The sequence below is a fragment of the Alosa alosa genome, chromosome 22 (assembly GCF_017589495.1).
Source record: "Alosa alosa isolate M-15738 ecotype Scorff River chromosome 22, AALO_Geno_1.1, whole genome shotgun sequence".
Classification (NCBI taxonomy): Eukaryota; Metazoa; Chordata; class Actinopteri; order Clupeiformes; family Clupeidae; genus Alosa; species Alosa alosa.
The window spans coordinates 13,104,006-13,248,184 of NC_063210.1; the positions used below are offsets into that span (position 1 = coordinate 13,104,006).

Consider the following 144,179-nt stretch of genomic DNA (forward strand, 5'->3'; position numbering starts at 1 on the left):
CCATGCATTGAAAGACTGACATGAGAATGAATGTCGTTGGTGCTTTAATGGCTTCTCGATGTTGCAAAAATAAAACGTCGCACATCAATACAATTTCAATCAATAGCCCCTACAAAAAATAATATACTACTTCAAGGGTCAAAACTGCAGTTTTGTAAGTGTGAAAACTTCTGTTTTGGAGGGATTATTTGCAGTTCATATAGGAAATGCAATATTTTCAACATTCAAATGTTGTAGATCTGAAGATCTGGTCTGAAGATTTACAGCCTTGTTCACCTTTCTTCCCTCTGTGACAAATAATATTTCTTTTGGTCAGAAAAACTTTACAAAGGTATCACAACATGTAATCATTAAGCCTACTTACTTAACCTCTTATCACTGTTAAATCAAAGTGGATGTGGTAGACTGAAAACAAGCAAATTGTTGTAGCAAATTGTTGTAATACACAACAGAATAGAGAACAATGTGATGAAGGCCCATTTTCAGATAGCCTAAATAAATAAATAAATAAATAAATAAATAAATAAATAAATAAATAAATAAATAAATAAATAAATAAATAAATAAATAAATAAATAAATAAATAAATAAATAAATAAATAAATAAATAAATAAATAAATAAATAAATAAATAAATAAATAAATAAATAAATAAATAAATAAATAAATAAATAAATAAATAAATAAATAAATAAATAAATAAATAAATAAATAAATAAATAAATAAATAAATAAATAAATAAATAAATAAATAAATAAATAAATAAATAAATAAATAAATAAATAAATAAATAAATAAATAAATAAATAAATAAATAAATAAATAAATAAATAAATAAATAAATAAATAAATAAATAAATAAATAAATAAATAAATAAATAAATAAATAAATAAATAAATAAATAAATAAATAAATAAATAAATAAATAAATAAATAAATAAATAAATAAATAAATAAATAAATAAATAAATAAATAAATAAATAAATAAATAAATAAATAAATAAATAAATAAATAAATAAATAAATAAATAAATAAATAAATAAATAAATAAATAAATAAATAAATAAATAAATAAATAAATAAATAAATAAATAAATAAATAAATAAATAAATAAATAAATAAATAAATAAATAAATAAATAAATAAATAAATAAATAAATAAATAAATAAATAAATAAATAAATAAATAAATAAATAAATAAATAAATAAATAAATAAATAAATAAATAAATAAATAAATAAATAAATAAATAAATAAATAAATAAATAAATAAATAAATAAATAAATAAATAAATAAATAAATAAATAAATAAATAAATAAATAAATAAATAAATAAATAAATAAATAAATAAATAAATAAATAAATAAATAAATAAATAAATAAATAAATAAATAAATAAATAAATAAATAAATAAATAAATAAATAAATAAATAAATAAATAAATAAATAAATAAATAAATAAATAAATAAATAAATAAATAAAGTGCACAAAAAATGTAACTCAATATCTCCATCTAGTGTGCATTTTGTGTACACTTTAGAAGGGAACATCTGCTTGGGGTAACTCCATGGGAACACACAAGTTCAAGCTGTGAAATAGACCATTTGTTTTCTAATTCTGTTCAGATGAGTTGTTACCTTGGTACTAACAATAGCAAACGGAGGAAATGTTTTGTTGTCACAACTTAATTATTTTTATCCTGTAATTTTGTTTTATTCTGAGTCCTGTTAAGTAGAAAAACTAGATGTTCCTTAAAGCGGTACAAAATATGACCGCCGCTCAGTCCACTACATTCTCTCTACAAAAATAAAGCACACTTGTCAATCTGCCTCCATCTTCCCTACTCTTGCAACTTTTGGGTATGTAAATGAGTGTGTGCATGTGTGAATTTGCTTTTGTGCATATGTGTGCTTCTCTGTGTGTGTGTGTGTTTGAGTGGGGGTGTGGGGGTGTGTTTATGTGTGTGTGTGCGTGTGCCTGCTTGCCAGCATGTGTGTGTGTTTATGTGTGTGTTTGTGTGTGGGTGCGTGTGGGTGTGTTTGTGCATGCGAACATGTTTGTGTTTATGTGTGTGTGTGTGCATATATCTTTATGTGTGTGTTTGCGTGTGTTCATGAGTGTGTGCATGCGTAGTGTACAGTCACTAAATGTACACATATATTAATTTATTGAATGGTCCCCCATGAACGGAATTCCACAAAACTTGGCATGCATTCAGAGGGTGTCGTAATGATCCTACACTTCAAATTCTTCGCAGTTGTGAACCTCATATGCCATGCCATATCAGCTACACACACGCACACCCACGCAGGCACACACACATAAACACACACACATAAACAGACACATAAATAAACACACACACCAAGGGCGTAGGTTTGGTCTGAGCTTTGGTGGGGAGACTACCCCCAAAAAAAAAAATTTAAAAAAAATTAAAATAAATAAATAAATAAAATAATAATATATGATGCGTGCCTGACTTTAACTTTGTATGATGCATTACCTACTGATGCATATGCAGTAAAACATTTAGTCAAAACACCATGTCAAATGTACCTGTAGCCCTGAATCTCCCCTATCTGAGCAACAACCTGGCCGGGATCCTCTGTCACTTTATAAATAAAACATTGATGTCATGACCATGACATAGCATGACTCAAATCTCGAAGAAGACCAGTAGTATTCACTAGGTCTATAACTAGCCTATAACTAGCTAACACTAAAAAAACACCATGTCCTTATTCAAGTTCACCTGCTGCTGTGACCCTGCCACACCAACGCTGTCTGATAAAGGGAGCGGCTGGGTTGCTTTTTCTGTCATCTGTTTTGCATTCATGTTTTATCTCCAGCACGTCAAGCCCATATAAATGCATTTGTTTTCACTGACATCCTCGTGCCATTTTCCTTCATTTTAGCAAACATTGCATTGCTGGTTAAACGTATGCATTTCCTTTCCTTAGTAACCATTGTCATAGTACACAAATCTGCTAGCGCAATATAGCTGAACTAGCTGGTATTTGGTTGATTCCAACGTCCATTTAATAGGCTATACACATATAGCACTGTCAACTAAATGTGTAGCCTACCAAAAAACGAATTTTCTGGCATTCATAACTAGTGCATAATATTATGACTTAGGGCTACACTTTGTTTCTTGAAATAACTTCTGATGTCCTCCACCTTTCTTTTCGTGCCCGACATCCTCGAATCGACAGCCAAGCAAAGATTATAGAGCTAAGATTTTTGCAGCCAAGTGTTGACAGCATTATAGTCTACAGGGAGCTAAGCCAATCAAAAAACAGATCTGTCTCAAAGACGTATTTGGGCATTTCTCAGATTTCGGGCCTATTTGGGTTACTGAAATTTTGAAAAATAAAATTCAAAATTTTACTAATTGGTATGCATCAAGTTATCAGTCATTTTGATAGGAGTAACCTTGTGAGCTTGGTTGAGACCACAATATAATTTTTTGTCATATTTCAGGTAAATGTCATTACCATCATATCATCTAATATGCACATTTTAAAGATGAAATGGTCAATCAATGATCAATCAATGATCAATTATGGTTTCGCATGAAGTCTATTTTATCTTGAACTTATTAGAATTGTTGAATTTTACTTACAACATGAATTATAGTCGTTTAAGTATCTTATTTTTTTTTTTTCACTCGACCCTGGCTTGGAATTTCATTTATTTGAAATAAATGCCATATATCATATCTGTTTTCATCCAGTGGCAATTTAGACTGTCCAACATTGTCAAAAATATCTAATTAATGTAATTTATTGTAATTTATACATAATCTATTGGCAAAAATATGCATGGTGATGGTGATGACATTGCAGTTCTGGTAATGACATTTGTTGCAGTGATGACAAATCACTGATCGTATCTATTGCAATTAAATGTTTATAATTTAGAAACCCAAATTGAACTGACTTTGTGAAGAATTTTTTAAATTTATTTTAAAAAGAGTACTTTAAATGTATCTGCAAAAATGTCATCACCAACACAGTGGTCATTTCAAGCTATAATGTGCTGGTAATGACTGTGTTGGTGATGACATTTATACCGAAAAACTACCCTGAGAAGCAAAAATGATCACTATGCAAGTGTAGCTAGCTTTCTACATGTAATGTACATCATTTAAACTATTAAAGTCATTTTAAAATTTCAGGAATATTCAAAAATACAGAAATACAATGCGTTTGGTAATGACACATAATAAGTGTACATGCCCAAAACAAGGGATAAAGAGTAGATTTTCTTATGTTTCTGGACATCAAGGCATCAATCTTTCTGCTTGACACCCATGTATTCCACTGTGAATATTTTTTGATGAAAAAACAGTAGCAAAGTGCCTTTATGTAGAGTGTGCTGGTAATGATGGCTAAACTATGGGACAGGTAAACATTAAGCAAAATAAAGCAGGAAATGCATATATATGCATAATGTGTGCATGCAGTTCATTAGTTCAGATAACATTTAATTCATATGCATGATTTTGAACACCAAAACACTGATATTGTACCATAAAACACCAATAAAATGTGTCTAAATCATGAGTAGGAGCAACCATTAAAAACGTCTAGGCTTGTTTTTCTTTATACTAATTAGTGATGCTAAACATTATTAGATTTAATGTGTTTTTAATAGAATTACACCCTGTGGACAGAAATAGGCCCCAATTCTGGGAAATACCCATTTATGACCGCCGCTAGCGAAGCTAGCGAAGCAGTCATATAGGGATTGTCAAAGTTTTTTTTTTTTTTTTTTTTTTACATCTACTTCCTGAATTTTTGGTCAACGATACCGGGACAATCGAACCACGGGGCACATGAAATTGGGTGGGTATGTAGCCCCACTAGACTTTTTACGAAAAATTTTTGTTTTTAGATCCCAGGGGCCACAGGGCCCTCCCCGTGCTGGGCCCCCGAACCACAAAAAGCAGTTTTCCTAAATAACTACCTGAACCGTGGCACTGAGGATGAAGAATCTTTTATGGTATGTTGGTCTCAAGGGCCCACATCAATCTGGCCCATAATCACTCATTTGTGATTTGCCCCCCCGGTAAAAAATGAAAATGCAATATTATTCTGCTTTAATCGCCCCTATCTTCAGTTAAGATGTTCAGAACTGCACCAAATTTTATGTGTATGATTGACCTGGCATTCTCTGGGGTATGCCAAGTTTCGTAGAATTTCATCCATGGGGTCTCTAAAAATTAGGTTATGTGTACATTTAGTGACTGTACACTCATTGGCCTGTAGATGGCGGTGCACACATATACACATGCACGCACACACAGGCACCCTATCGGTATTAGAACGGCCGATACATAATTACAAATTCAGTAGGATTAAAAGAAAGCCAATTTTATTTGCAAGGGGTGAATTGGCGAGAAGTAGTCGTTTGTCCACTAGATGGCGCATCGTTGCAGTGAGACGTAATTTTGTTGGAAGTTAAAAGTGGGTTGGAAAAACAATGGACGCTTCCTAGGACTGTAGTTTACCGCAGAGAACGTCTAATAAGGATTCACCCCTTGCAAGTGACGTCACGTTTTGTTCGCACCACAGCAAAATAGCCTAGTGGACAGCAAGAACACGAATCAAATCAATGGGTTGTAATGGGACATATCGCACAGCTAGGAGATTATAGTGAGATTTAACCGTAGTAATGCCCTTCCACGACTGTTGGCTTATTGTTTGGAATACAACAACATCCCATGTTCTTGCATAGATATATTTTGGTTTGTTTTCTTTGTGTTTCGGGAGTATTTCAACCACAATTGAATGCTTATCTCCTCAGTGTATGAAGCACAGCAGCGGTTGCTATAGCAACCCTAGACTCTGAACAGGACGGCAGATAGCACTTAGGCAAAGTCTTTGGCAAGATCTGAATGTAAACAGATAATACCGTTCAAGTTTTTTTTTAATTTCCTATTTCTTTCAATTCTTTAACTTAAGACATGTAAGAAGTAAGTTTATTAAGCTGGGCAACGCACAAACTGACGAAGTTACATTAGCTCTAGCACTATGAGCTACGATAAACTGTTAGCTAGAATAGCTAGCTTCTAAGTGTGGCAGCTAGTTATTATTTCATGTTCTGATATGACATTCTTAACAACAACTTATGTTACAACTGATAAAAGCAAGACAAATAAAGTAACCAAATCGCTTTGCAATATTTTAGTCCAGAAATACTTATGGGTGTTCATTTACCATAATGTTAATTACAGTAGCCTAAGGTAACGTTATCTCCCCTTGCTGTTACCACCAGTTTTAATAACTTTACATTTGCGATCATGACCCATTTCATCTAACAACACCACTGGCATCTTCTTTGACTATCAGACCCCAAACAGCAATACATTGAACTACAAAGATGTTATAGTAATGGTGTTCAGTTCATCATAATCTTTATGACATAATGTAATTTGCCATCCATCTCCCATCTTTTTGCCGTCCAGCATGGAGCCGTCACGTGACTTAAGTCACGTGTCTGCAAGGGGTGAATAGGATGATGTTCACATGAAATGTAATTCCCATTTCTTCTTGAAGCCGAAATAAATCTGAGGATGTTTATCGGTCATGCTTGGTTTTTACTGCAGGTACGTTAATCTTATAATATCAATAAGGACCTAGGTAATGTTACCGTTAGCATTGGTTGAGTGATGGAGGCCAATTTGATTGATTGCATTTGTAGAAAACTATAAATGCGGTTATACCAAGCAAATTGATAGCAGCACTGTAATTGTATCTTTCGACTGTCATTTGTTGCACGTGCTACAAAAATCATTCTGTGCAATGGATTTTTTACCAACGTTACACCGGTCTGATACAGTTTTGCTATACATGCGTGAGACTGAGACGCCTGTTTATTTTGTTTTAAGTGCGTGCAGGGTGTGAGAGGGGAATCGATGTGCTTTGATTCCAGCTTGGTAGTTGTAGTCTGTGAAATTAAAAAGCACGTGTGTGTGAACTATCCAAACAATGACACCTTCATTTCATTATGGCTGCTTTAGCAACACACCTTAAGCTACTGTGTGGGTCCCATTTAGAAGGGGCTACTTCATTCGCGCTTTCCTTGACTCATGGAGCTGCGTGAATTTTATTACAACTTTTCGCCACGATATGGCAGTTTAAGTCCGCTTGATACTGTAAGGCGTAAGCCATTGGTTTCCAAAGGAGATTTTATATGTCACCAGCATAGCCTATTGACAATTTATGTTGTAAATAGGCCTACCTTATAAGCCTACCTGTAGCTTAGGGAAGCTAACAGCTTTCTATTAGGATCTAGTTTGTTAGTGTTTTGTCATAACTCCCTGATGCATTTTTGCATTTAGAATAGCCAGAGCGTAGATATCTCAATTGGAAAATTAAACAATATCGGGTGCCTATGGACTAGGCTGGGTGAACCCAGCCTGATCTGCCCGCTATTTATTTTTTGATTTCTTAAAAGATTGAGCTTGGTCTGGTGAAAGCCAGACTAGCCATGGACCTCAGTTACACAATGCAAGGGAACATGAATCAGCCTATATTTGCACGAACAATAACGGACAACAGCTCTTCAACTTTGGCCCGTTAAAATGTGTATGAACAGTCTTGCGATGCATTTCATCAAGGCCCATTTGGACATGTCAGTTATTTGCACCACTGGTTAGATGTAAAACAGCATTTCGTTTCAGACTACTGTTACTTAATTTGTGCATTAACAATAACGTTTCAGACTACTGTTACTTAATTTGTGCATTGACAATAAAGTATTACATGAACTAAAGATGACTAAAATCTTATGTAGAAGAAGAAACATTCACAAAAAAATCATCCATCCAAAAATGACCTTTGTTTTGATTGCTGTTGAAAACGGCATGGAACTGACAGAGATGTTTTTGTTTATAAATAAATAAATAAATAAATAACATTATGCTGATACCTTTTGCTTTTCCCAAATACAATGTAGCCTACAGGTGTAAGTGACCTTTCATCAATCCAGTTGCAATGGATGAACTGTGATGAACTGCCCTACTTGTGATTGTTTAGAGATTTTAAAGGTTTTATAACAATGCTACATCTTCTTTGGCTATTCTACAATCTATTCACCTTTTCAGCACCAGTAGGCTACTTTCTGTGCAGCCGCACACACACACTCAGGCATGCCAAACAAGCATACACAAAAGAGTGGGGGATGGAGTAAAATATGGAGACAAATTGAAGTGTGATTTATTCTCGCGGAACGGATGTACAGGACTGAGCGGCGGTCATATTTTGTACCGCATGAGGCGCTTTTTTCCCGTTTCCCGTTTTCCCGTTGGTGGGGACATTTCAGTCATTATTTGATATTGGTGTGGACACGTCCTTCGGACCCCACGCAAATCTACGCCCATGACACACACACACACACACACACACACACATAAAGACACAGGCACACACTCACACACAGTACACACACATAAACAAACGCGCACTCGCACACATGTACATATACACACACACACACATACATACACACACACACAGAAGTACACATACACATACATAAACACACACTCATTTACATACACAAAAATTGCAAGGGTAGGGGGTGGAGTATGGAGACAAATTGATGATTTATTTTTGTGGAGAGAATGTGCAGGACTGAGCGGTGATCATATGTTGTACAGTTTTGCGGTACATCTAGTTATGATATTTTTTTCTTCCGTATTTTATTTATTGATTTATTTTCTTCAGTAATTTTGTGTCAGTGGTTCTCGGGACACTGAAAGACCAGGCTGCACAAAACTTGGTGGGCATATACAGTAGCCCCACAGGGATGACACGGAACCATTGATTTTGATCTGTCGCCCACCCACCGCACCGGACCCCCAAAAAGGAGGGTGGGGCAGACACAGTTTTCTGAGTGAATATCTCGAGAACCGTAGGGCCTAGGATGACCAATTTTGTTTTGTATGTTGGTCTAAAGGGGCCATCTCAAACCATCCCATGACCAAATTTGTGGTATAGCACCTAGTTAAAAATGAAAAAGCAAAAATGAGGCGTTGTAATCGCAGGTAGCCTATCTTTGGCTGACATGTTCAAAATTGCACAAAAGTATAGAATCATTATATAAGTATAAGTATATATATACTCTTTTGATCCCCTGAAGGAAATTTGGTCTCTGCAGTTATCCCAATCCGTGAATTAGTGAAACACAAACACACAGTGAACACACAGTGAGGTGAAGCACACACTAACCCGGAGCAGTGAGCTGCCTGCTACAGCGACGCGACCAGTGAGAGGTTAGGTGCCTTGCTCAAAGGCACTTCAGCCGTGGATGTGGGCATGGGAGTGCTCAACCACTTCCCCCGCCCACATTTTTCCTACTGGTCGGGATCGAACTGACAACCCTTTGGTTACAAGCCCGAAGCCCTAACCAGTAGGCCACGGCTGCCCCTATGACACCCTCTGAATGCATGGCAAGTTTTGTGGAATTCCGTTGATTACATTTCTACAAGCATGCGCACACACACGCGCACATACGCACAACAACACACATCCACATGCGCACACACACATGCACGCACACACACACATAAACACACACACACTCTCATGCACACAGACACGCACATAAAGACACTCACACACACACACTCACATGCACGCATGGAAACACACACATGCACGCACACAGGCATGCACACACACACACACACAGGAATGCACACACATACACAGTACACTTGCACACACCCAGGCACACACACACACCCCAATACCTCCTCACACAACACAGTCTCACAAGCGAACACACCCAGGCTCACACACAAACGCACACACACACAAACACCCTATTACCTCCACACACACACTGACAAGCGAACACACACACAGCGGTTGTATTGTAGGCTACCACGTTCTATGGTAGCAACATATTCCACTGATGAGAGATATGGCGCACTAATCCTTTAAATCAAGGTGCTGTACTAGGATACTCGTACCCACTGAGTCTTTAGAGCTTTAGGAGACGGGCCATGACACACTGACACTGAATTGCATAATTTATGGCTCTCATAAAACACCTCGCTCGCAAGTGGATATCAGAAAAATGTTTGCTTTTGTGTGCTTTTGGTTCCATTGAAGATTATAGGCTAGTTAAATGGAACAAAACAAAGTCCTAGACCAGCACGACATAATAGTTATGGGCATAAGCTAGTAGAGCTTCTAGGCATGTAATGGGACGCAAGCATAAGGCACAAACCTAGAAGATTGGCTGGCTCACTGGCTCTATAGCGCTATGTGATGTCATCCACACGCGCCAGTTATCGGTCATTCTTGTATTTACTATACAAGCTCCGCAATGGAAGTAAATCGTGATGAAGCGGAGCGATGCATTGAAATAGCAACCACTGCTCTTAGAAATAATCATTTAGAAAAGGCGCGGAGATTTCTGGAGAAAGCTCAAAGACTGTTCCCATCAGATCATGCAAAAGGTACAGCTGCATTTCATCTTCATGGCTAGCATTTGCTCGCTTTAATCCCATGGAAAATCAGGGCCCATCGGTCGCTTATTCAGTGAGCCGTTTGTGACCTCGTTGCCGTTTTATATTCGTTGGTAGTATCGTTGTGAAACTTGGCAGTATAGCAAATTAACCGGGTCGGATGCACAATTAAGAATAACTACTGGGATATTTTGGAGTAGGGAGCCCGTGTGACGTTAGGTTACATTTTGCCTTCACCGCCTGTTAGGCTAACGTTAATATATGTCCCATCAAAGTAAAAGTTAGCCAGTCATTTTAAAACAATTCCTGGCATATTTCATGTAACGCTAGGGAAACCTTAGGACGTTAAGGAAACATTTCCTCCCATAGAATAGAATGTTGCCATTTGTTGCAGAAGAGTCCAGCAAATGATACAACAAAGCTACATAGCGACACCAACGTTAGGCTACCTATCAACATCACACTGTTTAGCCCTGATGTTAAGCTATGCATGGACAGCAGCTGACCGTGACAACTGACACTGCTCTGTTTTAGCTTTGCTAGAGGAAATTGAGACGACGGGCAATGGCTCCAGTGAAGGAAGTTCAGCAGGAACGGGAAACGGCACAGAGACACGACGGAGAGCGAACGTCGAAAATGACAGTGTGAAGTTCGGAAAGGCCTCAGACTCCTCGAAATCCTACACGTCAGAACAATTAGATGCTGTGAAAAGGTGTTTACAGCTTACGAAATGTTTTGCATTGTATTCTCTAAGCAATGCTTAATGCATGTAGTGATCCCTTTCAGCCAACATTTGATGTTTCTCTCTTTGCAGAGTAAAACAATGTAAAGATTATTATGAAATCCTCGGGGTCAAGAAAGATGCCAATGAAGAGGATCTTAAGAAAGCTTACAGAAAACTTGCTTTAAAGTTCCACCCTGATAAAAACCATGCTCCAGGTGCAACGGAAGCATTTAAAGGTAGGCTTATTGCTGAATGAAACATTTTTTGTTTTCCTATTAGTCTCATGGTAGTTTCCCAGACATGTTTGCATGCTGCAACAGCAGTATAGAATACAATGTATGGACAATGACACTGAACTGACACCTGGATTTAGATCGTAGTGTAGGGCCTCCTTTTGCAGCCAATGCAGCATTATTAGTTATTTGCAATGGGCTTCATTTTTTTAACTAATAATGTGGTGATTACTGTAGGTCATTAGTGTCTGCCAAATACAATAAAGATAAACACAAACAAGTCCTACACAGTGTCCAGAGGGATTTTGAGCCAATCCAGAACAGTGGGTGCACAGTGCACTGCAGGTCTGCGAGATGCTGGTGGAAGAAACTGCTTTGAGTCACTCCTCCTAAAACACCCTGAAGTGGCTTAATGATATTCAGATCTGTTGGCTGTCCAGTGCAGGTGGACATGTTTCACACTGACCCAAACAGCCCAAGACTTGCACTGCTGGCACCATGGAAACTGACATTTGGCATTGACATGATGGCAACCTGAATATTGATTGTATGGAGCTCCGAATAAACAGTTTTGGTGGAAACACTTAGAGTCGAGATGCACATTTACTTCTGAAGTTTGGAAGCCAGGAAGACAGCTTTTATGTTTTTAAATACAATCTGGTTAGTACTGACAGACAGCTTCCTCTTGCGTTGACAGCTACCCCTGTTGGATGTGGTTTGTCCTTTGTGGTGGTATGCTAACACTACCCTGAAAAGGTGCCCCAGGGAGAATCACTTATGTTGTGTGGGTTGCAGTATTATACACTACTCACAAAAAATCAGGGATATTTGGCTTTCGGGTGAAATTTCAGGATGAAACTAAAATCCACTATAACCTTTACAGGTGAACTTACTGTGACCTCCTCTAAACTTTTGAATGTGCATGTCAACAGTTCAATGTTTCCGTACTTTCTGTACTGAAACATTAAATTTCACCCGAAAGCCAGATATCCCTAACTTTTTGTGAGTAGTTTAAGGACAGCTATGCTAAAGTTCTGCTGATACAACATTTACACCACTCTTATAGATGGATTGTAAAGTGAAGTTTGGCCACCAGGCTGCGCATATATAGGCATGAAACCTCAAACACTGTTTCAGTGTCAGTGTTAAGTTTTAGTTTCACCGCCCAACCCCTATATTCAGTGGAAGGTTGATCAAATAATTGACCAGTTACAAGATTTTTCTAATTTCATATTCACATGTTTTGATTCTACTGACCCTGGGTTCTACTTAAACCCTTTGATGCAGGGTTAATGCGCTTGGAAATGTTAGTCATTATCTAACCTATTCTCAGTTTTACTGGTGATTGTTATGTAATGTTTTCCCTCCCCGGCTCAGCTATTGGTAACGCGTATGCGGTGCTGAGTAACAATGAGAAGAGGCGACAGTATGACCGTCTGGGCGAGGAGAGGGCAAATCCATCCAGACATGGCCCGTCAGCGGGAGACTTTGAGGCCGACATCTCGCCAGAGGACCTCTTCAACATGTTTTTTGGAGGTGGCTTCCCATCAAGTGAGTGCATTTTTGGAATGAAGAAGAGAAGATGCTGTTAGGTTCATTTGCAAATTCAGTTTGTAGATTTGAATTGTGGCATAGGTTTGCAGAAAATATTTACATCTAAAGGCATATGTAATAGCTCAAATGTGTGCATATGTTCTATTATCAGTATTTCCATGTGTACACTTTTATTTTATTTTACCAAATCCATGTATCTTGACAGCACTTACAAATCCTATCAGACACTAATTTCTTTAATGATGTACCAGTATTTGACCTAAACTGGTAGTGTGTCTGTGTAGTTCAAGTGTGGTGCCTATGTACAAGCAGATGAAAACACAGTTTGCTTTACTGCCTCTTGGAGAGACCAAGCCATGCACGTGTCCTGGTATGGCTTTAAGTAAATTAGAACTCTCACTTATGCTCAAATTTTATTATTATTCCGTTCTTATTTTCATGCATTGATTTCAAATGGGCCACCAAAACTTTAGTCCACTAGCTCAAACCTTCAGGCTTACTGAATCAAACTTCTCTCCTCCACAGGTAATGTCCATGTGTACAGTAATGGCCGAATGCGTTACCAGCAGAGAGCAGAGAGACGAGAGCCTCGGAGAGAGGTAAGTTGTGTTTATAGATGTTGATGTATTTCCTGACGTCAACATCTATAAACATCTATTTCATTTCCCACAGTAAAATACATTTTCTCCCTTGACTTAGTTAGTTGGTTAAATCTAGCACAGGTAGTATGTAGTATGTACTAGACTATATACTATTAATAAAACTGTATCATGAATATCTGCCCAGGTTGTGCTCCCTGGTAAATTGTGGTATATCTGCAGCAGTCTACATGAATACATGGTTGAAGCTGTAATAAGCAATGTACTTGATAACAAAAATCCTCCAAGAAGCAGACAAGTCTCTGGGACTTCAGAACAGTCAAATTGGCCAGTTGCATTTTATTTAGTAACCAATCAAACTATCCCTGCATGCATGGACACCAGCCTATTGCTTATTTTTGTGCTTTTGTGTTTTTTTGTTACAACTTAATTTCAATTCAGTTTCAGTTGTTTTGAATAGAGCAGACCTTCCTCTGCAATATGGTACTTCTCCAAAATGCCCAATAGAGGGCACTGTTGATCTAATTACAATGGAATGACATGTAGCGCTCAGGTCAGCATTACTCAGTGAAATGAACAACTAAGTGCATAAAATAGTACCTGCATATGTCAGCCATACCATAGATATTCTAGTCCTGTACAGGTACTCTCTCTCTCTACATGTTTAGATGCGTTATTTTTATGATCCACACATATGTGGGATTTTTACCCACATTTTTAAGTGGTATTATCTACATTGCCATTGGTTATGTGACTGTGTGAGGCTCATTTTGACTTTGTCTGTAACACTTGATCTCCACGCCTCCTCCTGGTTGACAGATAACCCCCTGCTGTCCAGGCGTGGGAGGTGTGTGTGGCTTGAGAGGGACACTCATGCTAATCGTGTTCCTCCCCTTAACTGTCTCCCCCCTCCTCTCTGCCCTCTTGCCTTATCACAGGGTGGACTGGCCTTCTTTGTCCAGATCATGCCTGTGCTCATCCTAGTGATTGTGTCTGCCCTCAGCCAGCTGATGGTGGCCAACCCCCCGTACAGTCTCAGCTACAGACCGTGAGTAAAGAGTGTGGCCCCCGAATGTACAGTCAGAGGGGCAAAAGGGACTGCGGTGGCTAAGGAGATAGACAAGCCGTTCTGTGACCGGAGGGTTGCTGGTTGGAGCCTGACCCCTCCTGACACTGAAGCCCAAACTGCACCCCATATGCAGGCTGGTGCTTTGCATGCAACCTCCGCCATCCGTGAATGAGTATGTGTGAACAGGCAAATGTGAGGTATGAAATTGTAGAGCGCTTTGAGTACTCGGAGGAGTAGAATATATAGCGATATATAAATTCACTCATTTAACACTAAAAAAATGTTTAGGAACAAATGGCATTTGAGAGAATTGGCTGTAAGTACAATATGAATAGACATCATTGCAAGATATGCAGTTGTGGGATATTTTGGTGAGATACTTTTATGTGACACTGAAATTTCAACATGGTTCAATTCTGCACAATCTGGCAGAAATACTGCCACAATTTGCACACTACAGCATCACCCAGACCTCTGTTAGTCTGCCATCGCTCGAGTCCAGCAGAAATGTCCTCAAGCACTTTTTTGTCACTCATATTAGATCTAGCTGATCATTTTTGTTCATGATTGTGTATTTAGCTTATTTATCATACATTTATCAACATACAAAACACATTTACAAATGCAGAACAACATTAATAATGCATGATTAATGTGTTTGTACACACAGTAGGTGGTTTATTTTATTCCACTCTACACAAGTTGGCCATCATCCATAGGTCTAATTCATCAGTGGTACAGGATGAACAAACTGGCATGCCGTTCAGCAGCAGGCCTGTTGTGCTGTAAAGTATTAAAGCAATCCCTGGATCTGATCCCTGGCTAATCCCCCACCAAATTGTGTGATTAGCAATAAGATCATGTGAGAGTGGGAACATATTGCACAACATGGTAATCCATGACTGAGCGGTGCCAAAATAACCCCCCTTTCTGTCGATTTTGACGGAAGTTTTAGAAAAGCCATGCTTTCAAGAAATGCCGATAAACAGTATTTCAGGAGGGAGAAAGAAGGCTGGTGCTCCTGACCTCTATGGGGTCCAGAGGGATTATCATTAACTTGGGGAGGAGGGGGGCGGTGATTGATCCTTTAGGTCCTGGGGTGAAAACGGTGTTGGGGACAGGGTCTTCAAGATAGCAGCCTGTCCAGTACCTGCCAGTGGAGTAGTGCTATCTGCAGAACAACTAAATCAATGTCTAATCATATGTGCTCAGAGAGACCAGTTCTTTCTTGTTCCCTCAAAGTCTGCCGTTCTGAGCAATATTCTCTTCCTATGCTGTCACTCTAGTTGGATGGTCTACTCTCGATTTGCAACCCGGTCAATCGATTTTAAGATATTGTCACATGCATGATGGTAGATGGCTACAGTCATATTTCAAAGACACAAGAGTTTAGAAATGTACAGTCAAAGTGCAAAGTGTTTAGGAACAAATTGCCTTTGAGAGAATTGTCTGTAAGTACAATATGAATACACATAATAACAAGATATGCAGTTGTGGGATATTTTGATGAGATGCTTTTACATGACACTGAAATTGTCATCAACATGGTTAAATTCTGCACAATCTGGCAAAAATACTGCCACAATTTGCACGCTATAGCAATAACCTTAAGGACATCATGTCATCACCCAGACCTCTGTTAGTCTGCCATCACTGCCACCCTGTAGCTGAGTCCAGCAGAAATGTCCTCAAATACTTTTTTGTCACTTATATTAGATGGTGATCATTTTTGTTCATGATTATGTATTTAGCTAACACATTTATCTATAACAACATAAAAACACATTTACAAATGCAGAACAAAATGAATAATGCATGAGTGATGTGTTTGTACTCAGTAGGTGGTTTATTTTTATTCCACTCTGCACATAATTGCAAGATATACAGTTGTGGGGTATTTTGGTGCAATGCTTTTAGATGTTACTGGCATATCAGCATTATTTAATTCTGCATAATCTGGCAGAAATACTGCCACCATTTGCACACTACAGCAATAAGCTTAAGGAAATCATGTCATCACCTCATCATCTGACTTAAGAAATGCTTATCCTACGTATCAAGAAGACATTTTGAAATGCAGAAGTGACCGCAGTCTATGTCGCACATTGCTCTGAGCTGCCCTTTGTTCCCCAGTCGGCCCGAAGGGTCAGGTGTTGAGAAAGCCTCCACCAGCCTTTCTGTCACGTACTGCACATCTGAGTAGCCGTCCAGTGGCCCCTAGATGTCTGTTCCAGCTCCAGACACACACACACACACACACACACTCCTTTGCCACGGGTGCTTTTATCTGAGCAGTGAGTGCAGACGCGGTGGTGTTCCTCACGGAGAGAGGTCAAACCCACTGGAGCCTCTTGCTCAGCCATCTGCCCTCACAAGATGGGAACATCCTGAGGTTAGCAGAGAGCTTGTGTGCAGACACGTCTAGTTGGATTCTGTTGTGAAATCATCAGCAAGCGAGTCAGGCTGTAATCACATGTAATTCCCCATTATGTCTCAATTTTGCATACAGTCATACTACAAGGATACAAGGATACAAGGAAGTTTATTGTCACATGCATATAGTTACTGGAAGTAAGAAATGCAGTGAAATTATGTCTGGTGTCAGCCTATTTGTGCATTAATGGGGGTGTAAAAAGTGCAGTAGAAGAGGGGTTTAGTAGATTAAGTGGCAAGGGCTGCATAAAAAAGGTGGGGGGGATTGGGATTGGGTGGGGGCACCAACAAGGAGCACCCAAGAGCAACAGGGGCAAGGAAAACTCCCTTACCAAGGAAGAAACCTTGGGCAGATCCATGGCTCAAGGGGGCTAACCCAACTGCCAGGGTCTTGGTGTGTGTGTTGGGGGGATGACAGGGGAGATGGGATAGTGTGCTGTGTATGTGGGGAGAGGGCAGTGTGCAATATGTGTGTTGGGGAAGCTTCCTCATGAGACAATGTGCTGTGTATTGGGGAGGGCAGTGTGCTGTAAGTATGTTGGGGATGTGTGTTGGAGAAGCTTCCTGATGAAATAATTGCAGAGCAGAGTACTGTATGTATGATGTATGTGAGTGATGACAGTGAAGATGTAAGTGTGTGTGTTGGGGGTGGGGGGTAGGGGGGGGGGGGGGGGCAGAAAGGCTAGGCAATCAAGGACATGGGTAGATGGAGGAGCAAATAATAAATAAAAAGTTCTATGGAGATGTGCAAAAGTTGGAGAAAGTCAGATATGTGTGTGTGTGTGTTTTGACGTGTGATGAAATAAGAAAATAAATAAAAGGTCTGTAGCATAGGGAGAGGGATGTACTAGTTCATTTGTCTGTAACTTGTTGGTGATTGTTATGCTGTACACCAATACGGATAATGCTGATTGTAACTCCAGTTTGCAACACATTGCATTTTGTTGTAATACATTTTCCATATAGGCACTCCAGTAAATTTCCTTTGAATTAATTAGATTAGGATACCAATAATTAATCGATTATTCAACTAGTTGTCAACCACTATGTTAATTACCAACTATTTTGGTAATCGATTAGTATCATTTTTTAAAGTAAAATACCACAAATAATCTGATTACATTAATCTCTGATTGCAATAAACATATTTGGCATGCAGACAAAACAAGGCATATAAGGACCTTATCTAGGCCTTGGGAAACATCAATTAATCAAGAAGAAAATAATCGACAGATTAATCGACTGAGGAATAAGAATTGGCTGTAGCCCTAAATGAGATTCATGCCTTGTGATTTGAACCACTGAGGCTTGAGGGTCATTATAGCAAAAGGCTAACACAAGAAACGTTGTGTGGTTCTCCACTGTCCCCAGGTCAGCAGGACACACCAACAAAAGGTTCACGGAGCACCTAAGGGTGCCCTACTACGTGAACGACAAGTTCTCAAAAGAGTACAGCGGAGGCAACCTGAAGAGTGTGGAGCGGAGCGTGGAGGACGACTACATCTCTAATCTCAGAAATAACTGCTGGAAAGAGAAACAACAGAGTGAGTTTGGCCTCCCACAGGCACATGGACGGTGGTAGCATAGTGGCTAAGGAGTCGGACTAGCATGCAGTAGCCTGAAAAGTTGTGGGTTCAATTCCCGGCTTCCACCGTTGTGCCCTTGAGCAAGGGACTCCGGGGACATTGATCCTTGTAATATAATTGACATATATACGTTGTTTTGGATAGAAGCTTCTGCTAAATTAATAAATGTAATATAATTGTCATGTTATATAAACAGCCATGCTGAAGTGATCCTCTGTATTCTGTGGAGTCATGGATTTTGAAAGTATGTGAAAGGTGCTGAGTAATTTCTGAGTATGTGACAGTATGTGGGTACTTAAAGTTAAAGTTGACTGGTATTTAGTAGATGCTTTAACCCAAAACGACACAGACTGGCAGCAGTGAGTATCTATTTCAGGCTGACCGATTGTTTGGCAGTCACATTACCACTCCACCATACCCACAGGAACTATACTAAACAGGAACACACTGTTCTTTTATAACTGTCCGTATCTGTGAGTTTTTGAATAGTTAGTTCTTGCAAGGTGATGCACTTTCACCTGAATTTGAATAAGCCTTCCTTTTCGCATATCAATTTCAGTACCATACTGAAATATTGAAAGTAGGGTCTTACCCAAATATTCAGTTACCTTCATATATTCTCTTATCAATGACATTTCAATTACTTGTCTTTCGTCTTTGTTCTGTTTCATGCTACTACCAAACATGACCCATGATTGGCCATAGTAGACATATCATTAGGTTCTGTTCTGGTTTGCATTCAAACATGTTAATCTGTTCAGACTAACTGGTTGTGCGATGAAGATGTGCCTTTTCTTTTGGCTCGGCAACAACTGTGCCAAGCTCAGCCTCAATTTAGTTTTCAAACCAACTTTATTTAGCCACACCAGATTGTAAGCTTTAGTCCACTGATTATAGTGACCGCCTTTTTAGTAACTCTTCTCTCCCAAGGTCACGCAGCTGCTTCTTAGCAAACATTTTAAAACAGTTTCAAAACTGGCCATTTCTGAGGAAACCTTAAAGAGACAGGTGGATGGCCTGGGTGTAGTGTGTGGGCCACACTCGAATGAAAAAGGACAAAAGGCTAGGAAAATCTGTAATGAAGACATCAGAATGGTAGGGAAAACAGAGTGGCGACACTCCCATTAGAGACCATGGAAAAAGGTGGCAGCGCTTTCCAGTTTCCGGATTATGGGAGTTTTGGAACTGAAGACATACATCCCACCCTCCTGTAATAAAGCCATTCAGCACAGGGTTTTTTTTACATTTGATCAAAGATGTCCCAACACTCTTTTTCTGTGGCTCTGGGCGACATGATTTGATCAAACGTGTCTGGTTGTTTTGTCATTAGTTCTGAAGAATATGTTTCACCTCTTGCAATATGACGCATTTAGTAGTGACAGCAATGTCTCATTGAATCTTTTACACTTATTTTGTCTTTCAGAGGAAGGTCTGCTGTATCGCGCTCGGTACTTCGGTGACAGTGAGCTGTACCAAAGGGCTCAAAGGATGGGTACCCCCAGCTGCACAAGGCTATCTGAGGTCCAGGCATCCTTACATGGATAAAGCCTTCTGTAACAAAAACAGGTAATTTCACCGTAGCAGTCCACTCTGAGAGTTTTAAATGTAGATGTGAGCGACCGTGTGTATATTCGGAAGAATGAGTGTGTCCAAATTTGTTCATGTTCTTAACGTTACGTTTTTATTTTCTGTGGCCTTTCTCTCTCCCTCCAGGTATTCTCCAAAATCAACATTTAAAAAAAAAAAAAAAGAGGCTTATTCACGGAAAATGAAACTGAGCAAACAACTCTCCACTGTTTGACAACCTCACCACACAACCAACCAAGATCTCCACAAAACTGAACCAGGCTGCGCTCTCCTTTATGTCCGTGATGAGGCATGTGGACTCGGACAGAGCCGTTCTGTCTGGACTCCTTGTAGTTTAGCTAGGGCTCCATGCTTTCACATGGGCCGTACTGACCAGGGCGGGGCCCCAACCACAGGGGCCCCTTGACAGTGCACTGATGTCTGCTGCTTTGGGAGGACATCTTGAGAATGTAATGTTAAGATTTGGGGGTAGTTCGGGCCAATCAGAATGTGACATGGAGGCAACTGTATCATAGCAATGACATAACCAATGAATTTGGGGTAGGCATTTTTGTTTTGCATATGTACTATATTTATTTATTCATGTATTTATTTAAGTTATAAAATCCCTGAGATTGAATTTAAGGAGAACATGCAGTCACTTAATTTGTTTGTATCTGGACACATTTTTATCTATGCAGGGTGTCTTTTTATTCCTAAAGAACCAGGAACATCTAAGGTGAACCGATAGCTTCTGCACAAAAAAATAAACATATGAATGACCCAGAGGATATTTATATATGTATTTTCAGAGGTCTTTTATTTATTGTTTTTTTTTTTTTTCACACTGTTTGTGTTGGGACTTCAATCAAGCACCTAGCGTTAGCCACCAAAATTGTCACTTATATTCACTGAAACAGTGGTGGCTGTGGCTTAATGAAATGGTTGAATGAATCATCACAGGTCTTGTCACAAAACGTGTGCCATCTCAATGCACTGTTCTTTTTTTTCTTTCTCTCTCACTCCCTCTCTCTCCACCCCTTACGACATTAGTATAATAAATAAGATACGTGCCACACAGCTTGTGCTGGTGTCCAAGGCTGTGGTTTTGCCGAGTTATTCAGAAAGTCAAGGCATTGCCGTCATCACTGGAGATTGCAAAATCCTGTACACACCGGGTGTCTCTGAGCCATGAGGAGTTGCACGTTTGCACGTTCGCCACTCCAGCTACTGGTTCACAGCCTAAGTAAGTATATACTTTTTTTGATCCCGTGAGGGGTTCAAAAACCCCTGCATTTAACCCAATCGGTGAATTAGTGAAACACACACACATTGAACACAAGTGTGTGCTTTACCTCACTGTATCCCGGCGCAGTGAGTTGCCTGCTACAACGGCGGCGCTCGGGGAGCAGTGAGGGGTTAGGTGCCTTGCTCAAGGGCACTTCAGCCACGGCCCACTGGTCGGGGCTCAAACTGGCAACCCTCTGGTTACAAGTCCAGAGTCCCTACAAGCCTCCCACTCCTTCAGCTCTTTCTAACTAAGCACCTAGTTGCACTGCCCCCTTGGATACCATGTCAGTGTGTAAACTGGGAGCTTGACAGGCTCTTTAGTTGGACATCAGTGTCAGATGAAGCACTTGTGTTAGAGCTGCTATTGCTCATGAAAGTGATGACTGCAGGCCAACCACTTAGCAAGGGACACTCACTGATCAGTCTTCAACCTTTGTGAGGGTTGATAATGAATAGGTCCTCTGGAGATGAAGAAATATGAATATCCCATCCAAAGTAAACAGAACCTTGTCATTTCTCATAATGAGAATGAAAAATTGAGTTTGAGTAGACATGTGCATAAGGTGCATTTGACAAAGCCACTGAAGAGTTGAGGGAGAAAAACTTCACAGCTTTGCAAGAAAAGTTTGATTTTCTGTATGAAATTCAACAACTTCACACAATGTCATAAAAATAATTTATTGTCTGTAGTTTCTTTGATGAAAGTACAAAAACAGTGCAATGACGATATTTGAATATCAAATAAATTACGCATGTGAATATGCAAGTCAGCCAGAAACTCATGAGTCAAGAAAGAACCGCTGGACATGTGAAAATTGAACAAATACATACACCATGCAACAGGCATATGCATATACAAATTAAAAAAGTAATTTAAAACAAAAAGGATAACTTTGTAGTAAACTTAAAAAATGCTACATGACCGTACAACTTGCTGCCTAGGTCTGGTTTCCACAGAAACTGAGGTAAACGTTTTCAGAGTAACAAACATTACACAGAAAGGAGCACCAAGACTTCTCATCCCCATACAATGGATTGGAAACCGTGCAATAAACTGGATTTAACCAACCCAGTCATATCTCTTCTGTCTAGATAAGTGTTAAACATTTGGAAATATCTGTACCTTATGCTGTGGTTTTTCTTATAGCCATACCACTATAGGAGTATAAATGCATACAGTGAAGAAAACATGATATTTTTTCTTAATTGATAAAATCTTGAGATGACATACAAGGACATCCACAAGATGTCAAGACATTCTTTCATCACAAAGAAATGACTCAAGCCGTCTAATTTGGCAGCGCTCAAAGTCAATATATTAAACAATTTTTAAATTCTAGTTTTTAAAAAGCACCAGTAGGCTAGGGCCTGTTTAGCACTCTTCTATCAACTCCTCTGGACTGTAGAATTTTCTCTTGATGACCCGGAAACCAGTGCTCAGTCTCAGTGCGTTCCTGACAATGGGTGCAACTGGGGACTTGTTACTAAATAGTCCTTGGATCTTAGGCCACAGACCTCCAGAGTCCAACCTTAACACCAGTGTCAGCTGGAACGTTGGGACAACGTAGGGGTCCACGGGTATCTGGCCCATATTCAAGCAAGAGTCTCCCTGCTCCACACACAGTTCCACGAGCGCCCCCCGCAGGCCACATGGCTCAGTTGCAGCCAGGTGAATGAGCTCCTGGCCGATATGTTCAAGAAGTTTCTCGGGTATGAGCAGTTTGCTGCAGCGAAGAGTCCCGTCTTTGGCTTCAATCAAACGTCGAGCTATTAAGGCCACAGCTTCTTTTCTAAGGGTCTCCTCCAGGGGATCGTGGAACCAGTCGTAGTCGGAAGACAATTCTGGTATGCAAAAGGATCCTATAATTTAAAAAGTGGACATTATAGATATTGTTTGATTTGTGATCACAATATATTCTAAACATAGCTAGTAGTGCAACTATAAAGTAACTTTAGGATACCACGGTTAGGCTTGTAACTTCAAAGACAAATGCAAGTTGAAATATTAATTTACCCGAGTCTGATAAATCTCTACTGTTGCTGTCCGAGTCGGAGTCCGAGATGTGGCCAGGGCTGGTCGTTCCACTGAACTCCGTGAGTTTTTGTACGAGTTTCCCCCAAGACAAACGCTTCGATGCACCATCGGCTGTTGGGGATGGGGGAAAGCTCCCATCGTCCGAAGAAAAGCTTCCACAAAATTTCTCAGGCATGATAATTGCAGATGATATTACGTTATCCGTGACAATCTGTGGATACAACGAACAGACGGTTAGCTCAGGTTCTCGAGCAGGCAGTTGCAAACAAATGAATGAAAAACACCTCTCCACTGTGCACTGCTCGGGCTTCCCTTTTAATAACTATACAATATTCTCGTTTTTTAAAAGGCTAACTGTTAACCATCAGACAATGACAAGGTGTCAACGTTTAAACACTTCAGTCCAACAGTCCTGTTGTTTGCTATTAGTCGAAACGTTACAGGATGAAGTCATCGCTCTTTGTTCGAGCTCAACCCAAAGTAGCCGAACAGTAAAGATTAAGACGAGCATGACACAATTCACTTACCGAATCTACGACGATTTACGATCGTGTTCTTTGTCCAGGGTTTATATTGACTTCACTGGTACATCCAAGAAATGAACTGCTAAAGAAACAAAGGGGTAGATGTGCTCATTACGCTGTGTCCGTACGGTCTCAGAGCCAAGCACTACTGCAAAGCTCAGCTGCGATAACAAAGCTTGTTAAATAGCTTCACAGCAGTCACGGTTAGACACGCCCCATCCATCCTTCTCAGCCAATCATAATTTACTACACGTTCGCAACGTTCCACTTTGCCTGGTAACTAGTACTCGGCTTGGATCAATGAGGCAGCAGAGTTGCCCATTGTCTCTTGGACAGGAAAAACACCAAGAACACCTATTGTCTCACGTAGACAAGTTAGGGCAAAACCCTGTGCTGAAGAAGTCATTGAATGGCATTGCATCATTTAATATGGATATATGCCATTGTTTATACAAATTGTGCCAAGGAAATTGAACGATTGTTGCATGAAATATTCATTCATGACAAAATACTTTCCCCAATAGCCCACCTCAATTTAGAGTAGCTGCAGTTTGCATCTTTGCAGGCTGTTGTATATGAAGCATACCACCACAAAGGAAGCATCTGAACTCCACTATGGATTACATGAAAAATCTGGTTAATAAAACAGGCCTAACTGAGTGTACATCAGCACTCTTGCCTTTTTCATCAAATTGTTTTTCACTTTTTTTCTCTGGAGGATTCTGAGCAGAGGAAAGGGAATGGGCTGTGTTGTGTTTTTACAATGGATTAGCTACATCTGTCATTAATACTATGGTGTAATGATAGTAATAATAATATGGAATGATGTAATACTGCATAATGCAGAAATATATAATAGCTATGTATCAGCATAGTTGTTATGCCTTCCCTCGTTGTTTTCAGTAAGTTACTTGTGATAGCACAGAAAAAATGTCAACAGAATATGGTATTTTAGCAATTGCCATGTTTCAAAGAAATTTTTTATATTTCTTTTATGAAATAGCCTACTCTAAAGAGCAGATTTTCGTTGTTATCCACATACATCTTCCCTATGCAATTGTGTAAAAGTTTATTTGTTGACTCTGAAAGTCTGCACTATGAAGTTCATTTGTTGACTCTGAGAGCCTGAATTATGTAGCCATTTTTCTGGAGCTCAGAATGTTAAACTTTGGTTAGCATGCTCCTCAAGTCAGCTAGTGCTGACAAAAAAGGGAGGAAACTCAAAAGTGCTGGCGGGCAGCCAAATATCACAGATGTATACTGTAGGAACACGTGAGGGCAGAACAGACTGTTCTATTGGGGAGGGGTAAAAGGAACTGGGCAAAAAACAAATGCACGTGTATGCCGGCCCACTTCATAAGAGTTCTGTACAGATTTACATGAAATGGGGGGTCAGTTGTCAGCTAGTTATCAACAGTGAACAAGGACTGATTTACAGTTGTTAAGGAAGTATCTCTAAATTCATATTTTTATACAACAAATTGCATCATAGTGACATTAAATATGCTTTGTTGAAATTCATACACCGAAACAAAAAGCCAAAAGTGAACCATTACTTTGAGGGCTTTAGGACCCTGAAGTGTATCCTAGACAGTTGGTAACGCCCATCTGTGGAATACAAAGCAGACAATTACTTGAAACCTAGAACAGCACATTCTGTACACCCACCGACGAGCCTCCCCTGCAATTGTTTCCCTCTTTCGATGAAAACACTGTATGACTGTTTGTCACCCCTCGGCAGTATATTTCCACAATTTGCCTGCAGCGCCTGCCACAAACTTGTAAACAGGTGTCAGAATTTGCAGTTTTGCAAGAATGCAAAAGAAAGGGGTAGGCTAATCCAGTGTCCATGAATTCTTGACCTACTGGTTTTACATGATGTCATGTGGGGGACACAGAGAGGATGTTGAAATTTTGGGGAAAAACAAATTCCAGTTATGACACACACAATTATACACACAGGCACACCACAACACTTTGAATTAAAAAGGGAAATGTTATAGGTTATTCAATTTGTCAGTCATCAGAACATTAAGTGCATCACAATAATCATGTCATGAATATATTCACACACATAAACAGAGACAGGCGTGGTTTTATTGTTGTTTATTTATTGTTTTACTGTTGTTACTTCTTTGTCTCCCTCCTCACAGCCTCTGCTGCCTTTAAAGCAGCTGTCAGAAGATATACACTAAGGGGGATGGGGGAGGCAGGCAGGCATGTGGTATGGAGGACGGTATTAAAATTAATGGGCGAGTGACAGTACAGGCGTGTGGAAAAACAATACCCCACTGCTGTGCAGGGATGCGGGCATAAGGTGCTCCATGCCCTTCGCCTCCCAAGACCCCCCGAGTGGTGACAGGAGGACACACAATAGAGAGAAGACAAAAGGAGGTTGATGCTGTATTGTTTTCAAAGACCTATTTTTTTGTGGGGGGTGAATCTCTTCACTGAATCCATTGGATCTGAAATACTTTCAAATGTGACTTTTTTTTTTACTTTGAAAACTATATTTTCCAAGAAAACTGGGGGAGTTGAGTGGAAAAACATTGTGAGCGAGAGAGTACAAGTTAAATACAGCTTGCTCTTGCTCATCCAAAGCCGATGAGTTGTAGCTGTAGATGCTCTTATTTCAGAACATTCTGTTTACACAAAAGCAGATTAAACAGGCAAATTATTCTGTGGTATTTTACAGTAGGGTAAGTGATACTAAACGATTTCTAACACCTAACACTTTTTGAATATCTCCTCACGATCTGCTAGCCCTGCATTCTCCGAGAACACTTGAGGGGTATTCCAAGTATGTGGTTTAGTGACAAACCTGGGTAAGTTAACTCAGAGTAAGTGCTAAACCTCCTACAACAAGAGCCCTATGGCATTGTTTTGTTAGGAGAAATAGGCCATATAGCTCTTCTTTTAGGAGGTTAACACCTTACTCTGAGTTAACTTACCCAGGTTTGTCACTAAACCACGTAATTGGAATACCCCCCTGGTCTTCTTACACAGCCCTGGCTCTGTGAACAGGAAACAAAGTGGGGGTAGCCTGTCCCCCAGACAAAAATAAAACACTGTGTAGAGTTTCTCTGGGAGCACCGAGCTGTGAGTTACCTCTCTGGTGTGTTTTATTTGGTCTTGCACATATAGTGTAAGTTGCTTTGGACAAAAGCGTCTGCTAAGAAACATTAACATAACAAGTCCGATGTCCAGCATCTCTGACCCTACCTTTAGTAAATATTACTGATAGCATTCAAGCAACAGGAAGTGTTCACTGTGACTTTATGTCCAATGAAAACAACCTATAAACTTTGAGCAGGTGTTTGCGACACAAGTGTCAGGTCTGAGTTAAGTAAACAACCTTGCAGGTGTATTGGCAGTCATGAAAATACTTGGGAACAACCAGGCATTATTTTCAGCCTCACTACCAGCAATGGCCAAGTATGGCTACGAAATAAGATCTTGGAGTAGGGAGGACCTAGGGAGGTCAGATGTTCTTTGACTTGAAAGGCTATGGCTACTTTTTATGTGAGGGTCATTATCTGCAGTACTGTTGAGATTTTGGAAGGAGCTGAGGTCACGAGCACGGAGCCCACGATTGTGAAGTCACAATTCCAGATAAGGAACACGGAATGCACTGTTCTAGATGCAATGCCAACCAAACAGCCTGATCTGTGGCTATGCATGCGTCTTTCCAGTAAGCCAACCAGCTAATTTAAACCTAGATCAAGTGATATTGACCTCAGAGGACAGTTGAGAACTATTTATATGAATGATAGAGCTACAGACAAATCTAAAATGAAGAGTCAAAATCAATTTATTCAACAAGACCATTACAGAAAAATGTGGTCATTCATGAGTGTCTAGATTTGATCTTGTCATGTAATAGACTGGTTGACACTGAACAAATACTTCAAGAAGTGTATTATAAAAGTTTTTTTGAAATCATAATAGTTTTGGCAATATGAACATTCGACCCTATAAAAAAAATCAGACCCAATTCATATTCTAAACACACTCACGCAAAAAAAAGGGGGGGGGGGGGATCATTTACAAAGCTGAACCTCTAAGTCACTCCTTTTGGTGAGTGGATAAATCAGTCCATTTATTCATGAGGTCGTAAATCCTAAAAGCTGTTCAATAGGTTTGTACCGCCATTCATCTGCCTCCAGCTCTTCAACCAAACTTGCCAACTTTTCCATTCGTGATACCTGTTGGTCTGAAGTACAATTGATAGCAGTATTAGAAGCCAGATAGCCATTGAGTCTTAATACCTATTGTATCAACATTTTCATATTTTGATGGTCTCATATTTGTATGCTTTTTATGTTATTTTATGAATGTATTGACATTCTTGGTGTCTGATGTCATTATGTGGTTGTGGTATGTGTGAAAAGGCTAATGCTGTACCACAAATTCGTCCTCAAGGACATTAGAGGATCCTTGAAATGTTTTTGTATTGTATTTCAGGTGTTTGCATGCATTTACTGAATGAATGTGCATTTACCAGTCATGGTCAACACCTGTAATGTGCATTTTACTATAGTGAAGCAAATAAACAGAAATGAAAACGCAATACTTGTATAAAGGTCAACTCACCTTGCTTCACCTGTTTCAGTGTTGTAGCAACTTGATAGCTGAATACAGATTCACATAAAAATCTATCAGAGCCGTCTGGAACACAAATGAGACATGAATCAAGTCATTAACAAGATCCTAATGTTAACATCATCTAAAATTGGTCACTGAGGAGTCAGGGGTAATGAAGGGAAAATGGGAATATATGGACATATAAACTACAGCAACTGCAAAACTACAACAGTGAGTTTTCACTGAGTTTGCAATGGGGTCTTGTATGTGCATGGGATGAATTTGCCAGAGTACAATTATTGCATTTGGGGGGATAATGACAGTCACAGAACAAAGCCAGGACAAGTAGCCAGAATCAACCACTATCACGCACAGTGGTGAATGCAGGCAGGAGGCTTACAAAATGTGAATCAGTAAACTGGTGAAAACACACGTCCTCCAGCAGAGATATGACCTACTAACAAAGGCGATTGGACCCAGGCCTAATGCAGACGCACGACAAATGGTTGGCACAGCTATTACGGCCAATGACCAGAACAAGTTGCTTTCAAACGCCAAAGATTTACATAAGACCTGTGTGAATGGTGGTGCCAAATTTAGTTCATGCGCATGGAGGCGTACTAATCAAGTAGCCTCAGTTGTTTATTTGACGTGTACGTCACGACAAACACAAACAATGTGTCCTAGTAGGGCTACGCTACCTTCCATCATCTCGCCAGCTCCTTTGGGGTACGTGTACAGGACTTTTCGGGGAGGTATGAGCTCCGAGGCACTGAACCCAGATCCGGTGACAGAGCTTCCACTAACCCCTCCGGCTGAGGAGGAGGAAGAGGACGCAGCCATCCTGGTCCAGAAACCGAGTCTAACTAGAAAACAGAAAAAACAGAGCATTCTGTATCTTGAGTGGATGTTAGTGCACACATGTCGTTATATGTCTGATGAATGTTAACCCTTTTACGAGTTAGGCCTATAGCATACCAAACTGACAGATCTAACACTGAATGGCATGAATTAGCATTAGCTAGTCAGCCAAGAGCATTCTCGCAATGAATAACGTTAACGTTAGAGCATTCAGAATAAAAAGGTACTGCTAACTCAATCAAACACGAATGTATGTGCATTAATCTGACCTAAACATTACCTACAGACGTCAAAGGTTTTGCTAAGCACAAGCTGACAATAGCAGTATCGATAATTAGCTTATTCGGCTAACAATAATGCTACCCTTTTTTATATAGCACTATCTAGCAAGCAAGCACAAGTTCAGCTTGTGAAATTTCCACTAAGACGATCCACATTCATCAAACACAAATGCAACAGAAGCATTACAAATACTAGTATTGTATTAAACAGTTCAAACTTCGGCAGATTTGTTTTACCTGAGGTTGAGCGTGTTGTTGGGTTGTTTATTTCATTTCAAAAATAACATAGAAATGGGGACTTCACTGTCGCCACCTAAAGTTGCGGAGGAAGACTACACTAGAATTCAGTGTTTAGCCAGCGAGCTAGGTGCATTAAAGCAGCCTTGGGATCATTTGTAACGTTATAGTTTTCTACAATGAAACAATTTCCATAAGGTCCTACATAGCTCTAAGGCCATTTATTCCTTCATGCCAGTGGGTTTACGGTAAGCGGTTTGCCATGCAAGTGCTTTAGTGTCCATAGGCTGACAGGCAGCTAGCTAGCGTGGCAACTTGTTTTCGGAGACGTGACGAGTTATTTTCCTTTTTACTAAAGTTTGGCAACTTATGGCACAGTATGGGCTCTGAGTTAGAATGAAATAAATGATGTTAACCTTAACGACTTTTAGACGGCAGTAATTTTAGGAACAGGCAAGCAATATGAACTAGTTAGCAACCAACAAGTTAGCAAATGACATCACGTTTGACATTTTAGCCAGACTTCAATTAATACCATCTCTCACTTTAGGATTTCATGTAACGTTAAATATGGAGGTTTTACGTCCAGTCCTTGTAAATATTAATGGAAGGATATACAGAAAAAATGCTGTGAAGGAGGAATCCTATGATGACGAAGAGGATGATTATTCATATTATGGAACAGGTAACGTTAAGAAGTGTTCATTGTGAAAAGCGCATTTTCACTGCAGCCTAGACTATTAATTTAATCCCCCCTGTGTATTCAGTGCAGTATCACCTCCTTGTTCACAGCAAGTGATCAATGCGCGGTGGACGAGCCCTGTGACCTCCATGCAATAGAACAAACAGAGAAAGGCTTCCGCTGTGCCATCGACATCCCAAGTGTGCTTCACAAGTTTGTACAGCTCATTTGTCATGAACTCTGTTGGTCTTTCTAATCACAGTAATGACATGGTTACTTTGTTGTGCTCTCTTGTTCATCAGATACATCTGAATGGCTTTGCATATCAAGGAAATGGGTTGTGGAAAGGTTCCATTTCTTTGTGATGTCTTGCAGATATATCATTGGGAAGAAAGGAGAGACAAGGAAACGATTGGAGTCAGAGACAAAGACATCCATTAACATCCCCAAGCAAGGGGTGGAGGGACCAATAGGTGAGGAGGCTCTTCTGCTTACTCATTCATCAGACTCATAGAGTCAGTGGTCAGACTCCAGTGTCTCCTTTCAAGTACTCAACTACATTAGGCTATACCTAATAAAATACCTATACCTATATAAAAAAAAAAGGTCAATATGACACAGTATCAGGATTGGCTCCTGCACGCTTCCATAACAATATGGATTCAATTGCATGGTAAAAAATTGGTTTTACAGCTTATTTACAAAAAAAAAAAAATCTAAGGAACGATAACAGCCCAATTTCACCCCTAAATCCATAGCTTGTATAAATTCCTGAGGTAAACCAGGTACAAAAAATATTTAAACACCTTTTTTGGGGCAGCCGTGGCCTACTGGCTAGAGCTTCGGGCTTGTAACCGAAGGGTTGCCAGTTCGATCTCCGACCAGTTGGGAAAATGTGGGCGGGGCAAGTGGTTGAGCACTGCTCTCCCACGCCCACATCCACGGCTGAAGTGCCCTTGAGCAAGGCACCCAACCCCTCACTGCTCCCCGAGCGCCGCTGTAGCAGGCAGCTCACTGCTCCGGGTTAGTGTGTGCTTCACCTCACTGTGTGTTCACTGTGTGCTGTTTGTGTTTCACTAATTCACGGATTGGGATAAATGCAGGGATCAAATTTCCCTCACGGGATCAAAAGAGTAGATATACTTATACTTTTCACGATTGCGTTTCATTCTGTGTTGTGCAACATAAATTAATTGGTAGTAAATTGTGAAACTTTGTAATGAACTAATTGAATGATAATGGTGCAAGTGGTGCAGCTTTGACTTGAGGAGTGTTGTTTGTGTTTTTTCCAGAGAACAGTTCAGGAACACACTGCCCTTGAGTAAATTCACTCTCTGTCAAGGCCAATTGGAACTAAAAATATCCCATGCTGGGGTGCTAATTTTATTTGTTTTCTTAAGACCCACATTGCGACATCTGCCTGCTGTTTACTCAGTGGGAGCTTAGCCAAATACTGAAATATCTTCAGCACTTCAGCTATTTACAGCTGCCAGCTGCACCCCTTGTTTTGAAATTCTCCATTCAGTATGGTCATCCTGTAATGGTACATGGATATCTTCAGTGTTTAGTTTAGCCTTATTTGCAAGTAGAATGGTTTAAGCCAAGGGATTCAGGAAGGAAGGCCTTTGTTTTGAGATGTATTGCACACTTTTTCTCAGTCACGAATGTGAACACCAGTTGTGACCTTCCATTTATTTGGATCAGAACCTTAATTAGTCTAGTTAGCATTGGAATATTTACGGTTTACTCTTTTATAGTCAATACATGGTTTGCCTCTGGCAGAACTAGTACTCAGAGAACACTCTGAGGAAGTGCTGGATATTTGACCTGATGAACTGTTAACCTTGGGCCATACGTAGTGCCATACTGTATTATCTGTAGGCTCTCACAGCTTTAGCACACATGGCGAAGTCCCTTGCACTGAGACACGTGTGGTAAAGTTCACGTTTCATGTTGTGTCGCGTCACGTGTCGTGTTTGTGTTCTTTCGCACAGTGATCACAGGGGCACAGAAGGCGTCTGTGGCATCGGCGGTCACGCGTCTTGAGCTCCTCATCGAGAGCTTTCGGAGGAAGCAGCCTTTCACCCACTTCCTCTCGTTCGCTTTGAACCACCCGAGCATTCAGGAGAGCTTCCTGAGGTTTAAAGATGAGGTCTTGGAGCAGTGCTCACAGGTATGGAAATGGGGGTTTATTTTTGGGCATTTTCCTCATGAAGTTGGTGGAAGTTATGATTCAATTGTCTACAGTCCACTTTGAAGTACTGGGAGCAGCTTCATTCATACTGCTTTGCTTTGGTTGTGGCCCAGGTTGCCCAGTCCGATTTCTTCAGATCTTAAGATAATCTCGGCTTCAATGAGGACTACCCTCCATGAACTTCTGAGAATAAATAAAGGTTGAATGAATACCCTTTTAATGCTTTAAGCAGCCCTGGTGTAAGTGGACAGTTGAAGCGAGGGACAGAGTGATGAATTCTGCAGGAAGGATCTTTATTGTTGGGAATGGGGACCCCTGGTTTAGTGGCCAATAAATCTAAAACTGGAAAAAAAAAGTTATTAGCCTTGCTCCAGCTTGTCTACATAATAGACCAGAGATAATATCTTTATTCTATCTTTATTCTATCTCTGGTCTATGCACAATAATGATTTTGGGTTAGAAAATCATGTCTGTTCAGCTAATCTAGAGTTCCATATCAGAGCACTGGAATTTCAAACCGAGCTTGGGGGACCAAGAGCAGGATTGAAACCACTAGTCACTTGCTCCTCTCCTGTTGGTGAAGGTTACATTTATTTCACATAAAAGATGAAAATTAACGTTGTCCACTCACATTGTATTGTGTGAGTGTATCAATAATTTAGGTTTCATCTTTTGTTGTGTTCTGCTGGCTTGGCCTGACTAGGATCCCGGCGTGGATGCCAGCATCTTTCAGAACCCTGCCAAGCTGCATCTGACCGTGGGCACGTTGGCACTGCTCAGTGAGGCAGAAGTGCAACAGGCTTCCGAGCTGCTGAACCAGTGTGAGGAGTTCATCAGGTGGGTAGCCTCAGCCTGGCATCACATCACACGCCTCTGGTGGCGAGCGGGCATTGTCACGTTGTCAGGCCATTTGCTCCATCGTCAATTTCATTTTGCACAACATATGCTGTGTTTTACCGTTTTTGCATTCTTGGTTTTATGCCAAACAGGAAGTTTCCAATTGTACCTCATACTGTTATGTGCCATAAATGTGCCATAACACAATTATGTCTCACTGAAGGCTAACTGAAGGTTTTACTCAGCAAGCTGTGCATGACTTTTTAATTTTATTCAATCTGATGGATTTGATCATTATGTCTTAAATCAATTTGTCTCTTAATTACAGGGATTTAACAGAGGGAAAGCCCCTCCCGTTGGTTGTATCTGGTATAGAGTACATGAATGATGACCCCTCTATGGTGGATGTCCTCTACGCCAAAGTTCAAGTCAAGGATGGCTCTGACACGTAAGTGTGGGTAATTTGATTAGTGTAATACACCTTCCAGTACATCCCATTAAGCTTTTGATTGTAGGGCCACTAGTAAAACCCATTGCACACTGGCACAAACACGAACACGGCGACAAGTGGAACTGTCACTTGTCTCCGCACCCCAGCACCAAAATCTTCAACTGACAATCATTCAATAAAGGAATTTTCTTGAGCGGTGCTGACCAGAATAGTAACTGAATCTTAATCGGCACGACATCAGCCAATGAGTTCGGTGCAGAGTCATATTGAAAACAAAGGGATCAAAGTAATCAGACGTCAGAAGTGGTGTGTGCCGTACACATGTTGCCGCCAACTCTAGGCTTTCAGTTTACCATCTCTGCAGTGGCTTTATTGTCAATCACCCTGAGCCCAGTTATTTTACACTGCTGTGACTTAACTCCACCAAATAGATTTTCATGCACTCCATAGGTATACGTTCTCATGCAGTGTTAATTTGCCAGCACTTGAAAATAAATGACCAAAATTTGTTTTGGTACCCAGCAATGTTTGCAATGTGAGTGTCTGTTTACCTTGTAACCCCTTACTTGCACTGTAATTGCACCTATAATAGCACTTCAGCCTGTATAGAGTGTTGTTTCCACACACATAAGTGTTGTGCTCTCATGCATTGGATCTATGCTGTGCAGGCTGCAGGTGATAGCCGACCGGCTGGTGGAGCACTTTGCTTCCTCTGGACTGATGGTGAAGGAGTGGGACCACGTGAAGCTCCACGGGACCGTCATGAATACGCTGTTCAGGAAAGACCCCTCAGGTGAGCCTCGAAAAGAAAGAACCCTCAGGTGAGCCTCGGACAGCAGAGGCAGGAGAATATTTTACCTGTGCTCTGTCCAGTGCCCAGCTGTTCTTGTTTTGAACATGGCCAGGAAGAAACTGCCGCGTGGTTCTGAAGCAGAATTGCACATTAAGCATATTATATTTCAACGTAGATGTTGTGTAATTGGGCTGCTTTGAGACTCTAAGTTTTTGCAGTAGTCAGGAGCATTAGGTGCAGCCATGGCTTTAACAGATTTATTGTTGGGCTGCCCTTGTTTGTCCTTGGCCGTACAGGGTTATCTTGCTTTAACTGCATTGGCTTTTTCACTTTAAAGACCCAACAAAGTTAGTCCCTACAGAGTATGTTTATTAAGCCGCAATTACTGCCCAGATGTCCATTATTAAACACAATGCCCAAAACTTGCAGTAAAACCAGGCATTCAATAGAGCAGATGCTTCCCTGTGGTGTAGTGCCTTGGTTGTCATGCATCAGAGCACTTAAAAAAAACAAAATGGCTGCTCTTCCCCCTCTTCTATGTCATGTTTTTTTTTTTGTCCTGGCCAACACAAGCATCTTGCTCTGAGCTCTGAAGTCACAATCACCCCGTGTTGTCCCCAGTCCCGTCAGTGCTGTCATTCATGGAGCTCATCAAGCAGCAGGAGCAGGCACAGCTCCCAACACTAATGACCACAGAACCCCTCCAAGTGGTTGTGCTACGCGGTGAGCATAACAGTTGGCCGATTCAGATCCAGAGGCCTTGTTGACGACGATTTGGCCCCGGCTAGAGCGCTGACGCAAGAAAGGGGCTTGTGTTCAAGAACACTCCGAACAACAAGTTGACTGGGATTGGGTGGAGGCAAAAAAAGGACTGGGTGGGGGCAGGCGTGTCGGCTCGTGTGTGTGTGTGTGTGTGAGGGGTGTGTGTGTGTGTGTGTGTGAGAGGGAGGGATGTGTGTGTGTGTGTGTGTGTGTGTGTGTGAGGAGGGAGGGATGTGTGTGTGTGTGTGTGTGTGTGTGTGTGTGTGTGTGTTAAAGTGAGTAATGAGGGATGTGTGTGTGTGTGTGTGTGTGGTGTGGATGTATTGTGTGTGTGTGTGTGTGTGTGTGTGTGTGTGGGTGGGGGAATGGGATGTGTGATGTGTGTGTGTGTGTGTGTGTGTGTGTGTGTGAGAGGAGGATGTGTGTGTGTGTGTGTGTGTGTGTGTGTGTGTGTGTGTGTGTGTGTGTGTGTGTGTGTGTGTGTGTGTGTGTGTGAGGGAGGGATGTGTGTGTGTGTGTGTGTGTGATGTGTGTGTGTGTGTGTGTGTGTGTGTGTGTGTGTGTGTGTGTGTGTGTGTGAGGAGGGAGGGATGTGTGTGTGTGTGTGTGTGTGTAGGGGGAGGGATGTGTGTGTGTGTGTGTGTGTGTGTGTGTGTGTGTGTGTGAGAGGGAGGGATGTGTGTGTGTGTGTGTGTGTGTGTGTGAGAGGGAGGGATGTGTGTGTGTGTGTGTGTGTGTGTGTGGAGGGATGTGTGTGTGTGTGTGTGTGTGTGTGTGAGAGGAGGGATGTGTGTGTGTGTGTGTGTGTGTGTGTGTGTGTGTGTGTGAGGGAGGGATGATGTGTGTGTGTGTGTGTGTGGGAGGGGATGTGTGTGTGTGTGTGTGAGAAGGGAGGGATGTGTGTGTGTGTGTGTGTGAGGGAGGGATGTGTGTGTGTGTGTGTGTGAGAGGGAGGGATGTGTGTGTGTGTGTGTGTGAGAGGGGAGGGATGTGTGTGTGTGTGTGTGTGATGTGTGTGTGTGTGTGTATGTGTGTGTGTGGTGTGTGTGTGTGTGAGGGATGTGTGTGTGTGTGTGTATGTGTGTGTGTGTGTGTGTGTGTGTGTGTGTGTGTGTGTGTGAGAGGAGGGATGTGTGTGTGTGTGTGTGTGTGTGTGTGTGTGTGTGTGTGTGTGTGTGAGGAGGATGTGTGTGTGTGGGCTGAGTGTGCAGGGGTGCCAGGGTTGGACATCAGCAGCAGCGGTTGTAACCTCTCTCCATTGGACTCCCAGCTTTGTTGTTCGCTGCACGAGGCCTGATGATGAGGAGCTTGACTGTGTGTTTTCCAGTCGAGGGGCTCAACAATGGGGTCATTTGAGCTTGAACGTGGAGCCCGTCCAAGTGCCCGTCCAGAACAGAGAGGGGGCTCGGCCGGCCTCCGAGCAACAAAGAGTGGCCACACTCTGCCATCAGATGCTGTGTAGTGGTCCAGCATGGCCTCCATGCTGTAATTGTGTTGTTGTTTTTCTCTCTCACACCTGTGTTGACATGAGTGAGGGGTGAACTAAACAGGCAGCAGCCCGGCCTGTTATGCATGTGATGACCCTCCTTACTCACATCCCTGAACCAAATTCCTTTAGATTAGTCCAGGATAGAGTGTAAACATGGCTGGTATTATATAATTTCTTCAGTGGCATTGCAAAATAGTGGAGGTGTCATGTGATTATATGGTCTGTGTGTCTGTGTGTCTGTCTGTGTCTCTGCCTGTGTGTGTGTCTGTGTTTGTAAGTTCTGCTACAGCTGTTTGTTTTGTGTTTTTCAGCTGAAGACAAGGGCAGTCATGGAAAACAAAATACCAAAGACCGCGAAGCATTTGACGCAAGAAACATATTACAGGTTAGAACAAATGAAATTAGGCAAGAGATCAGGGCAGCACAACATTTCTATTCAGAAACTCCAAAAAAATATTTTCAGTTTAAGTCTGAAAAGATGGTTCTTTGTTTGGTGTGGTCAAGGTTTTCCATTCAGGTCAGAACTGAAGTAGGCAGACATTCTGGAGCTACAACTTTAATCTGAGACAAATGACTTTGCAGGTCATGTAGTATGCTTTCAGTGGAATATGAACTTTGGTGCAGAACCGTCTACTCTGTGAACAGCTGCCTACAACTCTGCTTTTGTGTTGTTAATGCTGGCACCTAGTGGTATTTGTGAAGTACTACAAGTTGTTTTTTTAAAGAGTGCTTTATTGTGTAACCACATCAACAGGTTTCTTCTCACCTCAGTATCCTCAAGAGATGAAAGGTTTTGTCTGCCATCTGTTGTTGACAACCTGAAAATACTTCCTCACTAATTATTCTGACACTCTAAAGGCATCTTAAGAACAGTGTTTTCCAATATTTTCAATTCTGTGAGTTTAACTTAATCATTGTTTTTCCAGGCAAGGTGATTTATTTTAACAGCAAACACATACACAACAACTCAAGTTTTGATGTCGGCATACTGACATATATACCTTTCGTCGCTCAGGAGATCATATACATTTATCTTGACTGAATTCACAGTCACAGTGATACGCTCTCTCTCTTCCTATCTTACCCTCTGTTAATTCTTGCTATTGCAGACCTTTGGTGCGTACCATTTTGGTGAGTTTGAGCTGAACTGCGTGAAGATATCCCAGAGGTACTCCTCAGACTGCACTGGTTTCTATTCCTCGGCCGGGGAGGTCATGTTCTCCTGATGCAGCACCACAAAGCCTGGATTCCCCCAATGGTAGGAAACCTCCCCTGATCATTTAGATTTGTGTGACAACAACATTATGGTGCTTGAACTGTTACATGTACTCATTTAGCAGGTACCTTCATTTTTGTCGGTAGTCTATGACCATGTTCACAAATCAAATAGAAAAAAAAAACTGATGTGACACAGATTTGTCAGTTTTTTTTTTTTCAGGGCTGTGTGAACATATCAAATCTGGTTCTTGATCGGATATATATCTGATTTGTTGCCATACCACATGGTCAAGAATGGTCAGATTCATACGCCTTTTTTGCTTAGATGCATGCTCCTTTCCTGTAGGCTAATGCTATCTCATGTTGCAACAGCAAACTCTGTCTGGAAATGGCAGTTATGTGCCTTAGACGTGATCATGTAGGCCACAGCTGACACAAGATGTTTCCTTTCCTCCGGAGCGAAATGTGATACACAGATTAGCTATTTTTTGTAGATGATTTCTTGATGGTTTTGATGCTATGTTCCAGACAATTCTGTAATCATTTCCTTGTATCAGACAAACTCAGAAGTCTAAAGATTTTCTAGAAAAGTTGCACTGTAGTATCACTTAAAGTGGGAGTTCATTTGTGGACTTGGAAGTAAATACAATAAGCAGACAAACAGAGACTTTAAGGTTTGACCTTGGAAGTTTAGTTTCAAATCATTACCTAGAATGAGGCTTGTAATGTGAATCCAGCCTGTGTGTACTGTACTCCCTGGTACTTAATCCCACTGTCTTGGTGTTGATTCATTGCTCTACCAGTTGGAACATATATAGTTATTTCTTCAGCAGCGTGGTATGTTTTTAGTTCCTGCATGGTATGTTTTTGCTGTTCAGGTACAGACCTGTACCTGGTGGTACTTGTATCAAATATGTTATAGTGTTTCTTCAGTTTTGTTTTACCTTCTAATTCTTCAATCACAGACTTTAAAGCTTATTGTTGCGAAAAAATGGTATTTCTGTCAGGTCCATTAAGTCAAGAACAACACAGGCAATAAATTCTTTAGGAAATTTTATTGAATATATTACAAATTAAATTTGACGGTATGGCTCTGTTCAGAGGGGTCCCCAGACCTTTCATGAGCACCATGAAAGAGCAGTGAGCCTGGGGACAGCAGCAGCATTAGGGGGGACTCACCTGAGCGAGCTAAACTATTCCCCCATATGAACAGAGCAGGCAACTATGACATAAAGCCTATGCCATGTTATACACGACAGGGTGGAGCAGGGGAGGAGGTGGGTTGCATAAATGCTAACAGCAAGCAGTTAGGAATAACTAAAGCAGTTTTAAATAAGGCATCCTGTTTGGATGTAGCCATTTAGAAGCGAGGGGAGTGCGAAGGGAGTTGACAGCTGATCAGCTGACGCCCATAGCGATTAGCAGCGCCTTGACTACTTGGCCTGCCAGAACTGACGCTGACGCTCAATTTGCATTTCTGACAATACAACACAAAACACCTCCTCAAAACTCCTATGCCACAAATCATCAAAGCAATGACATCCTCATAGGGATTGTGGGAAGCCTACTATGGCTATGACTAATTCAATCCCAAAAGAATTTGAATTTGACATTTCTCATTTTCTCTTCATAAACAGCATCAAAATGATTTGATTGGGCTTCAGTCAGTGTGTTCTTCCAATCTCCAGAAGTGCCTGAAAGAAACATCACAAAATATTATTTTGAAAAATATTAGTAATCACTTTCACTCAATGTTGCCTTTTGCACCTTGAAGATCTGGGACCTTATTTATAAAGGCTGCTATGCACAAAAAAGTTGCATGAACCGAGCTGAACTGTGCGTATGCATCTTTCACTGCCAGCGTCAGGATTTATAGAAAAAATCTATGCGGTAAAAAATGTGCATTTCTACGCATCCTTTCGACCATCCGTAAAGCTTAAGCACAGTTTTTCAGGCATGTAAATCAGCAACATCTAATGGTGAAATCACAAAATAAAGCTCAGAGGGCATAAAAAGACCTCAACACTTCAACATTTCATTATGTTACTACACGCAAGCAATATCTCCTTCCTTACACACCCGTGGGTGTCAATGTCAGCAGAAGTCAACATAAAATGAATTTCGCATAAGGCTACACTGTGAACATGAGCTTTATTTAAGCTAGCAGTCAGCGCAAGTAGCCTAGTAGATCGCATAGTAGGGAGAGGCATGATTTAGGCTATATTAATATCTTATTAAGGAACATCAATATCAATATCTTACTAAACGTGATTTACTGAAAACGTTTGCAGTTTAGTGTAGGCCTATTTGGCTGCAGCCTTGGCTACAAACCTCATAGCCTGCAATATGAATGAATGATCACGAAGGTAGTAACATAATGAAATGTTGAAGTGTAGAGATCTTTTATTATGCTCTCTGAGCTTTATTTTGTGATTTTTCCATTAGATGTTGCTGATTTACATGCCTGAAAAACGTATCTTTATGAATGGTCGAAAGGATGCGTAGAAATCCGCATCTTTTCCCGCATAGAATCTATCTACAGTACAAATTACAGGAAAACCTGTGTCTGTCTGTCTGTCTGTCTGTCTGTCTGTCCATATTAACAAAGGGTTAGGTAATGATTAGTTTGTTATTTATTATGGCACCTTATTATAAAGTGTTACCCAAATCTCATATGATGTGCATCTTTCTACAAAATGGTTTGTCTTCTGTATCATTAAGTTATTCAATAGGCTAAACATATAGCCTTACATCAAAGCTTTAGGCTTATGTCATTTCGATCAGCTACGGATAGCGAGTGGAAGACAGAGCGTGATGTCACTTATTGGCTAGAGATTGTTGAGTCACATCATTGCAAATTTCATGCAAATGACGATGATGCATCATTCCACAAAATGGTTTGTCTTCTCTATCAGGAAGTTATTCAATACGATTAACAATAAAAAGATCACTGGCAAATCGCTGTCCTTACCTTTCCTCAGAAATTTTGACTTTTTCTGGTCAAAGATCTTACTTGACACCAAGGAATAGTTTGACATCTTGTTTGTTTTCATGTTTTTGAACACACAGTGATCAGCTATGTTTGCAATGACTTCTTGGCTTAGAGATTTCCCCAGAAAACTGGAGAGTTTACGAACAGACTCCTTAAGATCCTGTTTAAATCAAGATGAAAGTGATGATGCACCCTAAAATAATTACTTATTTTAGGTAAAACAAAATTCTTCTATTTCATCCAAATTCAAAGTAATGAAATTGCCATAAATATCAACCAACTTACCATTATCATTTCTTCATAAAATACGTATAAAATATGTTCTTGGTCTTTGGCATGTGTCCATCCCTTTACATGGTCAAACCAGGAGCCAAACATTACTGTGCAAGTAGAAATGGTTCAGCATCTTTACTTAAACTGCAGTAACATTTATGATGAAAAGTGTTTGAAACTTGAAACTACAGGTATTAGTTTAGCTTTGGGTAATAAAAGCATGCCTCGGAATAATAGTGATTTATATAAACATTCCATAGCCTACCTTTTCCCGTAAGGAACTTTTCCATGAACTCATCCACTGTTCCAGGATTCACCAGGAATGAAGCCATTTTATGATAGTGGAAAGATGAAGTGAAGACATCCTTTGGGTGTCGCAGGACATACAAGACCTGAAGGGGTTAAAAACACATACAACTCAGAATTTTCCCATCCACGCCATTAATACATGTATCAGACAAATTAATCCTAATGTATAGGACTCTCTACTATTTTGTCTGAATGTGCATTCATGAATGAATCCATAACATATCGGTTTAATTAACCTTAATCTATTCTCAATAGCCGCAACTGTCCCCTTAAGGTAAATTAATAGCATTAATTCATACTAATGTTGATGCACCATACATTTGGCTTGACTTTGAAGAAGGACTCTGGCATCATATTATAATGGAGGTGAGTTGCAAATATGCGCGGAGAAGGTCTCTCCTCCAGATTAAGGTTTCTCGCACTCCGCGCCTCCAGCCATGGCACTCTCTCCCAGTTTGGAATGGTCTGGACCGGGGTGAGATCCCCCTCGCTCTGGATCAATGGGACGATCTCCTGCATCCAAGTCGTGCCTATTTGAGCATAAACCATTTGAGCATACCAAAAGGTGCACGTTACCAGGCACTTAGTTACAATGGCACAACAGGATCCTAAGGTCTCAGTGGTGTTATGGTGAGCTGGCTGAAATCCCTGTATACTTATAAGTATATTAGTAGGCTAATAATTAGAAAAATGGGACTGAACAGTAGAAATAATTGAATAGCGCAGTGCCTCCACTGTGAAAATACTACACTTAAACCTGAAAATACTACCTTAAACCTGTATAGGTTGTGCCTATTTGAGCATAAATGAAATATGTTAATTATATCATTTCAAATGCTCATGATAGTGTTTTTTCTATTAACTTACTGCACTTGTAGTAGAGTAAACTGCTATTTAAGATGTCAAGAAAAACTTTGACGCAACCTACCTGATTTTGGATAAGTAACAATTAAAATATCATCCTGCCGAAAGTTGAACTCCTCATAGTTCCTTAGACACTCAGGTGGGTGAAGATCTTTGGGGATATAAACCCCCTTGTAGACTGAGTACAACTCCGCTTCAGTCATGATGCTGCACAGATACATTTACTTGAGACCTGTTAAAATCTGAGCTATCGACACGCCTTATGATGTACTTTATAGGGAGGGATTATGTGTACGCGTGCATACAGAGAGAAAGATGTTGCATTCCTCAAATAATTTACTTGTGAGTAGGCTCTCGAACACTCCTACCTTGCACTGTGTGACGTTTATCACCATACACTTTAAATATAATAGTTCACCCTGTTCCACTCAGAGGTAATTGTTCACTCGCTAACATTTGTCTATTAAATACACTCAATTCACTCAAATTTTGTCATCCCAGCGGTGCCTCCAAAATGTAACACTCGTTACATTACTTAAACTATAAAACAGTGGCGCGACAGGATTCTGAGGTCTCAGCGGTTGAATGGCGAGTTGGCTGACAATTCCTGAATACCAGTAGGCTCTTAAACAATTAAATACAATCAATTACACTAAAAAAGTACAGATTAAATCTTTGAGGCCTGTTTAAACTACAAATGAACCGCACTGTATAGTCAACAGTTAACACACAACAAGATTCAACTTTTGTTGGGTTTATACATGGGACAACTATTTCAGCAATGTTACTGGGCAAACACATAACCAGTTCCATTTATTCTGATTGTATGACCATTATGATTTGCCTACTGAGGGTTAAAATTTTCCACAAAATAAATTGCTGCCCAATATCAATGGGGACATGTCAGAACCACAATAATGAGGCACATTGCCAGAAGCATTACTCAAAAAGTTGCCCCATGTATACTGAATCACCTGTACTTGTCTCTATTAGTCATGTTTGTATCTAAGTATCTTAGTCATGTTTGATTTTGACTTGGCCAGAAAATAGAGACAAGTCCCGTTTTTATAAAGATTGTGTGTGCAATCTCAGTAGCTTTGGGTAGTTCATTTGGAATGTATTTTAGGTTTAACACCACACCCAAAGGGCCCTATTCGCCTTATTCACCCGGTGGCCAGAGCGAGGCTACAGGGTACACTTGCCATTACACCAGAGACTTTCTAATGAGGAGACACAGGACTCAAAAAATACTCCATAGAAATGCATGGGGCTAGTTTGTAACGCAATATGGCAGTTGTCTACACATATTACACCCCTACCGCGGCAAAACGTCGACATGTGAATACATTGAGCCAATCATGCAGGGGCGCAGGAGATATTTTGAAAGTGAGGGGGACCAAATTGTGAACACAAACCCATAGTGAAATCAGATTTCCAGATATTTACTTCTCTTGTATAAACTTGCCAGAATATTAAGATAATACCATTGATTGTTTTCAAAATATTGTTTGATTAAAATGGTCAAAACTGTGAGATGAGCACAATGCCAGATCTGCCCTCAGACCAGCTTCTTGCTATGTGCTATGTGCAATTGTACTATTTGTTTTAGATTTATTTTACACTACTTGGGCCAATGGTAGAATACTCTAAAAGCAACATGATGTTGATATTTTATGAAGCCATGAATGAATCATCATGCCTATGATCCAAACATAGACTACATGATCAAATAGCCTAGTTAGGCCTACAGTACCTAAATTGTCTGGTATAAACCAAATCAACTCTCCACTATGTGTCTGCAGTTAATATTTATGCAATGTTAGAACATATTGGCTTAACAAGTTACCAGTCTAGAACACACAGAAAATTGCAACAGAAAGTTGCCTTTATAATCAACTATTTGTTCCAACAGCATTTAAACAAAGCATTTATAAAATTGAAAAAAAAAAAAATATTACATAAGAAGTAAAATAAAATACTGTTACTGTAGTAACTGTACCACATTATCCCAAGCTTCAAAGAGCTCACCATGTCTGTGACAGCCAGACGTGACACCGCTAAATTTTCAGCTTGTTTATACCCCACACTGAACGCGTAAGAAAGGCCCATCACTCTGGGGTGTGGTCGCCTACTCTCTGGGATTTATGCACCAAAGTAACTGAAGTATCCAATTTGTGTCTTGAAATTATGTTTGAAATAAATGTCTTTAACTTTTGTAATGTAACTTTGGGTAGGCCTATATACTTGTATTTTATAGTTAGGCTAGTAAAAACGAGTTGATCAGTAGGCTAGTTGAGTTTGTTATCAATAAACATAACAGCTAATGTCATGTTGAGCAGGAGATAGGCTACCATAAATCCTCAAATTATGCCCGGGATTGATTCTATTTATAGCCGGACACAGGGCTCGAATTATCTTTTTGTCTTTAAGGGGGTCTCTTTATCTCATAAAAAGTTGACACACCCCGCGCATAGCCTAACAAGGCGATACAATGAAATAGCCTAGGCGCAAGTGGCGCTTTTGCGCAGTACAGTAGGCCTAAATGCGCACGGTAGGCCCAGGCTTTACCTTGACACACGCATACAACAGACATAGATTTTTCATAGAAATTGATTACTTTTAATTAATTTCAACATATTGATTATAATAGTCCATATCTCATTTGAATTTCACAATACAAAGAAATAGACTAAACGATTTAGTCTGTGCCATTCTCAATTTCACAACGGAACTCATTTAAACCAGACCACCGTCTCAGATAGGCTATCCTCAGTGTCAAACACAATAATGCATGTAGTGTAACTTATACACAGGGGAAAAAGCACTAACTGGCAGAAATGAATAAAGCCAGCCAAACTACGTTCTAGTAGGCTAATGTGTTGAACCGTGGAAAATTAATAGACGAACAATTTTGGAGTTTGCACTGAGATATTGTCGGGTAGCCATTGAATATTACGACATCAGAGATTGCTAACAGGTGTTTCAAAATAGCTGGGAACTTTCCGGAGCTCTGAATGGCAGAGGATAGCTATATCATCAGACAACACAATCATTGTAGGCTGCATTATGGGCCATAATGTATGGCTTTGTCAATCAACATAGAATAGGTAAAGCGCAAGTTCAACAGCAAACAGGACTTTTCAGCACGTATCAAAACACGTAGGCTAGCCCAATGAACGCCTATGCAAATAGACAAAACACTCACATCAAAGCAGGGTGACTTCTTCAGATTTGTGAGTGCTGTCAAATCGATACGGGTTGCTCATATAGTCTTGTGGTGTGGTGGTGAAGTGTCATGCTGCGTTCAAGAGCGTATGGCTACAGTACGTCCCGTAGTAGCCTATATTTTAATTTAACGTCTTTAATGGTAAGAGATCGCACAGGGATGGATAATGAGCGGTTGTTTAAGATTAAATTACAATGCCAGACACCTTCAGATATGAGAGACCCCCTCAGGTTTTTGACTTTGTTGCTTTCATGGGAGCCAGTCGTCACTCTATGGGAGCTCGGCTCCCTCTGGCTCCAACGTAATTCGAGCCCTGGCCGGACAAATAAAGGCAGGTTCCCATATTTGCCTATACCATACCAGCAATTGCCATCAGTCCACCAGCACTAGAAGACATTGCTTCGATTTAAGTCAATGAAATAACACCTCTTCTTAATATTTTATTATATTGTTGGTTGGATTAATAAAGTCGTTTTCCTACCATGGGTCTCCAACACACGCAGCTAATTGTCTTGCCGCCCCTTTCGAGCTAATTGCCAGAGGCTGAAGCCTACTACATTTAATTGTTGCGTGACTCAAGGCATTCCAGCCTACGAATTTAATAAAAAGTAGCCTACTAAATCATGCATAATTAAACAATAACTCAATTTAGGCTACTTGGCTACGCAAAAAGTTTTCTATTACAGCACAACCCCTATTCAATGAATGGCTGCCTTGTCTCGCAATAAACAGCGGTAGAAATCCCGACACTTTTTCAACTGCATGAAACATAACAGTGAACCATCAAATATCTCCCAGAGTTCAGTGCCCATCAGTCCCAACATTTAGCAATATAATCAAACAGTCCAAACGTAAATTCGATCCCAAACCAAACCGAAAATGTTATGCTTTTGATGGCCTACCAGTATGCCGCTCCAAACGAAAAGCATCTCTAATGATGGTTGTTAGTAGACAAACTGTCTTCAGATATCCAACAGAGTGAATATGAGATTGTGCAGTCCTACAGTACTGTAGATGGCTGTGGTTAGTGATGTGATGCTGTTAATTGGGAGTTTTACATAGTTAGCGCAAACCCTATAGGTTATTATTTATTTAGCGTATATAAGGCTTTTTTTCCTTATCAAAAGTGAGGGGGATGACGGCTGTCTCTTCAGCACTGCGTGGGACACATCCCCCACGTCCCCCGTGCCTCCTGCGTCCCTGCAATCATGTGCTGTGTTGTGAATACATTGAGCCAAACATGTGCTGTGTTGTAAATACATTGTGCCAATCATATGTTGTGACCTCGCCGCTGGAGCAAGATTGGTATCGTGAAGCCTTGCGCACGTGCATTTCTGCCGAAATAGATGCCTGATAAGTGCCCAAAAAGCATTGCAATATGGCCTCCGAGTGGAGGGACTTGCCTAAAAGAACTTTTACACCTAAGTCCAGCAGATGGTGGTAATGCACTCCGTTTGCAAACTGCCAAAAAAACTCACTGAAGAAGAAGAACAGGCCAGCGAACCCTTCTTTTTCTGTGAGCTTTGCAAACAGAGTGCATTACCACCATCTACTGCACTGAGGTGTAATGGCAAGTGTACCCTGGAGCCTCGTTCTGGCCGCCGGGTGAATAAGGCGAATTTTGGCGGCCTGAAACACACGATCTAAAGCGTATGGTTTAAGCGTGTTTAGGGCATGTCCAGTCCAAATCTGCTATTTTCACGGCGTAATAAGTGATCAGATGCCAGGCACAAAAGGGGTATTCTTATGTTTCTTAATTAGTCATGGGTGTGTTTTGGGGTGTAACATCCATTAAACCAATGAGAGTGACACCTGTCATTCGCTTTAAGTGCAAGGAGTGCAAATTCGAGCAGCGTGTTGGTATATTAAAGACGAGTGAGCGCATTTCTGCAGGAGGAATCTGCACGCGAGACTATGCAATACCAGGATTCCACTAAAGCTTGCTTTACTAAAACATGTGTGACAAGCAGAGTATAGTCTACATGCATCTGCACTCGCCTAGTATTTGAACTCATTGGCAACGACAAAACAAACTCTTACACTTAGTTATTTACTTTTACTATTGACTGACAAGAGGATACAATCAAAAACAGCCTGAAAAAAACAACCCTTGCCCCAATAATATTTGAATGACCGATGATAAAAATCCTAAGGACATTCATCCAAGCAGACCAGTCGTTGCCTTGGAATCGTTGCTTAGGGCCCACTTACATTTCGTGACCGGGCACCTTAGCTGTGTTTTACATGCGCCTTTCACTTTAGACCAGGTATTTCTTGGTCAGTGGCGTCATCATTCTTAACAGATAACTCAGATAACTTATTGTGCTGACGAAACTGCTTGTGCAGGGAGGTCTGATGAAACAATGCAAAGATATAAATGTGCATGAGAAGTTGTCTCCCTTGCTGCATCGGTCTCTCTATCTCTCTATCTCTCTGATGCATATGGGACCTCTCTGCAGAGATGAATAAACAACTAACAAGAAAGACAAACCTTATCTCAGACTCTCAGTATTTATAGATACTGAGATAAAATTTGAGCTAGACACTCACTGCAGACTGAGTTTCAGTTTAGCTTTTATATCTCCCTCTGTATGTGCCAGCAAAGTGTTTTATTTCATTGCTTACATGACATTGTTACCATTAACATTATTAGCGGTGGAGACCTTGGTTGTGTAATTTGTTTTCTTGTAGTAAAACATGCATGTTGTACCGAAGGCATTACATTAGATAGCCTGACAAGTGGAAGACATCACTCATTATCAATGTCAGTATTCCGCTGTTAGTGTATGGTATCAGCCAGGTAGGATAAAGCCTCACTTAAATGATCATATTTGCTGTTGTTACTATGCAGGGGAGACAAACAGAAAATGTCATGTAAATAAAAGCTTCTGAAGTTCAAGGAGTCTGTTGACCATAAAAACTTTGTTCATAAACTATTCTTTGTAAAAATGAAATGTTCATGCTCACCAGGCTCCTTGAACATCTTTTCTCTGCAGGCCACACACAACACAACACAAGAAACTCACACCCATAAAATATAGACTCGCATACTCACCACTAACTATTTAAATTTCGCTTTATTATTTATGTTTATTTTGAGTGCAACACTGTAATAATACGTTTGCGTCTGGGGTCTGTGTTGCTTCAGTGCCGGTATGCTGTTTGAATTGGTGAAGTTGTCCAGAGAGCACAGAGAATGACAGTCTAACGAGTGTTCCATAAAGACTTACAAGACTGAGTCAAAGGCAGTTTAAAGATTAAAGTTATCAATCTACCATGAGTGTTTCCACCACTGTAGAGCAACAGAGAGACTATTCCTTGTTACCACTATGTTTGAGGTTATGCTGCCTATGTTGTTATGCTAGCTAACTAGGATTATATAGACAAACTATAGAAAATAGTAAGGGAAGCTGTAAGGAGTTTTGGTCTAAAAAAGAAATCTTTGCATTCCTCAGAAGCCACACTAGTATTTGGCCAGCAGGGGTCATCATATTACAGGCATTGAGTAGTCCAATATACTGTGGAGGAGTGTGACAGCCAACTGTGATGGAAAATTCATTCATTCTTTTGCGGAACATAAATAAACATAGAATTATAAATTATGAATCCGTGGAGATGGATGCACATGCAGCATGTGCTACTGCATATGTGCATATGTATGAATGCGTTTATATGCCATATTATAGGGAAAAAAATGGGACATAGTGTACGTGTATAGCGTTTTTTTAGGACTTAAAAAATGAATTAGATTCTGTTTGTGCAGAATAGTCATAGGTGTCATACAACGTATGTGTGTGAGAGAGAGAGGGAGCTGCTTAGTATGCACAGAGGGCAACAGCATGTGGGCACAAGTCACACTGAGCTCAGTGCTCAGTGCCGCGCCTTTATGCACATTCACACACACACACACACACACACACACACACACAATGCAAGAGGTCCATTCTGCCGATACACATGCATACATAGTCACACAGCACTCACTTCAGTGGACAAGCGTGTGTAGACACACACACACACAGCACACACACAGCGCACACACACACAGCACCCACACACACAGCACCCACCACTCAGCATATCATGGCGTATTTTCCTGGGCACTTGTGCACCATAGGCACTGGCACTATGCAAATGTTGCAGTCAGTCAGTCAGTGAACCATTGATTCTTCTCCTCCTCTTCCTCCTCCTCTTTCTCCTCTTCCTCTCTCTCCTCCTCCTCTCTCTCCTTTTTTGGTAGAGACTCCCTCATTCAGACCATATCTCACCCATATACTCTGTCTCTAGGGGGAAATGCCCTCATTAGTGCCAAACCAACAAAACAAAATGCGCACGCACACACACACACACACACACACTCAGAGGGGGTGAGGTGTAGTAGGCATATCGGTCAGGACCCAGAAATGTCGATTTGTCCACGAGTGAGCTTTGAGGAGACAGAGGGGCTCATTTGCAAGTTGATTAAATCCAGTTAGGTCACGGTGGTGTTTTCCTCGCTGTCGTCGAGCAGTGGGGGCGGAAATATTGAAACTACACATTCAAATGAAAAAGAACAATCTGCATATGGAAACATCTAGGGCTGTTTATTCTTGCTCATAAAGATTGCACCCAGCAGGGTCTCGAGTTCATTTGTAGCTTCATAGCTGTGTGGCTCTCCAACTACTACAACAACTCTGAAGCTGTGGTGTTTATGCTCTGCCTCTTTTTCATAATAGATTGTGCAGCACCAGGCCAATTTTTTAAAGTTTTATTTTGGGCTTTTAGCCTTTTATTTAGAAAGGACCGTGAAGATCGATGGGAAGAAAATGAAATGACGCAGGTCGGATTCAAACCTGGATCCCCGTGGGCACTCGAACATGATATGGTGGCTTTAGCCACTTGCGTCACTGTGCCCCCACACCAGGTCGATTTTGAGGTAATTTATTGGTGTACTCTTGGAATTAATATATCTCTCATTCTTGGGATTTACAGAATATCAATATGTTGGTATTGGCAGTAAATGACGCGTTTTGTTTTTTTCATTATCTGTTGAAAAGGTTGGGGGGATGGGTGCAGCTCTGTGATTTCCAACCCGTTTTTAAAGTCAGTGTGGTTTTGAAAGCAATCAAAGCCTGATTACTTTCAGAGGTTGGCCTATCATCTCTTCTACAAATGATGGAACCTCACAGGAACTTTAAAAACCTGCCATTAGCACTCACTCTCTACCTTCTACTGTGAAGCCCTGCAAACTTCTGTTCTATTCTCAGAACACGTTGTCGTTTTATATTTATCCCGTCTATGCTCCGTGTAGGTGTGATGTTCTGCCTTCTCAGTGTGGACAAGCTGAGGTGACATTTCCTGCTTGTTAAGAGCTTTTCATTCTCCCCCCTTCACCCCAACACCACCCACCCACCCATCCCCACCCCTTATTTTTCCCCCCTCTCTGCTTGCTGCTCACCCAGCATCTTTGGAAGGGAGGAGGTGAAATAAGCAAGCCTGCCATCCACCTTAATTAGTCAGCTCTTGGCTCCCCGCAGTGAATCGCACCACCAGTAACCCCCAGCGGACTGTGGCCTTGCTCTGAGGACTCTCTCAACAGGGCGTGATAAATGAGTTTCCAGGGGGCAGGGGCTGTGTCGGGTGGTGTCATTAGACACATGGAGTGGGCTTCGCTTGACATCTGTGTCATCATCGCACTCCTCCTCGTGTGATCATTGGACTGCACCACCACGGGGCGGGGACTGCCCATTGGCTAGTGTTTGTTCGCACCACTCACTTCCACTCTGGATGTGTCAGATATGTCAGTCCATGGCCAGAAAGGCAAAAATATTCTAATCAATGGAAATGCACATTGCTGCTACATTCTATAAGCATTTGCTAACAGAGTGCCCGCTATAGCTGCTAGCTGCATTCATTATTATTAAAGCCCACACAAGGCTTTAAATTGGCAATTATGAACCACAACTTAGATGAAGATTTCTTTAAAATGAACAAGTCACAATTTTACAAGTAGTAAGGATAAGAGTGGAGTGATGTATCCTGCACAGTGCTTTTCAACCCATTTTTGGCAGCCTTCATAAGAGTGCTGCCTATTGAGACCCACAAAGCCATTTCCAAACTGTACTGGTGGTTGATGGTGAGCTGTCAAGGTGCTCTTCAGTGTCACCAGGGTCATGAAAAGCGGTGTGTTTGAAAAGCTTCGCTCATACATTTTCATGGAGTGCTCTCATGAGCATTCTCCACTCCACCCCTGGGTGAAAAGTACATTATTCCACCAGGACTAGCAGTGGATCTGCTGAGACCAAGACTGACTGTGTGTGTGTGTGTGTATGTGTGTGTGTGTGTGTGTGTGTGTGTGTGTGTGTGTGTGTGTGTGAGAGAGATTTGCAGGCAGGCAGAGTGTATAGGAGAGCTGAATACTGGAGGAGAGAGCCTGTATTGCTGTCTGGGTCTCCCTGAGGACATAGAAAATGTCTTCAAAACATCAATGTCCTCCCTCCCCCTATCCCCTTCTCGGTCCAAAAGAGGCCTCTGGCTTGTAACTGTTCCTATTTCAAAAGTCAGTGCAACTCACTTCCCCGCAGTGAAGATGCAGTATCCGCTCCTCATACTGTAAAAAGCAGATGACATTGATTTTGATATCAAATATATGTGGCCAGCAGATCCAAACATTCAGTCAATACAAGTAATGTGTAGCATGAATACTGTAAATGTGTCTGGGAAAGCTTTTTACATTTTTGAGCTACAGTATGCAGGGGCATGGTGATGCTGAGGTTATTTATTGGTAGTACTGTATGTGTGAAAGTTGAGAGCTCTCCTGTGGTTGTGTGCCTACCTTTTCCAGCCTGCGGTCATTGAGGCATATACATTTAGACCACACAGAGGCAAGCAACCAGCAACTACAGCAGAGAGGGTTAAAGCAAGGATCTTTGACTACAGCGTGCGTCATACAAAAGGCTTGTGATCCAAATAACATGCTCCTGCCTTATTCAATATGGCTCATGTCCTTCCAGTCTTCTGAGAAACACCCTGTAGTATGTTTTAGTCTGTTTCGGAATGCATTACAGCACATTCTTACATTTACATTACATGAGTTGCACATGTAACATGAAGACCGCACACGTTTTTTAGCGTTTTGTGTTTGTCTGTAGGACTCTAAAGCCTAATTCTCACATGATTCCCGTTTAACACTAAAAAAACACCTGGCCTGCACCTCCTAAGATGTCACCTCACTGCATGCTTTCTTTTTGAGTGTCATGTTTGTTGAGTTTGTAGGGTTACTAAATCAATCTCAGTCAGAATGCTGTAATGGTTTGGAAGTTGTTCATTTTAATTAATCTTTTTATTAATCAAATAAAAAAAAACATTATGATGAATTGGAGGCTTTGAGAATTGGAGCCATGTCTAGACATTTTTTCTTATGGATTTATTAAGCAGAAATGGGTTGTATGAGCTAAATAATTACAGGGTCTAGCTATCTTAATTTATTATTAATCACTTTGAATTATATTGCAATTACAGAATACACACTCACTGATTTAGTACCTCTGCCAAGGAGGTTATGTTTTCTGTGTGCAAGATTACGCATTGATTCAACTTACTGGGTGATTCCACAAATTAAGTTTTCCTTTCACTAACATTGCACAATACGGCATCTTGCCGTGGTTGACATCTTTGTTCTCCGAGCGTTCTTCTATTAGTTAAAAAGATAAAACAAGTTGTCAGTGTTTCCCACAGAAAGGGGAAGGGGGATTAAGATCATCTTGGTAGTGTATAGTTTTAATTGAGTGCCTGTCACTTTAAGACGTTTGAGGGAACCCTTGCAATTGTAACACAGTTGAAAGGCTGCTGATGTGTGGATGCAATTCATAACGTTTTCTACATAGTTAAAATAAAGGTTCACGTACTTCTCCTTGGGACAAGCACTTTTGAATTTTGGAAAACACTTTTCCATTTTCATCGGGATTTTGCAAACATTCAGTGTCAGAGTCAATAAAATGAGCCGAATGACGAAATTGACAAGCAGCTGTAAGTAGGCTAAGCATGCTAAATTTGAGATACTGCTTGATTTCATAACTTAGCTTAGTTTAGTCTCTTCAATGTAGCCTACTATGTTGTGATAAGACCTTAGCAGAGTTCACTTCAATGCAGCAGTTTTGAACAAATTTGCGCAGCATGGTCACGATGCTAAGCAGATTTAATAGCAATTTAGCTAGACATCTTCTATGTAATGCTTCTATGTGGCAACAACAATCCTTCAACAATCATGAATATTTTGTTAAATGCACATGCAGAGGAGTGGCAGCGGGCTACGAGAGAGAGAGTGGGGCGGGACAAGGAAAGGCTGCGTGCGTAAAAAGCGCAGCTCAATGGCAATGCAAGGATTTGACCTTAAATTTAATTTAAATTAAATTAAATTAAACATAGAATATTAATCTGTGGCGGCCGATTTTTATTTTGTGGCTCCCCACCACAGATTAGTCAATGTATGGGAAACACTGGTTGTTCAATTTGACAGACACTTCTTTAGAGGAAGTAAATAGAAATATAGACAAATGTTTAAGTAGCTAAGTCCAACAGGACTAAGGCTTTACGCAGGAAATGTCCCATCTCCTTACATTAATAATCTCCAGTTTATTTAAAACATGTAGCTTATAGCGGTTAAACAGGAGCATAGGTTTTAGCAAACATCTCAGTGGTTTGGAACATACATGTGAGCTTGTTGTTGATTAAAGGTCAGCGAGAGCTCTTAACGCCACTAGTGATGACCTTGATGCCATAATGGTGTGCATTGCCCAGCATGTGGAAAGATTAAGGATATAATCGCTACTATAGCAGCTGAACAGCATGTCCCTCTACTTACTGGTATATGATCTGATACTTCCTGAAAGCATGGCATCCAGGACTCAGTTAGTTTGTACTGGCCAGCATGCAGCATTTAAGTCCTCTGTGCCAAGCCGAAATCTTGAATTGTGAAGTTCTAACGGAACCATCTTGCTAAACCACTAAATTGTACATTTCCAGCAAAGACCACCAAGAAATTGGCAGTACATAGAAGTCATCATTGAGGACATAATGGAATGAATAAGGTTTTGATGGGAGGTGTGTGTGTGTGTGTGTGTGTGTGGGGGGGTTGCTTAGGCCTTCTGTCAGGGTCACAGTAAGTTTGAAATTAATGTCTGACAAAGTCTCTTGACTAGAACAGTGAGTGACTGATCTCAGCCATGCACAAAGAGCATTGTGATTGTGGCAGCCTGTCACATTTCATCACAGTGACCTTTGAAACAAGGACAGGAAAGTCAAGAGTACTCTGGGTGAAGATGAGCCATTGGAGGGAATTCATGCTGTCTCGTTCCAAATGACCAGACAGTACAGACCCCTAACCCCATATCTTCACACAAGAAACCCACACATCCCTACCTGGGACATCAGGGAGCAAGCATGAAAGTTTGAAAGCATCGCTGGAGTTGAGAGCAGCAGCAGAAGAAGGAAAAAAAAAAAAAAGAAAAAAAACATTCCCATTCTGCTCAGGGATGGTAGCCGCATCCTGTGCTAGCACGTGGCTAATGAAGCTAATGTTGACAGATAAGAAGAGAGAGAGAGAGAGAGAGAGAGCCGAGGGGGGGAGCTTACAGACAGACAAGACAGGCAGCTGTTTAGCATTCCGTTCAGCAGAGTGCTGTGAGACTGTCAAAGCCTGTTTACTGTGGCATCCATCCGGAGAGGGCTAAAGCACAAAACCGTGTGACTCCTGTCAGTGTGGAGGATGCCGCAGGCCCGGGATGCGCCGGCAGCCAGGGGAAGTGCAGGAAACGTTCCATTTCCAGCAGTTTATTCTTTGGTCAGTCTAAATATTGATTGCCAAGAAACGACGAGCAAGCCGCTTGATAATCTCGCGCCCAGACGACAGAGGATATAAATTGTCTGTTGCAGTTGTGGACCTTGGCGGTTGTAAAAACAAGTGATGTATGTACATGATGTATGAATGTGATCATTAATTTTTAAGGCAGGGATTTGTAAGGTCGTCAGAACAGGACACCTTGGTGATCTGTTATAACGTGTCCATTACAGTAAAAAAAAGTTATTTACTTCAACTGTTTTTTTTTTCTTTCTGCTTTCTGACTTCATTTTATTTATGTGAATAACCAAGATGCATTGGGAATAAATCAGCCTGGATATTAAGGATGGGAGGCCTCGATTCCATGCAGATGATTGCTTTTGTATGATGAAGCTCTCTGAGAAGAGCCAGTGCCATACGCGGTAGAGATAACACACCACCAGGGCTTAGAGCACTGCATCAGCTCCGCTGAAAGTGCACTGCAAATTAAGCGGCTCGTGTTTGCCAAGCCAGAGCAAACTCTACACATGCCCCAAGGCCCCCTCAATAGGGTTTATCGATGGTATGGAATGAATATGAATCATGGAAGGCGTGTTGACTCTTGGTATGAGCTTTAATGCAACCTTCTGTGTGAACTTGTGTTTCAGGTAGAAGAGGATCAAGCTGTATCACTCCAAGGCCCAGCAGACAGGGTGGGGATCAAGAAAGACCAAGCTGAAATCCATGTTGCAGCGAGATACAATTCAGACTGCCTGGTGGGCTACCTGTCACTGACTGTAAGGGCATTACTCGGAGACTCTCAAACAGCCACAGCTTTCAAGCTTTAAGGTGATGACCCAATTTCCCATCCACAAGTTCAACAATAAATAAGTGCTGAAAGCTGATGTTTACTGTCTGTTTATTACCTCAGTAATACACCTCAATTAACCTAAATAACCTTTAATTACCACCTTTACCCACCTTTGACTTTAGGTTACACAGTAAAATGTGATTACAGTGGTTTTTTATAACAGTGCTACATTACTGATGACCAGATTCCAGTGAACACCAGAGTATGTACACAAACTCAGATTAAAGTAATTACTTGGTGAGCAGGAGTGATGTTGGATTCTAGTGAGAACAATGGCCACTACTTGGCTAGCTAATTCAGCCCCAATATATACTCAGTGTGCTGTCGCCATCTTAAAAAAAAGACCTCCAACATGTATTCACTTCCACCCTAATTTTCACAAACAAGCCAATTAGGCAATAATTAGGTCCCACATTACCAATGACCACAAATTAATTATGTCATTGTGGATTGGCAGGAAACTGACAGCTCTTCCACCATTCCACATAAACAACATTTGTGTCAACCAGTGATTATTTGTACAAATGTAGCTGGAAGTGAGCACTTGGGGGGACACCATTTTACAGATGGTGAATGCTAACTGGCTCAAGCTAACCCTCCAAATCCCCCTGAGTGTAACAGTGGCTAGCAGGTACCGTGATGTGCAGTGAGTAGACCTATACCTCACCCCATCATAAAAGATGTCTTGGTGAAACCAGCACCTATGGGGTTTAGCCCTCTTGCTAGCACGCCATGCCCAAAGTTGTGAGTTTGAATCAGGTGCAGGACAGTGCTTGCCCAATCCTTATGGAAAGGAACTATAGTAATACTTTAAGATACCTATAGAAGTTCTATGATAGTGTTTAATACTTCTACGATGTTCTGTAATGCCTATAATGTTCTTACCCACTATAGAGTTACTGTTATACAGTCTTGTAGTACTTCTATAGGATGTCCCAATATACTAGTATTCTTATAAGATTACATAAAAGTTTGTCCATAAATACTGTGAAATTCCAATAGTTCTTTTTCATAAGGGCTACACTCCTTGTTACAATGAGGTGCTATTTCTTTACCTTTGCCCCCAGTCTGTCTGTGTCATAGCTTGTAACTTTTTCCTAAATTCCTGTCAGTCCTGCTCCAGTTCACTTCAAGTTCCATACAAGGTTGAATGATCACTGTATTTCAGTTCTCCCACATGAGCATCCAGATCTGGATGTGGAAATATTTGTGACTTTCTTTGCTGACCAAATAAAGGGACAAGGGTCTGCAGTCAGCCGACTACTCTCTAGTGTAGTGGTGAATAATGCTGACACGCTGTGCCTCTTAAAAAAGGGAGGATCAACTGATGCCACATCTGTCTGTCTAGACTCCAGATGCAGCACAATATCGCAGTAAACCCAGATGAGTGTGCTTGTGAGGCTCTGTCATACAGGAGTTAATATGGAGTTTATTGATATATTCTGACGGGATAATGGAAAGAGGTGACCACATGAGAGGAGTTATGGCATTGCAGCGTGACATCTTCATACTGGTCCTATCATGTTGTTGGAATCTCCTGGACCTGTTTTGACAAACTGAATACATTGACTTGGGTGGTCAGTCTGCCTCAGCAGCAAGGGCAGATGTCTGACCTTTACCCTTCTGTTTTTGGTGTGCATGCGTGTGTGTAGAAGAGTATGAGGATTATTAAGTTCAAATTTAATCAAATTGAATTGAAATTACTAAATAAATAATTTCCTCTCCATATTCTGGGGTTTGGCTGCAGTAGCTTTAGCTGAAGATACCAGTGTGGCACAATGATTTGTGATGTGTATGCCTCTTTTGCCTGATGGATGGTGACATCTGTCAACTAAAAGTGGCATTGGTCAGTCATGTCATGGACGGGCCCCTCAGAGCATGGACGCGCAAAGCATTTGGACAGAGAAATCTTCTGCAGTTTCATTCTGTGTCCGGAGCGGTCTTCGAGTCTAACTTGGACCCTGTCTGTGATTATTCCATGATTTATGAGGGTTATTAACGCGGCTGTGCTGTCGACAGCCAGGGCCCTATATCGCGTAGCCTAGGCCTACTCACACTCGGCTCGTGGGTCTGGCGATGTGCCATGGCTCGTAAATCCTGCATTTTCCGGAGATCGCGTGCGGGACGTCAACGCCTCTGTTGTATGGGTTTGTGTGTGCGTGTGCCATCTGAGCAACGTTGACAAATCAAAGTTGTCGATGGGTGTGTTGTGTAGATAACCTTAACTAAGGAAACACCTTGGCACAGAAATAATTGGATTAAAGTAAACCTTCACCAACGTCGTTTTAAACGAGGTTGAAACCAATCTTGCTGGTCAAGAATGGCTGACACTATTGTGCAATTCATCACCAGGTGAAAAACTGGCAACTTGCAATAAACGAATCGTTAAAATAAGATTGTAACGCCTCGGATAAAAATGAGAAGCGCATGCATGTTAATGTAACGCAGTGACAGCGATACAAAAAATAAAGGTAGGCTTAACAATTCAAAAGCCTTTGTTAATTGTCAAGCGGTTGTCTTGACGCAGGATATTGTCGGCGGTCTCTCTCTCTCCCTTGCTCACTCTCTCTCCCTTCCTTGCTTTTTCGTCCACTCCCCCTCTCTCGTTCCTCCTTTGGTGCGCCTGGAAGGGATAGCTCAGTTATCAGGTAGTAGCAACGCACACAATCTAGCTGAGGACGTGAAGACAACTGTGTAACAGGGGGAGGGTCGTAGAGATACATTTAATCTTAGGTAGCTACAATTAATGGTCGGAATGAGACATTTTGCGTTCCTTCTGATCCCACTCCTTGCGCTGGTGTCTTCGGTGCGGGCGGATGCGAAAAGTGGGAAAGAGACTGAAAATGCGGGGAATTTTATGGAAGATGAGCAATGGCTGTCAACCATTTCACAATACAGCCGCAAGATTAAACACTGGAATCGCTTCAGAGACGTGAGTTGGCCATTTTCCTAACTACTCTTCCGGCACAACCTCGGTGTGTTTACTGATAACCATTGCTATTAAGATGCTGCACTCCCTGGATGTGACAATCACCTGCATGAATTAATAGACTGTCATCATTAACATGAGGTGTATATGAAAAGTGCAAAAATCGTATTGATTCAGGCTAAATATTTCCATATGACCATTGTTTTAAGTGAAATGTTTTTTTTAAACAATTCATTCAGTCTTAAATAAATATTTTGTCAGTGTTCTCATATAGATATTTAGCATGTGAGAAATAAGTCATGCAATCAAGCATAGCATAATGATGCTAAAATAGTTCAGTTTCTTTGATTTTTTTTTAATTATTATTATTATTATTATTCAGGCGTTTGAATGGACAGGTTGTTGTGGTGCTTGACATATCTCCACAAATAATCTTGTGTTGTATTGCACTGTATAACAGTGTGAAGTGACTCCATAGTCTGATAAATAGATATGTAATTCCAGTAAATAGATATGTAATTCCAATACTGGATGTTTTAATGAGATCACATAGCCACGCCCGACACTAACATTAAGAAATATAACATCCAGTCACCCGATGCTAATTAGGCTACATGGCAGAGCAACACTCCCATATTCCTACAGGGCCCTTTTTATCACCAAGGGGTCAAAATCCCAAGCTAGGGTTGTTGTCAACAGATAATGACATGAAATGCAGCTTAATACAGTCATATTTCTTACAGGGGACTGGAAGTATAGCCAAAGCTTCTACCCCTTCTCTCACCCGAGTAACATGACACACATTGCTAGGCCTAGATGTATGTTCATTTGAATGTAGCCAATGGAATTTTGAACCAGACTGGTCAAATGAAATGTCTTTCAAGGCAACAAGCACCAATCTTTCAAGGGTCTTTCACTGAACAGGGCATGAAACAAATAAACAAGAACACACACACACACACACATTGATGATGTAAAAACATGTATCATATACTGAATGAAAGAAAAAAAACATACAGAAATCTATATGTGTTATACTGGTATATGAAAATAGGACCACATTTCTCAGTATGGCATGTAGGCATGCAGTATAGTTTGCCTCCAGCAATGTGAAGTAGCTCGAGTAAATCTCTCTTCTATACGCTTCCATGCCCAACCAGCCTGCCTGCCTGTCTCTGAGAAGTTGCTCAAGCAGAAATGACTTTGGCTGCATTGGCCTGAAATCGCAGAAGGAGAAAAAAAAAACTCAGACATTTCCCAGCACTGTTCAGAACAACATAAAATCTGTACTGTAAGGACGCAGTAGGCTACAGTGCTGAGTCTTATTCAAACAATTCCTAAGCTCTAGCACTGAGATTACATAAATACCCCCCACAGAAACAGGTTGAAGATGTACACATTGTGTGGTGGTTGTTGGATTTAATCACATTGAAGGCCAGGAGGGATTATATATATATATATATATATATATATATATATATATATATATATATATATATGTATATGTATATGTATATGTATATGTATATAGCAGCTGCAGTATTCTGACCTGTACCTTGAGTATCATCAGCACTTGCTCATCAATACTTATTGATTTTTCTCTACCGTCCTTTGCATATAAAATGTGTTCTCAAGCACAGAACCACTGACTGGAGCACATAGCTCCTGTCACCCCTCTTGTCCCACACCCCCCTCTCGCTACCACAAACCATCCAAATCTGTCAAATAAGGTGGTACTCCCGTTCCGCTGAGAATTCTGTTCAGTGAAGTGCATTTGGGTTTTTTGGTTTTGGCACTTGTTACCATGTTACCTTTACTTACCCCCTCTCTGTCACTCCTACCTCTCAAGGCATCGGCCCAATGCCTAGGTGACAGGCGACAAAAAAAAGATTTGGGAGTCTCTAGTCTGCCAAAGAGTAAAGGTCAATTTATAGGGTCTCTCTTTGCTCGAGGTTAGTGGAGAAATGGATTTCCATTTCACTGAATCCACCCAGCATACCAAATGATTTTTCTGGAGGGAATCATTGTCTGTAGTGTGAACCTTCGTAGACTTTGAAAGGGAAGGATTTTTGATAGCTGTGCTTCACTCAACTAGGGAAGTTCTTCTGTGAGTTCCCCTTCTGCAGATCCATTTGACCGTAGGCATAAAGAACTCCCTCTCCCGGCTCCCTGTATCCATCTCCATCCTCTTATCAGATCACCTATCCTTGACTAATTGTTGTAAAGTACTGTATTGGAGTGAGTCCGAATGGAAGCTATGATTCACCACAGGAAATACTAGGCCATTTATGTCTTCTTAGGGAGAGTGATTGACAAATCTGTCATTTTCGATTGCAATATTACATGGATAAAAGGCTTTAATGTAGATATGAGAAAATAGGTCTTTGCACTTTTTGGGTGAACATACTGCATATAGGTTAATCTTTCAGTTTTGTGTAGGTTTTGTAAAAATAATGGAAGATTAAATGATCAAGGTGGAGTCGTTTTATGTACCTACTGTAACTCTGAATTATTCATGTATTATTCAGAGTGTGTGGGGGTTGTAAAATGGGCTACTGAATGAATTATTGAATTATTACAAGTAATTCCATATGTGCAGTTTCACCGTACATCAAAACTGCCTTCAAACGATAAATAAGGAATCTCTGCTATTCACATATTTTACTAAATTGTATATAATTGCCTCCAACACTCATTTTATTTTGGTGTCAAGCAAATTAGCATCAAACTATAGTTTCACCTTTGCTAGTCAACTGTCGTCACATTCAATCGTCTCACCAGATTGCATGCACAGACATGAGCTTTTTTGTTTTTATAAAGAAGACTTTTTTTTTTTTTGCTGTGAGATCTGTTTCTTTTACTGCCAGCAGAATGTGTGATAAGACCCATCAACCATACTTAGAGGTTTGACAGTCCGACAGATGCTTGAGGAGTCTCCTCCCGTGTTACCAAACTTGCAACAGATAACATGTCACTCATGTGTAGTACTGCAAAATTGTCAGATGAATATATCAACCTTTTTAAAGCACTGACATAAAATGCAATGAAAGAAAAGAAAATATATTGCCAACATTTGTCGGGGACAATTGGAAAATGTCATCCAGCTGCATTGACACAGCTGCGTGGATAGGTTTCTTTTACCTTTGCATTAATCTACTTTACAAATCACAAGGTCACAATGACAATGAGATGGAAGCTAAAGATCCACAGAGCTGGTGTGATAGACCAGCTCGATCCCTCCTTTAATGAATAACCTTGAGCGTGTCGTTGATTAGAAGCCCACCCCTACCAAGAGAGAAGGAACGACTCATTAGTCGTAGCTCCAGAACAATCCTGAATAGCAGGATTGAATAGCAGGACATGAATACCCCTCCCCCATCCCCCTGTCCCCCTATCTCTCCCTCTCAGAGCCTGTCCGCAATAGGCAGGACACCTGCCAGTGGTTGTATCTCCTGTCAAGTCTTCACAGAGGACAGAGACATTCCCGGATCAGAAGGAGGCGGGAGGCAGCGTGCGCTGAAGAGGCTGCCTGCCTGCGTCTCCACGGCCCTAGCCTAGCCTCTGCACGCTGGGAACAGACAGCTCCTTATAGAGCAGGTCCCTGCTATGCCCTTCAACCAATTCTGGCATGGCTGGAAGCACACCTGTTCCTCTGCCAGCTCAGTCTTTAATGAAGGGAAATGACTACATCCCCCCTCCTATCCCTCAAGCAAATGGCTCCTTCGTTCTTCTTTCTTTGTGATTGCTGGCGACAGAGGCAGGCTGAGGACGACTGCGAGGGAAAGGGGTTGGCGTGCGGACATCATTTCCGAGGGTCATTAATTCAGCCTGGCAATGAGACTCGATCTTGATGAGCTCGATCGCACAGACGGAAACGGCACAAGGTTCCCTCTGTCACTGTCGACCTCGGTGACGTGTGCTAGTAATATCGCAGCCAGCATCTAGACAGGAGCTCTGGTTGGAAGGCTGTTTCGGAGGCCTGGCTGTGATTTGATTTAATTTATTTAACACTTCTTAGCATTTACTTTCATCTCATTAATAAGAAATGTTACCATGTGTGGGTAGTTGGCTATGCATGAAGCATCTAGAGATAGGAATGCTTAGGCTCCCCATAACATGGCCCCTGGAACACTGTTGGCCCTTCTAAAGCTGATTTCTGAATCCTTGGATGTGTTGATTTCCAATCCACAACAAGCTTGTCAGCATTTTCTCTAAAGCAGCTATTTCATCTTTGAACAGAATTCAATTAAATATTGTGATGCTGTGGAATGTTGGACTCCAGTTATGGATACAGAATGCTGCGGAACCACCAGCATCTACCAGTGTCTGTTTATCTCCATGTGCCAGACCTGCTTCATTAGCCCCCTGCAGCCATGTTTTTACATGGGCATAACAGCTTGTAAGCCATCTCCATTCCCTAAGTGGGGAGGAAGCCTACCATGACCCAGTACAGCGTGGAACACCAGCCTTGCTGCCCCCCGGGCCTTGACCTCTGGAGGGGAGACAGCTGTGGCCATGTGCGTGGTTCATGTCGCCGCGCTCCGGCATTTTATCACGATCAGGCCTTTGGGGCAATGGTAATGTTTACTGGTACAGAGAAAGCAATTAGGGATGAAAAATGAAGACGTGCAAAGAGGAGATGATTACGCTAGCACCGGTTCTGTGGACGAACGAGGTTCCAATTAAAAAGGGCTAGCATTAATGGAAGGATGAAAGCGAAGTAGAGAGATTGTTTTCTGAGTAACAACAAAGCTTTTGTGGTCAGGCTGTCCAAATAACTATCGGTCATAAACCGCAATATTCCAAGTAATGAATTCAAAGTGGAGTATAGTGAAGGGTTTTATTATTTCTGTCTGTCTTGATAGTGATCATACAGTAAAAGCATTGTTATATAAATAATCCTCTTCACAGTCTGAAGGAGATGCCATATTTGGTTATAACACTACTGAGAACAAATGTGTTTACTTGTTGTTGTTGTTGTTCTTCTTCTTGTTTTTGTTGTTTTCTCAAAAAAAGATCAGATTATTTTTCCTCTCAGCAGGAGTCCTTAATCGGACATTTTGCTGTTGAATGCAAACCAGTCTAGCCAGTGAACAGTTAGTTTTGTGTGTGTGTGGGTCCCAAAGGCACTGAAGCCCGCAACAGCCCCTGACCTTTATTAAAAATGAGGAACAGGCCCAATTTAAAGGTAGCACTCTCGAACAGGTAGCGATGCTCCGACAAGATGAATGCCGTGTCAGTTTCATCCATAAAAAAGATGCACATGAAACCTTCTCTGTGTTTTTTTTTTCTGACTTTGATCTGGCAAAGTTTCTGAAATGTCAAGCTGAATAATCAGCCGACTCCAGCTTCTCCCGCAGCCCCCCGGCCCTACGTGCTTGTTTGCATTATTAATGGCTCCATCAGGACCGAGAGCCGTGTCTTTGCTCAGGGTAGGAAGCCCAACAAATTCCTCCCGCGCTGCCACATCAAGACGAAGATGGAGCCTGTGAGAGTGTGTGTGTGTGTGAGTGTGTGTGTTTTCTTCCTCAAATAGCCTTATCTCCAGCAGACATCTTGAACCGAGGCTACAGCAGAGAAAACATGGGACGGCTGCCATAACCATCATCACACAGATTTAGTGGAAAGAGCTTGGATTCGTATTTGTTGACAAGCTTCCATTGTAATATAAACATACACATAAGCATGCATATCGGATCAGGACACACGCTGGGAGCTTGAGACAAGCACAGAGGCACTGTGAGAAAGTGTGGTCGGCCTCAGATTCACAGTTGTGTACTCTTTGTGGACGTTGTCGCTCCACATATCTCCATATATGCAGATCTCCTGTGGTTTTGCTTTCAGAAGCAGAGGTGATGGTGTCATGCATGCGCACACAGCATAGACAGACAATAGGGGTCCATTAGGCCACGCTGATCACTGTTTATTGTTGAGGGTGAGCAGGCTGTGCTTTAGGGGACATTGTTCTTGCTAATACAAATCTTTCTCGCTGCCATCGCAGAGGTGGTTCATTCTTAATGACTCATCTGTTTTAGAACACCTGGCTCGGCTTCTGCAGCATCCCCCCGTAATGTTGATTGTGGGTGGTTAATTCTTACTTATACCGTATCAGCATATTTATGGTGTTTGATGGATCGTTATTTTGAATATACCACCCTGGCTGGCCAAGTGGTGCAGAGATATGAGAGTCGGGGAAGAAAGAAAAAAAAGGAGAGGTCAAAAGGCCCATAGAAGCCTGGACTCAGTCCCACTGATGGCGAGTCCAGGTGGGGGCCGAGGAAAGTTTCCCACCTGGAGCTACAAGGAGTCCTTCACACTCACGGTGGTCCAGAAAGCGACACGTAATGGATCTTAGCCCTGGGCTGCAAGCGTCCTCCATTCCGGAACAGCTTGGCCACAGACTTTCTGGACCTATGGGAGGCTGCTGCTGGCCCGCTCTTGCTCTCAGAGGCCCAACGCCTCGGCACCATCAGCAGCAGGCCCTTGGGCCACTTCAAACAACTGAACCCAGAGGAAAGACTGGAGCACACAAATAGCTTTTTTTGAGTATTTGATAGGTGCAAACGACTAACGCTTCGACGCACAGCGTCTTCATCAGAGTCATAGAGCACCATGGCACCATGTCGTTCTCCTCCTCCTCCTCCTCCTCCTCCTCACCCTCACCCTCCTCCAAGTTGCTGGTTTGCTCACAATTGCAGGGACCTCAGCCTGTCCAGTGCCGTGTACAGTAGCCACACAAAAGAACTGTGTGCTTCTGCTGAGGTAATGGCCACTGATGGAGTGCTCAGCGCAGTCACGTCTTGTTCGGCTGAGGACGGAGAACTTAATTCAAAATTAAAGAGCTGAGCGAATCGCCTCGGTTCTCGCTAATGGATGGATGTGTGTGTGTGTGTGTGTGTGTGTGTGTGTGTGTGTGTGTGTGTGTGTGTGTGTGTGTGTGAGTGAGGAAGTGAAGGTGTTTGTGCTGTCATTGTGGGAGAGGTGTGCTGAATCTGACACGTTCTCTTAATTGAAGGCAGAAATGGTGTGCTAGGCTGCAGAGCTCAGTGTCTTTGTGGGCAGCACTGTTGGTGTGTGTGTGTGTGTGAGAGAGAGAGAGAGAGAAAGAATGTTCACTCATACGCATAGGCTGTAGGAAGCTTATATATGGACAAGTAACCGTAAGCAGTGAACATTTGTGTGTGTGTGTGTGTGTGTGTGTGTGTGGCCATGTGTATTTGTGTGTCAGGCAGCCACTCCTTAATTTGTCTGAGCGAGGGCTATAAGGGATAGGCAGAACTAAGTCATATTGAAACGACCTTAATCAGCTGTACGGCACAGCATGAGCAGGCGATGCAGTACACTGCTTAATGGTTTTCTTCTCAGTTGAAAGAGCATGTTGGAATCTCATTTGCGCCTCGTACACCGCCTCTAAGAGGCATGGAAAGCATCTTTGTATTGTCTGTTATTTTAATATCCTGACGACTATCATGAACCGGGGAGACAGCAACGGAGACGAAAAGAGAGAGAGAGAGAGAGAGAGAGAGAGTGGAGGAAAAGCATAAAAAGATTAATACCCAAGAAACAATGGAGCAGTCTGTGCGGGCGCACTGGATATAGGCAGCGAGCGAGTAGAATTCAATAATCCTGCCGGGGAAACGGTCCTCTTTGGACCGGCTCCCTTGCACGGCGGTCCCACTGGTGGGTCATTTCATTTTTAATGTCAGTCGTTATTACAGTGACACTAATTGCCCGCTAGCTGGAATTAGCTTGCAGATGTCTTTTCCCCAAATGTCTATTTATACCCGCTGCTTCTCATTTTTCCCAAAGGCTGCAGTGCTGCGCTGTATCTGAAGACATTGCAGTATTTTTATGAACTGCTGTCGATATCTTTTTGTTTCTTTTTGGAAAAACATTTGGCAATATTGTGATTCCACCTTTGCACTGATGTATAGTTTGGATAAAACATCCACACTTTGGATGTCTAAAATAAGGGTGAGAGTCATGCTGAAGTTTTTTCTTCTTCTTTTGACTTGTTTTTGGGCTCAGAGCTTGCATCAGTAGCGCGGCGATGGCTCACCCCCGCGACTCCTGTCTTTCACGTCTCCAAACAAAAACCACACCGGGGGTGTTCAATTACTCAGAACCTGCAGATCAGAGGAGAACCGGAGCAGCCCTCCCGCCGTAGAGCGTCTTGGATGTCAGATGGGGGAGATATTGGTTGTCAGAGGAATATTTCGACCTTCCTCGTAAACAGCGCAGCGAGTGGGATGAGGAGAGGAAAGATTATATGCACCGTCATGCCAACCTCTTTGCCGCTCTTGAGGGCTCTTGCATCATAAATCTGCCTTGACGTGCACGCCCTGAGCAAGAGGAAACATCAGTAAACAGTAGCTGGCGGATACAGAATGCTCCAGAAGAATCGGGTTACCCACGCCTGTCGCCTGAGTTTTCTTCAGAGGATGAGACAGGGGGAGCCTTTGGTTGGTGACTTTTGAGGCATGCAGAAATACACCACTCTCAGGCCGAGATGACTAAAGTATAACTCATGATTTATAAGGTCATGAACACTCCCCACCTGTCCCCACCCCCCAACCCACTGTGGATATACATGGACCAATGTGCACCTTGTGAAAATTGTTCGGTGGTGTCTCAAGAAGACAGCCAAGAGTCATCACAGAAATTCAGCAACTTGTCAAATTCAGATACTAGCAAAAATGAGCCGTAGATTATGGTGTTTGGGTGGGTCCCTTTTTGCCTTTGTCAGCTTGCATCCATAATGACGGTTGTTTCTGTGGTTATTTTTTGGGGGGGATGTTTCAATGAAGGCCGCGAGCAAAACAGCATGTCCTAAAACACAGAAGCTGTTAAAATGCGCTCTGTATTTTCACTTGAATAAATGATACCTAAAAGCACAGGTGGTCACCTCCTGCAATATGCCATACGCCCACTCCTCTCAAGACTCCGCTTTTGAATGAAACTAATCGAAACAAACAAAAGGAAAAAAAGATGAGGCTCAAGGAAACTCTCGCCATCGCCACATGAGTTCTGCGAACAGAAAATGCTATATTTTGCACCCCCTGTATTTTGCAACGCTGAATATAGCCAGAGTGTATTTCCTGTTTACCCCCCACCCCCTTTACTTTCTCTGAAGGGCTCTAATGCATTTTCAAGTGGCTTGAACATCAGTGGGCCTTTACCATTTGTGTGTCTCTCTACCTCAATCCCCTTTATTTCTCTTTCTACTTCTCTCTCTGTCTCTCTCTCTCTCACTCTCTCTCTCTCTCTCTGTCTCTCTCTCTCTCTCTCTCTCTTTTTCTGTTGCAGCCTCACTCATTTCCTTAGCGACAGGGTGCTTTTAAAAAAAAAAAAAAAAAAAAAAAAATGCAAGTGCTCTCTGTGCTCTGGAGAGCCATTCTCTGGTCATCCTCAGCTGAGGCCTACCATCATGTCAGAACGAAAACGGGCCATGCAAGCCTCCCTGTGGCTCTGTGTGTGTGTGTGTGTGTGTGTGTGTGTGTGTCCCTCAGAGCCCGAGCGGTCTGCAGGGACCGATATGTTCGGTTGGTGGCGGGGGTGAATTTCCACAATCTCCCCAGTGGGAGTACTTGTGCAGGGACTCACTGCCTGGGTCAGACTGACCCGTTTGAAGCGGCATTATGGGCCAATCGCCCATAATGCAACAGCGAGAGCGGCGATGGCTGATCTGCCCATAATGCTGCAAATGCGATCGAAATCGAGGAGCACAATCTCACCATCTCACATTTCGGCCCCCTGAGTGTTGAACACAAATTGCAAAGTGCTGCCTTTCCCGATCCTTGTATCATTAGTGATGTGCAAGGGTCTTCAGTCTATCAATCAATTCAAATAGACCCAATCGCTGAAGGAGCAGGCAGGGACGTGGACACAAACAGGGCCACACAAAACAAAAACACGATGGGAAAGTGACGTTTGGCATTTAAGATCTACGTCTACCCGTGGGGGTCTTCATCACGAATCACTGACGAATAACATTTGTAAAATGTTCACTTGACCTACTCGTACACTCCACTTTCTGCTTGAGGATGTGTGTGTGTGTGTGTGTAGGGCCAACAAGCTTGCCCGGTCAGGTATTGTTATCTACAATGGAAACTAATTACACAACAATTTCCTGTCTTATTGTTTGAGTATTGTTTGAGTGTAAGCAAGAGAGCATGCCAGATCTGTGAAGCACTGTGCATACCAGTGCAGCTGGCACAACTGGCACAATGGTACCGTCACCTCGGTAACTGACTGAGCTCGGCATTCTCCACTGCGGCATGAAATTGGTTATTAAATATACCATATGTTGATCTGGAGAAGGAGCTCAAATCAGAGCCTATCTTTTTTGCTTGCCGTCTCTTTTATAACTCTCTCTCTCTCTGTCTCTCGATCTCTCTCTCACACACACACACTCAGACAAACACACACACAGCATTATGTGATATCCATGCCATGAGACACCTCAGGACAAAATGCATAGTGTAAGCTTTTAATCAGGCAGGAGTCAATTTATGAGATGTACTCCACCACATATACACATGGGAACACAATACACACACACACACACGTTGCCCAGGGTACTGAGAGTGTAAGGTTTTAGGAGTTCAAAAGCATGTCACTGACACATTGTCCTTCACACGCCCCTCACACACACACACACATCAATGCAACAATGTACTACTACATGTACAAGACACTGTCACTCCACTCTCCACACACACACACACACACGGGTTTGGATGATGTAAGGTTGTGAATGGAGGCGGAGACGAGGCTGGGTGACAACAGACGCCAGTGTCAGTCAGGAGGCTCAGGGGAGGCGTTGAGTGACTCAAGGCAGCTCTGTTAGGTTGGACTCCGACCCCGTGCCAGAAGCCCCCTGCCCCCATCCCCCCCCATCCCCCACCCACCCCTGCCCCAGCCTGCCTCCCTGCAAGCCCTAGGTCCCCCTCAGGGCCTGGGCGAGAGGGGGGAGCGGGATGGAGAGGCTGGTGGTGGCGGGGGCCGTGGGGAGTCAAGCCCCATTAAGCGGCAGGGCTCACTGCCACACCGGCGGCATTACCGAGCTGTCGACAAACGCCAGCCGAGGCGACGCATGTGACACGAATTCCAAAGCACCAGGGACTCTCGGATGCTGTGTGTGTGTGTGCATGTCTTTCGCTCTCTCTCTCCCTCTCTCTACTCTCTTTTTCTCTCTTTCTCTCTCTCTTTGTATTTTGTGTGAGTCTGTGTGAATATGTGTGCGTTTGTGAGTGAGTGAGTGAGAGAGAGAGAGAGAAAGCAAGAGAGGTGTTTTTTAGCACTTGCTGTTATAGCTCTACCCCACACACACACACACACACACACACCCCTTCTGTCTGATCTCAGTGTACAATTCAGGCTGAAATGGGGTAACAAAAGGTGTCTGTGTTTGACTGAGAAAGCGTAGCATTTCGCCGGCACACCCTGAGACAGGATTTGAATTCTGTATGGCACCCAAAGGCCCCGCTGTCCTTGTGTACAAGCCTGTAAACAAGACGAGAGCTCTGGCAACTGTTTCCCTTCACTGGCTCAGAGTTTGTGCTGCCGCAATCTAGACACTGCTTTCCCACTGTTGGTGTGATCATTTGGCTTTTAGGCTGCAGTGTTTCTATTCACATACAAAATTCCACAACAATTACAAATAAAGATGTGTCAAAAAGGCTTTAACATTTAAGGGTATCTTGTTAGGGGGTAGAATTAGTCAAAAATAAAGGACTTGAAGGCTTGATAATATTCATTACTGGGAAATCTATCACCATTATGGCCTGTTGGAGAGCATTCACGGATCACTTGTAAAGAGCTCATTTTCTAGAACATATTGTCGTTTTGACCTCTCTGCATATTTCACATTTCAGCAGGAGATGAGACAATGACCTTTCACTCTTTGTCCAGAAATAGGGCTCTCTGTTCTGACGCTGTGGTGACATTTTTGCCTCTCACAATATTAACATTTTAAAGTTATTCAAATCTGATAAGATGAACAATTGGTGATATAAATGCCAGGGAGTATTTCTTCACCCAGTCACCTGCATCAGGGTCATCCCTCTTATTGAAGGCCACTGACACAGATCAAGTGGAAGAATGCAGATCTGAATCCTCCAAATTGCATATCTCCTTTCAGCTCATTGCTGATCACGCTTTTCTAGCTTTTAGCGTGTTTCTGACTCTGCTAGTGTACTCTGCTTGTGAGAGCTCCAAATTTGATGGTGGTTTATTGTACATAAAGCACTTTCCCCCCTCCTCAATAGGCACGTATTTGCATCTAGAACAGACTTTGATGTATCACTATCAGGTACTGAAAGGACCAAATAGGGCTGTATTTCCTCCAAATCTATTGGGGCTTTGTACACTAAAACAAACACTGAGGGTATTGAAATTTAAATGACCCTGGAAGCGATCCAATGCAGAGCACAAGGTCTGAATAAGAGAATAGAAGCTGAGGCATTACAGGGAGCCAGCTGTATTTCATCCAGTGCTTTAGTGCTTCGCAAAGCCAACCACATTCTCAGGTAAACACTATACAACAACAGAGGATGTTTTTAGACTTCATGCAGTTCTTTTTATAACTCGTATATGAGATCTACCATAGTTATGGTAGTGGTGTGGAGTTTAGATGTCTTATTCTATCATGTGTACAGTGCAATGCAATGTGCAGGTATTGATTCCATCCAGTTTCTTTGAAACACACATGCATAGCATTGCCACATAATTATATGCACTCACTGCTCTGTGAGTCGAGGGACATATAGATCTGCCCTTTACATCTAAATACTACTTACTACTACTACTACATACTTCCCCTGTAACGTCTGTCAGAAGGGGGAAGACCAGGGCTGAATGCCGTGACAACACAACGATGCAACTGCTTAACATGCGAGGAAATGCACCGCCGGCTCTTTTGAAGTGCTCTTTTTTCCCCCCCTTCTAACAGTCTTCTCTCTTCCCTCTCTCTTCTTTCTTTCTCTCTCTCTTTCTCCCTTGCTTTTCACCTGTCATGCCACAGGAAGTAGAGGTTAGTCACTCTCTCTAAATCTGCCCTGTGCACTGATGCCATGCTTGTGATCTTCTTCTTAAAGCTGAAGAGAGGGGAAGCCCTGCAGGTCCCTCAGGATTACACATTACCTGCTCATTTTAATCACCAAAGCCTGTGTCTCGAGGGGGGACATTCTACACTCCACCGTAACACTGCTGTGGCTCGATACATGCTACGCTACTATGCTACGTAACATGACACTTCATAACATACATGACACTATATACCATGACACTTTATTACATTACACTTTAGAACATACATGATACCATTACACTTCATGTCATAACATTACACATTACAACATGTATGATGTTGCATAACATAATGGACTACTGTTTATAGTGTTACAGAAGCATAGGACATACTTCCTTTACTTGCTTAAAGGGATGTTTCACTATTCCTTTGCCTGAGAATCCAATTTATCATATTTGATATCGGTTGCTATATTCTGTTTCATATTTTGCATGCAAAATCCCATGCATTGTTGTAAATACAAGATGTCCTTGTTGTGTATGATTTGGGTGTTTGACACTTATTAGTCGGTGGTGTGCAGTTGTGCGCTACTGGTTATTTTAAATGAGCTCTAAACTATTGTCTTTCTTTCCCTTGTTGTTATAAGGATGACTACATCCGGACAGTAGAGGACACCCAAGGCTCTGAGGAAAGTAAGTCACCAAAGTACCATACTGGCTTGTCTATCTGTCTGCTGTGCATCACTTCACAGTGAAGTCTGTATGATTCAGCTGTATAATTAAATAGCCTAGGAACACACTTTCTACAGGAGAGACTTGCTCTTAGCCATTATTCTGACAAGTCCCCCGCAATGTAGAGTCAGTGCCAAACCTGGTGATGTCCTAAACACTACCAGCACCTCTTATCTTTATGCATTAGCTCCCAAGACTTTCCTATCCTTGGGACTCCTTGAGTTTGATTCTGAATGCTCTTTCATTTAATTGCACGGCACAAAAAAAAGATGAGGTCGCCCATACCTTTAACTGTCAGCTTTTGGATGATTAAGTGAAGTTGTGCTTTAGTGTAACAAAAAAAAAAAAGTTCGATTACCAGGGAGATGGATGCCCCGAGCTGCCTGGTCCATTACTGAAAATACCACGATGGAGCGTTTTGTGTAATTGCCTCTGTGGAGATCCCGCTGGGATTTCATCAGTGGTGTGTTTGGCCCAGAGATGATTCAAATGGGGGAAAAAAAGGAAAAGACTTGTGTGTGATTTTGGGATCTTGCAGGTGACAGTTTGCGAATTACAAAAAAATGTTCCACGCTTCTCTCACTCTCTCTGTCGCTGTCCTCTGGCTGATTCTCTACTTTGATATTTTCCCTCTAAAGACGGTCCTCTCCTGTGGATTATCTTCTCTTTGATGTTCCCACTGGCCCCTAATTCGTTTTGGATGTATAAAAAAACATAACTGAAATCTCCTAAAAAATGTCACCTGTTTGTATATACGGCCCAAGCTGCGTAGGCAAATGGATCTTATCTAGTTTCTCTGGCGCGGGTTTGATGACTGTAAGATGCCCTGTGTTTTTTTTTTTTTTTTTTGACCATGTCTAACTAGCCCACCCACTCATCTCTACATGAAAGAGCTGTGGGAGCTTTGGAGGGAAAAGGCAAGATGAGAGCCGGATGATTCTAGAAAAGTGCCCGGCATCATCTCGCCCGTTCCCACATCAGTGGGAATAGCTAATACGTGCATAAGAGGTCCATATGCGCGGACAAGTGTTCATTTTTAATGGCGTTGATTTAATCCCCAATGCGACCAGTCATGTAAGCCTAATAGACTAGCTCTCACATCAGTGTATTTTATAATCTTGAAGGGGGGGTGAGTGGGGTGGGGATCAGTGCGATTTTGGCTTTGAACCGTTACCATCAGAAATTGCAAAAGAACCACGCAACATCAGAGGGTTCCTGTGGAGATTTAGATGTCAGTTTCTGTGACATGCCCTGAGGTTTATTTGACTCATCACATTATCAGGATACTGCCTTGGATTTGCCTGCAGTTGGATTACTCTATCAATGCTTATGGATAGGGCCCTTAATTCTTTTCTTTCAATTTTCTTTCATGGTTTTCTCTTTTCTTTCTTTCTTTCTTTCTTTTTTCTTTCTTTCTTTCTGTCTTTTTTGTTTCATGTTTCATTTCATTTTTTCCATTTCATTTTTTCATAAATTCTTATTTATTTACAACACACATTAATCAACATTTCATCCAAGATTCCAGTGGTGGAAAAGTGGTGGACTGGCTCACTAGGTAGCATCAAGGTTTAAAGGAATCCTGAGCGGAACCAGTTGAAGAACCCGATTGTTCCCTGGTGGTGAAAAAGCTCTATCTGTGTCAGGTCCTTGCAGGAGCCCCAAAAGTTCCTCAGGAGCCTGGCCGTGAAATCCTTTGATTTCGGCTCTGTAAACATTGCCTCTTTCGGGCCCAGAGAAGGCTTTGTGGTTCTGTTGACATAATTACTGTGGAATTTTAAGTTCTGATAGGTCTTAGTTCTCACCCCGGGCAATGAGATGCACCAAACAACAATGTGTGCAAACAACTTCTGAATGAGTTAGCAGCAGAGAAAAAAAAAAAAAAAATAGACACATTCTGGCAGCAGCTCCACATTGAGATTCAGTCTAAATGCCTCACCTTTTGAAATAAGATGCGGAAGGATGAGGAGCTCTAAAAGGTTAATATCATATTTGAAGGCAGGCAGACGCGCAGCCCCTTGTTCTTTAGAGTGACCTGAGGGGGCCGGGGAGATGCACCGGCGAGGAGGACAGCATAACCATGGACGACGGAGAGCAGAGCGGAGTGATGCAGCAGGCAAAGCTGAAATCACATCCCAGAAAATTCTAGAGCCGTGTCGGCGTTTCTATGGAAACGTCAGCCCTCCTCCTCGAGATAAGCCTTAAGGCGTACGCTTGGGTGGAGAAAGTAAAGCGATGAGGGAGAGTCAAATACAAAATCAATTTTCTGTCGCTCAATAAAAGTCGCCGAGTGGCAGAGCTGCTGGGTGGATGACCGTCCGGCAAAATCGCAACGGTTCCTCGCCCTGTGGACCCTCTGAGTGATTACGCTCCCGTGAGGATAAAATGTATCCCCTCAGTAGCAATTACTGTGTCTTAGAGTCGATGTTTTAAAAAAGAAAACATCAAAGTGATAGACTCATCTCATCTCTAGAGGTTGTTATTCGGAGTGAAACAAGTGTCTCTTTTACCAGCAGGCAGGCAAAATTCTTTGTCTTCTGGCTGCTTTGCTGAGGAAAGAATCTAAATTCATATGGTGCAACATCTTTGCATTTCCATATGGTGCTTCAGATATTGGATTCGTTCTAAAAGACAAAATGGCCCCCGAGTTGATCTGGAGTGTAGGTTTCAAGAGCTCTGATGCCTGTTCCAGCTCAGAGACAAATCATCCAGCTCATTTTGTTTTCCCACAAATAGGCCTAGTGCTAATCAGAGTTTGGCACAGCTCGGTGAACATGTTGATGGAGTCACGCCTAGAGTGGCCAAACAAACAAACAGGACTCCTGGCGAACTCACAGGAGGATTATACTGCCCCAGCGATATCGTTATATGCCGGTAGTTCACAAGGCTAATGGAAAAAAATATAATTCACCAAGGCTCTCATTGACTGTATTTCCCAGACATGGTTGGAGCTGTGGACAGGGTCGAAGGTCACGACTCCAGGGGGCGATATTTCTCTTCCCGCTCTCTGAAGCTGGATTGAAAGTGTGCTTGGACTCCCCCAGCATCAATAAATGACACAGATGTGAATTGAGGGGTATCAAATGTACTGTAGCCGTGTTGGCCTTCATCATGGCAAAAAATGGAACCTCAAACCCTGGTGGTTTGTGATTGAACAGACAAGAAAAAAATAGGTAGTCAAGATGTGCGTGTGTGTGTGGTTTGCTGACGTACATTAGAGAGAACGAGAGAGAGAGAGGGAAAGAGGGAGAGAGAGAGAGGGAAACTGCAGTGCCCTGTATAAAGGACTGCAACACTGATGATTAAAAGGAGAACCTTTATCTCTCTCTCTTTTGTTCTCTCACTCTGTCTCAATCACTCACACACAGACACACACACACACACACACATGGTTCCTCTCCCTCTTATTTTCCCTCTACCTCACAACCCACTCTTTCTTGTCATCAACGAGCTTGCTATTCTAATAGCCTAGTCCTTCACCGTTTGATTGACAGGAGGCCGTTAGATAATTGGGGACCTGTTCTCCATGAAATATCCCACAGCCCTTGAGACCTGCTCTATGTTGGAGGATGATTTTGCACCTCTGCTTTGGCGACTGAAACAGACACAACAAATCAGCTAGCAAAAGAAAGTCACAAAATGCAGTCTCCCAAAAAACAGTCTCCCTTTTGGATGTGTGTGTGTGTGTGTGTGTGTGTGTGTGTGTGTGTGTGTGTGTGTGTGTGTGCGCGCGTGTGATTTGTGGGGACGTTGAAATGATTACATTTGTTGCCCCGGCCACTGTGAGGCCAAATGAATCATTGTCTACTCTGAGCGCACGGTCAGGATTCAGGGTATTTGTTTTGTGTTGTGAGTCGTTTCCACGTTGTCTCCATCATAGCCCCCCGCCTCCTCCTCCTTCTCCCTGAGAAACAGATGGCATAGTTTCCTCAGACCCATAAAAGGACTGCTGTGCGGCCCAGCCGCGCGTGCCATCCGATGTTATTCTCCATTTCCTCCAGCTCGGCGCTGAATTATTTATGCCTTATTGGGGCCAGCGCAGACATAAACCCAAGGATTTCTGATATCTGCATTTTATAAGGCCGTCTCCAAACAAGCCAGAAGTCTTACTTTGTCCAATTATGTTCTCATGACTTTTTTTTACACTGAACTGAGATATTGACTGGCAAGCGCAAATGAGAATTTATTTTGGCCACTGCCCTATATGGGGAAATGAGATATCCTTCAGGCACTTGACATTCCTGCGTGGTTTTTCCAAATCATATGATATTGGCTGACTGTATTTCAGTGTTATTTTAACTATATGCCTTTACCTTTATGTAAATGAATGTAGGCATGTTATGTTTTCACAAGGCAATGCTTTGAAAAGAGTGAGATAGAATGAAAAACAGGCATTTTTCTGTGCTTCTATTCCATAGATATATCCTTTGTATCTTGTGTCTTTGTTTCGTGCGTAGGTTTGGACACCACCAAGGACCCCTGTCAGAAAGTGAAGTGCAGTCGCAACAAGGTGTGCGTTGCCCAGGGTTACCAACGTGCCATGTGCATCAGCCGCAAGAAACTGGAGCACCGGTGAGTGCACAAGCTGGGTCTGTGGGGAAAGAGAGAGTAAGAAAGAAAGAAAGAGAGAGAGAGAAAGGTTGAGAGAAAGAAAGAAAGAGAGAAAGAGAGAGAGAGATGGCTCTAGTAGAGAGAATAGCGAACAGAGACTGTGTGCATAAGACCACAAAAGACCAAGTATTCTCTTATCTTAAGGTTGAGGGGTATTTTTTAGGATGCCACCAGATTAACCCATAGACAGATCAATTGATGGAGTGGTGAGCATGTGTGATCGAAGCCTGCCTGTTTAGGTGAAGCCCATTCATTTGTGTTTAAGATGTCTTTGATTGGACACTAAATAGCCAAGCCCTGATAATATTTAAATAGTCAAGCCCTGATAATGTTCAGTTCCTAAAAGCTAAAGGGTGAAGAGTTACAACATGCAGTTGTTTACAACACACATGCAGTTGTTTGCTCCTAGAGCATTTCCCTTACTTTTTGAAGTGTGAAACATTAACACCCTGATTGAGATTGAGTTTGTTTTATTGAATAACCGGCCGCTGGTCCTCAAGAGCCATTTCACACAAGCAGTGCCTTTACAAAGTGGATGGAGGAAAAGCAATGACAGCCAATTGCTCCAGAAATCACAGGGTGCTTCTGATTGAATCCTAATGGTGTTCCCAAGATGTCCCTGATTTGCCCAGACGTGTCGCAGTTCTCTCTGTGCTTTATGCAGGGCAGGGCACACAGACAGAGACAGAGACAGAGAGAGCGAGAGAGAGAGAGAAGTGAAAGAAAGAGTGAAAGAAAAAGAGCAGTGGAAATGTGGAGCTCCACTCTCCTCTCTGCCTCACTCTCCCTCGCTTAAGCAAAGAAGCGTGAGGGCACGAGCGGAATAAGAGTGAAATTAATGGAGTGAGACGTCATTATAGGCCAAGTCTATCCACGGCGGCCGGTGTTTATCTCTCGCGCTGCGAGGGGACTTCTCGCAGGAAGTCACCCCTGATATCTTGCTGGTGAGATAATGGGGTGGCAGCGGCTGTTCGGCAAGGCTGGACGCGACACAAGGCTTGTGGTCAGGTTTCCTCTCAGCGTTATTAGCACCGGCATTAGCCAGTGGCTAGAAAAAGAACGGGAAAAAAACCAGACTGGAGGTTGGCTGCAGTTAAAGACAGTTGTGCTCACAAAGTGTGACTCGCTTTTAAGGGTTAGAATTGCTATTAGAGCTAACTGAGAATCTATCCGTGGCAGGCTATCAGACAGCAGGGTTGTTAAATGGGGCCAACTTTGTGGTTTTGTGCTTTTTTTCTTCTATTCTTGGATCAAAGTATGGTGTTAGACTTTATTGTTGGGATCCAAGTAGAGGAAGTGTGTGTGTGTGTGTGCGTGTGCGTGTGTCTGTGTCTGTGTCTGTGTCTGTGTCTGTGTCTGTCTGTGTCTGTGTCTGTGTCTGTGTCTGTGTGTGTGCGTGTGCGTGTGTGTGTGTGTGTAAGGGGTTCATCACTACAAGCCTCCATCTAAATGTGCGTCACCAGGCCACAAAGATTGTTGAGAGCTGTCTGCATGTCCTTGAACTGCAGCATTCTTGATGCACATTGCCGTGTCAGGTTGCAAGATTAAATCCTGCCCATGACAAAAAAAGGTGTGTGAAAAATGACTCCTCCATATGACAGTGATGTTTACCATCTCCCTTATGGCCCAATAGCAAGTGTTTACAATCTTGTCATTATTGGTGTGACCTAATGAATATGTAGCAGTGTGTTTGACCTTGGGGTGAGAAGCGAATGACTGAGACACGCTACAGTAAACGCCTCTCGTTGTATAGTGCTGTGTTGTGTTGTGTTGTGTTGTGTTGTGTTGTATAGTGCGTTGTGTTGTGTTGTGTTGTGTTGCGTTGTATAGTGCTGCGTTGTGTTGTGTTGTGTTGTGTTGTGTTGCGTTGTATAGTGTTGTGTTGTGTTGCGTTGTGTTGTGCTGTGTTGTGTTGTGTTGTGTTGTGTTGTGTTGCGTTGTGTTGTGCTGCGTTGTGTTGTGTTGTGTTGTGTTGTATAGTGCTGCGTTGTGTTGTGTTGTGTTGCGTTGTGTTGTGTTGTGTTGCGTTGTATAGTGCTGTGTTGTGTTGTGTTGTGTTGTGTTGTGTTGTGTTGTGTTGTGTTGTGTTGTGTTGTGTTGTGCTGTGTTGTGTTGTGTTGTGTTGTGTTGTATAGTGCTGTGTTGTGTTGTGTTGTTTTGTGTTGTGTTGCGTTGTATAGTGCTGCGTTGTGTTGTGTTGTGTTGTGTTGTGTTGCGTTGTATAGTGCTGCGTTGTGTTGTGTTGTGCTGTGTTGTGTTGTGTTGTGTTGCGTTGTATAGTGCTGCGTTGTGTTGTGTTGTGTTGTGTTGTGTTGTGTTGTGTTGTGTTGTGTTGTGTTGTGTTGTGTTGTGTTGTGTTGCGTTGTATAGTGCTGCGTTGTGTTGTGTTGTGTTGTGTTGTGTTGTGTTGTGTTGTGTTGTGTTGCGTTGTTGTGTTGTGTTGCGTTGTGTTGTGTTGTGTTGCGTTGTATAGTGCTGCGTTGTGTTGTGTTGTGTTGTGTTGTGTTGTGTTGTATAGTGCTGTGTTGTGTTGTGTTGTGTTGCGTTGTATAGTGCTGCGTTGTGTTGTGTTGTGTTGTGTTGCGTTGTATAGTGCTGCGTTGTGTTGTGTTGTGTTGTGTTGTGTTGTGTTGTGTTGCATTGTATAGTGCTGCGTTGTGTTGTGTTGTGTTGTGTTGCGTTGGGTTGTTGTTGTGTTGTCAGCCCTCCATCAGACTGAGGCATGTCTCTTTTTCCCACCCTGGGTTCACAGGATCAGGCAGCCAGTGCTTATTCACCCACATGAGAAGAGCTGCAAAACGTGCCCAGTAGCCAGCGTTGTGCCTGTGTGTGGGTCGGATGGACACAACTATGCCTCAAAGGTAAGACCACGGACACACTCACACATGTACACACACACAAACACGCACATGCACACACACACACACACACACACACACACACACACACACACACACACACACACACACACACACACACAAAGTATCGAAATGCCTTTCCTTACCTGATATGCTAAAAGAAAACCAGTGAAATTTTGCATGTACTTATTAATCCATGTTTTTTTTTTTCATTCTGCTCATTTTTACGATCCATTATCATATCCATTATTGTGTATCTGTGATGCTGAAGGTGTGCACTATAGACTATTCAATGTTCTATTCAAGTTCTATGTCTGACAGCAATATCTGAAAGGACTTTAGTATTGATGTGTTAGATACACCCACCCACACACACACACACTCTTCCCCGCTCACCCTCTCTCTCACACACACTGGTGTCCACAGAGACTCAGTGTGTGTGTGTGTGTGTGTGTGTGAGGGATGTCTGAGTGTGATTAATGTGTGTTTGGGCTTTGAGCAGTGTGGCACCCTGCCGCCCTGTGCCCAGCTGTTTTATTGATTTATGTTTCATTTTTAATTTTGACCTTGTGCGAGCTGGCGGGTGTTTTTTGTGTGTGTGTGTGTGTGTGTGTGTGTGTGTGTGTGTGTGTGTGTTGGCCCATGTGGTGCCTATTTCTGTCTCTCCCTCTGTGACTATTGTACATAGTGTGTGTTTGTGCAAGTGTGTGTGCAAGTGTGTGCACAACTGAAATATGTGTGCATATCCAGTATGTGTGTGTGTCTGTGTGTGTGTGTGTGTGTGTGACTGTCCGTATACCTGTGTGTGTTTGCGAAGGTTAACAAGCGTTCACCTGCCCAGTGTAGAAGCCCAGTGGGGCTGGCTTTAGCGCTGCTCTGTGTCATTTGAATGAGCAGCCTCTCCACTCCCCTGGACACCCCCATAAATATTTGATCTGCCTTCAGGTGAAGCCTCCTCACTCAGCCGCTAAGGAAAAACAAGGCAGAGAGAGAGATCACCACTTGCCGAAATGTTACCCAGTGTGTGTGTGTGTGTGAGTGTGGGGGAGGGGGCAGGGGGGAGTTGTGTTCACCTTCTCCACTGGCCTCAGAATATTCTAGAATCAAGAACGCAGGCTAATGCTCACTCTCTCGCTCTCTTCCATCACACACACACACACACACAGACACACACACACACACTTTCTCACTCTCTGTCACACACACAAACCCATCGTTTCTCTTATCTCATCTTCTCTTTATGTATGTGTTTATACACACAATTCTACTCTTTCTTATTGTTGCTTACATACCCTCATATTACAGGCTAATGCTCCCTCTCTTTTTTCCCTCTCTCTCCCTCTCTTTCTCTCTCCTTATCTGCCACTTTCCTCAATTCTGTCTCTCTTTATATTTGTATTCTTTCTTTCTTACTTTCCTTCTTTCTTTCTTTCTTTTTCTCTCTCCTTCCCTCTCTCACCCTGTCAAATATGCCTTCCCTTCTTGTCGTACACTATCTTTCTCACTCTCTCCCTCTCTCTCTCACCCTGTCTCCCTCCCTTGTCTCTCTCAGTGTAAGCTGGAGCAGCAGGGTTGTCTCACGGGGAAGGAGTTGAGTGTGAGGTGTGAAGGCCTGTGTCCCTGCACGACACCCGCCAGCCGCATCACCAGCGCCGAGGCCAAACATGGTCAGTACACACACACACACACACACACATGCATACGCATACACACACACACACACACACACACACACACACACACACACACCGCCCATTCATACACACAGAAACACACACACACACACACACACACACACACTCACACTCACACATACTGTACACACAGCGCGCACACACACACACACACTCACACATACACACAGCGCGCACACACACACTCACACATACACACAGCGTGCACACACACACACACACACACACACACACACACACACACACACACACACACACACACACACCCGCTGTCTCATAAAACCATACTGCAGAGGAAAATACTTCTGGGTGGCTACTACTGGCAGCCCGAAGTTTGATTTTTGGGGGGCATTTGGAGGCAGCATCACCACATGCTGAGTTCAGTAAATGCATTTGACTAATGCAGTATTAGTACAGTAATGCTCTATTTCCACTGGTGGTGTTCAAATATTTATGAGGATATGTGGTGAATGAACTCCTCTATATTCTACAGTTGCTGTGCGTATGGTCAAAATGGGAAATGGCAAACATGCATATCATTACATATGTCCTTGTGAAAGATCTCACAATGAGATAAATTGTTAAAGAGGGGTTCTTGTTAAGTTATTCTTCTGGTAAGCACACATTTCAAGGTGAGTATTAATAGTGTGAGCTTTTACCACACTTTTACCACACACACACACACACACACACACACACACACACACACACACTCTCTCTCTCTCTTGCAGCATTCCTCGCCTGGATCAATAGCATCCTATCTCCGCAATGGAAAAGCAGGCTGCTCAGGTTAATTGAAAAATCTCCCTGGGTGATTATAATGTTAAGTCCATCATGCAGTAATGAATTATATAGACCCAACATTGATCATGATGGCTCCAACCTCTTGACTATTGACTGCTGAGAGGTCACAACCACAGGGGGATGTGTCAATGTATATTTGAACACATTTGATTCATTAGCTATCGACTTCATGGTAAATAAGAGGCAAGGACGTTTACTTTTGCCAGTGGCCGGTTGCACAAAGCACCTTAAGTTTTTGAGTATGTATTTCTAGTTTTAAGTAAGTATGACCCTTAAGGCTTAATTTATCCTTAGGTAAGGGATTTACTTAAGGGTGTCAAACAAAGATTCTATAGTTAAGATGAATCATAAGACGATTCACCAATAGAACGAAATGGCACTAGTTCCGGACTCCTAAATAGGCGTGTCAAAACATAAACAACGTCATTGTTTGTGTGTGATGCCAATGAAACACTGTCGGACACGGAATGAATAATTTCATTTTGTCCCGTTAATGTTAGCACAGTAAACGGAAAGTGAATTGGAATGTTCACTAGCTAGCTAGCAGCTAAGAACTTTGGTTAAACTTATTTATTGTCGCAAACAAACCTGAAATAACATATGTTCAGCAACTTTGTGGTAGTCTACTAGTTCTAACAAAAAATATGTTAGGTTAGTTTATCAACCATATCTGAGTCTAGAGCCTCTGAGAACAGGTGGCTGTGCACCAGAGCTTTGAGGAGACAGTGACAGATCACTGAACAAAGAACAAAGCTACTTTTGTCTTTATTTGTTTCGTTGGAAAAAAAACTATTTCAATGTCGGAATGTTAGGGGAGACATGTGGCTTCTAGAAAATGGGTTAAAAACTTACATCGCTGAATGTAGGGCTAAGGGATTGGTCATATTCCGTGAAAATGTTCATTTCTCCCATAGGAATACATAGACACTGGACATCCCGCTAGACTCCTAAATGGGCGTGACAGCTTCGAACCCCACGTCACAACGTGCCAGAATTTACCCTCTTATGAATCGTCTCGCTTTATCAAGCGTCTCTGCTTAAAATGTTTCCTTAGTTAAGGAGAAACCAGAGAATGTCTAATAAGGGGAGAACTGCCACTCTCGGAAAACTTCCGGTTTCTAAACTGGTTGCAGTTCCTTCTGTGGTTCCACATGAGGGCGCTCATCCACGAGTGCAGAATGCATGGAGGTCTATGGAGCTGTACCCCTCAAAATCCACTTTTCTCGGGTTATAATTTTTTTTTTTCAGTAATTTGAATATTGTATTCGAAAGGGGAGGCAAAGAAAATACACTTGGTTGAGTATTATATTTTTTTTTTTTCACTTAATTGTTCTAAAAAGCCTTTCAAACGTGTCAATGACGTCATTCATTAGCACAATGCTAGCGTGTCATGGGCAACAACGACCCAACCTGTAAGAAATCGTTCATTCAACTTTTGACCTATAACCCATGTTGAAGTTATACAAACTCAACGACACTCGGGTGAAAGAGACAAATTTAGCCGTCTAGCTCCATTGACTCCCATTCATTCTCCACTCATGGCGATCGCCCCCAGTGGAAATCTGGTGGAACTGCAACCAAAATTCGGTACAATGAGACTAGTTCGGGGGTTCCATGTTCCGTGTTGTGCATGCATTACTTGAAAAGAACTAGCTCCAGTTATGTATGAACAGTGAAGGTAACGAACTCTTAAAAATGTGAAAAACATGAACTTGAAGAAGTGAAAATTGAATCTATCATGTGTGAACATGCTTAACAAAATATGGTAACAAAACATGGGAACTAAACGTGCATTACGAATATAATCAGTGGGAGCCCTGTGCTTGTTTCCCTGCAACAAGAAGGTTCCATCTGGGGGTGATGGAAGACAGTGACACCCTCAGTGTGTTTGAAATGTCCAGTCGATTAGCAATTTGGTCTTAGTTGCAGTCATTGCGAAAACCTGGCCTCGCATAGATCGTGGTGGAAATGGTAAGCTTAGCGTTTTCAGCGCTTTACGGCTATCTCGGGATATTCTGCTTTGGTTTTCATCCAAAAACCCACCAGAGAGGTTTCCTCATATCCTACACACTCTTAAGACCACCGTCATTTGCAATTTCGATCAACTGCTCTTCCTCCTGCGCTGACAAGTTAGGACTATTCGGGATATTGACAAATGGGTTGCGGACCCACTCATTGGTTTGCCGTGGATCTTTGGAGAATGGGAAGTAACGCTAGCCTAGAAATTTAGACGCGCCCCTAGCGGCAGGGCTAGTCTAGCAACTCTCCATTGGCTTGTGAGCTCGAAATCGAAACTTAATCAGGACATTGAAATGCGTGTATAGAGTCGTTTGGTGGGCTTAACATAATGATTGATGGCAGAGTTGCAACAGTTTGGCTTGAATTCCCTGCTACTTGAAAACAAATATCCTATTGCGTCCTATTATTAGTGCAGAGGGAATTTGAAAGACAACTGATTATCCCCCCCTCGGACTGAGCACTGCGAGCGGTGAGTGCCCAGACCCTACATTTTAATGTGGGTCTGGCTCATGCCAAACTAAAATAGCAGCTCAAACTCATTTGAAAGCGCCCAACAAGGTGATCAGCACCAGCTGCTGAGAGAAAGGGCCCTGCCTCAGTCTCTCCCACAACCCCCACTACTGTTTGGAACATATCAAATACACCCGATCCACTCGTTAATTACCCACAAATCAAGCTTGGCTTTAAATGCAGCAACTTTATCTGCCAGTTTAAAGACAGTCGTCATTCTCCCCTGCAGTGACAGGTTGAGGTCATTAAGCAACCCGAATATGTCACACAGGTAAGCGAGTTTTGACACCCAGCCCTCATCACTAAAATATGCAGCTAACGGTGACTTTTTTCTGTAAGAGAAATCTCTGCAGTGGCTCTCGCAACTCAAACACTCTGGCCAATGACCAGCAAACAACAAACTTGGATAGCGTACCACGGTGACCCATTCACCCTCTCTAACAACTGTGCCTCAATATCCTCTGACATATCATCAATTCGCCTATAGACAGTGCTTGCAGAAAGCGGTACCTGAGCTATTTTTTTAGCTGCAGCCTCCCCAAGGAGTTCATTGCAAATGCCTTTACCAGCAGGCAGAATGAACTCTTCCCCAATAGTGTAGGGCTTCTTAGATTTAGCAATCCGACTAGCCAATATGAGGCTTTTAGCGCAGCCACGTTCACCGATGTGGTTGCTTTACGCACTAGTTTTTTGTCCTTCAAAGAACTCAAGGGGTTTGTCTTCAAGTGTAGGATGCTTGGACTCTAGATGTCGAATTAGCTTTGATGGTTTCATTGCTTCGTTTGACGACTTATCGCCAAATATCACACATAAAGGACTTGATGCATGCGAGTCACCGATCTCTGCGAAACCATATTTTAAATATGACTCTTATTATTCGTATTGACTCATATTTCTCATATTTCGTATTGAATGACCCCTTCTCTTTCTTTGAGGTATCTGGCTCACCATCGTCAGTGGGTATTATTGCGAATGTGACATTATTGCAAATTAAATTGAGTTTATTTAGTTTGCATGCATTTTTTTTAAAACTCTTGTCGTAGGCTACTAACCTGACCCTAGCCAGATGAATTTCGCTCAGCCTAGCTCCACTCATCCATCTGGAACCGATCCATTGAAGTGTTGCTTCAGAAGGCTGGGCCTAATCAAAAAAGGCTTGCATATGATTGAATAAGCCACTTGTCCGTCATCTATTGACGTGCTACTTCAACCACTCACATCGAAGCCAACCCGTGACGCTAATAACAGTCTCACAGTCGTTTCTACGCTGTGTCACATCTATGAAACTCCCGCCCTGCGTCCTGATTGGCTGAACCATAAAGTCGGTTGCAGAAATCACTCTCAATGGAAGAGGTCCCAGATGGATGTGAGTGAAACTAGGCGGAGCTAAGCGGAACGAAATTCATCTGGCTAGGGTCAGGTTAGTAGGCTACGGCCCGGTTAGGAATATCGGCCCGGTGGTTGGGGACCGCTGCTGTAGGCTACTAGCTGCCTTTGCCACGATGCCGTTAACCCACCGAACACAGTAAAGCTTAATGACCTTATCATTCATCTTACCTTAATAATATTCAGCGGAAATTATCCAGGTAGCAAGTAAAGCATGTTTTATACATGAAATGAACAATACTAGTTGGCAAGTTAGAGATGATCCTGACTGTCATCAGTGCACCAACGTTTTGCCTAGCGAACCGAACCGAAGTTCATAACAAGACATCCACATGAATTGTTAACGTTAGCCTACGTAAATTACACAATTTGCCTATTTGACAGAGATAATATATAATATATAAATAATATACTTCATTTATCAGCATAAATTCAGTTAATAATATGGTTATGGTATAGTCAGATGTCCCTTAGGTTTTTCCCCTTAGTTGGACTACTAAGGTCGTTTGTGCAACAGTTTAAGGGATTTCTTACAAGATAAGGACTAACCCTTAAAATGTTAAGGAAATCTTAAGGAGAAAACTTAAGGGTGTTTGTGCAACCGTTTTTATTTTAAGGGACCCTTAAATCAGATTTTAAGGGAAAAACTTAACTTAAGGGGCTTTGTGCAATCGACCACAGATCCTTAAAGTAGCTGTGTTGCTATGATTTGTGGGTTGTACTTGTGTGTGTGTGTGTGTGTGTGTGTGTGTGTGTGTGTGTGTGTGTGTGTGTGTGTGAGGGTAAGAGAGAGACAGAGAGAGAGAGAAAGAGAGAAAGAGTGGGGGTGTGAGAGGGAGAGGAAGAGAGAGAGAGCGTGCGTGTGTGTGTGTGTGTGTGTGTGTGTCTGCCTGCGTGCGTGTTGTTATGGGAGGAGATTGCCGTTAATTTGAAGGCGTCCTCTCATGTAACATCCCCGATGGCTCATGGCTCTGAGCGGTTGAGGGAGTGCTGTATAAACAGGGTGTGTTAGTGATGGCAGTGCTGTGAGAATGAGGCGGATCACTGAGGCACTCAAAGGACCTCTGGGACCCTGGAGACGAGCATGGAAACAAGAGCGTCAACCAACCAGCACAGTGCCCAGCAGAGAATCGCACTCACGTGTATATCGAACCAGTCACCACATGCATATATTAATGCATATGGAGGAGACGCTCACAGATACGGCTGTGTTGTACAATAAATTGCGTGTGTTCTCTGTGCTACACAAAAACAAACAAACACACAACACTGGCTGGGACAAAGACAGGGACAAGTTGAGAGTCAAGCAAAAGGGTTTGAAGATAACTCTCTCTCTCTCTCTCCCTCCCTCCCCTCATCCTTCCATCCTCCCCTCCTCCAGAGACCTGCACGGGACAGGACCTGGCAGACCTTGGGGACCGTCTCCGAGACTGGTTCCAGCTTCTCCATGGCAATGCCAAGCAGAACAACTCGGGCAAGCCGGGACCAGGCACGGCCTCAGGTGGGAACCAATCGGATATCTCGAGGCCCTGTGACCACTGACCTAGCCTAGCTATAAAAGTAACTACTGTTGAATAGTGGCACACCAAACAGTAGGCCAGCTCTAAATGAGCATTGGTCAGTATAGATGAATGATGAATAGTAATTCGACCAGGGCAGTGGTAGCTGTAGTGGATCTGATCATGTCGAGGCGGTCACTGTAACCATGCATACGTAATAACTACTGAGTCACTGTAACCATGCATACGTAATAGCTACTGAGTCACTGTAACCATGTATGCATAATACAGTAGCTACTGAGACACTGTAACCTAGCCTGGCCAATGGCCATCCCCTTAGTCTACGCTGCACTTCTAGGGAGATGAAAATCGAGCGGAAGTACGTAGAAAGGCAAGGCCAGGCTAAATGTAACCATGCATATGTAATAGTTACTGAGTCACTGTAACGATGCATACAGTATGTAATAACTACTGAGTCACTGTAGCCGTGCATACGTAATAACTACTGAGTCACTGTAACCATGCATGCGTAATAACTACTGAGTCACTTTAACCATGCATACAGTACGTAATAACTACTGAGTCACTGTAGCCGTGCATACGTAATAACTACTTAGTCACTGTCTGTAACCATGCATACGTAATAACTACTGAGTCACTGTAACCATGCATACAGTACGTAATAACTACTGAGTCACTGTAACCATGCATACAGTATGTAATAACTACTGAGTCACTGTAACCATGCATACGTAATAGTTACTGAGTCACTGTAACCATGTATGCGTAATAGTTACTGAGTCACTGTTACTGTAGCTGATTAACAAGGAACAAAAACTCTAAATAAATGAAAAACAGGAGCTAACCAGCACCATATCTGAACTAAAGCTCTGGAATGAAGAGACCACTGCACATTTTTCTGATGTCGGTTGCTGAGTGACTTTCGAATGAGTTGATGGTCATATTCAAATTTGTAGTGGTCTCTTAATTTTGAATATGACCGTCAACTCAGTCGAATGTCATTCAGCAACCGTAGGATGAGATGACAAAAATGTGCAGTGGTCTTTTCATTTTTTTCCAGAGCTGTATATGCAGAGCAATAAAAAACTATTATTTTTAATGAATTATAAAAATAATTATTTGTTTCTTGTTATACAAGATATAATGCAAATCTTATTATAGGAGCAGACATTTTATATGTAAGGCCATTGCCTGATGCAGTTACACAGTAGTGCTATGTATTTATTGCAATGTGTTCATTTCGCCATATGTACTTCTGTGTTGACAGACATGAAGATGGAGCGCAAATTAGCGCTGACAATGACAGCCACCTGCAAAGACTCCATCGGCTGGATGTTCTCCAAACTGGACACCGACAGTGACCTGTACCTGGGCCAGCCGGAGCTGGCTGCCATCAATCTGGACAAGTACGAGGTCTGCATCCGGCCCTTCTTCAACTCCTGCGACAGCGACAAGGACGGGAAGGTGTCCATGGTGGAGTGGTGCTTCTGCTTCTGGAGAGAGAGTGAGTCCCTAAAGGAAAGAGGGAGAAAGAAAGAGATAGAGGGAGAGATGGAGGGAGGGAAAGAGAGAGAGAGATGGAGGGAGGTAGAGGGAGGGAGAGAGGGAGAGAGATAGGGGGAAAGAGGGAGGAGGGGTAAAGAAAGACAGAGAAAGGGAGAGAAATGGATAGGGAAAGAGAGAGTAAGAGAGTGATAAAGATGTAGAAGTGGGTAGAGAGGGAAGGAGGGAGTTAAAGAGGGAAGGAGGGAGGAAGAGAGGGGTAGAGAGGAAGGGAAGATGAGAGGGAGGAAGAGAGGGGTAGAGAGGAAGGGAGGGAGGAAGAGAGGGGTAGAGAGGGAGAGAGGAAGAAAGGGGTAGAGGGAGAGGGAGGGAGGAAGAGAGGGGTAGAGATGGAGGGAGAGAGAGAGGGATGAAAGGTGGAAGAGAGGGGAAGACAGGGAGGGAGGGAAGAAGAGAGGGGTAGAGAGAGAGGGAGAGGATAGAGGAAGAGAGGGAGGAAAGGAGGAAGAGAGGGGTAGAGAGGGAGGGAGGAAGAGAGGGGTAGAGAGGGGTAGAGAGGGATAGAGAGGTAGAGAGGGAGCAGCGATGGACTGAGATTGAGACTGGTATAATGGAAAGTAACCCTGAAGCCCCAGTGTGCCTGGAGGGCAAACCAATTTGCTTCACATTATTCCAAAGATCCCCTGAGGGGCCTGCACAAGTTTCTGTTGTGAAATTTAACTCATCAAGCACTTATCAGCTTGGCGCACACACAATGAAATAGGATCCAATGTGATCGACTGGGCATTTAACATCCCTAAATAATGCTTGAGTTGTATTGATCACTTTGTGTAATATTCTGTATTCTGTATAGTTGTAAAAGTCAACTTTTGATTTTTCCACAGCAAACATATCTGATCTCATTTACACTCTGCATTAATATGCAAGCTGTGTGTGTGTGTGTGTGTGTGAGACTGTGTGTGTGTGTGTCTGTTTGTGTGCGCAAAGATCTATATCCAGATAACAAACAATCTGATCTCACCAGTGCATCTACATCTGGTGTTAATACAGATACTTATCACCCACACTGTGTTTGGACTCTGATTGGATCAGATGTCCCCGCATGCAAGAGGCAATGTGCAAGCAGCTCAATTTAGCTAAACATTTGCATGGCTTGTGTTTATACCTGATATCCATTGTGAGCGCCAGACTGGCCTGCTGCCTGGTGTTGTAGTGATGTTGGCTATGTGTGTCTAATGTCATGAATTCATATGTTATCTGGGAACTTACTGTGCATGAATGTAAGACGTAAAATGACTGGAGTTTAATGTTAGCGTGAAGATTTCTGGTGTTGTCTGGTATGAGTTTCACTCCATTAGTTCAGGGAATGGAAAGAGTTCTTTCTGATGGTTCAGTGAATTCCACTTGATACCCTCAGGCACACGTACACACACACACACACATACATACACACACACACACACACACACACACACACACACACACACACACACACACACACACACATACACACACACACACACACACACACCACTCTGACTCTTTTGGACACTTCTTTGAACTAGCTGAAATTGAGCTGTAGTCTGCTCTCCTGTGTACTGACTAAGCACACCGCAGTTCAAACTGTCAGACTATACCATCTCAGAGTGTTTTCTTCTCTGTCCCACGCAAACACACACACACACACACACACACACACACACACACACACACTCACACTCTAGGGGAGTGATCCACACTCCACCAGATCAGTGCTAGTCTACACTTACGACTGACACAGCTTGTACGTTAGCGAGTATGTAAACACACGGGCAGGTAGATAATGCTCTTTCACCATTCACCGTCTCTCTCATTGTCTCTCTCACTCACCATCTATTTCTCTCCATGTCTCTCTCTCTCCCTGTCTCTCACTCACCATCTCTTTCTCTCCATGTCTCTTTCTCTCCATGTCTCTCTCTCCATGTCTCTCTCTCACCATCTCTGTCTCATTCAAATTCAAATTCAAAATGCTTTATTGGCATGACAAATAAGACATTTGTATTGCCAAAGCAGTCATACAAAGTATGGAGGGAACAATAATATACGTACACCTATACATACATACTGTCTCTCTCTCACAATCTCTCTCTGTTTCTCCCTCCATTACTTTCTCTCACCATCTCTCTCACATCTCAATTAAATTCAGTTATAAAGCTTTATTTGCCTGAATGTATGTCACAGTATCATTACTAAAGCTCATGTACATGCTCATGTTTCTCTCTTTCTCTCTCTCTCTCTCGCTCTCTCTCTCTCTCTCTGTTGCCATGGCGCGGTGACTGTGAGGTAATGACCTTCTCTCTCCTCCCCCTCCCAGAGCCTCCCTGTCTCGCAGAGCTGGAGAGGATGCAGGTGCAGGAGCCTGCCAAGATGAGGCTGGGTAAATATTCTGGGCCCTTAGTCCTTGCCTGTGTGTGTGCCAATGTGTGTTTGTGTGTGTGTGTGTGTGTCTGTGACTGTGTTTTTGTGTGAGTGTGTGTGTCTGTGACTGTGTTTTTGTGTGAGTGTGCACCCATGTGTGTGTGTGTGTGTGTGTGTGTGTGTGTGTGTGTGTGTGTGTGTGTGTGATAGTGTGCATCTGTGTGTGTGTGTGTGTGTGTGATAGTGTGCATCTGTGTGCCTGTGTGTGTGTGTGTGTCTGTGTGTTGGGGGTGATTTATCTGTGTTTGAATGTGTGTGTGTATTAATTTGACGGGTGTTACTCACATAAGCTCATTGTTGCTATGCTGTGTGATTTTGCCAATGGTGGGGATTTTTCATTTGATCTCGTTAAATTGTGCCTGAGGTTACTGCTGCCTGTTAGCTTGATGCTGCTGTCTCACACATGGTCTCAAGAGAAAAATGCAAATGTGTGTATTTGCATGAGGATATCAATACAAACATACCGCTCCAATGCCAGTCTGTAGTAAAAGGAATATACCTTCACAGAATTGCACAAAACTGAATAGAATAGCTTATGTTAGATGCATTTAATTAACAGTTTGTGAGAGAATTATAGAGTCTACTAGATTGACAGTGGAAAGATGCTATTAGATTGTCTTAAATCTATAAATGTAAGAATGACTTAACATGACTTAATGACTTATGGGACCAATCAATTTACTCATTTAACACCATGAGCAAGACCTTCAGCACAAATACTGATGATCAGTTCAATACTGATCCCCATGTAACACAATACATATAGTTACAGTTTTTCTCAATGGCTTTAATGCCCGTGTCAACTCTAACATCACATTTTCAAAAAAACATATTGTAGTCCAATCACTGTGTGATTTGATTCAATCAATCACTGTGTGATTTGATTTAATCAATTATTGGACAACAAAATGCAAAATATAGTTCTCAAAATGAGATGTTTCAGCCTTCATTTTTGCTATGTTTGTGCCATTTATTCTAATTTTTCTGGTATCAAACAAACTGTAAAAAGACAAAATGTATTGAATAAAAATGAATGGTATTCATTCCTCCCAAGATATTACTTTTATTGACGAGACCTACAGTAAGCACCTAGACAAGACACATTTCATTGAACTACAACTTGTCATTTTTCATTGAAATAGACCTACAGTAAACACCTGGACTTTTATAATACTAACTAACTTTTCATATTTTGTACAGTTTTTTTCACCAAATACCATAGGCAATACAATATTCTCTAAATGTGCCTTAGATCCATACTTGCAAATAGCTACACAGAACAATTATGGTATCTCTTGTGGATAATGAATGATTGCTGATTGTACAAACAGTACAAAAGATGACAAGTCCAGGTGTTTACTGTATAGTAGGTCTATTTCAATGAAAAAATGACAATTTGTAGTTCAATGGAATGAAAACAATTCATTTTTGATAGCAGAAAAAATTAGAAAGAAATGGCACAGACATAGAAAATGGCTGAAACTCCCCATTTTGAGAACTATATTTTACTTTGTGTTGTCCAGTGTGTAATGATTGATTGAAATCACACAGTGATTTGACTACAAGATGTGTTGTTTGAAGGCAACATTTGCTTTTGCTGCATGTTTTAAGTGTTTTGAGAGAGTAAGAGCCTTTTGCAAGCAAAATGTGTCATTTTGGCCAGAGCGCTTTTGTTCAGACATGGGTGTTAACTGTTTTGAAAACGTGATGTCAGATTTGACACAAGCATTAAAGCGGTCGAGAAAAACTGTAAATGTTGTGAGAGAGTTCGCTTTAATGATGCTTGTGTCAACTCTGCCATCACATTTTCAAAACAATTAACCCGCAGGTCTAAACAAAAGCACTGTGTGTGTGTGTGTGTGTGTGTATGTGTGTACCCACACCATTACTGTAAACATGAATGAGTTTCTCCCATGTGCAGTACCTCATCCTGACAACAGGGGGCGCTTTGAGGAGACTCATTACTCAGATCACAAGCGCGAGCACAGGATTACCTCCTAATCAGAGCGGGGATTACAGCCTGAGCTGGCGGTGGGGCGCAGCGCCATGGATTTGGCTCGTAGCTGGGGCTCCCTGGACAGCGCCCAGATGCATTGTGGGCCGTTGGGTACGGGGGAAGTAGGCGCCAGCCTGACGCTGATAGCCGGCCTCTTTTTTCCCCCTCTCAATGAATGTTGATGGCGTCCTTTAGTTGTTATTATTATTTAGTTGTGGACGCATATTTGTGCTGAGGTTGAACATTGAGCTGCTCCTCTTCTCCTCTCCTCTTCTTCTCTCTCTCTTCTCTTTTCTTTTCTCCTCTTCTCCTCTCATCATTCTCTCTCTTCTCCCATCTCTTCCTCTCATCTTTTCTCCTTTCCTCTCCTCTGCTGTATTATCCTCTGCTCTCCTTTCCTCTTCTCTCTTCTTCTTTCTTGTCTTCTCTGCTCCTCTCTTTTCCTATTCTCTCCTCTTCTCCTCCCCTCTCCCCTCTCTCCTCTACCCTCTCTCCTCTACCCTCTCTCCTATCCTCACCTCTCCTATCCTCTCCCCTCTCTCCTCTCCTCTCCCATCCTCTCCTCTCTCTTCTCTCCTCTCCCCTCTCTCCTCTCCTCTCCCCTCTCTCCTCTACCCTCTCTCCTCTCCTCTCCCATCCTCTCCTCTCTCTTCTCTCCTCTCCCCTCTCCTCTCTCCTCTCCACTCTCCTATCCTCTCCTCTCCCCTCTCTCCTCTCCTCCTCCTCTCCTCTACCCTCTCTCCTCTCCCCTCCTCTCCTCTCCTCTCCCCTCTCTCCTATCCTCTCCTCTCCTCTCCCATCTCTCTTCTCTCCTGTCCACTCCTCTCCTCTTCTCTGCTGAGGGATGGCTACTGTGTTAAATGACTGTCAGTTCACAAGCAGATGGACAGGAGGATGATTCAGTTGAAGATCTGTCAGCGTTGTCACGGCGACATCATCATCATGCGCACGCACGCACACACACACACACACACACAGAGGCCATCTGGGAAAAGAGAGGGGAGTTAGGAGGAGAGAACAGAGGGCTTCTCTCAGCAAGTGTAATGACAAGGCCAATTCACATTCCACTTATCTGAATACATCTCTCTTTTGCAAACTATTCTTTCATTTATGTCATCCTCTCCTGTCTTTTCGATTCTCTCTCTCTTTCTCTCTGTTTCTCAGTCTCCATCTGTTGGCTTACTTGTTTTTACAGCTGTGTGTGTATCTATTTCTCGTCCTCCCATTCTCTCTCTTTCTCCCTCCCTCCTTCTCTCTCTCCCTCCCTCTCTCTCCCTCTCTGTGTCTCTGTGCGGTGCCTGGAGAGGAGAGTGGTGATGCTGGCCCTCTGCCTTGGCAGGGATCAGGCCGTCACACACAAGTCTAAGCCTCACTAGGCTCAGCAGGCTCACAAGGCTCTGGGTGCTCCGCTTTATGGAGGCCTTATTGTCTCATACCAATAAGGAGTGGAAGAAGTAGGACACATGCATATTTTAAATGGTGTCGTATGTGTGTGTGTGTGTGAGAGAGAGAGAGAAAGAGAGCGACACAGAGAGTTGTGTATGTATGTTTGTTTGTGTGAATGCTTGTTTATTTGTGAATGTATTCATGATTTTTCCATGTTTAGGTGTGTGTGTGTGTGTGTGCGTGCGTTTTCATTTGCATCTATGTGCGTTTGTTTGCTTTGTCAGGCATGTACATCCCCAGTTGTGACGAAGATGGCTACTACCGCAAAGTTCAGTGTGACCAGTCCAGGGGCGAGTGCTGGTGCGTGGACCAACACGGCGGAGAACTGATGGGCTCCCGAATCCATGGCAACCCGGACTGTGGTAAGGGTCACATAAATTCCCGAAACCATGGCAACCCGGTGGCAAGGGTGAGGGTGGCAGAAACGGTGTCCTCTGACCAACTACAGTGCTCCACAGTAGAACACAAACACATGACGCTGATTTGGCTTTGGTCAAGACAATGTAGCCACCACACAAATCTACGACCACCACCATGAGACAGAGTCCCAGAGCAATTCTGCTTCCAGTCAGTTCCAGCCTTTTATTAGGAACATAATGTTGTCCCTAATCGAGTGATGTCGATGCCTGGTTTGTAGTAGTACACAACAAAGTATTTTTAGACCAGATTGAATTTGGAAATGGTTTGTATATAGAATATGGAGGCTTATATGCATGTCAACCATATTTTGTTTGCAAATAGCTGTGCAGTGTTAGAACTAAAGGAAGAAGACTGTACACTGAGGCTTGTGCAGGTGTGTAAGTGGTCTTTGTCTGCCCTGCCACCCCTTTGTCTTTCTCCTCTCCACAGACGAGGTGGCCGGCTACTCCGGGGACTTCGGCAGCGGCGTGGGCTGGGACGACGAGGAGGAGAAGGAGGCTGAGGAGACCGGCGAGGAGGCCGAGGAGGAGGAAGAGGAGGAGAGGGTGGAGGCCGACGACGGAGGCTACATCTGGTAGACGGCCCGCGCTGGACCCAGCCAAGAGCACCTGTGGTTCAGTTGTAGCATCCCCCTCTCTCCCCCTCCACCCTACCTCCACCCCCATACCCCTCAATCATGCTCATCCCCACATACACAGTTCTCCCCCCTGCCCTCCCCTCCCTGAAACCCCAGTGGAACCTCACACTACCAATTTACTGGAAGGGTCTATAGGGAACACAGAAAGAGCAGATCTTGTCCTTTATGTCCACGTGTTCAACGCTTTATTCCATGTCTTATTCTGTTCTGCTGGGCCACCAGAGAAGTTAGTTGCTGTGCTCTCGTTACACAAAAACTGGCGCCACAGTTGACATCAATGTACAAAAATGGTTGCAGTCTAATGGCGAGTAGCCTCGGTCTGGGGAGGTCTTAGCCACCTTGTTGTCATAGCCCTCCGCGTACGCTAACGAACATGCACCACCTGCCAGTCTAGCGACTGACTTCATGACTCGTGTAAATACAGCACAATAACCCCATCAGTCCCTGGGAAGGATGGTACAAGTTAAGAGTTGGGTCTAATGCCATTCAGCAATGACTAAACGTGACATTGGCAATGCAATAAAAACAACCTCCCGTATGGCATCACAGTGGTACTTCTAAGTGTGAACACAAACCGGAATCGGATTGGCCTCACTCGAACAGCTTTGATGCGTTTTTTTTCCCTTTTAACTTTGGGAGGAGGGAGAGGGGGGAGGGCTAGAGAGAAAAAAAGAAGATTAATGAAACTGGCAAGCCCAAATCCCATAGCAATGATGCATGAAGCTAACTGCTACCAAAATAACTCTTGCTTTGGGGTGCGATTCAGCACTGCAGATAGATGGAGATTGGCTAAGTGTGCTGAGAGCACATGCTCTGATAGATGTCTTAGACTCGTCCCCTGATGTGGCTGCTCAGATGTTCAAAGAGACATCATTCTGTAATCTTACAAATTACAGCTCTTTCTTTCATACACTCATGAGCGCACATAGCACTGACCACTGAAGCGAATAGATTCAGACCTTTTATTTTGTTTTTATTTCTTTACTGGTGACTATTGACGAGATTAAGTTTCTAAGCTACTTATGAGTTGGTTTGCGTGTGTTCTGAAAATATTAATTAGAAGTATATATATATGCTGTTTCATCCCCTTCAAGAAAAAGTGAAATTTTAAAAAAGAATCATATTCTCATCTCCCTTTAAGGAACTGCCCAAGGAGTTCTCATTAATGATGAATGTGCCACGCTTTGTTTCAGTTTTTTCAGCGTGTTACCTGTGTATTTTCTTTCTGTTGTCTCATAAACTGTGTACGGTACTTGAAACCTCGCTGTTGGAATTTTGGTTTTCTAAAAAAAAAAAAGAACAAATAAGTTGTCGTCATTTGTTCATTCTCGAGATACATCATTGGCGAGATACATAGGTAGGTGTAGAAATTTGGTTGTTTTTAGTAATTGCATGTTGGTGAACAAGAATGTATTTCTACAGGCTGAGCACTTTATTCCCGATAAGACACCCAGATAAGAGACGATGGGGCACCTGGCCAAGACAGGGTCCCAGTCGTGTCCAGAGTCGTGTCCACAGTCGTGTCCACAGTCGTCTGTTATCTGGGCAGAAGCCTCAGAGTTCTTACACACACAAACACACACACACACATGCCATGTCCCACCTTCTGCCAAATTCAGATGGACAGTCAAAGCGAAGGACGTCCTGGAAGTATGGAAATGTGTTGATATGTGATCCGTTTCTACAGAATTTGGCATTTTAAAAAACGCAATGTGTGGACAAATACAACGAGATATACTGTATATTACTGATAGTTTTAAGTAGGAATAAATCGTCCCGGGGAAATGCTATATATAAATATGTATGCATAGTCATATATGTGTGGTTAATTTTGTAATGAAACTGAGATCACTATCCTTCCAGAAGTAGAAAAATCCACTATATCAATGCAGAGTATTTCTTCTGGTCAGAACCGACGTTTTAAAAAAAGACTATGTATTAGAATCAATTGGGTTGGCAAGCACTGCGTTTTGCATCCAACTCAGTCAGCGATTCTTCAGAGCAACGTTTCAGTCATGCTTTAGTCCCCCAGAGGTGCTGTAAGGGAGAGATAAGGAAGTGTCGATTGTGAAATCCTGCACACATTTACAAAAGGATTCAGTCATTTCAGCCACGGAGCTCCCAGGGCTTCGGAGTGGCCGAGGAATCGAAAATAGAACTTCAGTGAAGCCACCAAGGCTCAGAAGGTTTTTTTTTTTTGCTCTCTTAGGGGGGACATTTACCAAGAAATGTAATGCTGAAGCACTGTCCATAGAAGCTTGTCACAGTTAACTGTGCTGTAAAACCACAGATGTCCATGCACATCACCCCTTCAACATTTCAATTTCAACGATTAAGCTCACTTGCTACAGAAGACTCAGTTCTGTCATGTCCGTTTCAGAATTAGAATCATAGATATCTGTACTTACTGTGCAACAGTGAGGTGCTAGACTTTACCAGACTTCAACAATTGTCATGCTCATTTAAGTCCACCTAGCAAACAAATTCAAAGTCCAACCTCAATCATGTACACGAGTCTAGGTTTGGGTAAAAGTGTTTAGTTTTCTTGGTTTTACAGTACAGTCTATCTAGACCTATCCACCTCATATGAATTACACAAAGAATGTGATGTATTTAATGTTTCTTCTTTCAGCTCATGACTGAAACATGTAATATTTTCACTGTATTTGATATTTGATAATAAATTAGTTCTGGAACCATTGACAACCCGTGTTCTCTTTTGGATGGTTCTAAGGTGCAAAGCATGTTACCGTAGAAGCACCAGACATGTCAACTATTCATTCAATGCAGTTACTGTAGCACTATGCAAGATTTAAAAACCTTATAAAGGTTTTTACATAAAAAGTTTGAATAGTCAAAAATATAATGTTCTTCTAGAATCAATGCTGAAAACACAGTGTTCCTAAAAATGTCTGTACATTTGTGGATGTTATAATGTGCCAGGCCATTTTGGCACATTTATATCCTTGATTGCCCATATAAAAGTGATGGGAGAAAACCAACTTATGTTGTCAATCTAATTTCATGCATGCAGGAAACTGTAAAACACTGTCTTCTTTGCCCAGCAGGAATCCCTTTTCACCATAGAAACTATATATTGTACCATCACCTTTAAGGGATTTGTCTCATCTCCACTTGAGAATCCAAGCAATCCAAGGATACACAGATATTTGGCAGTGAAGGTTCACACTGGAGACTCTTATCAAAGCCCATTTAAAATATATTTTTGAAGGTATTTTTCAATGTCTACCATCTTCCTTTCCCAGACTACTTTCTTGTTCTTCTGATTTTGAGATGTGCTCAGTTGAACTACCCGCAGAGAACCACACAGCCTTTGCCTCAGGAGCACATGATTAAATCTGCCCTAGAGATTCGCTATTAATAACAGTTCTGCTTAAAGCTCTCCTCCCACATTTATTACAACTCTGGATGACATACCATGCCGTTCTGCGGAGGAACACCGAACTGCTGGAAGATTTATCCCCATCACGCCGCAATTTGCAAGTGCATTAGGGCCTGCGAACACATATTTAAACTGCTCTGACATCTCCGCAACTCTGTCAGTGTGGGAGTTTGCTCTTAGAGTGCCTCCCAGTGGTGAAGGAGAATATAACAGCTTCACTTCAGAATTAGACACAATTGGACAGTCACTCAATAGTTATTTAAAACAACAACATAACAATAATAATTTAATGTCATAACCTCTGTGTAAATCTTGCCTCTTGTGCAACATTTGTGACAATGACATTGTCGTGGAATGCAATTTCATAGCAAGATTGGATCTTAATTCAATCACCCCACTTGAGGTTTACTATATTTTAGGCACCCCCTCCCTTATCTCTCAATGTCAAAATTGGAAGATAGTTTGTGTATCTGCACAATAAGAATGAATGATTGTGTTGCCCTGAATCCTCATCTTCATGTCAATATTGTAGCCATGGAAAGGGAGATATGGAGGTATGCTGAGGACAGCGACTCTGCATGTTTGAGATTGAGATGGCAACACCTTTGTCAGATAGTTTCAATCTCTCACAGGCTGTCTGGACAAACACTTCAAATTGAGTCCAGAAGTTTTCAGATGAGGTGATATGACATGACATTTTCACAAGTTAATCAATTTGAGATAGACATCAATAGGCTATGTCTTTCCTCATCACTATCTTTTTCAGCATATGTTTGTAGCTTCTCTGTGGGTTCTTGACTGAGTCTTGTCTGAATTCCCCACAGACACGTTACAAAGAGAACTGGGCGAGGTGGAGAGCAGGAAGGCCTGGCGGGGATGGTTCTGAACTATGGGGTCTGGAAGTGTTAAAGGAGAATTCCTGTGTGATATTGACCTAAAGCATGTTGAAACATGATACCGAGTGTCAAGCACGGCGCTACGGGTGGGCCTGGACGGGCCTAGGCCCACCCACTTTTCAACAGGCCCACCCAAAACTTTTCTTAAAAAAAAAAAAAAAAAAAAAAATATATTTTAATTTTGTCAAGAATTATTAAAAAGCGGCAAATAATCTCATAATCTGTGCTAAAATAGTCTAAATTTTTAGTTTTCAAAACTATTTTAAAAAGCTGGTGATGTTTCTGTGCAAGTTCAGCAGTGCCAGATACGTGAGGTTCTGGGTTGGATCTAGCTTGTCGGTATGCTAGGCTAGCTCCAAGTGTGAAAATAATTTCCAGTAAAGGACAGTGCTGCAACAGTCGTTGTTTAGGTACCTTAAACGTGCACAAACGGTCTCGTTGTATCGCTGCAACCAGGAGATGAAGGAGAGCTGAGACCCTAACACCTAGCACATCTCTATGGCTTAATAATAGCTTCTGAAATGTTTTTTTTCGCAATGCAGCAAACGTTGTTGATATTGTGATCGTTGATCCGATTTGCATTAAAGGGCCTAATGGGTGTGATTGATCTTATGAGCTCTCTTGGAGCATGTTTTACATGACAGATGACATTGTCAATGAACAAGTTCTGTGCCCGAGGGGTAGTCGCCAGCTGATTTTGCCAGGGCTTCAGCCCCGAATGTATTTTGTACAGCTAACAAATATGAAACCATTATTCCGATCGCGCATTGAAACTTTGAGATGAGATGGACGTATTTAACATACAAGCGGACACGGGTGAACTCACTCTTCTTCATGCAGCAGATTTAACATGAACGTTACCTTCCATAACACATCATTTGGAACGTAGGCTACGTGCGCGCGCGAGGTTGGGCATGTCATTGTTTGCATTTGATATTTGGTATAGGCCTACGTTACAAGGAAATCATGAAGTCTTCAATAACAAGGTGGTGGTGGAGTTATCCTGTTATCGTCATTTAGACTAGCCTACAAGTTCAGGTTTGTTATCAGCCTCTAGCCTACAGTCTGGAGCTGGCCAAACAGTGGTGGCCTACTTTGCCTAGTTGTAAAATCGAATTAGTGAGTCTTCAATGTTCCCTTCTCCCTAAGCATAACAAACCATATAATGCATATTGCTTTTTAAAAGCCGCTCTGCTAGGTGGCTATATAGTTCGTTTCTAATAGCAAACAGAAAATGTCAAGATAGCTAACCTCTAATTGTCAAAATATTATTGTCCATAATATTCAATAAATGTGATGCAAATGAGGCTTGAGTCAGTGGATTAATTTATGAAAAGTGAGCAGCAAGTCAGGCAAAATGGGAATGATGAAAACCGTTTAAGCCCCGAATGTTTTCAACTGCCCTGCATATTGATTGAAACTGTCGGGCAGTGTGATTGATCTGTATTGTTGAAAACCTAAAACAAATGAAATATTCAGACCTCATGTTATACAAGCAGAACTAAACTATGTTTGGGGGAAATATTAGATTCCCACTTTTACAGCCTATAGGCCTTAGGTCTATTCGAGAGATGAGCTAAAGCACAGCCAGCAGGTATGGTGCATAATGGAGATTCCAAAGCGCTCTTATTTGGTCAGAACCAAGGACAGTGATCGAGGATAGGTACGTCCGTCCTTTTTACAATGCAACAAACTATTTAAAGAGCATCAAGCTATTAAAATCTCTATTATGTAAGCACAAATAATATAACAGTGTATTAGTCAGTCATTTTTATTAGGTTAAACAGTGATTTGATAAAGTTTTTTTAAGGCCCACCCACAATTGGTCTGGCCCATCCAAAACTGAAATCCTGGCGCAGTGCCTGCCAAGTGTGAACGTATGTCTCATAGCCCATCTCGGCTTGTCCCCTGCAGGTATGATAAGGGATCAGATTCCAAAAATAATTCAGTGGAAATGCATGGATTCCAGTTTTTCCACTGAATTATTTTTGGAATCCGATCCCTTATCATACCTGTTCATTCTTCCTGGTCGCTGGACTTATCGTGACTAAATTCAAGATGGCTGCAAACGCTAAACTTCATGAAGATACTGTCTGTATTTTCGTCTTGTAAGTAAACTACCAGTGCTTTTTCAAAGTTCTCAATGCCTCGTTTTAAATGTCAGGGCCCTCGGAAGTCTACCAATGAAGTGTGGAGATACATTGAGCCTCGTAAATGGTGTAAAACAGTGATTTATTTGCATGGCTAGCCCGATGCCGAAGCACCACCATTGAAAAAGCTGTTGGTAGCATCGGCTAACTAGCGCCAGATTTTGGAGTGCAGGGGACAAGCCGAGATGGGCTATGAGACATAGTTCACACTCGGTATCATGTTTCAATACACTTTAGGTCAATATCATACCGGAATTCTCCTTTAACTTGTTACAATCATCCGCTTACTTGACCTTGTATAGACTAACTGAAGTAAATTTCACTATAACTTATCAGCTGGTTCATGGCGCAAGTAGCCTACGTAGATGAATGGTTATCATGTAAGAGGTTTCATTTAGGAAGCAGGTTCGATACCCACGTGGAATTATTAGGCTATTTAGTTATGACCGCCGCGCAGCGAAGCGGCGGTCATATAGGTTTAGTCAGATTTTTTCTTTTTTTTTCTTTTTCGCATGTCCAAATTTCCGTCAACGATTCGGGACACTGAAAGACCGGGGTACACGAAACTTGGTGGGCATGTAACCCCACATGGATAGCATGGAACCATCGTTTTGATCCCCCCGCTGGACTGGACCCCCGAAAGGAGGGTAGGGCAGACACAGTTTTCTGTGAATATCTCGAGAACCGTAGGGTTTAGAAGGACCATTTTTTTTTGTATGTTGATCTCAAGGGGCCATGTCAACCCATTCCATAACCACTCATTTCATGTATAACGCCACCTAGTTAAACACAAAAAAGTAAAAATGAGGTGTTGTAATCGCAGGTATCTGTGACCTAACATAGTCAAAACTGCACAAAATTGTAAGTGTAGGGTCATAATGACACCCTGTGAATGCACGCCAAGTTTCGTGGAAATCCGTTCATGGGGGGGCCACACAAATTAATTTATGTTACTATACACCAACTGGCCTGTAGGTGGCCGGAGACAGTTTTCTGTGAATATCTCGAGAACCGTAGGGCCTAGGAGGTCCACCTTTTTTTGTATGTTGGTCTTAAGGGGGCATGTCAACCCATCCCATTACCACTTATTTCATGTATAAGCCACCTAGTTAAAAATTAAAAAGCAAAAAATTAGGTGTTTTCATCACAATATCTCTGGCTGACATGGTCAAAACTGCATGAAATTGAAAGTGTAGGATCATTATGACACCTTCCGAATGCATGCCAAGTTTTGTGAACTTTCGTTCATGGGGGGGCCTTACAATAAAATAATTTATGTGTACATTTAGTGACTGTACACCAACAAGGATTCCTGGGACACTGAAAGACCGGGGTACACGAAACTTAGTGGGCATGTAACCCCACATGGATAGCATGGAACCATCGTTTTTCGTTTTGATCTGTAGCCCCCCCGCTGGACTGGACCCCCCGAAATGAGGGTAGGGCAGACACAGTTTTCTGTGAATATCTTGAGAACCGTAGGGCCTAGGATGACCAATTTTTTCCGTATGTTTGCCTCCAGGGGTCATGTTAACCCATTCCATGTGCACACATGTGCATAAACAGATACACACGCACACACATACATTCACAGTAATCATACGTATGACACATACTCACACAGTAGACATATGTACGCATGCATGCACATGCACAAACACACATGCACAGATAAACACACAAGCATGCACACACACACACACACACCCACACACATAAACATAAACGTGTGCACGCACACATGCACACAATTCAAGAATTTCTCAGAATTATGAACAGGCAAGATGGGGGTGGGGTTGTATAAAATCAATTTTACATGTGAAATCTATGAACTAATCATGTTTTGGTACTTGCTGTCTAGCAGATACCAGTGAGAATTGAGTGTGGATAATGCAATTTAGTGAGACAGAATCATATAGGCCTTTCAGCGTGATTTATTTTTGTGGAAAAAATGTGCTGGACTGGGCAGCGATCATATTTTGTACATCTACATCTAGTTACTTATTTTTTTGGTGCCATATTATTAGTCCAGTGCATGTAGCGTAGGCCTACTACAGACAATTTTGACATTTAAATATGTCATGCATATTTGTATTTGTTCGTCTCCAGTTTCCGTCAGAAAGTGACAAATCTGCAAGCGGCCACATCTGTCAAAGAAACGTCATCACTCGTGAAACGTCACCAACGCAGCCAGTTAACATGGGTGCCAGTTGCCATGTAACACCGGCACAAAATATGGGGTTAATAACACATGTGTACCGAGTTCGACCGTTCGCTGGGATTTATTTTCATGCTAGTCGAATGTGACCAGTTTTATTGCAAACCGCTAATTAGCGTTTAACGCTAGCCTTCGGGGCACACGTACAGTAAAAAGAAATCGCTATTTCTATACCACTAACAACTAATGTGTTTCTTTTTAATAAACTGCCTGTACACTTACAAAGTTCTCAATCGGTTTACATGTTAGAGACCCTCATTATGCTACCGTGTAAGTGTGGTGCTATTTTGAGCCTTGTTAATGGTATAGAAATAGCGATTACTTTTTACTGTACGTCTGCCCCGAAGGCTAGCGTTAAACGCTAATTAGCGGTCACATTCGACTAGCATGAAAACAAATCCCAGCAAACGGTCGAACTCGGTACACATGTGTTATTAACCCCTAGGTTCATTTCTTCATTCACATTCTCCTCAAACCTATTTAACACTTCAGGCTGGCACAGAATGACTTCACTCAGAAATCGTCACCCCGCAAGTAGAGGGGGCAGACTACAAGAGTCTCTTTATTACAGTGCATGAAAATGCACTGTTCTGTTATCCGAAGTATTCTTCTTCTTCTTCCCACCAAATTTCAGCGTCTAATTCAGCTTTAACCGTTTAATGTAGAAACTTCGTTCAAACTTTGAGATATTAATAAAAAACAAGCTTATTTTTCCCCATAGACTTAACATTGGGCTGATGACATCACAATGGGCTGATTAACTTGATTTGCACCTGTATCAACTTCCAGCTGCTCAACTAGGACCCATCAAAGGGCCAGTTAAACTGATTGCACCTGTATAACTGCTTTTTGCTCAACTAGGCCAACTCTCTCCCTGTCTCTCCATTCTACAAGGATATAAGGCACATTCCATCCAACTTTCTATCCATTCATCCTCTTCAAACCATTCACTCATCCACTCATTAAACTATCCACCATCATCCATTAAACAATCTGCCTATCAACATCCATTACACTTTCCACTGTACATTCAACTTTTAAACTATATACTCTGTCTCAGGCTTTAAGCATACAATCTGGCTCTCTTAATACTACAGATTCTGTTAAACTATTTCCTCTGCCCACAACTGTTTCAAAATAAATGTCCTCACTACAATAATTCACTATTAAATAATTTAACTATTTAAACTACTCAACTATTTAACTGTTAACATTTCAACTGTCAGTTGTTATCAACTATGACTCCTGCCAACTGTTTCCAAATAAAAGTTTGTTTTGCATTTTATGTTAATGTACAGTATGTTTATATTTTCATGCACTGGTAATTTCCTCGAAATTAAATTTTCTAGTCTTACATTTGATATCAACAGTAGTAGTGACACTTTGTAAAATGTGTGTAGCATCATAAGGATGTTCATAGCACATGATAACCTTTCCATTTATGAATTTAAATTAACTATTTAAAATGATGATACAATATCATTAACCAACACAACATGCTAGTCTAGCTCTTCCTTGTGCCTTTGAAATTGCTGTAGATGATTATTACAGAAAGATTCCATTAGCCACAAGCAGCTGTATGTTGGGAATAATGAGCAAGTATAATGAATGAGTGCTAGGTTTAGAATTTTCTAAGCACTCACATCTTCAATGCCTTGCTGACAACATGAATAATGAGTCAAGTTATACTTTTTATACCCACAGTGCTATATAGTAATTAAACAGACAACGACGACTTGATGTTTAAAATAGGTTTATGATATTTATCACAATCTGCTTTAATGGATATCTGCTACCAGTTCAATGACATGAACCGTAAAATAAAATAAATAATTAATTAATTGAATAAATAAATAAATAAAACAAAACAAAAAAGGAAACAAATTCAAAAACAAACTCATATCCCATAATACAATATTTACAATGGTGTCAATAAATAACTGGTACATCATGGCTGAAGGACCACTGACGAACAAGTCGCCAAAGTTACTCTGCACTGCAGGCATACTCTCAAATCTGCTGTACAACAATCTCGATAAATAACAGCAGATAATCAAAAAGTTCCTGCAGCACTTCAAGCTTAACCCTTAACTATATATGGAATTCATATATCAGACAATATGAACAATATCTACAAGACATATACACTAGGTAAAACTTTTTTCCACATTTCAAAACCAACCTTCGCTCCTAAATAGATTTCATACATACAGACAAAAAAACACTCAAACAGCTGACCGTACAGCAGCGCAGAATTGCGATGACTTCTGAAGAACAATTCACTCTTAGCGTAAATGTGAGGGTGCTTTGACCAGAGCCCTGGATGTTTAAGTTGACATATTTGAGTAAATAACTATCTTCAAGTGTCTGTGAAAACCAAATGTCACAAAAAATCATCTTCACCTGGACTGGAATATTCTAAATGTAAGTGCAGACGCCACACTGCAATTTCACTGCCAGTTTGATGTCTTGAAAAGGCAAAATTATACGGCCACAATTGGGAGTTAGGGAGCATTTTGACATTATCCAGGGAAAGTTTTCAGGTCAAAAGTTCCAACAAAATTTTGAGCATTTGAATGATGATGCAACAGGGAGCACACATCACTCTGAAGTATAGGACAGTCTCTTACCAGCAGAGACCCCATGGCTTCAGGCTTGCCATTGGACATATGCAGATAAGTGAAAACACTATCAACATGTTTCAGAACTCTGGTCATGAGCATATCAGCATTGTTACCACATAGGAAGATGTTGGACGTAAGAATTATAAGTTATTATTATGGTGCTGATGTTATGTCCTCGCATGACTGGACTCGTGTACTAGCTATGCTACCGCCTACGGCAAAGTAAAACTGGTCATCTCCCAAGGTCATCACGTCGACAGACTGAATCTTCTGCCTCAGACCTATGACGAAATGTTAGCTTCATCCATGAGGCAAATAGTTTCAATCCACGCTGGAGAATTCTAATCTGGTCCATTCTAATCTGGTCCATAGAATAGGAATAGTGCACTGGCTTTTAACTGACCCAAAAGAACAATGGAATTATCAGCATCTATAACTAGCAGGCATCGGGATGCCTGACTCTAGTCTAGACATTAAAACATTGACAACAAATCGTGACTTCAATAAAGGGTTTCTGTAATATCACCTGGACTGGCCTTGAGTAGTTCTTGAAGTGCTTCTTCTGTAACTACTGCGTCATCTATGGTCCCTGTATCACAATAACCACTATGTATTGTCCATTTCCAGCCATTAACCCTTCCGCTTTTACAATCCCAACCACATCAATCACTTTTATAATGAATTGGACTACGAGGTCTACTTGGTCCACCATATCTACCATCTGAAAAATACTGCACAGGTCATCATACATTCACCTTTAGTAATATTTAAGTCAAGTTAGATACGCTCCACCTTTGGGTAGATTAAAATACTATTCGATTTTCTGCTTGCCATTTCTTAGGCCATAAAACTTGTAAACTGTGTTGGGGAACCAGTCACGTTAACACTTTTGGTCGATCAAAAACAAAATACCAAAAAACTTTGTCAGGAATACAACTAGAACATGAAAGAGGATAACTGCTATGGTAGGCAACTGTTGTGAGCCAGAGCAGGTTAAGACTGGGGCACAAACCACTATCGTTTCTTGGTCACCATCAAAACAAATAGGATAGGGAATGCCATTTTGGTGTCATTCTCCTTACCTATTTCCCCTCTGTGAAAAGAGTGCACAGGGAAAAAAAAAAACACGTACAGAAGGGGAAATCAGGTGTTTATCCAGCACTCAGTCAATGTATTGGGAGAGCCACCGAAAGCCCTCGCCGTAGCCCTGTTTCTTCAACACACTGCACATAAAGACCTCCAGGGGGCGCACATTCAGCTCTTTCAGAGAGACTGTTCCCTAAGGGTGAGATAAAAGGCATGTAATATACATACAAATACAGTTTACAATTTTGTTGCTATTAGCTGGTTTTACATTTGTCTATGATGAGTGCACCCCAAGTGGCTCTTGAATCAGTCCTAGCTGAGCTATATTGTCACCAAATGCTGGAAAAAGTAAAAGCATTTTTATTTAGTGTTCCTATAACATTCCTATAATATTTTGTATCAAAATGCTAGAATACTATAGTTATATTTTTCGTAAGGAGTCATACAACATGAGGCTGCAAAGAATTGCGTCTTTGGTGTCATTAATTTTCCGCATGGCACTGTCTATTGACTCGTCTAGCACCCGCCTAGTTGTGACCTTAGCGAATCTCTTTGGAGCTCTTCTATGCTGCATCGATTACCAGTGTTTATTCAGTCCTTGTGTCCTGAACTAAGTATTTCCTAAGACAAGAGAACTCATTCTGTCATTTATTTATTCTCTTTCGAAGATTCCGGAGAAGGCTATTTAGCCTCCCATGCCTGGACAAAGATTTTTCTCTGGGGCTGAACTTTAAGCACCGCGAGTCCTCGTCACTTTTATTTCATTTTTCACTTTAATGTTAGTGTTGCTTACAGATGAAGTCTGATTAGTTTTAATGCCAAATCGAAATAATTAAACATGTTTAGTTAAATTAGCCTAACCTGCTTTGCCATTGCGAGTGAAAAATGCATTTCTGTATCACAACCCTGCGCATGTGGGAAATATAACAATGATGCCTGAGAGTGGGAAAGTAGTAAACAAATCCAAATGCAAATGATATATTCTCAAATACCATCGACTTATTTACTGTAATGAAAATCATATTAAGAAATACAAGAAAAAAGTGGGCTACAATAGGTGGTTGCCACAGGGGCAACCAGGTGATGAGCAGGTTGCAACTTGTCATAATTTGGTTGCCAAGGGCAACCGTTAATGTTGAACCCTGTTCATGGTCATAGATGTAGCTCTGTTTCCATGTCAACCCCTGAGAGCACCATTCCAAGGTATGGTGTGACTGTACTGAAGTCCTGACATTATCTGTGAAAGCCATAACAAATTACAAGAAAAGCAATCCTACCTTTCCTGTGGTCTGGCCATCGAGAGCAAAGGCCCCTCTGAGGCCGCCTTCGCTGACGGCTTCGGGGCGGTCAATCTTGTTTCCTAGAATCAGGATGGGCACGTTCGAGATGGTCTCATCCGTCAGCAGAGCCTTGGGAGGGTTGACAGAATTAAGCCTCAATGTGATTTTTTCTTCTAAAGATAATTATTCTGACCTCTTGCAGTACATGGTTGGAGAGAAGCTTTGAGCTCATTCAACAACTTTTTTTTACAGCTCTAAAGCACTTACATCAAGTTCAACTTTGGACTCAGCCAAGCGTTCATGATCAGCGCAGTCCACAAGAAAGACCACTCCATTAACAGCAGGAAGATAGTTTTTCCACACTCTTCTTGCTGAAGAAGAAAAGACACGTTCAGGACTCAAGAGTTCACCGATGAAGAATGTAAAAGGGCAAATGACCATATATCTGAAGCGCACCCTCATAAGCGTCCCTATTCCCAAAGATCCAAGGCAGAAATTGTTGAATAACTGCAGTGCATTTCAAAGACACTTAAAGCCTGCTTGCACACATCGCTCACTAAGGTTAGATAATTCAATTCAAAACGTCTGCTCTGTTAAACACACAAAAAATCCAGATAAAAAAAAAAAACATTATCAAAAGAACTGCATTCATATGGTCCCTTAAATTCCATGACAGATAATGTGCAAAGACGGGCATCGAGAAAAATGAACTAATTGAGCAATATGGCACAAGTTAAAGAATGGTAGGATTATGCTGACATTGGGGGCCTGTGTCTGAATCTTAGTGCAATTCCATTCAATTTATTTCTATGGCACAATAACATTTGAGTGTCTTTAGGTGCTTCATAGAGCCCAGCTTGAACTTGTCTTTTAGAACTCTTAGGTACAGACAGAGACCTGTCATCTCGACATCTTCTGTTCTTAAGGATCTTTGGTACAGAGTAAATCAGAGCCTCTCTATATAGGTCTGAAGTAAAACAATGCTTTTGGAACCACTACATTCTAGTCTGACTCATCAACAATCAGCAGAATCTCCAATTGACCTGTCGCTAAGCCCCGCCCCCCATTGTTACCGTGTGAAAACTCGGACAAACAAACCAGACTTGATTAAAAATACATTGTGGACAATGGCAGCTGACAGTATATGAAAGCAGGCTTTGAGGACGTTTTGGTCGATAAAAGGATTTACTTTCCTCCAGAAGCTATCAAAAAGGACTTAATTATGCTATGGATGGGTGTATTCAAAACTTTAGAATACATACAAGGTGACAAGCAGTTGTGGAGAGTAGCCGTGCAAATCCCACTGACGTTAATGCTAGCTAGCTAGCTAGTGGAAGATTGATACTAAGATTTGTTAGGTTACGTTAATATTTGATGTAGTAAGAATATAGTAGTTGGTTAATGAGCATTTTCATCTTGGGATTTAACAGGGAACCTGTGCCCACGTTGTTGGCTTAGTTGCCTACATTACGTCGAGCTGTTGCAAACGCGAGAGACGTACTGTAGGCTACTTTTTATGAAAATATACCCCGTTTTCTAGTCTCTCGGGGTACCGGCTATCAGTATTACACGTCCCCAATGCAAAACGTTTGACCATGGTTATCCGTCGGGGTTTTTTGAGTTAATAAACTCCATAAATAACCATTAATTTGTCATTTTATGCCTGCCCCCTGTTGTTTCCTATGGAGTTGTCCGAGCTGATGTCCGAGTCCTGTTGAGGCTGGACTGTCATTGGCTCATCAGCGTTCTAAGGGTGGTGCTTAGCGACAGGTCAATTAACAAAGCTGCACCCCAACTCGGCATACCTAGCTAACATATTATATATAGTTATATAGTATAATTGGTACAATGCCAAGCACAGGAATTGTTAACATTTGTCAAAGTACTGATTCACTGAATTGTATTGTTGCAATCTCTTTTTACAGTCAGGCTATAAGGGAGTAGGTTCACATAAATAAAAAGGAGGGTCAGGATAACACAATAAAGCCCTGGGGATTATTTCCATTGTGGTCCCTTGGAGGGGTGGATAGGGGGTTCAATTCCCGGCTTCCACCGTTGTGCCCTTGAGCAAGGCACTTAACCCCAAGTTGCTCCAGGGATAAAAGCGTATGCTAAATGAGTAAATGCATTGTATGTGATTCGGGCCGAGGTCATCACTATTCCACCTAATCAACATGTTGATTCAGAAGTGTAAGGAATTAACATGTACATTCAGACAGGTAATTTATTTTGCTCATGAGCTCAAATACCAACAACCTTTCAGCACAATAACTGACTATTTTAACTGACTAAATAACTGTATATTTTAGGTAAAATAGATGTTAGAATTGTTCTCATTAGTCTAGGACTGTAAATGAGGAAGTCCATCTTACCTTGCACATGACCACCGAGATCAAATGTGGTGAATGTCATTCCTGCAATTGTCAACTCTTCTGATGCTACAAGAAGAAAAAAAAAATACATTCAACAAACCCTCAACCATTTGAACTTGATACCTACACAAACAGTGCAGTGGATGAACAATAAACATATAAATGTGTTGTGGGGAAAGGCTTCAAAATTAGCAACCAATATGCAATTCTAGAGCTATGAATATATCAAAACACTAGGATGCAATGCAACTGATAAATCCTACTACTCTTTAGGATTCACATCATAAATGTAGTTCCTCATACACTAATTAGGATCAGAAATCTTTCTTACTTGGATGTAATGTTGGCACATGCTGTCCAAGCCTGTCATCCTTCAGCATGTGCAACAATGTCGTTTTCCCAGCATTGTCCAAGCCCAAGAACACCAGCTTCCCAGACTTCTTATATAAGCCTACGCGTTGATTGAATTGAATAGAGAAGACACTCAGTTTAGACAGTATACAATGTTGCATCAGTTCTCAAGCTAAACATGCATTTTTTCATGTAGCTAATATGAAGGGGCAGAGCCAGGTGGGGGGCCCAATGTGATAGTTGGGCATGTCAGCATAAAAAGTAGAATTGTTGGTTACACTTTACTTGACAGTGTTGACATAAGAGTGACATGATGACACTGTCATGAACGTGTCATAAACAAGTCATAAACGTTTATGACATAATGCTTCTGTTATTAAGTGACATTCGGTTTTTGTAATAACAAGTTAGGGTTAGGTTTAGAGTTAGGATTAGGGTTAGGTTTCATGCGTCATGACAGTGTCATGTGTTCATGACAGTATCATGTCACTCTTATGTCAATACTGTCAAGTAAAGTGTTTTCTTAGCCAAAACAAGAGTTTTACACTGATTTGATGTTGGGCAAATTATTATGACCGCCGCGCAGCGAAGCGGCGGTCATATAGGTTTAGTCAGATTTTTTTTTTTTTTTTTCGCATGCCCAAATTTCCGTCAATGATTCCCAGGACACTGAAAGACCAGGGTACACGAAACTTGGTGGGCATGTAACCCCACATGGATAGCATGGAACCATCGTTTTTCGTTTTGATCTGTAGCCCCCCCGCTGGACTGGACCCGCCGAAAGGAGGGTAGGGCAGACACAGTTTTCTGTGAATATCTCGATAACTGTAGGGCCTAGGAGGTCCACCTTTTTTATGTATGTTGGTCTTAAGGGGGCATGTCAACCCATCCCATTACCACTTATTTCATGTATAGCGCCACCTAGTTAAAAATTAAAAAGCAAAAAATTAGGTGTTTTCATCACAATATCTCTGGCTGACAAGGTCAAAACTGCACGAAATTAAAAGTATAGCATCATTTTGACACCCTCCGAATGCATGCCAAGTTTTGTGTACTTTCGTTCATGGGGGGCCTTACAATAAAATAATTTATGTGTACATTTAGTGACGTACACCAACAAGGATTCCCCGACACTGAAAGACCGGGTACACAAAACTTGGTGGGCATGTACCCCACATGGATAGCATGGAACCGCCATTCTTCGCTTTGATCTGTAGCCCCCGCTGGACTGGACCCCGAAGGAGGGTAGGGCAGACACAGTTCTCTGTGAATATCTTGAGAACTGTAGGGCCTAGGATGACCAATTTTTCCCGTGATGTTTGCCTCCAGGGGTCATGTTAACCCATTCCATGTGCACACATGTGCATAAACAGATACACACGCACACACATACATTTACAGTAATCATATGTATGACACATACTCACACAGTAGACACACCCACACACATAAACATAAATTTGTACACGCACACATGCACATAATTCAAGAATTTTTCCCGTCATCTACTCCCTGAATTTTTGGTCATTGATACCCGGACAATCAACCACCGGGTACATGAAATTTGGTGGGTATGTAGCCCCACTAGACTTTTTACGGAAAAATTTCATTTCGGCCCCCGGGACCACCACCAGCCCCACCCGGGCTGGGCCCCCCGAACCGCAAAAAAAAAAACAGTTTTTCCTAAATAACTACCTGAACCGTGGCACTGAGGATGAAGAATCTTTTATGGTATGTTGGTCTCAAGGGCCCACATCAACCTGGCTCATAATCACTCATTTGTGATTTGCACCCCCACCCCCCGGTAAAAAATGAAAATGCAATATTATTCTGCTTTAATTGCCCCTATCTTCAGTTAAGATGTTCAGAACTGCACCAAATTTTATGTGTATGATTGACCTGGCATTCTCTGGGGGTATGCCAAGTTTCGTAGAATTTCATCCATGGGGGGGTCTAAAAAAATTAGGTTATGTGTACATTTAGTGACTGTACATTGGCCTGTAAATGGCGGTGCACACATATACACATGCACACACACAGGCACCCACATACTATCAGTATTAGAACTGCCGATACATAATTACAAATTCAGTAGGATTAGAAGAAAGCCAAAATAAATATTCATCATCATCATCATGGCTGCATTTTCAGTATTGGCGATAAGTAGTCGCTTGTCCACTAGATGGCGATCGCTGCAGTGAGACGAATTTTGTTGGAAGTTAAAAGTGCGTTGGAAAAAACAATGGACGCTTCCTACAAGGACTGTAATTTACCGCAGCGGACTTCTAGTAAGGATAGGACGATGTTCACATGAAGTGTAATTCCCATTTCTTCTTGAAGCCGAAATAAATCTGAGGATGTTTATCGGACATGCTTGGTTTTTACTGCAGGTAATGCTTAATCTTGTAATATCAATAAGGACCTAGGTAATTTTACCGTTAGCGTTAGTTGAGTGATGGAGGCATTTGATTGATTGCATTTGTAGAAAACTATAAATGCGGTTATACCAAGCAAATTGATAGCAGCACTGTTTGTATCTTTCGACTATCATTTATTGCACGTGCTACAAAATCATTCTGTGCAATGGAAGATTTACCAACGCTACAATCGGTCTGATACAGTTTTGCCTATACATGCGAGACTGAGACGCCTGTTTATTTTGTTTTAAGTGCGTGCATGGTGTGAGAGGGGAATCGATGTGCTTTGATTACAGCTTGGTAGTTGTAGTCTTGTGAAATTAAAAAAGCACGCAATGTGAAGTATCCAAACAATGACACCTTCATTTCATTATGGCTGCTTTAGCAACACACCTTAAGCTACTGTGTAGTGGGTCCCATCTAGAAGTGGCTACTTCATTCGCGCTTTCCTTGACTCATGGAGCTGCTTGAATGTTATTACAATTTTTCGCCACGATATGGCAGTTTAAGTCCGCTTTGATACTGTAAGGCGAAGCCATTGGTTTCCAAAGGAGATTTTATTTATGTCGCCAGCCAGCATAGCCTATTGACAATTTATGTTGTAAATAGGCCTACCTTATAATCCTACCTGTAGCTTAGGGAAGCTAACGGCTTTCTATTAGGATCTAGTTTGTTAGTTACCGTTTTGTCATAACTCCCTGATGCATTTTTGCATTTAGAATAGCCAGAGCGTGTATATCTCAATCGGAAAATTAAACAATATCGGGTGCCTATGGACTAGGCTGGGTGAACCCAGCCTGATCTGCCCGCTATTTATTTTTTGATTTCTTAAAATATTGAGCTTGGTCTGATGAAAGCCAGACTAGCCATGGACCTCAGTTACACAATGCAAGGGAACATGAATCAGCCTATATTTGCAATCTAACAATAACGGACAAAAGCTCTTCAACTTTGGGTCGCTAAAATGTGTATGAACAGTCTAGCGACGATTTCATCAAGGCCCATTTGGACATGTCAGTTATTTGCACCACTGGTTAGATGTAAAACAGCATTTCGTTTCAGACTAGGCTACTGTTACTTAATTTGTGCATTAACAATAACGTTTCAGACTACTTTTACTTAATTTGTGCATTGACAATAAAGTATTACATGAACTAAAGATGACTAAAATCTTATGTAGAAGAAGAAACATTCACAAAAAATCCATCCATCCAAAAATGACCTTTGTTTTTGATAGCTGTTGAAAACGGCATGGAACTGACAGAGATGTTTTGTTTATAAATACACAAAAAAAATAAATAAATAAATAACATTATGCTGATACCTTTTGCTTTTCCCAAATACAATGTAGCCTACAGGTGTAAGTGACCTTTCATCAATCCAGTTGCAATCGATGAACTGTGATTAACTGCCCTACTTGTGATTGTTTAGAGATTTTAAAGGTTTTATAACAATGCTACATCTTCTTTGGCTATTCTACAATCTATTCACCTTTTCAGCACCAGTAGGCTACTTTCTGTGCAGCCGCACACACACACTCAGGCATGCCAAACAAGCATACACAAAAGTTTCAAGAGTGGGGGATGGAGTAAAATATGGAGACAAATTGAAGTGTGATTTATTTTCGCGGAACGGATGTACAGGACTGAGCGGCGGTCATATTTTGTACCGCTATGCGGTACATCTAGTTTATATATAATTATGTCTATATCCTATATCTATGGGTACGTATTGCGATGCTATGCATGTCCTGTGTCTTAAGAACCAATTGCTTCAATTGTAGGTTGTTCTATCCATGCACATTTAGCCTATATATCAGGGATTCGGCAGGTAATTTTGGCTGTGGGCCAGTATTTTCCTTAGCCAGAGAATTTAAAAGCTGCTCCGGTGGATGGCCTATTATTGGCTACAATAATTTTGCCAATTATGGACTATTTAACACGGAGCCTGATTTATTCTAATTGAACTTTGGATATAGTCTACCCTACTTTTATTCTTAAATACTTGGTTGCCCCTCCTCCTGTCATAACCTAAGCTACAATGTTTATTGTTTGCCTACAAGAAATATTAACATGCAGAGTGAGGAGCGAACTACCGCTAGGAGTTAGCTGGGAGAAAATGTCTTGGTCATAAAGTCTAAAGAAGGACGTTTACAGCAAAAAGTAGAGCCTACAGTATAAAGAGGAATGGAAAAACACGGTTTCATAAATGCAGAGCCTGTGTGTCTGATTTGCAACAATGCTGTCGCTGTTTGAAAGGAATATAGCCTAATATCAAATGGCACTACGAGAAGCGGAACCTTCAAGGAGGCACGAGGAGTATGCACAGAATAGCAGGATCCTAGTGCGTTCTGGTGTTCTTTGTCATGCACGCTTGGTGAATAGGCTATTTGGAAATCGATATTGTTTACAGAATAACAGAGTAAAAACAGCAACATTAAAAATAATAATATCAACACACAAATGTAAAAATATAGTGGTAGTAGTAAAAGGCACATCAACGTCCATAAAGGGTTTTAAGAACGGTTTTGAATTGTGAGATGGAGTCAACAGTGTGGATGTGTGAGGAGAGTTCAACAGTTTGGGTGCAGCATAGGATAAGGCCTTTGCTACCATTGTGGTGAGCCTGATGTTTGTCAATAATCAGCTGTAGATGATCATAGTGAACGAGGCTGTAGGCCTATAAGTCTGTAGGAGTTCTGTGATATATGGAGGGTAAAGGTTATGGAGGGCTTTGAATGTCGATCCGTCGAGAGACAGTGTAGCTCTATCAAGAGAGGTGTAACATGCTGGGAGGACTTTGAACGGGTGATAATACTGTAGAGTTTTGGATGAGTTGGAGGCGATAGGATGAGTTTCTTTGGGATGCTTGTCAGGGTTACATTGTAGTAGTCAATGCGTGATGTTACAAGGGTGTTGTAGTTTGGTACTTCATCATGTTAAATTGCCCATTTTCAATTCTTCTTTACATAAAATAAACAGTTTAGCTATTAATCACGCATAATATAGCGTTGAATCTAAGGCTTTAATATGTATTTTACTTTTCACGTGCTATTTTTATGTGCACCAGCCCAGCCACCCCATCAAAATGTTTCTAGAATCGCCACTGTTGATATACCATCTACCTGCTCTGTACGTGATGCACAAAGCTACTAACGTTACCGTTACAACTACGGTAACATGCTAGCTGCCTTTACTTACCTAAAAACTGGAGCACACCGCTAAATCCCTTGTAGATCCAGTCAAATATAAATGACATGTCGCTGGAAACACCTGCAAGACATCATTGCGATTGTTTTCATTTACCAAAAACTGACGCAATGTCTAAATAAGAGCTCTGACTTCGAACAACCTCGTTAGAGTATCCTTGCTGCGGCTAACATCTTAAGTAGGGTTAGCTCCATATCCAAGCTTTGCATCCAGACAAGTAAGGTGACTGGCTAGCAAGCTTCCGTGCAGAAGGAGACCCTTGTCTCCTCCAAGAGGTTTCTGAATCCGGTTGATGTTAACGCTCAGACACTTTCTCAAGTTAGATACGTGGAGGAAACCTATCAAGGCATTCATCGAGAAGACAGAGCTTGGATTATGGTGCATAAATCCTCAGAAAAGCATAGCGTTATCACGTCCCGCAAGTTAACGTTAGCTGTCATCTTAGCGATCATGTATTTTGGTACTGTTAGCGAACGAGCTAACGTTACATAGATAGCATAGGTTGCCTTTTCAAACATTGACCTTATTTTAAATACATCCTCCACTCAACGTGACACACAAGGCAAAAAGAGAGATGTCGAGATTACGATACGATAACTAACCTTTTCAACTCCACAAAATCCTCGTCACAAATAATTCAGTCAAACTGTCTTGGTCATGTAACCTGTTAGCTACGATCGTATGCTACTGAGTAGTGTGAAACTTGCGACAGTAAAGAAAATTCCAATATGGCCGCCATTCGCGAATCCTTCAAAATAAAAGTCAGAACATATTACTTTTTCAATGAAAATTATTAATTTAAAACTGTATTGTGTTAACAAAGGGAAAGTAAAGTTAGAAAATAATTAAATAAGACATTTAAACCTTAGAATGCTATATTTTTCCTACACCAATATAATTAAACTGTGTGGCTGATAAAAAAATAATAAAGTTGTGCATATTTAAAAGGGGAATGAAATTGAATCCTTATAACATGTACTTTCAGAATATATATAGATATTTATACCAAGTTCGCCTTTGTAGGTACCAGGCCATACTAACTCTGTACCGAGTCACATACTAAGCCTCACATTCACATACACTGTTGAACTTCAAATTGTGTGGCTGTGAAAACAATAAGTTGTGCATATGTAAAAGGGGGGTGAAATGGAATCCTTATAACATGTACTTTCAGAATATATATAGATGATTATACCAAGTTCGCCTTTGTAGGTACCAGGCCATACTAACTCTGTACCGAGTCATATGTCTGCCATTGACATAGACTGTTGAACTTCAAATTGTGTGGCTGTGAAAACAATAAGTTGTGCATATGTAAAAAATGGGGATATATAAAAAGATTTATACCAAGAAATGGAATCCTTATAACATGTACTTTCAGAATATATATAGATGTTTATACCAAATTCGCCTTTGTAGGTACCAGGCCATACTAACTTCTGTAAAACAATAAGATATGTAAAAGTCATATACTATAGGCCTGTCATTGGCACAATGTTGAACTTCAAATTGTGTGGCTGTGACAACAATAAGTCTGTACCTTTATTTTGACGCTTTTCGCCGTCATATTGCCCGCTATTGTCGCGTACTGTCGCTAGCTCCACGGAACTATGCTACTGTACCGGGATCTTCTTTGGGCAATGGGTTATTCATCAACTTCATAGCCCATATGACTGCCACCTACTGTCTCGGAGTTTATACTGCAGCAAAGAAACAACATGATGTCCATAAAATAATTTCATTTTCTGTGTGAAAACTAAACTGAGAAAGCTTTTGAAAGAGGTCCATAAAGACACTGATAGGCCTAAACTTAAGTAGCCTACACTTTTAAGAACTACTACGAGTGTTAAATAAAGTATTAGGCCTATCTTATGTTATCTTATCTATGAGGTCAACATTGGTGCCACAGCCTCCCAATGCCAGAAAAGTGTGAGAAAATATGAGAGGTTGGACTCCATCCCCAAGCCTAATGGTTAAACTGTAGATTGAGTCAGCCAGTTCAAGTTCCTTAGCATTAACATCACAGAACAGAAGACCTTACTTGGGACGTGTAGGCTACACTAGAGGTCTGCGCGGGACTGAACTTTTTCAGTCCCCGCCCGCTCCGGCAATATTCTGTCCCGCTCCTGCCTGCTCCCGCCTGCTCCCGCATTAATGTGTCATTTTAGTCCCGCTCCCGCCCGCATCTGTAACATGATGTCCCGCTCTTGCCCGCTAAAGCCCGCATGCAGGAGAGATAGCCTATTCAGTTTTTCATTTCTGTCTCACGAAAGGAGCACACACACCTGCAAGACTTCAGATGTCAGTTTCTTGGTTCTGAATGTAGGCTAACAACTGAAGTATAGGTAGTCTGGTGCCCTCTTCCTCTGTCATGCTTTCGATTTCGAGTTTTGACAATGAGCAGCAGGAACAAATTGAACCCACGTAAACGACACTATACACTGTAAACCCTAAAAGGTTCAATGAACTCAAAATATTTGATGAAACTGATTACCTCAAAATATTTAGCTATGTTAAAAAATATTTTAAGTAATTTCTACTTAAAATGACACTTTTTAAAAATCTTTTCTCAAAATCTTTAAGGACAAGGGTAAAATTAAAAAGAATAATGTGAGAAATAGATGTTTTAAGTTATTGTTACATTAGTCAGACAAGCTCTTAAGATTCCAAATCTTTGAGAAAATGAACAACATTAAAACAAATAATTTCAACAAACAAACATTTTAAGTAATTACTACTCTAAACTAGAAGTTATTCACACTCATTTTTTTAGGAAGTTGATGAACTGAAACAAACATTTTAGTAATCACTACTTAAATCGTTGATAAGTTCAATGAACCTGATCATTTTAAAACCATTGTTAAAACTAACAAAATTGACACTGGAAATGGAGTTGATGTTTTTAAGTTATCCTAATAATGTTATCACCATGACTCATTCAGTTTCTCAGACCTAAACATTGTCACTTCAGTCTCTTATATTTTTAAGTTGACTTCACTCTATTGAAACACATTTTTGACTGTTTAGGTTTATATTTACTGTACCTCAAAATCAAAAATATTTTATTTGTATGATTCAAAAAACTAGCCTACTCAAAAGACAATTTCAATGCAGATTCCATTTATTTAAGAATTCCATTAGAATTCTAACAGAACAACATCCCCAACAATGCGGTTAATACAGAAAATCAAAGAAATAACAACCTTTTACCACTTCAACAAAGGTAATAATACTCAAATAACAAAATAATAGGCCAACATAAATAAAAGCGAAAAGCTCCATTGCTTGCTTGAGTATTAACATGCTGGTAGTACCAACCATGAGATTTGGAAAACAGACTGCTTACTCAACCATCATCAGCAATTTATTTTCAAGGCTAAGCAGCAGTCTAGGAGGTAACTTCTTCAGTGATGAAATTACATTGTGTTACAATGAAATTAAATGTGTAGGACCAGGGGCGCCTGCAGGAATTAATGCTACGCACACCCATCACAAAATAAATCACGCGTGGATAATATTTGTCCATTTCCCCGGTTTTAGCCCCGTGCATCCACGTGCAATAATACAACACCATCATCTACAATGACCTATACATTTGGACAACTTGATACAGCCCTATACAGGCTAAAGTTACCTTGTTTTGTTCTAGCGTACCGTGACGTCTGGCTTTAAACAATGCAGTCTAACGTTCTGACAAGCACACCAATTGCCTATCTTGTTCTTGCCCATCTGGAATAACTCCTTTAGCTTTGCTGACTCCATACTTTCTGTTTTCGTTGTTTAAACTTGTGATATGGATGATAAGTTGAGTTAGTGAATTAGCTCATTGTGTGCTGATAACCATATAGATAGCCGAGTAAAATAAAATGTCTCCTGCTCGTAAAATGTGTGCGCGTTAATTTTGATAACGTGTTCACTAAGTTATGTAATAGAAAATTGTAAATAGCCTGATGGCATGCACCTAATGGGATACTGTGCATAGTTGGGAAGTTATGGTGGGCCAATTTAGTGTGAATACACATTACACACACAAGGGAAATTATCTCTCGTTCTCGAGTAGCCTGATGGTACGCACAGTGCGTACGGACGTACACCTGCAGGCGCGCCTGTGTAGGACAATTGCTTTGGATAATCGAGATGAAGTGCATAAATTAAGCCAAATAGCAAAATGAACGTCTCTGTCAACTCTGCTATATCACACACAACAATATCTCGTTAGAATGGATAGCAGGACCAAACTTCACAAGCAGAGTATCTGCACATTTTTCAAGTGCAAATTTAAAGACTTTTAAGACCTTTTCAAGACATCTAAATGGAGAAAATAAGACTATACCACGCCAAAAAAGATAAACATGAGAACACTGTTTTATGCAATGTTTTTTTTACTAACTTTAACACCCATCCCATTTTGGATGTCTACGGAAGTTACCAAATATATTTTTTTGGGGAAAGAAAATTAATTGTGTGTGAATCACCTTCACAGCTATAAATGGCCAATTTTAGGGTCTGGACTAGTTGCTTTTGAAGCTGGCTGTACATATCTGGTTGTGCTACTGGCTGAGGCTGACTGTTCTTCACCTGTGTCTGCAGTAGCATGTTCTGGACTGGATTCTCTTCAATATTTTTTTTTCAAATGTAGACTAAAGCTATTTAAATATTTTAATAGGCCTACTTTATGTAATTTACTATGTGCATATATTGTGCCATATGCAGCACACAGCAGATCAAAGTTAATCCATTACGCTACTTTACATTTTGCATACATTCTGTTGTATCTAAACCAACCAAAGCTTGACTGAAACATTGTAAAACCATTGACTTGTTTTAAAAACATGTATGGGAAAAGTGAAATCCCCTAAGAGACAGGTCCTCCTCGCATATTATTTTTATTAGAATATTATTTCTGCTGAAAAAACTGCTATGTGGTTTGCAAAGTACTGGGAAAGGCTGACAAACAAGCCTATTCACTTCCCTGTTGGGTAGGCTAGGCCAGCAACACACGCTGGAGAGATGTAAACAGATTAACTTTACGTGTATTTCCTCCTGATTGCGAAAACTTTCTTTTTCTGTCAGTCCGTGGTTCCTTCATAAATTGCGCAGAAAATTATCAGACAAGTGAAAGAAGCACCGGGCATAATTTGACCAGCAGTCTCCACTTCCATGGTTTATGAAACGCTATGCTGCTAAGGGATTGACATAATTTTCATTAAAGCAGTTATTTTAGGCATTACGCCTTTGGTCGGCAAGCTTGGGCTTGAGGATGCTTTGGTGTTGAAGATGTTGACTGGAAGTTGTTTCGTGGAGAAAAAAACAATTGGCTAATTGGTTGATATGGGTGTTTGTGATTGTGACAATAATAAGCAGAGAATGACATTGACCATTTTCTCTATCTCCTGTTGCTATGTCACTTTTCAAGTCCAGGCCTGTCTGGAGAAATGATATTTTGCCCGCTCAATTAGAGGCACTCAGCAGCAGCTCAACCTAAACAGGGGATGTAGTGGTAAAATAAGAGGTGGGTACACTATCAGTTGCTGCTGCTGCTGAGTGCCTCACATTGAGCGGGTGAAATCTGATTTCTACTGAAAGGCCTGCACTTGAAAAGTGACAGCCACAGGAGATTAAAAGAAATAGTCAATGCCACTCTCTGCTTATTACTATCACAATCACACCCCCATATCAACCAATAAGCCAATTATTTTTCCCCTCTGCAGGGGCAAAAATAACTAGACTGCATTTCCGGCGGGAATTGCGAAAGTGTGCTTGCCCTGGTCCGGTCACCAACGTGAGCAGACAGTGACATACGCTATGCTGAACCTGGCTTGATCCAAGCATTCTAACAGTGCCTTTCAGTGTTGGAGCAGTGGCAATACCTCAAAAGCTCTATTCAACTATTGCCTTGCGGGGTGAATGCGGTTCGTTGGATTTCACCTGTGGCCTGCCTTCGAATTTAGCTTCTATGACTAAAATCAAATCAATAAAATAAAACAACAGCAGTGATTGGCTGGAAAAATAAATAATGTCTTGCACCTCTCAAACTGGGCTATCAGGTAACCTAGAGAAAATGTTGAAATTATGAAATATGACTAAGGCATTAAAATGCTGCTTGTTTGTCAGGATACTTTTTCACTGATTTATTTAAAAAATATGAGCTATGAGTGTGAATGTTATATATTCCATCCCCTAATTCTGTTTTACTGGTTTATTTGACAAAAAATCTATATGGATTTGCTCTATAAAGACCTTATGTCTGTTTGGGATTGTTTTGAGAGCCTATTGATGTATCTCAGAATAAAGGAATGTCCACAACATTAGTGATGTTTTTTTTGTGTGTGTGAATGTATTTTACTTAACTCATTGAATGTAGCTGGATACTCATGAACGCATGTCTCTAATAGCCACAATAGGAGTAATTTTAGCAACACCATTATTTTGTGTGGCCCATAACGACCCAGTGGATCATGAAAATGTGCCAAAATTCACATTCCTTGCTTGTTGTTGGTACATTAATCCCATTCAGATTGCCAATTATCTGAGATGTAAGAGTTCAGTACAGGTTTAAGGTCTGGGGCAGGGATTTTACATTCTGTGACTTCTTCATTGAGGGCTTGCTTAGCAGCACTGTCCGCTTTCTCATTTCCCCTCAGACCAACATGGCCTGGGACCCAGCAAAAAACTACACTCAAGTTCTGGTTCTTTAGACGTTCTAGTTGATCAAGCTCAGCTTTGGTTGTACATTTTGCGTGACATTAAAGCCTACTGGAAAGATTTTTAATTGCAATTTAATTGAATGCAATGTACTTTTACGATTAAATAAAATTAATTTATCCCTCTCACCCATAGTTTTCTATTTATTTACAAATGTACATAGGCCTACTGTAATTACATTTATACATAGTTATTCTACTGATCTTTATACTATTCATCCTGCACATAGACTTATTCTTACTACTCTTATAATGTTGTTTCTGCACTACAATGACACTGTTTCTACACTGCACATAGCTGTATGTTATGTACATATCTGTTATATATTTGTCATATTGAATATCCATATTTATTCTGTTTTATTATATTCTGTTAATACACTGCATATATCTATATTATTATTTCTACTATTATAATGTTACTGCTACATCTACATACATTATTCTACTTATTGTATGAGATACAAGGATACAAGGATACAAGGAAGTTTATTGTCACATGCATATAGTTACTGGAAGTAAGAAATGCAGTGAAATTATGTCTGGTGTCAGCCTATTTGTGCATTAATGGGGGTAAAAAGTGCAGTAGAAGAGGGGTTTAGTAGATTAAGTGGCAAGGGCTGCATAAAAAGGGGGGGGGGAGGATTGGGATTGGGTGGGGGGCACCAACAAGGAGCACCCAAGAGCAACAGGGACAAGGAAAAACTCCCTTACCAAGGAAGAAACCTTGGGCAGATCCACGGCTCAAGGGGCTAACCCAACTGCCAGGGGTCTTGGTGTGTGTGTTGGGGGATGACAGGGGAGATGGGATAGTGTGCTGTGTATGTGGGGAGAGGGGCAGTGTGCAATATGTGTGTTGGAGAAGCTTCCTCATGAGACAATGTGCTGTGTATTGGGGGCAGTGTGCTGTAAGTATGTTGGGGATGTGTGTTGGAGAAGCTTCCTGATGAAATAATGTGCTGTGTATGTAGGGGGCAGGGACTTACTATTGCAAGCAGAGTATGTAATGTATGTGAGTGATGACAGTGAAGATGTGTGTGTGTGTGTGCGGGAGGGGAGTGGAGCAGTGACTGTGTGTGTGTGTGTGTGTAGTGTGTGTGTGTGGGTAGGTGGGGGCAGTGTGCTGTAAGTATGTAGAGGATGTGTGTTGGAGAAGATCCTGAAGACAATGTGCTGTGTATGTGGGGGCAGTGTGCAGCAAGTATGTAGAGGAGGCTTACTGTAGCAAACAGTGTGCTGTATGTATGTGAAGTGATGACAGTGATGATGTAAGTGTGTGTGTTGGGGGGGGCAGAAAGGCTATGCAATCAAGGACATGGGTAGATGGAGGAGAAATAAACAAAACTAATAAATAAAAAGTGTGCAAAAGTTGGAGAAAGTCAGATATGTGTGTGTGTGTGTGTGTGTGTGTGTGATAACTGCTAATACACTGCACATATTTATATTTAATTCATATTACTCTAAACCACCTTCTGTAAATCAACTGTATACTACTGTCTACATTGCACTATATTTCTTGACCTGTCTCTGTATATTTCATCACCTTTCTATACTTTGCATCACATTGAATGCATACTGTACATGAATCACAGCTAAGATCTTTGGTTGCTATGAAGGCCAGTCGTTCTAAATGGATGGTTGCTATGGCCAAAGGCCAGTTCTATCTTTGCCGTTGTCAAGCGGGCATATCCTAACCTTATCTTATTTGAAGCATCTCTATTTTACTTAGCCTACTTCCATACAGCGAGTCCCATTAAGAATTGGCCACTTCATTCACACTTACCGTGATCCACCAGCAACATTATTAAATTAATCTGTCACCATATGCCTATGCCAACGTTTGCAAGGAGGAGAACATTTTAATTTGATTCACAATGAAACGTAATGTACGTTGACAATGAGTAGGCTAGTTTTGGTTGTTGTTGGTGGGGTTACTGCATCCCTTAGTTATGCCTACAATGCAAAATTGTTCCCTCGCGATTGTTAGCTCCTGCACTTTTAGGGCTAAAATGCTTCCTGAATTACTCTTAGTAAAAAAAAAAATAGGAGTCCTAAAGTTACGAGTACAAGCATCTCATATCAAACTAGAAAAGCATTTCCTGAAGGAAATATAGTGCATGCAAAGTTGTTGCTGGGTTGGTTGCTAGGGTAATTATAGTAGTTGCTATGCTATAAAGTGGTTGCTAGGATGTTGCTAGGGTAATTATAGTGGTTGCTATGCTATAAAAGTGGTTGCTAAGTGGTTGCTAGGTTGTTGCTAGGGTACTTAAGGTGGTTACTAGGCTGTTGCTAGGGAAATTATAGTGGTTGCTATGCTATAAAAGTGGTTGCTAGGTTGTTGCTAGGGTATTTAAGGTGGTTGCTAGGCTGTTACTAGGGTAATTATAGTGGTTGCTATGCTATAAAAGTGGTTGCTAGGTGGTTGTTAGGTTGTTGCTAGGGTACTTAAGTTGGTTGCTAGGCTGTCGCTAAGGTAATTATAGTGGTTGCTATGCTATAAAAGTGGTTGCTAGGTTGTTGCTAGGGTACTTAAGGTGGTTGCTAGGCTGTTGCTAGGGTAATTATAGTGGTTGCTATGCTAAAATAGTGTAATTAGTAAAAAAAAAAGTAAAACAAAAGTAAAACTAGTTAAAAGTTATTCAAATTTGGAGATATAGAGAGAGGGATAGAGAAAATGAGGGAAAGTGAAGAAAAGGAAGTGAAAGAAAGTTGGGATTAGAAGTGAGCTATTCAGTTGAATGGAGAGGGACACATTCAAGTTGCTGCAGGCAGTCAGTGAGAGAGCACAGGTGCAGTTGATTGCATTCCATTTCCTTAATAGCCTATTATGATGTCATAAAGCCATGTTAGAGAGAGTGTAAGAAGTACCTTACTTCAATTATCAATTAATTAAAAAGTGACAGGTGGGCGGGACTTCCGGTTAATTAAGGTCAAAGGTCTTTGATTTCCGGTGAGGATGACTTTGAACTTGTCATCAATTGAGTCTGACAGGTTGTTTGAAAGTGGCGGGTTGCTTTTGGTAGGAGTCATGTGTCTGGGGGAGGGGGCTGTGTGTATGTGTATGTGTGTGTGTGTGTGTGTGTGTGTGTGTGTGTGTGTGTGGGGAGATAGTGAATTTGACAGTTTTGTAGGTTTTAGTGTCATTTTTGTACTTTTTATGATCATTTTGTATGTTTTTTTAGTCATTTCTTGTTTTTTTGGCCAGGGGCCAGGGCTTGTGTGTGTGTGTGTGTGTGTGTGTGCGTGTGTGTACAGGGGTGTGTGTACCGGGGTGGGTGTGTGTCCAGGGTGGGGGTGTGTACAGGGGTGTGTGTGTGTGTGTGTGTGTGTCAGGGGTGGGGGTGGTGCAGCGGATGTGTTTAGTCATGGGTGAGCGTGTGTCCGGGTGGGGTGTGCCGGGATGTGTTGGTAATGGGTGAGCGTGTGTCCAGGGTGGGGGTGTACACGGATGTGTTGGTCATGGGTGAGCGTGTGTCCAGGGGTGTGTGGTGTCATGGGAGTGTCATGCGCGAGCAATTATGATCGGTGCTGTTCGGGAGAATAAAAGCAGTGTAAAAGTATGGGTAAAGATAGCAAAGTAAAAATGGCTAGTTTATCAACTCCTGAAAATGCGGGTCCTAGTAGCACAAGAGAAAGCTATAGGCATCAGTATAGGCATCTGTTGAGTATGGATGCCTTTGAATTTGGCGGTGGTGCTTTTGGTAGGAGTCATGTGTCAGGAGGAGGGGCTGTCTGTGTGTGTGTGTGTGTGCGTGGGTGTGTGTGTGTGTGTGTGTTTGTACATGGGGTGTGGGGGTGTCTCATGTGCAGGGATGCATGGTGTGTGTCATGCCTAGACAATTATCAAAAATCAAAAATGATCCAAAAAATATGTCTGTATAAAAAAAGGCAGGCATCAACAGAGTTTTAAATTCAAATTCATCAAGATTTTCATCAAGTCATTGAAAAGAATAAAATGTAGAACGGTGGATAGAGGGTAGGGGGATGGGTCAAAGGTCTGTGTGTGTATTAATGCGTGTGTGTATGTGTGTCTGAGAGAGGGGGGGAGAGAGGGAGAGGAGGGTTTGTATGACTGTGTGTATGCTTCAAGTTTTAGCAATATGAACCTGAATAAAAGAATCAAGGAGGTGATGATGCCAAGAGCCTAAAAAGGTTTCAGCCATGTGTCTGTGAACTAAAATAAAACATAAATCCTACATGCATGTCTAATGTCATGGCTCCAGGGGCCCTGAGGGAGTAGGTTGTGTGTGTGTGTGTGTGTGTGTGTGTTTGCGTGTGTGTGTGTGTGCGTGCATGCTTGAGAGTGAGAAAGAAAAAGGTTTGAATGTTTAGTTATGTTTATGTTTTTAGGATGATTAAACTGAATGTGAATGAACTGAATGATCTGATCATGTCAAGAACCTTCTTTCATATATGTTTCTGTGAACTAGAATAAAAAATAAATCATAAATGTAATGTTCAGGGGTAAGCGTGTCTAATACCTAAGCTGGTGTCCCTTATGACTTAGAACAATGCATCTTTTTTGCCAAAATTTGGGATGGGGGTGAAATGAGGTATAAAACTTGGGGGTTCTGGACATATTCAAAACTGACATCATCTATCACCGTGAATCGTCCTACTGCAGAGGCATTTGTGAAGAGATTCATCATGGCTGAGCGACCTGACCAGGCAAGTATGTAAATTGTAGTTTTTTCATTTTCTACTATATCGTTGTATTATCTCTGATTTAATACATGTTCTTTTTGGTTTGTGTTGTTAGTATGAGTTGGAATATCTACGGGTAAGTAGAAGATCAAGCTTGCCCATTTGATTTCACACATTTCATTTCTACCATAAACATGTCATGACATCTGAAAAATGGTTTTGTTTTAGTTCCTGCAAATCCAAAGTACATCATCTGACAGCGGCCTTAGCGGTGACAACTACAGCCCGGCATCTCCAAGCCCAAGCTTTTACCCCTATCTAACATGTCATACAAGTCAGAAAAATCTTGCTTATCACCTCTCAAAAGTACTGATGGGGCGGATGGTGCATCATCAATCTCAAGTCTAACTTGTATTACGTCACCGTGATTGGTTAAAGGTAATAATCTCTCGACTAAACTATCTAAACCAGATATCACCCGTATGTAAAATTGGGCAAAGTCGGGTACGTCCTGTTGAGGTAACGGTACGATATAACGTTGTTCCCTAGCGTTAAATTTAGTCAGGTGTCGATCAGATGATAAAAATTCTGCACACTCTACGTTACTGGGATCATTTCCCCCGGCCCCTGTCTGGTCTGAAGAGCCCCTATGCATAGAACTGGTCCCTTCCAAAGGGTCTGTTTGGTCATAATGTAGGTCGGGCGATTCGTGTAGATGCTCTAAGATGACGCTGTCTGAGGGTGACCAACACTCTCGATAAAAATCATCTGATGCCTGGAGTAATAAGCTATTGGATGGTGACCATGCCTCTTGACTATTCACCTCTACCTCTTGCTGGTCACGGGGTAAATTTACACTTGGCGGAGGTGGTCCCGAAGGGTTTAAAGTTTGTATTTCATCTATGACGCGTCTATAATTTTCAGGGATATTAGCTAAGTCAATGTCCTGCTCCATTTTCAACGCTGGTTGTAGACCCAATATACATGCGTGCACTAAGTACAATAAAAAATCTCCGCACAGCGGCAGAACCCCGAGCCCCCTCCATATAGTCACCAATACAATCTCGGGAAACTTGCATAATAGCACGTATTTGATTTTCAACAAAGTAATCAAAGTACAGATGTAAATGATTTAATGCCGAACACAATTCGAAATACACGTGGGGGTCTCTCACACGTAAACGAATAGTGTTCCAAACACCATAGGTCAGTCGCCGGACCTCAGCATGAGTTCTGAATGATAACGCGTACAATACCGTCTCGTTCATTAATGACAGTGTCTCTTGTATGGCACCCCACGCGGCTCGGGGGGAGGCGGGGCTGTTTGGCGGAACTCCGAAGCCTTCGGCTCTGGGGACTCCACGTTCGGTTCTGGGGACTCCCCGTTCGGCTCGGGGGACTTCACGGTCTCCAGGTTCTAAAGAGCAACCACAGAAAAAAAGATACAAAATAACTCAACATCATGTATTCTTCTCGTAAACACATAGACAATTTATCTCTCTCTCTTTCTCCACACACACACACACACGCACACACACACACACCTTCCCCCTCTCCGGCAGGCCAGCAGACATACACCCTCCCCCTTCTCCCTCTCTCCAGCAGGCAAACAGAGACACACCACATACTACACTCTTTCAAGCACCCGCACGTGTCCCGACCCTACGTCATACGACATCATATTCTAAGGGCAAAAAAGCATGTATTTACAGTAGTTCATAGTGGCGAAGGCAGGTATTTGAACGCACCCCGGTTATTTAACAATAGCGGGGAGGACCCGGGTTCAAGCCCCGGCTACGGCAACCTTTTATTTTATTTTATTTTTTTTACTTTAAAACATACGTTTAAACGCCCGCGCCTCTGCCTCACAGCACCCACACACACTCACAAGCGCTCTCTCCCATACTATTTTGTAGGGTACATACCTTCGCACACACTTTCGTGAGGGGTAGTTGGCCGGTACAGCTCTGCATCAGAGTCTTTTAAACAGAAGAAAAAACAAATTTAGCACTGCATAAAAAAAAACATTATCACACCTCCAAATTATACGCAGGAAGAACTATAGCCTACCTTGGTACATGCTCAGGGTTGGAGAATTCGGACGACCCCTCTGGAAAACATCGGGATCTTCTATACAGAACAAAAAAAAACAAAACACATGAATAATGCCCGTAGACATCCTACACTGTCCCTAGCAAAGTAGATAAGCAACTACGTACCGAGGTAAAAGCTTGGGCTCGGAGATGCCAGGCTGTAGTTGTCACCACTAAGGCCGCTGTCAGATGAGGTACTTCGGATTTGCAGGAACTAAAACAAAACCATTTTTCAGATGTCATGACATGTTTATGGTATGTAAATGAAATGTGTGAAATCAAATGGGCAAGCTTGATCTTCTACTTACCCGTAGATATTCCAACTCATACTAACAACACAAACCAAAAAGAACATGTATTAAATCAGAGATAATACAACGATATAGTAGAAAATGAAAAAACTACAATTTACATACTTGCCTGGTCAGGTCGCTCAGCCATGATGAATCTCTTCACAAATGCCTCTGCAGTAGGACGATTCACGGTGATAGATGATGTCAGTTTTGAATATGTCCAGAACCCCCAAGTTTTATACCTCATTTCACCCCCATCCCAAATTTTGGCAAAAAAGATGCATTGTTCTAAGTCATAAGGGACACCAGCTTAGGTATTAGACACGCTTACCCCTGAACATTACATTTATGATTTATTTTTTATTCTAGTTCACAGAAACATATATGAAAGAAGGTTCTTGACATGATCAGATCATTCAGTTCATTCACATTCAGTTTAATCATCCTAAAAACATAAACATAACTAAACATTCAAACCTTTTTCTTTCTCACTCTCAAGCATGCACGCACACACACACACGCAAACACACACACACACACACACACACACAACCTACTCCCTCAGGGCCCCTGGAGCCATGACATTAGACATGCATGTAGGATTTATGTTTTATTTTAGTTCACAGACACATGGCTGAAACCTTTTTAGGCTCTTGGCATCATCACCTCCTTGATTCTTTTATTCAGGTTCATATTGCTAAAACTTGAAGCATACACACAGTCATACAAACCCTCCTCTCCCTCTCGCCCCCTCTCTCAGACACACATACACACACGCACACGCACACAGACCTTTGACCCATCCCCCTACCCTCTATCCACCGTTCTACATTTTATTCTTTTCAATGACTTGATGAAAATCTTGATGAATTTGAATTTAAAACTCTGTTGATGCCTGCCTTTTTTTATACAGACATATTTTTTGGATCATTTTTGATTTTTGATAATTGTCTAGGCATGACACCCCATGATTGTCTAGGCATGACACACACCATGCATCCCTGCACATGAGACACCCCCACACCCCATGTACACACACACACACCCACCCACGCACACACACACACACACACACACAGACAGCCCCTCCTCCTGACACATGACTCCTACCAAAAGCACCACCGCCAAATTCAAAGGCATCCATACTCAACAGATGCCTATACTGATGCCTATAGCTTTCTCTTGTGTCTTTTCTTAATGATTTCTCTTAATGTTTTCTCTTAGGGGCCCCGCTTAGCCGCTCGCTACTAGGACCCGCATTTTCAGGAGTTGATAAACAAGCCATTTTTACTTTGCTATCTTTACCCATACTTTTACACCGCGTTTATTCTCCCGAACAGCACTGCTCATAATTGCTCGCGCATGACAGTCCCATGACACCACACACCCCTGGACACACGCTCACCCATTACCAACACATCCCGGCACACCCCCACCCGGACACACGCTCACCCATGACCAACACATCCGCGTACCACCCCCACCCCTGGACACACACACACACACACACACACACACACACACCCCCTGTACAAACCCCCACCCTGGACACACACCCACCCGGGTACACACACCCCTGTACACACACGCACACACACACACACACACACACACACACAAGCCCTGGCCCCTGGCCAAAAAAACACGAAATGACTAAAAAAACATACAAAATGACTAAAAAAACATACAAAATGATCATAAAAAGTACAAAAATGACACTAAAACCTACAAAACTGTCAAATTCACTATCTCCCCGCAGGCACACACACACACACACACACACACACACACACATACACACAGCCCCCTCCCCCAGACACATGACTCCTACCAAAAGCAACCCGCCACTTTCAAACAACCTGTCAGACTCAATTGATGACAAGTTCAAAGACCGGATGTCCCGCCCTCACCGGAAATCAAAGACCTTTGACCTTAATTAACCGGAAGTCCCGCCCACCTGTCACTTTTTAATTAATTGATAATTGAAGTAAGGTACTTCTTACACTCTCTCATGTTAAGTCTATGGAGAATTTTAAAGTTTAGTTTTTATTTAATATCTCAAAAAGTAAAAGTCGTAGAAATATGAAAAGTCATAGGATGAAAATTTGTAGCAAGAGCTACTTGTCGAAGTTTGAACCAAGTTTCTACGATAAGCGGTTCAAACCAAATTAGGGCCTGGAAGAATAATAATAAGTCGGAAGAAGCCCGTGGAATAACAATACAGTGCATTTGCACTGTAATGACCATGGCATCACGCTAAGCAACATAAATCCCATACAGCAACATCTCCCTAGCTTCTAGCCACACAAGAAATGAATAATGGTAAATCTCTGCTTAGCATGCTTCTCCGCTTAGCATTCTAATAACAGAAGGGGCACATTTATGTTGACCACTACCATATGACTCATTATATATCTGTAACTGTATAAAACACTTACTTTCATAAAGGACGCACACCATCCAGCACATACACATGGAAACCGATATTTTAGGCACTTGGCCACGAACTCAAAACGTGTCTCTCTGAAGCTCTGTTCTAGAATCTTCGCTCTGTTGTTCCCAGAGTTGCTAGGCAACAACAAATAAACGAAACGACCGTCTTTGATACCAATGGTATCAAAAAGTGTAATGAAAGATTACGAATGGATGTGTGTGGTTTGCAATTAGAATAAACAAGAAATTACATTTCCAATAATTTCCCATGATAAATTACATATTTGCACCTTCCTTACTTATGAAGCTCACTAATGCCACTGTATTTAGTAAAATGTAATACAACGTTGCCACCTAGCGTTCAGATGTATTTAACATTAACGTGACATTGCTTGCTTATTCTTTCGTCAACTCCATGCTTTTAGGAAAACAATCTTTTTATCATAGTTCCCTCTTCAATGAGCGATTACCAGCTCGTTTTTGTAACAGAGATAGCTGTTTATTGTCCCTAGGTTTACAGAAACACCTATTCATATTAATACGAAGCCTATGGAGTGCTGCCGACCACTGTTCATTACGGCCCAGAATGCCTTGCATGTCTTTACAACAAAACAACACAGTAAAACCTAAATGCCCGTAAACATATGCATTTGCATACTTGTAACATTTTTAATAATACTGTCCCATCATGATATTTAACAATGAAAAATGTTATTTGAATACCGTCAATGTGAAAACAACTCTATTATTTATGTAAGCTATATATAGCTACTGTTCTCCTTGCTATTTCAGTTCGTAAGTCCATACTATCCCATGGCAGAGCAAGGATTTCATGATTGGGCTAGGTTGCCCAGAGACATGGAGCATACTTGGAAGGCGTTGTGATAGAAGGTGAATGGTGAGAGTTACTAAATACCTGTGGGTGATTTGCCAAATGATGGAAACTTTTGGAATGTTTTCTTTTTTTTTTAGCTTATGCAAGCACACTTAATAAATATAACTGCAAGCAGTGATTTAACAGGGTCCAAGCAAAATGAACATGAGGTAGCATAGCTTTTTAGTTTACATATGTTTCGATTGTTTGGGCCCAATTGTTAAAAAAAAAACGTGATTGGATTTCGGTTATCGGATTTCAGTTACCGGATTTCGGCTATCGGATTTCAAATCTTGAAAATTGTTGTTCAAAGTTGTTCAAAGGGAAACAAGGATCCTGAAATTGGATTAGATCACATAATCTATTCTTGGTTTTGATCAGGATAAAACCTTTGTGTTGTTCAAAACTTCTGAGTTGGATTGGAATAAATTTGATCCATAAAATTAGGATTACCCTGTGCTGTAACGTTATAGTGTGCTAACCTCCACAACCCAACAGTATTCTATTCTAGTATGCTAACCTCCACAACCAAACTGAAGGAACTGTAGGGGGCGATGTGGGTTGAGGTAGAGTGAGTGTGTGGCGAGCAGGCAGAGCCTCGGTCAGAAGGCGCAATGGTATGGAGTGATGACACGGAGATGGCAGGTTTCGGTGCAACACAAGTGAACTTTATTTGAGTTTCAATTCATCTGTTCTTTTGTTCTTTACTTGTATGTGTGCTGCATCAAAGAGGAAACAAACAGAAAATGGAGTTATCAGTGAAATGGGGTAAATCAGTACAGATCCCAACTCACAACAATAAACTGAAATCATATGGCTATATAAGGTACAACTAAACAATACTTGACATCCCAAGTCAACCAACATCATCTAATCATCTCTCACATGCATCTCTCACATGGGACTCCAACACACCAAACCAACAAACAAAGACCTTAACTTTACACATGATGGCAGAGCTACTCTACAAACTGATAAACATCACAAAAGTCATAGTGAGGGTCATTAAAGTGATGACTTACGTCTCAACTCAAAGACGCACACAAAGCAGGACACACTGGAGTGCTGGGTTGAGATGAACAAAAGAGAGAACTGAGGGCGAGCAAACAATTTATCCTGGTCTGAGCCCCTGCTCCGGAGCTACAGGGTTTTCCAGCAGGTAAACTGGGTGTGGTTAGGTGGCAGAGCCAAACAATCCTGCAATTTCTCCACAGCACTTTCACCTCAAGGACTTTGTGCAGATTTAAGTGTACATTCGAAAACGAGAAACAATATAATAATAATAATAATAATATATATATATTGTTCTGTGTTGGAGTCAATAAGATAAACGGCCTATAATTATACAGTTATACTTGCCTTGCAGTACAAGTCCATATTGACAAGTAGCTGTAATGTTATAGTGTGCTAACCTCCACAAACCAACAGCATTCGAACACTAATGCTTCAAGTGGGATTTGAACTCTCAACCTACAGTAAGGATCAAGGCATTATCCCACTGAGCCACTGTCAATCCTACATGTTGGCCAATCACATTCACATGATGAAAATGTGTGTTGGTAAAATGAAGGGCTTTCCTGAAAGAGTACACCTGAAATCTTTTTGAAATTCTGGGGCAATTAGACATTTGTAGAGAAGAACACTAATGGATGAAATATAAATATGATAGACTTAATGATGAAGGAAAAATAGTAAACAAAGAAGTTCCCCTAAATGTCAGAGTGTCTCTCTGATTCTTGGCAACTAATGACTGTGTATGTTGATTGCCTGATGTCATTCAGGTGCTGTTCAATGGTGTGAATCTTCAATAACCAATAGTATTCGAGCTAGAGCCTAAAGCACTACCAGGGATTCAAACTCTCAACCTAACTAACACCAGCACTAGGCATTATCCCACTGAGCCACTGACAATCCTACATATTTGGCAGTCACATTCACATGGTGAAAATGTGTGTTGGCAAACACACAACATCAATAAAATTCCTAGCATACATTTGACAATAGAATTAAGGGCTTTATAAAAAAGAGTACAGATCTGAAGATGTGCACTGTTAATGGTATCCACATAATGATGGTTGTATGGTTGTTCTCCAAGGAAAAAAAATTACTCATATAGGAATATAGGTGATATAGGAGAAATGGGCTGAGTGGTCGAACTTTATTGGTCTATTTCTCTTAAATGGAACAACATATCCAAATTCTTTTGATAACTTTTGTGAGGCTTTGTCTAAACATTGTCTGTGAGAATTTTGGTGAAGATTTGATCATTTTTGAAGCCTGTGAAACTTTTTATGATGTTTGGCTTTTCCATGAAATTGTGTCAAAAGTAAACATTTTTAGACCATAAGACCAGGGCCAAAAAGATGCATCTGAGTTTAGAGATTAATATTATGAAAGAATTTTGAGTCTAGGTCAATCTGGTAAGGAGTAATTAGCATTATTAACTTTTTTTCCAATAGCGCCACCTTTGGGTGCAGTACCCCAAATTTTGGGTTATGGGCAGAGGGGGGTACTGGTAACCATACCTGAAAATGTGAAGAGTTTTGGAGTTATGGTTTAGGCTGCAGTATGACTTTTACAGAATTTTGGCCAAAAATGAACGGTACAGAAACAATAGGGGTCCTGCAGTTACGCTGCTCGGACCCCTAATAAAACTTAAGAAGAACAATAAGTGTGCTGCTTTGCAAGCACAGTTAATTACGAGTCATCACAAATCATTAGCATGTACAAATGGAACGCACAATAATTGTATTAGGGACTCCATAGCCACCCTGGCAAACGCTTCCTTCAGCTGCTGCCATCAAGCATCGTAACATAAAGGCTGGGACCTGCAGCCTCCGTGACAGTTTTTTTTTCCAACCAGGCATCCAGGCTTATGAATGACGGACCTGTTGCCTGTCTGCCTCTCAAAACACACACATATACACACATACAGTGCCTATAAAAAGAATTCACTCCCCCGCCCTGGATATTTTCCCTTTTGCTGCTTTTATAAATGGAATCAATTTAATTTATGATAATTTACTCTTTAATGTCAAAGTGAAAGAAGACTTCTACAAAGTAATGCTAATTAATTAAAATATACAATACAAAATAAGTAGTTGCATAAATATTCACCCCCTTCAAGTAGTAGATGCACCTTTGGCCGCAATTGAAGCTTTTTAAAGCTAATTAAAGCTAGGATTAAGGTCTGGGCTTTGACTCGGCCACTCAAGAATATTCACCTTGTTAAACCATTTCTGTGTAATTAGTAGTATTAGATAACTTTATTGTCCCCGTGGGGCAGTTGGGTTTGCGGCACAGTCGCAAGGCACTTCATGACAGGACATCAGACATATGACACCAAACAAATAGTGTATACATCAGACACATACAGACATAACATGAAGAACATACATCACACATTACAATACACTATACACCCTTGGATATGACCAGGCCAGCTAGACATCTAGCTTGTCTTCCATTTCCATATATTTTGCTGAATTCATTTTAGCTTTACCTTTACAAGACTTCCAGGGCCTGCTGTCGAGAAGTATTCCAACAGCATGATGCTTCCACCACCATGCTTCAATTTAGGGATGATGCATTTGTGGTGATGTGCAGTGTTTGGTGTCAAAAATAACATAGCGTACATAGCATCTATAAACATAGCACACATAGCATCTATTCTAGTCTGATGGTCAAAAAGCTGACTTTTGGTCTCATCAGACTAAAGAACCTTCTTCCATTTCAGAGGAATTCTAGTTCTAGATAGTTCTACGGGGAGTGTGCTGGATAGAAACAAATGGACAAATTGAGAAGGAACCTTTAATGTCACCAGACATGTAGTATTTTCATGCTGATCTGGGATTTTTCTGACTAAAGATTCATCTCATCCTTCTAGAGAGATGGTAGGTTAATAGGCTACTGTGCATGCAACATTCAAATCTGTTTTGAAATTCAAAGCCTTTCTTTTTTCGTTCATCACAAAAAGAAAGGAAAGTCCAGGTTTTGTTATACTTTTATTAATTTTCTTTTTAATAGGCAGAGCAGCAAACTGGGACAAATACATTTCTTTGTCAAAATCCTTGCTTCTTTTTTTCCTTTGAAAATATACAGAGCAGAGGAGAACTGATAGCAACAGTGATCTGTGGCAATTGCTAATGTAAGTTATGTAAGTTTTGATGATTGGTTCCATTTCTTTTTAAATTTCCACAATGGTGAGCATCAGCTTGACTAGGTCTTGTTGTAGTAGTACCATTTGTCAGCTGAAAAACAAAGACAGTTGTTATATACCCATACTAAATGCATTTAACATCTCTCACAAATACATCTCAGTCATAATGGTATATGATAAAACAGCAGGAGAAAAAATCACGTAAAGTACGAGCTGCTTTATTACAAACATGCCAGTGCACTCAATACATACACCGGATCAAAACAGTTGCTAGCAAGTTGTGCTCTTGGTGGATAGGTACTTTCTGGTTATAGTGTTTGCATGTGAGAATGTGGACCTACATTTATCATGAATTATGGTTATAACAAGTTTTATTTGTTTTTAAATCAGCTAAACAACAACAGTACTCTATCCTCCTCCCCAACAGGCAATCAATCCCCATTTTAAGACTAGCACAAAATATTGCTTTTGAATTTCAATTGGCATGTGAAGTGCCTCTAGAAATGCACATACCTGAATTTGGAATGGGTTCTGAGTGACCTAAAGGACTTGTCTGAAAAGCAAACAAAATCGACCCATCAAAAAAACCTCCGTGCTCATGTTCTGCAGCTCAGGAGACAGTTATTTGTATTATGCACTCATGGTGTTTCTTCAATGCATATACATAGTTCATCTGGGTCAAGTCAAGTCAAGTCAAGTCAACATTCTTTATATAGCGCATTTCATACACAGAGATCATTCAATGTGCTTTACATGTGCAAACAGGAATATCTGATAAAAGCATAGAAGGGCAATAGTCAAAGAACAGTTTAAAAAGTAAAGAAGAATAATAAAATGATAATAAGAAGAAGGCTGAGCATGGTGGCGATAAATACTTACTGCGTTAACAACAGCTTTCGCTTCATCACTGGAGCAGCATAATGGGCTATCACACACACAGGTGTTCATGCTGGCAAAACAGGGAGCAAATAGTAGGGGGTTTAGGAATGAATACAAAAATGTGTTAGGCTACTGTTTGGAGTTCAGGTGATGGCTAGCATAAAACTAAAAAACTCTTCATCTTTTTGTCCAAGTCCTAGTGGAAATATTTATGAGAAATGTGGAGCAATAGCATAAATAAGCAACTTGTCTGAAACTTCTGGATCTCCATTAGAATAATCTAAGTAAAATTGTTACCTGCATTTTATATTATCATCTAATGAGCGTGTTATTGATTACAAATGTTTCTTATAAAATTAATTGGATTTCAATTTTTTCATTAAAACTTACCAGTTTAGTTCACCGCTATCAGTCTTTTTGGAAATCAGAGCTTTCCAAAAACCATGAGTGTCTTTGATTGTCTGAATGGCAAAGTCCTAGAAATAAAGATGCATGGATCAACAGAAAAACAAAACAAAACTCTTGTTTGAATGTACTGTAAAAGCTGGTAACTTTATGTTGCATCATGTCAACCTCACATCCTATACACCATTCAATAAATTAACACTAAGCTCTAAAAAACACCCATTTTGTAAAAAAAGTTGTGTTGTGTTGTTTGACACATCTCTAGTGGTTGTGTCACAAACAACACAACACAACTTTTTTTACAAATGCCTTGATATACTCATCATAAAATATTTTAGCTATTCACATTTGATAAAAAAACAAGATATTCCTTTATGTTCTATGTGTTCTATGTCTATATGTTATCCATGGACATGCAACGAACAACAAACCCTGTCTTTGAATTCTCCATTGAAGGCAAACTGGTTTTCAGGTTTTCCGTCTGGAACTTTGTACATTTTGAACCAATCTAGTGTTGCCTCCAGGTAACCAGGTTTCAGCCTCCTTACATCATCAATATCTGCACATAGAGGTGAATATCAAGCGTAAAATAAGATGAAAATACAACACGAGGAAAACATCCCAAAAATGGTAAAATCCATAATGGTCAAATGTACAAGTAATACATAGTCAAAAAACATAGTTCCACCACGCTTCTGATTTCACGTCTGGTGCTTCACGGCAGAGGACCGATCATGTGGAGAGGGAGAAGGTTCACCGTAGCACACAGAGATGGCTTTTAATTGTATTTTATATAATAAAATAAATACAATTGTATTGTATTCATAAAATACAACTAAAGGTCATCTGTGTGTGCTCCAGTGAACCTTCTCCCTCTGCACAAATAATACATACCATTGAAGTTGCTGGCTTCCGGGTCCTCAGTGTTTATTACAATGACTTTCCAATCTGTTTCTCCTTCGTCAATCAGTGCCAACGTCCCCAGCACCTTCACCTTGATTATTTCACCTCGAGAGCATACCTAAGAGCCAGATGCCAGACATCATAGAAATAAGTAAGGTAAGTGCAATTTATTTATGAAGCCATTAAACACAACTTCCCCTGGCCACAATGTTGTACAGTGTACATGAACCAGATTATAAATATACACATAGACATTAAAAGACCTTCACCAGCAGGTAGACTCAAACCCATGACAGTGACCAGTTAAACAGCCAGGGACGAGCACATAGTTACATGACATCACATCACAGAGTTACAGACATTGCATCACAAGTAACAACAGACAACGACAAATTGGACACTAGAGGGCCAGAATACAGGTGTGTTTTGACTCTGAGCCTAGACTTAAAAGCACTGATGGAGGGAACACTTTAATCAAGTAACAACTGGAAGTGTGTAGTAACAACTGCAAAGGCTCTGTCACATTCTTGCTTGAGACCTGACCATGATGATATGACAAGATGTGAAACACACTAGCCAATGCACTCCTCATGTCACTATGAAGACTGATCTACTGTGAAATTGACTATAAGGTCTATTATATAAGGTAAAAGGTGATGCAGGGAGTTAAAAGAAAACAGACTCTGGAGATCACTGAGATACTAAAGATCAGGTAACATGTTATGTATGTCCAAATTCCTACACATCCATTTGTCTATTTACACCATTTGTATCGTCCACCCCAGTAATAATGATAGGACATAAATGATAGGGTTTAAAATAAAACTGTGAATACCTTGTTGCCGATGTCACAGATATCAATTGGGTCGTTGTCACCGCAGCACCCCGTGTCCTCGTCTTTGTGGTGTGGGTCTTCCCAAGTCTGGATTTGTGAGGAGGAGAATATGTCATTTTCACAGATTAAATTACATTTCTTTCCTACCTGAGAATAAACTAATAACACTTGAAGCTAAACCTTGAAGACAGGGTGCACAGGATGTCTCAAAAGTCCACCTGAACTCCACACAGCCATTAGTGTCACAGAAGAATGTCCCAGCAGCAGAATCTTGGGGTCGAGGGGTCGATTCAGAGATCAATACCACTTACACAGACGCCTTATACTCATTGACCTGCACTGTTACATTCACTTCTATTGCAATCTTCTGGAAAAATGAATGAAAGTGGCTGGGTACTCAACAGTATCTGTAGAATAGGCTACTTCAAGTCTAGCCATGTCTGTTGTTGGATCAAACTTTGTGGAGTCCAAGTCTATCTCTCTATCTACTCATCTATCTATCTATCTATCTATCTATCTTGAAACACACAGCAGTGTGCTGTCAGCTGTATTGTCGGTTTACCAATCCGTATGC

General features: G+C 41.5%; 8 protein-coding genes across 10 annotated transcripts in view; 3 read left to right on the forward strand and 5 right to left on the reverse strand.

Moving 5' to 3' along the window:
• Window positions 1–10,267: 10,267 nt before the first annotated feature.
• On the forward strand, window positions 10,268–21,340 carry dnajb12b (DnaJ heat shock protein family (Hsp40) member B12b). The gene is made up of 9 exons (XM_048234066.1): window positions 10,268–10,487; window positions 11,031–11,208; window positions 11,311–11,456; window positions 12,831–13,004; window positions 13,533–13,606; window positions 14,545–14,654; window positions 18,480–18,652; window positions 20,118–20,260; window positions 20,408–21,340. The coding sequence occupies exons 1-8, from the start codon at window positions 10,355–10,357 to the stop codon at window positions 20,237–20,239; spliced, it is 1,110 nt and encodes a 369-aa protein (XP_048090023.1). The 5' UTR covers window positions 10,268–10,354; the 3' UTR covers window positions 20,240–20,260; window positions 20,408–21,340.
• An 874-nt stretch (window positions 21,341–22,214) lies between these two features.
• On the reverse strand, window positions 22,215–24,273 carry ddit4 (DNA-damage-inducible transcript 4). The gene is made up of 3 exons (XM_048232843.1): window positions 24,113–24,273; window positions 23,565–23,796; window positions 22,215–23,410 (listed from the first exon to the last, which is right to left on the reverse strand). Exons 2-3 carry the CDS (start codon window positions 23,758–23,760, stop codon window positions 22,923–22,925), a joined length of 684 nt encoding a protein of 227 aa, XP_048088800.1. The 5' UTR covers window positions 23,761–23,796; window positions 24,113–24,273; the 3' UTR covers window positions 22,215–22,922.
• A 3,624-nt stretch (window positions 24,274–27,897) lies between these two features.
• Window positions 27,898–30,160, reverse strand: anapc16 (anaphase promoting complex subunit 16). Of its 2 annotated transcripts, none has more exons than XM_048232844.1 (4): window positions 30,073–30,160; window positions 29,395–29,559; window positions 28,703–28,777; window positions 27,898–28,322 (listed from the first exon to the last, which is right to left on the reverse strand). In XM_048232844.1, the coding sequence occupies exons 2-4, from the start codon at window positions 29,534–29,536 to the stop codon at window positions 28,213–28,215; spliced, it is 327 nt and encodes a 108-aa protein (XP_048088801.1). In that variant the 5' UTR covers window positions 29,537–29,559; window positions 30,073–30,160; the 3' UTR covers window positions 27,898–28,212. The 2 variants fall into 2 exon arrangements, with proteins under 2 accessions (XP_048088801.1, XP_048088802.1); XM_048232845.1 differs by having other exon boundaries at window positions 29,395–29,555; window positions 30,073–30,119.
• An 11-nt stretch (window positions 30,161–30,171) lies between these two features.
• On the forward strand, window positions 30,172–56,858 carry ascc1 (activating signal cointegrator 1 complex subunit 1). The gene is made up of 11 exons (XM_048232841.1): window positions 30,172–30,320; window positions 30,623–30,757; window positions 30,865–30,967; window positions 31,130–31,227; window positions 32,749–32,927; window positions 33,652–33,785; window positions 34,114–34,233; window positions 34,905–35,029; window positions 37,592–37,665; window positions 38,390–38,538; window positions 56,627–56,858. Exons 2-10 carry the CDS (start codon window positions 30,643–30,645, stop codon window positions 38,504–38,506), a joined length of 1,065 nt encoding a protein of 354 aa, XP_048088798.1. The 5' UTR covers window positions 30,172–30,320; window positions 30,623–30,642; the 3' UTR covers window positions 38,507–38,538; window positions 56,627–56,858.
• Window positions 39,597–43,139, reverse strand: LOC125287265 (sulfotransferase 2B1-like). Its single transcript, XM_048232842.1, has 6 exons — window positions 43,001–43,139; window positions 42,391–42,602; window positions 42,029–42,155; window positions 41,776–41,870; window positions 41,470–41,650; window positions 39,597–40,192 (listed from the first exon to the last, which is right to left on the reverse strand). Exons 1-6 carry the CDS (start codon window positions 43,137–43,139, stop codon window positions 40,083–40,085), a joined length of 864 nt encoding a protein of 287 aa, XP_048088799.1. The 3' UTR covers window positions 39,597–40,082.
• Window positions 56,859–59,422: 2,564 nt separating the features above from the next.
• On the forward strand, window positions 59,423–100,080 carry LOC125287492 (testican-2-like). 2 transcript variants are annotated; one of them, XM_048233357.1, is made up of 11 exons: window positions 59,424–59,761; window positions 72,783–72,791; window positions 73,435–73,480; window positions 77,974–78,088; window positions 80,880–80,988; window positions 82,538–82,652; window positions 88,780–88,899; window positions 90,186–90,422; window positions 92,775–92,837; window positions 96,545–96,682; window positions 97,170–100,080. In XM_048233357.1, the coding sequence occupies exons 1-11, from the start codon at window positions 59,576–59,578 to the stop codon at window positions 97,316–97,318; spliced, it is 1,287 nt and encodes a 428-aa protein (XP_048089314.1). In that variant the 5' UTR covers window positions 59,424–59,575; the 3' UTR covers window positions 97,319–100,080. The 2 variants fall into 2 exon arrangements, with proteins under 2 accessions (XP_048089315.1, XP_048089314.1); XM_048233358.1 differs by lacking the exon at window positions 72,783–72,791 and having other exon boundaries at window positions 59,423–59,761.
• A 7,700-nt stretch (window positions 100,081–107,780) lies between these two features.
• Window positions 107,781–120,081, reverse strand: LOC125287904 (GTP-binding protein SAR1b-like). Its single transcript, XM_048233986.1, has 7 exons — window positions 119,986–120,081; window positions 119,375–119,446; window positions 113,738–113,857; window positions 113,407–113,472; window positions 111,302–111,405; window positions 111,032–111,163; window positions 107,781–109,947 (listed from the first exon to the last, which is right to left on the reverse strand). The coding sequence occupies exons 2-7, from the start codon at window positions 119,430–119,432 to the stop codon at window positions 109,831–109,833; spliced, it is 597 nt and encodes a 198-aa protein (XP_048089943.1). The 5' UTR covers window positions 119,433–119,446; window positions 119,986–120,081; the 3' UTR covers window positions 107,781–109,830.
• Window positions 120,082–140,415: 20,334 nt separating this feature from the next.
• The window catches only part of LOC125287600 (inorganic pyrophosphatase-like), a 13,415-nt gene continuing 9,651 nt past the window's right edge, over window positions 140,416–144,179 (reverse strand). Inside the window, exons 5-11 of the mRNA XM_048233522.1 lie at window positions 143,606–143,692; window positions 142,762–142,888; window positions 142,299–142,426; window positions 141,853–141,938; window positions 141,463–141,532; window positions 141,097–141,136; window positions 140,416–140,674 (exon numbers count right to left, since the gene is read on the reverse strand). Of these exons, the coding sequence (XP_048089479.1) occupies window positions 140,643–140,674; window positions 141,097–141,136; window positions 141,463–141,532; window positions 141,853–141,938; window positions 142,299–142,426; window positions 142,762–142,888; window positions 143,606–143,692 (570 nt within the window). The 3' untranslated portion in view covers window positions 140,416–140,642. The remainder of the gene's footprint in view (window positions 140,675–141,096; window positions 141,137–141,462; window positions 141,533–141,852; window positions 141,939–142,298; window positions 142,427–142,761; window positions 142,889–143,605; window positions 143,693–144,179) is intronic.

What these genes read in the sequence shown, in the direction of transcription:
- LOC125287265 (XM_048232842.1), bottom strand. Translation starts at nt 43,139, where the DNA reads ATGACTGAAGCGGAGTTGTACTCAGTCTACAAGGGGGTTTATATCCCC. An exon ending in AAAGTTCCTTACGGGAAAAG is followed by an intron (nt 41,871 to 42,028) that starts GTAGGCTATGGA and finishes CTACTTGCACAG; the next exon opens with TAATGTTTGGCTCCTGGTTT. An exon ending in GTCAAAATTTCTGAGGAAAG is followed by an intron (nt 40,193 to 41,469) that starts GTAAGGACAGCG and finishes TGTTTCTTTCAG; the next exon opens with GCACTTCTGGAGATTGGAAG.
- ddit4 (XM_048232843.1), bottom strand. Translation starts at nt 23,760, where the DNA reads ATGCCTGAGAAATTTTGTGGAAGCTTTTCTTCGGACGATGGGAGCTTT. An exon ending in TAGAGATTTATCAGACTCGG is followed by an intron (nt 23,411 to 23,564) that starts GTAAATTAATAT and finishes TTTAAATTATAG; the next exon opens with GATCCTTTTGCATACCAGAA.
- LOC125287492 (XM_048233357.1), top strand. Translation starts at nt 59,576, where the DNA reads ATGGTCGGAATGAGACATTTTGCGTTCCTTCTGATCCCACTCCTTGCG. An exon ending in CACCCAAGGCTCTGAGGAAA is followed by an intron (nt 73,481 to 77,973) that starts GTAAGTCACCAA and finishes TTTCGTGCGTAG; the next exon opens with GTTTGGACACCACCAAGGAC. An exon ending in CTTCTGCTTCTGGAGAGAGA is followed by an intron (nt 90,423 to 92,774) that starts GTGAGTCCCTAA and finishes TCCCCCTCCCAG; the next exon opens with AGCCTCCCTGTCTCGCAGAG.
- anapc16 (XM_048232844.1), bottom strand. Translation starts at nt 29,536, where the DNA reads ATGGCTGCGTCCTCTTCCTCCTCCTCAGCCGGAGGGGTTAGTGGAAGC. An exon ending in AGCTGGCGAGATGATGGAAG is followed by an intron (nt 28,778 to 29,394) that starts GTAGCGTAGCCC and finishes TTTGTGTTCCAG; the next exon opens with ACGGCTCTGATAGATTTTTA. An exon ending in ACTGAAACAGGTGAAGCAAG is followed by an intron (nt 28,323 to 28,702) that starts GTGAGTTGACCT and finishes ATTGTACTTCAG; the next exon opens with ACCAACAGGTATCACGAATG.
- LOC125287904 (XM_048233986.1), bottom strand. Translation starts at nt 119,432, where the DNA reads ATGTCATTTATATTTGACTGGATCTACAAGGGATTTAGCGGTGTGCTC. An exon ending in TGTGCCAACATTACATCCAA is followed by an intron (nt 113,473 to 113,737) that starts GTAAGAAAGATT and finishes TTCTTCTTGTAG; the next exon opens with CATCAGAAGAGTTGACAATT. An exon ending in TCTCGGTGGTCATGTGCAAG is followed by an intron (nt 111,406 to 113,406) that starts GTAAGATGGACT and finishes TTTCTTCTTCAG; the next exon opens with CAAGAAGAGTGTGGAAAAAC.
- dnajb12b (XM_048234066.1), top strand. Translation starts at nt 10,355, where the DNA reads ATGGAAGTAAATCGTGATGAAGCGGAGCGATGCATTGAAATAGCAACC. An exon ending in TGCAACGGAAGCATTTAAAG is followed by an intron (nt 11,457 to 12,830) that starts GTAGGCTTATTG and finishes TCCCCGGCTCAG; the next exon opens with CTATTGGTAACGCGTATGCG. An exon ending in TGGAGGTGGCTTCCCATCAA is followed by an intron (nt 13,005 to 13,532) that starts GTGAGTGCATTT and finishes TCTCCTCCACAG; the next exon opens with GTAATGTCCATGTGTACAGT.
- ascc1 (XM_048232841.1), top strand. Translation starts at nt 30,643, where the DNA reads ATGGAGGTTTTACGTCCAGTCCTTGTAAATATTAATGGAAGGATATAC. An exon ending in ATCCCAAGTGTGCTTCACAA is followed by an intron (nt 30,968 to 31,129) that starts GTTTGTACAGCT and finishes GATGTCTTGCAG; the next exon opens with ATATATCATTGGGAAGAAAG. An exon ending in GTCAAGGATGGCTCTGACAC is followed by an intron (nt 34,234 to 34,904) that starts GTAAGTGTGGGT and finishes TATGCTGTGCAG; the next exon opens with GCTGCAGGTGATAGCCGACC.